At 35.2% G+C, this 144,179-nt stretch overlaps 5 protein-coding genes across 6 annotated transcripts; 3 read left to right on the forward strand and 2 right to left on the reverse strand.

The window, feature by feature from the left end:
- The first annotated feature begins 281 nt into the window (after positions 1-281).
- Positions 282-13,263, forward strand: LOC128988902 (programmed cell death protein 2-like). Its single transcript, XM_054410670.1, has 5 exons — positions 282-543; positions 2,912-3,075; positions 5,466-5,853; positions 7,071-7,342; positions 8,481-13,263. Exons 1-5 carry the CDS (start codon positions 436-438, stop codon positions 8,734-8,736), a joined length of 1,188 nt encoding a protein of 395 aa, XP_054266645.1. The 5' UTR covers positions 282-435; the 3' UTR covers positions 8,737-13,263.
- Positions 13,264-14,511: 1,248 nt separating this feature from the next.
- Positions 14,512-39,762, forward strand: LOC128988897 (calsyntenin-1). Its single transcript, XM_054410662.1, has 17 exons — positions 14,512-14,740; positions 18,771-18,928; positions 19,911-20,032; positions 22,915-23,123; positions 24,737-24,883; positions 26,812-27,003; positions 27,344-27,604; positions 28,358-28,485; positions 29,166-29,343; positions 31,479-31,652; positions 34,764-34,896; positions 35,654-35,847; positions 36,634-36,821; positions 37,315-37,431; positions 37,862-38,081; positions 38,464-38,636; positions 39,036-39,762. The coding sequence occupies exons 1-17, from the start codon at positions 14,641-14,643 to the stop codon at positions 39,228-39,230; spliced, it is 2,889 nt and encodes a 962-aa protein (XP_054266637.1). The 5' UTR covers positions 14,512-14,640; the 3' UTR covers positions 39,231-39,762.
- A 1,321-nt stretch (positions 39,763-41,083) lies between these two features.
- LOC128988900 (arylsulfatase J) lies at positions 41,084-70,937 on the reverse strand. The gene is made up of 11 exons (XM_054410666.1): positions 70,846-70,937; positions 52,330-52,432; positions 50,663-50,822; positions 49,536-49,762; positions 48,612-48,861; positions 47,370-47,527; positions 45,772-45,917; positions 44,009-44,151; positions 43,228-43,376; positions 42,635-42,762; positions 41,084-42,000 (listed from the first exon to the last, which is right to left on the reverse strand). The coding sequence occupies exons 2-11, from the start codon at positions 52,426-52,428 to the stop codon at positions 41,832-41,834; spliced, it is 1,629 nt and encodes a 542-aa protein (XP_054266641.1). The 5' UTR covers positions 52,429-52,432; positions 70,846-70,937; the 3' UTR covers positions 41,084-41,831.
- Positions 70,938-78,274: 7,337 nt separating this feature from the next.
- Positions 78,275-110,560, reverse strand: LOC128988898 (proton-coupled zinc antiporter SLC30A9, mitochondrial). The gene is made up of 15 exons (XM_054410663.1): positions 110,408-110,560; positions 106,459-106,581; positions 105,528-105,794; positions 104,732-104,863; positions 102,594-102,786; positions 100,545-100,627; positions 99,586-99,715; positions 98,163-98,301; positions 97,298-97,453; positions 96,140-96,251; positions 84,219-84,429; positions 83,472-83,664; positions 82,633-82,746; positions 81,860-81,951; positions 78,275-80,506 (listed from the first exon to the last, which is right to left on the reverse strand). Exons 2-14 carry the CDS (start codon positions 106,562-106,564, stop codon positions 81,907-81,909), a joined length of 1,881 nt encoding a protein of 626 aa, XP_054266638.1. The 5' UTR covers positions 106,565-106,581; positions 110,408-110,560; the 3' UTR covers positions 78,275-80,506; positions 81,860-81,906.
- Positions 110,561-116,888: 6,328 nt separating this feature from the next.
- On the forward strand, positions 116,889-138,932 carry LOC128990883 (probable tyrosyl-DNA phosphodiesterase). 2 transcript variants are annotated; one of them, XM_054413518.1, is made up of 12 exons: positions 116,889-117,172; positions 124,340-124,459; positions 127,437-127,620; positions 129,792-129,953; positions 131,057-131,265; positions 131,678-131,780; positions 132,361-132,471; positions 134,309-134,575; positions 135,648-135,915; positions 136,601-136,716; positions 137,279-137,486; positions 138,686-138,932. In XM_054413518.1, the coding sequence occupies exons 1-12, from the start codon at positions 117,166-117,168 to the stop codon at positions 138,812-138,814; spliced, it is 1,884 nt and encodes a 627-aa protein (XP_054269493.1). In that variant the 5' UTR covers positions 116,889-117,165; the 3' UTR covers positions 138,815-138,932. The 2 variants fall into 2 exon arrangements, with proteins under 2 accessions (XP_054269493.1, XP_054269494.1); XM_054413519.1 differs by having other exon boundaries at positions 131,060-131,265.
- Positions 138,933-144,179: the final 5,247 nt, after the last annotated feature.

A 144,179-nucleotide genomic window follows, 5' to 3' on the forward strand; every position in this document is an offset into this window, starting at 1 on the left:
TTATGGTAAGAAACATGCACAAAATTTGATTTCAAAATAAAATAAATATGATTTTCACAAAATGTCTGCAGCATGCAGTGCAGACAGCTGACAGCTAGCAGCCTTCTTAAGCACAGCTGAGCTGATATAACAGCTCCCTCCCATCCGTCGGTCGTGCTTGCGCTGCTGCGTCCTCCCTTCTCCTCCTGGTCTGGTCCTGCTCGTGCTCCTGCTGATTTACCACTGAACTGAGCTGTCTGCGCCTGGCAATTGAATTAATTGCTCTTGGCTGGCAAGTCCAATCCAACCACAACCAAGTTGTTTTGTTTTTACTGTTGTCAGTTCTTCAGTTTAGTTTTTACATTTTGATAATTTTGTTGTCCGAGCTGAGAATGCTTGAATTAAAAGAAATTGCTTTTACCCACTAGGCCTAGTTAGTTTTAATTTGTCAAGCAGATGGCGACTAATAAGTGTAAAGTATTTTTGGGATTCGAGGACGAACAAATAACTCAGAAGTTCAAGTCTGTTGTAAATTTTATGACCAATAAAGTTGGTGGAAAGCCTGTAAGTATTAGGTTAGATTATTGATTTTATTGGTGAACTTTCTACACATGCTTGAAATCACCACGCTAGTATACTAAAGTTGTTGTTAGCCTAATTAGTAAATTGATATTTGCATAAGAAACAAATTGGCCTTTGTTATTGATTTTAATACAAAGTTATCAATGCAAATAAATGAATTAATTCATTAGTTCAAAGTACTTTTTGCTGAGCCAGGTCCAGCAGGGTTGTTGGTTACACTTAAGTTTAACTTACGTCCTAAATTTACTATTTTACACTATACATTAACTACCAGCTGATAATAAAATGGAACTTTTCTAATCTAAAACGAACCTTAACCAAACTGCAGTGTGTGAGTAAATGTAGGACGTAAACTTAAGTGCAGCGAAGTTGTTAACAAATGCATTTTTGTATGTCCTCATGAAATAAAATTTTAGTAATGTTCCATAGTTTAACACCTGATTAAGTTATTAAGTTGGTCTTTGACCAAGCAGGGCCGGTAAACCATGTTACCGGTAGGCCTACTTAACTTATTTCTCAAGTTAATTGTGACAATAGGATTAGGCCTATTCGAATTTACTTTTTTATTTCTTAATCTTAGAGGCCTAAATGCATGTCTTGTTAATCTTTCATTTTTAAATCTACAAAGCAGACATCCTTCCTGTTAACAAAGTTACTGGAAAAAGTGATAACTTAATTCATAACAGTAAACATATCCTAATGTAAAAACAGACAATGTAAGATAGACTAGCAGCCTGCGTCACTTCCTGACTTCAAAACCTGTGATATATTTGATATAGTTGATAGGGTGAAAACGATTATTTCTCATCATATCCATATTTGCTTTGTGTGCCCTATTATTTTCAGGTATACTTTGGTATCATCCAGAGGCTACTTATTTTAGAGGGATTTTTTACAGGAGACCAAAAATAACTACATAGGCCTAATTTAAAAGAACATACTTTAATTGGCTTACTGTCCAAATTTGACATGATTACGATGAGCATCCTTTGAGTTCTGCCTCTTAGAAGGCAGCGATATCGGCAAGGATTGAGTTGAATGCTTCGCTGCCGCTCTGTCACATTTACTCCGCAAAGTAGGTATACAGTGCGCTGGGGTGGTTATGTTAGGTTGGATTATCATAAATGTGTTTATAAGACTTTCTTCCTCGTTTCGGTGTGAATCGAACGATACCAGATGAGTCATCACTCAGGACACCCACACAGCCCCCCCCACCCCCCCCCAGACACAGAGGGGCCCAGATACAGGCACAGTGACAGGTGATGCCCGCACTCCAGTCAACGACCTGACCTTGGCCTATTTGGAGGGGATTTGGCGGGCGAAAGTATGACTCATCTGGTACAGTTTGATTCATAATGAAACAAGGAAAATTCTACAACCATATTTATGATAACATAACCGCTGCAGCGCGCTATGAGAGTATCCTCCGGATAATACCAAAGTACCTATTTTCATTGTGAGCTCGATTTCTTCAAGGCATCTTAGTAAAGTTACAAATAATAATGGAACATACTATGAAAACACAAAATCTCTTCTTTTAATTTAAAACAAATAACATTACAATATTGTACTTAAATGACCTAAAACATCAATAAAACATAGGCCTACTATGAAAACACAAAATTCTATCACAACACCAAGTCTAAGTCATTTTGTTCTTTACATTTTATACAATTAGCATTACAATATTTTACTTGAATTCACTGAAATATCACCCACTACAGATAACTCCACTTTGTATGGATGTAAAGAAAATTGTATTAATCTGTTTTGATGTAAACAAATATAAACTTTAAACAATTCAGATGATTGACAACAGAATTCAGCACAAACTCTGAAATTTTAAAAGCCTGTAGGACGAAGGGCTTTCACAAGATATAATCCAAAACCGCAAAAGGCACATCTAGAGGATAAGAGCTTTAAATTAATACCCAATATGCCTATACAAATTTATGTTTAGGGGTCGATTTGCACACGAAAATCCAACAAATTCTTTTGGAAAAATTTTTTTTTACAAACCAACAACAGTTGAAGTCATAGGTTCGAAAAATATTTCTTAACAAACATACAAATAATATTGGAGTCATAGGCCTACCTATGTCAAATTTCTGCTGCCAAGCTGGGCAGGTTTTATTACATTTTATGTTCTGCCTTAGACGTCGCTTATTGTAGACTTGTGTGCAACAGTTGTGTTAAGTAAATAACCTACAACAGTCCAAGTCTTTGCAAAGTAATCCATAATATGAACTTTGTCGATAAATATACACCAATACTAACTTATGCTTTTAAGTTTACCTATCCTAAAACTTATGTCCTTTTATTTGTTAAATAATATATTTTTATATTGTAGGATTGGGTTGAAAACAAGCCAACAGCAAACCCACTATGTCAACTATGTGGATTGTCTTTACCACTGATTGTACAGATTTATGCGCCACTTGAAAAGTCACCATACCACCGAACCCTGTACATATTTGGATGTATCAACCCAAACTGCTGGAATCAAAAAGGAAGGTGGGTTTTGATGATTAAGAAGACGGATACACTTAAGTTTACGCCCCACATTTACTATTATACATTAACTATCAGCTGATTATAAAATTAAACTGTTCTAAACTAACCTAACCAAACCTAACTTGTTGTATGTGAGTAAATGTGGGGCGTAAACTAAAGTGCAGCCAGAACACTCCTGGTTTTAAAAGATTATTTTATTTTATTAGTAAAACTAGCTGTACCCGCGGGCTTTGCCCCGTTCAACTTCACAAGTGAGCTCGTTCGCATGGCTCAATCACGTCCTGGTTGATGTTCGTTCGCTACGCTCACTCACCTTTAGGTTGGAGCTCGTTCGCTCCGCTCACTTACCTTCAGGTTAGCTCGTTCGCTACGCTCACTCGCTTCCAGGTTGAAGTTCGTTCGCTACGCTCACTCACCTTTTGGTTGCAAATTGGCTGTAGTCATAAATTTAAAAAAATAATAGTGCTGCACCCTGTTGGTAATCCTTGTAACTAATGCTATTGAACATCATAGAACAGAACCAACTTGTTTAATTGAAACAGCTGTTAAGAAATTCCTTTTAAATACCGTATGAAAATCATAAGGTTAACATGGGAAACTCTAGAGCCACTGGGGCGGAGCCCGAAAGCCCGATCAGAATAAAAACTACTTAGTTTTCCTATTTAATGCCCAAAGAATCGGTGTACCGAATTTCAGCCTCCTAGGTAAATGGGAAGTGGGAGAATTAGTGATGAGTGAGTGAGTGAGTCAGTCAGTCAGTCAGTCAGTGAGGGCTTTGCCTTTTATATATTTAGATTAGTTTTTTCATACAAAATTGTCTACAGTCATAAATTGTGGTAAAAAGCTTTACATTATCATTCCCTTAGTACCTATGACATAAAATAGACGATGCTTACTTTCTTCCCTAGGCTAGTTGCACTCACAGAGAGATTTTGGATGGTCAGTAAGTTAAAATATCGGCAGACATTTTACAATAAATTGTGTTTTAAGTGTGAACTTATTTAGTCACGTACGCCACTGTGTTGAAACATGTTATTTTACTGGCGTAGATCAGTGTTTGTTGTGTGTGCCAGGATCTGTTCACTCCTGGACCTCACTAGCCTATAGGAATTAGGACGGTCAAAAATTGGTCTTATACCGTACTTGTTTGATAATTTAATTGTAACACACCATTATGTTTTATTTTATTCCAACGGACATTCGATTTTTATGTAGGCTAAAGTACTATTTGTTTACAAACATTATATCGATGTAGTTATGCAATGATTATGGTTAAGATGGCTAATATTAAATAACAACTTTAAAATTAGTGATACTTAGACATACGCAACAAAAACAAATAAATTTAATAATCAACAATTACTAGCAAAAATAGCAATAGATTTTTGGGTACTTTCCTGTTAAAGGGAACAAAAACATATAAATTTAATTATAACAATTACTAGCAAAAATAGCAATAGATTTTTGGGTACTTTCCTGTTAAAGGGAACATTTATTATTATCGATGATTTTTTTTCTCGATATTTCAATATTTTTGTTTTCCTTTACGATACATTACAAATTGACAGCTGATCTTTAGGCTAAAATATAGTCTATTATGGATTAAGAAATAAAACTGTTCTAAGCTAACCTAACATAACCAACCAAACTTGCTGTACCCTTTAAAAATTCCGTTTGATGACAGAAAAGGCGAGTGGAGAATATTAAACGGAGTTTTTAAATGTTACAGCAAGTTTGGTTAGTTTAGAACAGTTTTATTTCAATATACAGTATTTTTAAATTATTGTTTGATGATTCTGATCAAAATATTTATTTATCATAGTTGTCAGCTGATGTGTTTCAATTTGTAAATATCAACATATCGAGAAAAAAAATCATTGATAATAATGAATGTTCCCTTTAACAGGAAAGTACCGAATTTTGCCCTTTGTACTAACCATAAATAACAAGGAAAGCAGGCATGTTCAAAATAATAAATATATAAACAGCCTAAGTAAATAAAAATGAATTAAATAAACCACTCAGACTTGTTCAGATTAATTGGATGTTTACGGTTATTATTAAAGCTCTACTCCACAATACAAGATTCTGTACTAGATTTAACTTGTTACGATAATTATACGATTTAAAATTTGGTTCTACGGTGCCCATGTGAATGGTGAAATCCTGAGATAAAAATAGTTGCTATTCCTAGGTTATACATAGGTGGATATAACTTGGAAACCCACAGTTTCTATAGGTCAAAAAGTTTATGTATTTAGTATTTGAAAATCTGTTCTTCCTGTAGGATGGAACATATAGGATGAAATTCAATTAGCTTGAATAGCCTAACTGAAACTATGTTAAACATTGTTGAATTGCCTACCTAAGAAAACGTTCGTTTATTTCAGCTGGGTTTGTCTGAGGAGCCAGATACTCGATACCAAGTCGGTAGAAACTGAATCCGACAGACAAGAGACGACACAAAACTTTGATTGGTGTGAGGGTGCAGACAACTGGGAGGACGAGGAAAATGGCAACTTCATCCAAGGAGTTAACAACGACCCGAGCATGATCAACGGCAACCTGAGCAGCCGAATGGAGGGGTTGTGTGTGGCAGGGGGAGGAGCAGAAGGGGGAGAGGAGGTCTCTGCGGCTGGAGCGATGTGTAACCCACTGAGCTACCTGGCCACGGCCGAGATAGAGGGTGATGAGGGGGAGGTGGTCACTATTGACACTCCCACCACAGCTCAGACCGACGTCATTGCACTCTTCGACAAGGTCAAACCTGTGCCACAGGTGAGCCAGTTGAGTTTAAATATTTTTTATGACTATCCTCTAGAATACTAATATAGTTATTTTATGTATTTTCTAATTCATAAGGATAAAGCCTACACCATGGATCTTTAATTTTTTTAAAGGAGAGTGGTCTAAATCGGCTGTTGTTACTAATGTCAACCCGTTGCAAAGAATTCACTAAATAATTAATAGTCCAGTAAAATAGTATCCAGTAGTATCTATGTCCAGCTTCAATCCCTACCAAGTAGGCTACACAGTAACAAGTAGATTTGTTGTGCAGTTGAAGTCAATAAATTTGACTAGAGAAGTGTACCAAATGGCTGTTGGTTTAGTACCATCAGATAAACTTTCTACCATTAGCAGCTTGATTGTCAACTCTGTTGACCTACCAGCTCAATAAGTTAACATATAGGTATCAATAACTAACCCGCTTCTTCCAGGCCAAAAATGAAAAAGATTGGCTCTGTCCTGTTTTAACCATTCTCTAAATAATATACAATAGCATAGATAATTCCACGATAAGTCACCATGAAGCCTAAACATAAAAATATTGACCCTATAGTATTACTTAGGTTTTTGTAAATAAATCGTTTAAATCATCGAAAGTTAATATTTAAAACAATTTTCCGTCATTCATTCTAATACCTCAGGGGTCCTAAATTTGCCAATCAACTTCCCCTTGAATTCTAATTCAAGTAATTGTTTTACTGAAAGTTCATAGAACTGGTTAAGAAGGTAATTTAGATTTTGTTGTAAAATAATAATAGCTTTATATTTGGTTCCAAACAGTATGTAAGTTATTCCACCATCTTTTAGTATAAGCATTGTTTTTACGTCTTTTCAAACCAAATTCACCCCCAGGTTACATGAAGCGGATAAAATGTTGTTTAATTTAAAGCTATACTCTAAAAAAATATTAATATATATGGAACCCTATGTAGGTTTTTATCCCTTTTTTTCAAACAGAGGGCCAGGCTTACAAGTGACCATGGGATTGCATCGCAGCTGGAACAGCTTATTGTGCACTATTATCATATTGTGGTTTTTATAATGAGTATCTTTTCTCTAATTCTACTTTGTAAACCTAAGCAAAAGTAACGTGGAAGAAATATATCATGGGAATCCATCTTAAACACAGTTTAACTATTTCCAAAAACACTTGGAGGTCTATACCGTACTCTTAAACTTTGTTAGAAATTTTTCGTCTCTTGTTCAAGGTCCCCTCAGACTCGTTACAGTTTGCGAGTTTCTTCATAAGCGTGTGTGAAGAAGACGTCGCCAAAACCGTGAGTCCAGTGAACGCGGATGTCTACAAACACATGATGATGGACGAGGAGGTAAACTCTGTCATCAACAAGACGACGACAGAGGCAGAAGTGAACGCAAGTGATACAGGAGAGAAGTACGAGAAAACTCTCCCTCCCCACGGAGACAAACTGTTCCACCAGTTTATCACAAGGATACAGCGGAACCCAGGGCAAATATTGAGGTTAATAACGTTTTAAACACTTACTTTGATATTGAAAAGTGAAAGATACAATTAAAAGAATAGCGATAGCGCTGTTGTATGTTACTGTATTATTGTAATTGATGACTGTTTGTGGTAGCTGTGATTCAAATTCTTTTAGAAATTTGCCTAATTTAGGCTACCAAGCTTGGGCTTTTTTTGTGTTTTAAAAGGTTACAATATTTTTAATGACATGTTTATTTATTTTATGTTAGGCTATATTTGGAAAAAAAATCGCTATTGTAACTGTAAAATAAGATAAAGCGATACATGTCTACTAAGCCAAAGATTTCTGCAGCACTATTCACACCTTGGATAATACTTGAGAAACTTTGCTGGAAACATCAAGCTTATTATCATGCGGGTTGCATTGACTGTACTAGCGCCCCTTATGAAGTCGCTTAAGTAGGCCTATATCTGTAGCGCCTATACAATAAAGGGTTCCTCTGCAACATCCCTTTTTCAGCTGCCCTACTTAACCGATTCTTATGATTGCGGTGTAATTTTAAAGCTTATGATCCAGCACACCTGTGAACGGTAATGAATAAGGCGATTTCCTTAAGTGTTTGCCCCCTTGTGTTTAAAATATTTCTAGAGTTCACTTTCAAAGATCCAGTGTTGCTGACAAACTTTCTTTATAACGGTATAAATATGATTGTAATAATCTTACAGCTGATCCTTCAGTTGAATTTTTAAACCAGTCATATTGTAAACAAGAGACAGACGAAACAATTTATTAAAATGGATTTTAAATAGGCTACCTTTTTGATAATTGCAACCTGATTGGGGTCTAGGTAAATCTCTTTTCAGTCATTATAGTGTAGATCTAGTTCTTCGAAAGGTGAAAGGGTATTGCATTATTATTTTACCTTGGAATTAAGTTTTGAACCCCATTAAAAGCTCAATCCGCGCAAGGGTCCCCTTTTTATAATTATATCTGTATGTTTATGCGGTTTGTAGATTGGTATTTTTTACTTAAGGATGATTTTTACCTTGGTAAATAATATTATGATATTTTTGTTAAAACGTGTCAGGAATAAATAATAGGAGCGTTTATGCAATGTTAAGGTGTGTTTTATCATAAAGAGCAATATAATTAAATACAAATGTTTATTTGCAGGTACATCAGGGACGGAGGTGCTCCGCTGTTTCTGTACCCTCCAAGCGACGTGCCGCGATGTTGCCAGCACTGCCATGGAGACCTCGTCTTTGAGTTACAGCTGTTGCCAACCCTGATAACACGTCTGCAGCTCTCCGGTAGTGGCTCGGGTCACATAGAGTTCGGCACAGTCCTCGTCCTATCATGTCTGCGGAGTTGTTGGGCAGTCGAAGATGTCGCTCGTACGGAATACATTCTGGTCCAGCGAGAAATGTAGATAATGTCTGTGATTGTAAACGATACTTCCGACTACACGGCAAGTTTAATTCAGTTTGGCCTAATACTTTCAATTCCTTCATTTCATCAGTAAATGTAAAGTGTCCTCAATCATACAATCAACATTATAATATTAGGAGTTTTTCGATCGTAGAACAAGCTTATTTATGTCATTTTTATGTGATAATATTGTGTTGTAAGAGAGAGGCTACGTAAGTTAATAATACAAAAATATTATTTTGAAAACTAAGCTCAGAGGAGTAAAAAAAGTCTTAAAAAGAAAATTAGGCTAATTAATATTCTAAGTTATGTCTTTAATTAATAGGTATTCACCAAGAATCACAAACAAGATTAAAATTCGACACATTAAAAAAATTGCATTATAATGGACGTAATAGGCCCCACCAATGATTATTTATTTTTAAGTTTTAGATTAGGACCTTTTTTTTAAAACCTTTTGTTTTGATGCATATTTGTAATATTTTTTACTCTCAATGTTAAGAAAATGTTCATTGATAAATGTGGTCAATTTTAATGTATTTTAATTTGTTACACAGCTTTTGATTATATAGTTAATTATGGTTATACTTGCAATGTTATACTATTTAAACATTTATTTTATTCAAAATCTAATGTATAAGATTCAATATAAATGCATTATTTACCTTTAAAATATGTACAAGTACTGTTGAACAGTTAAGAAATATATAGAAATTGTTAGGCTCTTACGATTTCATAAAATGTTTCAATAGGTCTTTGGAATAAGTGTTATTATTCATCATGTTGTATTTAGCGAATTTCCCCTATAGGGAATAAGCTATTACCGTAGTACTCATGGTAAGACCTGGACCCGGGACCGATTTACTTTTTCGTTTTGAGGTCCCTAGAAACCAAAAACCATTTATATATAGCGCGATAACTCAAGCAAAAATCATCCGATTTTGATGAAATTTGGTACAATCGTGTAAACCTACGTTTATTCTAATGAGTTCCCGAACCAGCATGATCAGACTATGGGAACAGGGGTTTATGAGGGGTTTTAGGGGGTAAAAATTGGTTTTTCCCATTTTTGACCCTAAAAACTTAAAATTTAGCATTTTCTTTCCAAACCATTTTGTAAAGCTTAAAGAAACCAAATAATTTAGTGTATTGAAGCGTTATTATTATGCGCCTAATGGTTACGGAAAAAATTTCAAAAATCTGTAAATTTAAAATTCCCATGTTATTCTTATGGAGAATAAGTAAACTGTTGCAGTTTGCTTGTTTATGAACATATTTTGATGAAATTTGGAAAATGCATTAATTTCATACTAAATTATTATTTTACAAAAAAATACCTTTTTACCCTCCCTGTTGCTCGTTACTCGTTAAACTAATGTTATTTAAATAGGGAATAAATGTTATATTTTTAAGGAGACATTTTAGTGTAAATCCAGTCAGGCAAATGGAAATTCGCTTAGTCTGCAGGTTTGCTGCGGCGGGGGTATTTTTATCATACTTGTTTTATTCAGACAAATAATCTCTTTCTGTTATACACATCAAGTGATTTTTGCTATGATATTGGTTTTATGACCAAGATTATATTTGCTGATCTGCTTCAAAAATCCTACGTTGTAAAACAGAAGTGCGAGTGAAAATTCACCTAACACTCAACCTTAATGTTATTCTTAGGAATCCAGACCTGTCCTTGTAAAACTGACCCTTAATTTTTAAACAAGTACCGAACTTAAAATTTTTGAAAGTCATTAATTTTGAATTGCTTCCACAGTTCTTCTGGTTGCTAGAAATGCGTTGAATTTAATGTATCATTATTTGAAAAATCAATCGCCAGATGAAAATGACCTTGCTTGGTTTTTTCTAGAGAGAAATTAAACCTTAGAATTTTTAACTCATTGGAATCAAACGGAAGCTATAGTCAAATTATTTGCCATATTTTGCTAACCCCACCCTCTCCACTTGTTTTGTGATAAGTTTTTGTATAACTGATTTTATTGTTTGACATCTCTCACTTGACAACTGTCAGTCACTCATAAAGGTAAACATCTAAATTTGTCTTAGCTTAATAGACTTTTAAGTTGTAAACCATACAGATGACAATAATTTGAATACTTTAATTTGATGAAAATATGATTGTTTTGTCATATCTTGTCATAAAGACTGTGTGCGTACTCATATTTTCATGACTTCTGCTAGGTTGAATCTTCTTCCAGGACCGGGATTCTATTATTTACATGTTGTGTCTTCCTAGGGAATAGCGTGAGGATTTTAGATGGTGTGATCAAAGACTTGACGTAGAAATGGTCTTTTCTTTTTCTTGTCTAGTTCTAAGAATATGGATAAGATTAAGTTCTTTATTAGTGTATTTCAATTTTGAGGGTTAGAATGTGAAAAACAGTTACAATGATTACTGTCTTCCTTCTTGATTCCGACCCCTAATATCACAGAGAAGTAAGATACAGAGGAAACATGCATATGGGACGTGCGCTTTTAGCTCTGGGATGGTGGGGCGGAAATATACTAGTACAGAGCAAAGAAGAGCCCCAACGGTTATTGTTTACAACAGCTCAGTTGCAGTGCACAGGCTCTAGTGTGAGTGCTGTAGTACGTGATGAGGAGGGGGAGAGGAGAGCGGAAGGGGACGACCAATAGAATTTGCACTAGACACATGCGACTGGTGCTAGACTCGACTTAAGTGTACCATTGAATGTTTCCGCTGTATCTTACTTCTTCTCTGTGAACAATGTTTAACTTATTAACTGTTGGTTAAGTTCTTTGAAAAATCATATTTTCACTCATTCCAACACAGTTTGTCTGATATAAATAGCTCATTTAAAAAATATTTAACCTTTGTCTTTGGATAGGGCTAGTAGACTTCTCATCTTATTGTTAAATCTGAGCACGTTTTTATGTATGTTTGTTGGTGACAGACAAGTGTACTCATGTGGATAAAACGTTTCCTTTTGTATTCAAGAGAAGGTTGTTACATTTTTTTTTGTATTTTTTGGCTAAAATCACAGAAGAAAACCAATTGTTTTATTTAGTTGAAATAGTTTTCAAATAGGTCTAATAATAAGAATTAAATTGTAAACGGCATAACCACCTTTTCATGAATTTACCTTAAAATTGTTTTCAGTTGATCTGTATGAATGATGAATCTATGAGTTTCCATCTATATCTATATATTAATACGCAAGCATTTTTCTTTTCACAGTCATAACTCGATAACGGCTGGACGGATTTTAACGTTTGATGTGTCAAATTAAATGAATTCTTTTCTTACGTAGATGGGCAAATACGTCTCAGAATGTTAAGAAAGGGCATCACTTAAGTACAGTTAAGGGCTAAAGTTTTGGAACCGTGGCGCTATCCGTCGTCATTCTTTATCGAAAAAGATAAAGTTGTTTATCTTTTTTGATAAACAGTCAAAGTTAGTAGCCCAGCAGATTTTCAATTTTATTACACAATAAAACCACGCTGTAAACAATTATATGTATACAAATAAACACTAATTGGTTTGGTAATGTTACACAAGAAAAAGAAACACATTGATCTACCCTCAAACTAATTAATAACATAGCTCTAAGTCTTCAAGACGATTAAAATCATAAACAAATGTAGTATGATTGGTTTAGAAGTGCCAAGGAAGACCTTGATTTGCTGTTTCAAAATTTGGTCATGTTTGCCAGAAAGTTCCATGTGCTGAGTCATTGACAAACAATACAGAACAATAGACTGCTCATCAGTATGGCACAACGTACATATGTTCAGATTTTGGGTGTTGCAACACCCATGCGGATATTGACTAAATATTTATAGATGTAGTAGAACCACAAAAGTACAAAAATATATAAAACTTAATATTCCTCTGTTGCTAATTAATTAGTATTTCAACCTCTAATTCCAAATCAGGGATCGAGGTATACAGTAGGCTTAAAGTAACACACTTTAATATTTGAAATTAAACACTTGAGCACAGATGTTACCGTACCAGGGCCCTGTTTCATAATAAATAACAAACTAATATTATTTGTAAATCAGCTGATCGCCCAACGCAAATCTTATGGAAATTACAAGTTAAAGCTTGTAACTTGTAGTTTTATTATGAAACAGTGCCCAGTGTCTACAAACAAATTAAATTACCTGGTTAATGTACTGTAACCAAAATTTTAAGTTGTCTAATTTGCACTACACTAGCCCAAGAATCATAGTGCTGAGCATTGTGTAATTTAAATGTTTAATCCTTTAAGTCAAGCTCGTTTCTACTCAGAATTAGTTGGACAATTATATCAATAAACTCAACCTTAATTTACAAATAACTTAAAATCTAAACAATTATTTGATATCTTTATCTCCATACGTGTAAGTTTTAACCATTTGGAATAGTTACCTTTTAGGATAATGTAACATGTTAGATAAAGGTGTACAATTGATCTCATTAAACACATTTTTTATGTATGTCATAAATAGATAGAAATAGGTAAATAGTAAATTAAAGGTGATTCAATCCAATAAAAAATACACTTATGCATTGCAGTTTCTTATATAACCTCTGTCATATCCTAACTACTTTACAATTTTACAATTTTTAGCTAATACATTTTGATAATATTGTAACATGTCCAGTTTAGAGGCTTCTAGATGTTATCTCGTTATGCTATTTTAAATAGCAAATAATGTTAGATTTACATTTTGCTATCTTTTGCAGTTGCAGAAAAAAGTATTAAAATTTATACAAATGAAGAAATAAAAATTTAAATCTAACCACTAGCCTATAACAAGTATGGTAGTGTTTTAACCAAAAGTAATTCGTTTTCTATAATGTACTGTACGGAACCACATAAATTGAAGTATTATAAAATTAGTATTTTTCATACCAGAATGTGTTTTTGTTAGAGAGCAGTGTACTTATGTCTACCTACTGTAAAGAACAAAAAAATTCACATTTTTTGTAAAATGTTGCTTTACTTTTAAAATTGTGTTTTGCTCTTAAATAACAACCACTTAAAGATTATATAAGGAATTTATTATTTAGGCCTCCCTATTTAAATGTGGGAAAATTATCGCAAAAATAGTATCATATAAGAAATAGAAAAAAAATAGTTATTGTTTTTTAAGTTTCAAAATAGTTACAGTATTCAACAGCACTACTTACCTATTACCAAAGATTACATATTTTTAGCATATGTAATCTTTGCTATTACTATTTAATTTTCAAACGCATGACTTTAAATAAGTAAGTTATTAATTTCATAAAAATATTGAAATAATATTCTAAATATCTAAAATAACATTTTGCAGAACGAAATTCGAACCTAAACCATTATTTAAACCTTATTTCAAAGCGTGCCACCACTGCCGCCACGGAAGAAATCCAAATACTTCAGTCAATAGATTACTTGAGCCACCTGCTTTGTGCGCAGGTGCAAAGAATTAAAATCAAATAGATTTTCTCGGAAGGAAAAGAATACAAGCAGACAAACCATCGAATGTAGTTTCAGGAGAGCCGCTACAGGTTGCAGCACCATCTGAGTATCATATGGCGACATTTTACAATATAAGAAAACAATTGAGACCCATAATAGTGTGATAAGACCTTCATATATTTAGTTTTAATTATATTCAACTGTTTACCCTCAGGTTTATTCAGCGTTGTTCAATTTTAATTCGAAATTTACCAAAATGAATTGAACATCGTCAGTTCCGTGCTTCAGCGCTTTCTGTCGGCATACCACTCGAACTAGTTTTACGCAGTACAAGACTCTTTGTACGCAGGTCAGCTTCTGAGATTAGTTAGTACACCAACACCTCAGAGAAATCGGTCCGTGTTGTGCTGCCTTCCTCGGCTTATGCAGATATGTTTTAAAATTATTTTAAATCAGTGGCTTATACTTTGAATTGATGTAGAATGAGTCGAATCATGATCCAGAAGTGTTTACTACTTGCAGTTTACCTGGGATGTGCAGCATCTACAACAAATGGCACCTTAGAAACATTCGCTAATGGAGGTGGGTTTTCGTAAAGGGAGTAGGTATAGGTTTGTCGTATTAGTTTGTTTCATTAAATATACGTAGAGTTGTTACCAAGCTGATATTCTTTAAAGTTACGTTTATTTGATTATTTAAAATGTACTAAACAGTATTGCCTCCCAGTTTTCGTATAATACTTTTATTGCTCAGATTTCTCCAAACGAAGGAGGAATTAACATCGGGGGGATGGTTGAGTTCCTGACTCAGCCCCGAAATCTTAAAATCTTCGTTCTGAGTTCTGACTCATTTACATGGTTAAGAACTTTGTATGCCTTGTATTAGGTAATATACGATGGATTTAAATCCAATACTGTACTGTATAGCAGCCGATAAAAGAATTATCTTTCTGTCATTATAGGTTTATTATTGGGGGTTTGCTTTTCAGTTTCCAATACTTAGATGTACAAATTTGGGGAATTATAACAAAATGTATTTTTTGCTTTTAATGTTGAAAATTTATATTGAGAATTTTTTAAACACATAACGGTATTGGAGTTGCTCACTGATAATGGAACGTGTGCCTTTCCTTGATTCTGACAAGCTATCTTTAACTTTACTAGGCCTATCTTAATTGTCTACCTATGGTCCTTTAAAACATTTTTAAATTTAAATTATTTATTTTTAAAACTTATATAATTTATTTAGCCTATTTTTATATATTTCTTTTTGCAAGTTGCTTATTAAATTTAAGTTTGAAAATCTTCTAACTTAACTTATGTTAAAGGAATGGGCTTGATAAAATTATAAGGGGTAGGCCCTAAGTTACAGTTCTGCAGAGAACCTGTGATAAACGATGTATAGCCTACTGTAGATTTGTATTACCTTATTACCAAAGCTGCGTTGTTGACCAGCATAGCTGGATAAACTGTGTCAATTTTTTAATATAAATATTAATTATTTTCAACAAATAAAACTTGTATCTTTCAAGAAAATAAATTTTAAAGTTTCAAAAATAAAAATAAGAACTTGGCGGGTGACTACGGAGGTGATTGTGCACTCTACCATTTGTCATCAAAATACTCTCTCACGAAGTAACTTAACTTAGTATGCTCCTTGAAGAAGCCTATCTCGTACAACCCTGGCAAACTTTTTTTCTGGAAGACTGCTGGTCTCTGGGGGGAGCTTGTTGAACAACTTCCAAGAAAAAGCAGGAAAACGGCGCTGTGTTCCAGTGAGGCGGAATCTAGGGATGTCAATTTTGCTTCTACGTGTATTATAGCTGTGAACATCTCCTCTGGTCTTTAGTAGCTCAACGTTCGACCTGACGTGTACAAGGGAGGAGAATATATACTGCCCAATAACAGTATGCACCTTTAGCCTTCTAAAGATTGGCTTACAGTGTTCCAAAGGAGCGCTAGATGTTATGGCTCTCAAGGCAGATTTTTGTAGTCTGAGCACTTCATCACACCCTGAAGCATGGCCCCAGAGAAGTATGCCGTAAGTGCAGTGTTGGGAAGTAGCGCGCTACTTTTAAGATTTTGTAGCTTTAGCTGTAGCTAGCTACATTTTTAAAGTAGTTGTAGCGGAATTTTAGCTACTTTTCTCGCTACATTAACATTGTTTGAGATAGTGATTTTTATCATAACCTCAACCTTACGTGAAACAACCTCTTTCAAACTGAGATTTTCAAAAAAATAGGCCTTACTTTCTTGGCTTCATACAGCTGGTTGCAGCCGTTTCATTCCCTATAACAACGTTGTGTGGACATGGAGGCCATTAAATGAGTGTTATCCACATTTTTGGCTCTCATTTCCTTAATTTACTACTCTATGATTACTGTCAGATAAAATAAAATCGCTAGATGCAGACGACGTTTAAACGTTACCGGTGACAAGAAGAGAAGCTAAGCTATTGAATGCTTGCAAGTGATTGACAGGGAAATTAGTAATCAATTTAGTTTGTTTATTATACCGATAGTGTTCAACAATAAACCTTAAAATAATGAGAAAGCTGGTCTATCAACCTTTGCTTCAGCTGTTGATTGTGGTTCATCATCACAAGCCCTTCCTTGGTTAGATTACGAAGATTTTTCAAAGGTTTACTAAACTAACAAAGAGGAAATTACCTGATGTGATTTAAGATATGCCTAGACTGAATGATAATTGTAACGAAAAAATCTCCATATAACATGAAACTTTCATTGAAAAAATAGCATAGTTTGCTCCTGGTAACAGCTCTTGTATAGGACTATTAATTCCTAGGCTATGCTATGGTTTAAGACGAATACCAAGTTCCAAGTTCAATTATTAGGAATATATCTGTTTAGTTCTTGCAAGAACAAGCCTACTATAGCCAACTTGTTACATAGCCAAGTAGGCCTACATGTTATTTTTACTTTACAAATTTCAACATGTTTAAATTAAAAGCCGATTTCTGGATAAGTTAATGGATACTGTTTTCTGTACCAACTAGGTTGAAGCACAATTTGCCCTATGCATAATGACAATAAAGGACGATTTCTTGACATTGAAAAGTGTTATTCATAGAACAAGTAACTTATCACTTTAAAAGTTTATAGCAATGTCGTTTTTAACATTAAAAGTAAAGAAAGGCAATAAACTCCAATTTCAGTAGGCTAGGCTCTGTAACACAAAAATGTATTTTTAAATAATCGTTTTACAGTTTTATTGGTCTTAATTGTTGATATAAGACAAATGAATCTATATTAAAGAAATAAAATGAGCTTTTAAAATATAGTTTGGTTGTATGTCCTTTGAACTTAATGAAATTTACATTAAAAATTATGCAATAGGCTATTTAAAAATAAGTACTAAATATGATGGGACACCCAACTATTTGGTTCTGTTGTTGTACTTAATGTTAGGTTTATAATGCCAAAAAATTAAATACAATCTAGGAATAATTTGTTTTCCAATTAATGTTACATACAATACTTACATTTTTTTAATGTTTGTTCAGTAAAAATGTAGTTGCAATTAATTTTACATTTACCTAATGTGCATGGAATAAAAAGTAACGTCTTTGGAAAAGTAGCTAAAATTGTAGCTGTAGCTACATTTCATTGTAGCTGTAGTTGTAGCTAGCTACTTTTTCGGAACTGTAGCTGTAGCTGTAGCTAAGCTACTTTTTTGGAAATGTAGCAGTAGTTGTAGCTAGCTACATTTTAAAAGTAGCTTCCCCAACACTGCGTAAGTGATGTGACCATGGAACAGTCCGTGGTAGATGTTTATAAGAAAGGCATCACTTAAGCTACTCTTAAGCCTACGCAGCAGAAAGACAATTCTAGATAACTTGTTGGCATGTTTCGTCAATTTGAGGTTGCCAACTTAATTTCCTGTCTATAATGGTGAAGCCTAGAAGTTTAACTTGTTGGGGTTGGTGGTGTTGTGATACTGCCAAATCTTGACTTAAACTGCAGACAATCTTGTGTGCAGACAATCAATTAGGCCTAAATATTGGGTTTGATACTGGTATTAAATAAATGTTACCATATGATAACAAAAAGAAATAATATGAATAATAAGCCAATATGATAAGAATAACAAAAACTAGTGGCCTGTAGGGGCCATAGCCCCTAATTTAGACACAACTGTCCATATGAAGGCAACTCCCCATTTCGCGGTACTAAGTCAGAAATATATCTATGAATTTGTCCCTGAATTTAAAACAATAAGGCCCATTTCTCGGAATCTCTTTGTGTAGCGGAAAGCGACGCAAAAACCATTGCACTGTTGTATTGCCTTATGTTTTTTATGAAGTTAGAACCGTGTAAAAACATGACTTTTAGTTCGTAATTTAATTGTGGTTGTGGCATGTTAATGAGTCCATAGTGGCAACATGCGTCAAAATGTCCATTTGTGGCCTTTGAAATGCGCCACAACGCATGCAAGTGCTGTTAAGAGGACCTAGATTGTGAGAAACAACACTCAACTAATTTTCCAGTGTTCTTCTGAAGGCAGGTTGTAAACCAGCTTGTGAATTTTCATATTTAGACCTTACCAAACTTGGTATAGAATAGTAAGTTAATCAACCTGATTGGACGTTGCAGTTCCCCGGCTGGACCTTGACAGTCTGGAGAGTGGCTACCATGGTCTGGTTAAGGAGAATGAAACTCTTGTAGAAGTTACCCCAAGGATCAGGGGCGTCGGGGCTGACATCTGCAGTTTCCGGATTGTAAATAAACATCATGGAGAAGCCCCTTTTGAGGTGAGTAATTTATACCACTCCACCTAGCATACCAACATGGTTTTCAAAAGACAAAAAACATAATTAGACCAACTTATTACTACTCTGCTTATTTCCCTATCTTGCTTTGTTAAACAACAACCAGTGCTCGATTTGAGGAGGAACGCGGCAAAACGGAGTTCCGTTATCTCTTTTTCGGAAAGATTTGATTAAAATATTGGCATAAGTAGGTACTAATCACTTTAAATAGGTAACAGTTCCGATATCTCAATTTTTACAAATCTAGCACTGACAACAACTATCCACTGACATTTACAACACCTAATAAAATCACTGCTTGTTACGTGATGCTCCAATGAATGATGTAGCCTATTTAGTCTATCTAAACTATGGTTTATTAAACAAGAATAACACACACAAAATGGTGCAAAACTTTTTGGATTTCTCATTGAAATCCAAGCTGTTCTATGACCATCATTCACCCTCCATTGGTCTTAGCCTTTAAAGACACACCCCAACACCTCCGTGTTGTAGTTTATTAAATAGGCCTAGTAACTTTTAAGTTATATACTAAGTTAACATTGCCCTCGACTGGACTGCCTTCAGATCAAAAACAATTTTCACCAGAAAACCCCTAGGTACAGCAAAAACTTTTATCTACTTTACATCTATTGAGGGCCTATGTGAAAACCTGTTAACTACAATTTACTGTTGAATACAGTAGACTCCCTCTAATCCGGACTCCTTGGACCGAGGCCAGTCCAGATAAAGGGGTTAAACCGACGTCCCCAAAAACTCGTTAAAACGGACTGATTAAATAGATCAGTCGTTTCAGTACCGCCCACTTCCTGCCGATCTAGTCTGCTTAAATCGATGTGCTGATAAAACTTATCTGGTTAAAAGGTGCCCGGATATGAGGGAGTCTACTGTATGTTTATTTTAACTTAGGATGAAGACAAATATCTTCCTCTGGTTGTGAGGTTGTGTGTTTGGTTTTGTTCAGATCATTTTGAAGGGGGAAGGAGAGGCAGAACTGAGAGCTCGCCGGGTCCTCAATTGTGAGAAGCGGAAGAACTACAAGTTTGACATTGCAGCTGTGTCCTGCAGTGGCGAACAATCTGACAAGTAAGTCATATAATCTTTGTTGTTTAATTTAAACAGGAGAAATATAGTGATGTCATAAATAAGTCTTTTTTTCATAACAGAGATTTTTCTAGTTGAGTAATTATTTGAGGGTATAGATGTCATCTCAATTTTTGTGTTTATATCTTGAAGCCTCTTTGTTCCGTTAAAGTAGGTTGAACGCTTGCTTCTCATGTAGGCTACTTAAGTTTCTCCTATGATATGGTGGATCAGTAGTGCTAAGTTGTTAACATTTCTTTTGTTGTATGCTATACGAGTGTGTTTCTCCTATAATCCTTAAGGGCTGAGTTTTTACAAAGCTGAGATCTTCAAGTAAATTTAACACCACAGTAGTGGTCAAGCATTATTAAAATACGGTCCACGAGAGTCTGCAGTTGGGGGAGGAGCCTTTTACCACGTGACTTAGAAGGAGCCAATGAGGATTGCAAGTTGTTGCCAAATCTAATAATACCAGCTGATTTGAAAATTTTGTTTAATATATTTTAATTAGTGTTGTCAACAGGCGATATGGCAACCTCAAACTAACCCTGTCTTGTGATTGGCTGACACCAACTGCAGACTCTCGTGGACCCTAGTATATTGATTTTTGGGCATTGTGTAAGAATTAAGGATCTGATAGGCTATCAAACTTTTTTTATAATTACATGTAAGAAGTACCGTAGTTAATGCATTTCTCTAAATAACTGAAACTAATATAAAAATATGTAAATAAAATGTTTTTAAACTTATTTTTAGTTAGATTTTTTTTATCAACTTTTATTTAGGCCTACTTGTTTACTAAGAAATATAGTAGTGTCAACCTACATATCATTTTTAAAATATATTTTTAGTTGTGTGTTTATAAATTTAATCATTTCGCTCTTTACAGCGTTAATTTTCTCTATTGAAAGTATTCTTTTACTGTCCCACCTCTTAGCTGTTGAGTGCACATTCGATCAACAAATCACCCCAGAGGGCTTACATTTAAGAGCTTACATTTAAGATGTCTATCTTGGTTTTGTGCAAGCTCAAAATCCAACTCACCTATGCAAATACAACTTTCATTCAGATTTTTGACCCTTTGACCTTTCCTCAATGCATCTTATGAGTCCTGTGGCAAAACATATTGACACTAAAAGATCAATAAATAACTTGCAGACACTGTCAAAGTACTGAAGTTTGTGGCACTCATTGTACTACAAGATTTACTGACCAGGTGTAACTAGTGACGTATATTCTCCTGACCCCGGGACTGTATGATAGGCCAAGGTTTTTATTGACCAGTTTCCTCAATTTCTCCTGACATACACGTCTGACGTGTGTAGTAGTATTTACAGGTTCTGCAACTTCATAACGAGTAGGAACAAGTTTGAAACATATTAAAATTTGCAATTATTATTTTAAACAGGTTGTTTTACTACATACTTGTCTGTCCTGCTTGATGAATATTCAGTACTGTCACTTTGTAATATGCTCTGGATTACCCTCGACTTTTAGGCTATCATCCTGTAAAATAATTTATTAATGAATATTATAACTTTTTAATCGCTTTTTTTCTTTAACCTACAAGTAAGTCTACCATAATCAATTATTTGAAAGAAAACTTAAAAAAATATATGCCTAACTACCATAGCGGGGGAAAGTAGTAAGTTTATGTTTAAAAAATTATAAAAAATAATTCTGAAATAAATTTAACTTATCTCCTTGTGTCAGTAATTTTATTACTAAACAATTGTTTACTTTGTACATAAAATCAAAAGATTAACTTGAATTAATATGTTGGGTTTTATTTTTTCATTAAATTGCAGAAATATGATTTACTGTTTTACCGTATGAAACAGTTTCCATTACTCTGCCTTTGATATCAAGGCAGCTTATGATTCTGAGTTGAATACACTATTAAGAAGTTAACGACTCATTGGTGTTTGTAGATTATGATTTCTTTACAAACACCAGACTTTCCTCTAGACATGTTAGTTAAGAGGTTTAAAATATATTTGCTAAGCTAGCATACAGTTGGAAAATTGTACTCTTTTACTCCTTTTAGATTAAATATGAAACCTGTAACATAGTACAGTGAATAATAATATCAGAACAAGTTTTAAAGAGCTAGTAACAATTGTTTACCTTACTTATTTACACATCAAATATTCAAATGATCAAAATAATGTTTAAATATGTTTGGTTAGTAATTATTAAAGCAAACAAAAACATTCATAGTGAAAATGAAGATGTAGAAATCAGACAGACATTTACAAACCACTCACAGGGGTTTCTTTACTGGAATTGAAATTCAAAAATTGTTTGCCAGGCAGATCTAAAGACTAAATTGTGCCATACTTAAAACATATAGGCCTGTTTTGAAAGTTATTATATTAGTGACAAGCCTAGGATTCAATATTAGACAGTATTCTGGTCATATTGTTTGGGGGTTCAACTGGTGTTGGAACACAGGACATAAGTCCTTGAGTTCTAGGTTCAAATCCCACCAATCAGCAATGGGTTTCAGCTATGAGTTTTGACATGACTTTTAGAATGACTTGGGGTTTTGGAGTCCACTTAAAAAGATTGGTCTTTTATGTGAAAAAACTGTTTGAATATTAGAAGACTCTCTCCTCGTGATAAAAGAAATGGAAAAACCAAATGATCATGTAATTGTATGGTTATAAAATCTATTATCACAAATCAAGTGTTTAATATTTTTATCCCCACACTTTTTATATATGGCCAAAGCTAACTTTGGTAAGGTATGCCAAGGGTTAAATGATGGATATTTTAAATGTGTTTAGGTATTTTCCCATTCTAAAGTTCCACTATTTACTAGTCTCAATTCCCTATTCAGTTTCTAAACCGGATAAATGAGATGATCTTTTCAACATTTCCAGTGCAACCGTCCACATCACCGTGGTGGACATCAATGAGTACGCTCCTGCATTCCTTGAGCCGTCATACGTCAGGCAGGTGGACGAGGGGCGACTGTACCAGGAGATACTCCGAGTGGAGGCTTCTGACAGGGACTGTACTCCCAAGTTTGGTGACATCTGCAAATATGAAATCCTCACCAGTGACCAGCCATTTGTGATTGACAATGAAGGTGTGTTATTTATTTTTGGTATGCAATGCAGCTAGTTTGTGTTATCTTGGTTTTGATTAATGACTTACCATCCTATGTTCCTACAGTAAGTCAATAATTTTTGCTGACGACTCAACTTTTTTTGTAATGATGTCAACATTGAAACTATTAAGGGTCAGATGGAAAATTGCATTTCTGAATGTAATATATGGTTTAAAAGTAATGGTTTGTTGTTAAATAGTAGCAAAACCCAGTCTATTTTGTTTAGCTTAAGAAACAGGAATCTTAGCTTATCTCATGTGAATGAGAATGTAAAACTGTTAGGAATACATTTAGACTCAAAACTCAATTGGAATTTCCACATAAATAATGTTACAAGTAGACTATCAAGAGTAGTTCATCTTCTTCGAAAACTAAAAACTTGTATACCAAAATTCTACTTGAGAATGGCTTACTTTGCTTTTTTCAATAGCATTATAAGCTAAGGTATACTACTTTGGGGCTGTGGCCATGGCATGAAAAGAGTCTTGTCAAAGCAAAAGGAAGCTATTAGAATAATTACAAGTTCTAGTTACCATGCACATTGTAAACCACTTTTTGTCAGTAAAAAAATTTTAACTGTTTATAGCTTGTTTATTTTTAAGTGTTTGTTACATGTAAAAGCAAATCTAGGTTCCATAGCTTTAAGAGGTGAAACTCATGTCCATTTAACCAGGAGGAGACAGTACTTAGATTTACCTCAGGCAAGGCTTGCAAAAACACAAGAATCCTTTTCTTATCTTGGTATTAAATTGTTTAACAGGTTACCTCTTGAGTCACACCATGTTAGCATGAAGTCCTTTAAATCTAGTCTAATGGCTGCTTAACAACCCGTTTTATAGTTTGGAAGAATATTTTAAATGTTCCAGAATTAATTAAAGTTTCAGTAATTAATTATTGACATTGACTAGTCTTGCTCTGTTATGTTTACACCTTGTTACCTTGTTTATAGTTATATAGATGGCATTGTTGATCTTTAGATATATATATATATATATATATATATTCACTCTTGTTAATTTATTAGTCTTAGTATCTTGACGTCAACTGTACAAGTGTGCAATCTTGTTTCTTGTTGAAATAAATCTTTGAATCTTTGAATCTTGTTAGGTAAATCTTCAGCAATTGAAGATCAATATCACTTCACTGTAGGGATCACCTCGACAGCCGTTTTAAATTTAAAAGGGAAATGATTTTTTCCCCTTGATTTTTGGGAGGGGACGTGTAATGAGTTTATTATATGCAAAAGTTTGAATACAAAATTTACTGAATAAGTAATAGTGATTAGAACAACAAATACCTAATTATCTTTTGTTCAGGTGTAGATAAACTTAGGCTTAGTGGTAACGATAGTTTATAAAATGTCAGTTTTGAACACATCAGAAATACTTATCAAGGTCAAAATCGTGAAAATCCTCCACCATTGCTGTGAAATCCCTCCATACTGTCATTTTCCAAACTTAATCCCTGACACAACATTTGGAATGATTTTCATTCCATCCTGACCTGATTTGTTTTCTTACAAAGCTCTAATTCACGGATTAAGCTAAGTGGTATTGAAATATAAAGTTATACCATTTAATTCTGTCTTTCAGGAGCTATCCGCAACACTGAGCCGCTAGACTATGAACGCAGCCACAACCACATTCTCTCAGTGGTCGCTTACGACTGCGGCATGAAACAGTCCGTCCCTGTCATGGTTACTGTCAAAGTCAACCGGATATGCAAACTCGGCTGGAAAGGTAATGTCATTTAGTAAATTAAAATTATCCAAATAACAGATAGCCTTGTTAGAGTACTTTATCTGTTATTCCGTTCACAATCACAAGTACCGTGGTTAAACTGTTGGAGTTTGTACAGAATGTTATTGGTGTAGTTTAATTTTTTGTGACAAAATATTTCATCTTCACAAAAATGTATGAAGATTTTCATCCAGAGGTCTTAAGCTGATTGGCAATGATTGAGAGAAAATTGTATGTGATATATTGCATATTATCCAATTTTCATAATTAATTATTTTTATTTCTTAGTCAACTCTAATGATTTAGTCAATAATATGACTAACATACCTTATTTATCAGTTATATGGTTTTCTTTGCGGAACATCTTAAAACAAAGTGAGATTTAGCTTTTCTGTTATAAAAAGATATTTTATAAATAAAGATGTTTTGATTTGATTTGATTATACCCTTACGAGCTTAAATAGTAATACTGTATGTACTAATATATGTTTTTTAGGTCGGGATAGTTTAGATTATCCAATAGATCTGGTCTTGATATATTGGAGTCCAACAAAAGTGGTTTGTACCAGATTTAATTGGGATTTTTTGGGGACTGCATAGTTTGGTGTGAATTTGTCATTATTGCTGCAACATAACTTACCTAGTTTACCTACATTATTCATTTTAGAAATGCCGCTGAAATTCACTGCCTTTTGATAATATATGCTTTTTTTGTGGTTAATCATGTCATTTTTTATCAGGTCACTTAGTTTAATGGATGTAATCAAATTATTTAGGCAAAACATTAAGTGTTGCTCTCTCAGGTTGGTTCAGCAGCTGATAATCCTCGTACTTTGACAAGCTTTTTCCCCCTTAGTACATAATTTTTACTTGTAGGTTTTGAAGCCCTCATATTCTATTTTGAATACACTTGTGTAATTGTGCTGCAATGATTATGTTAATCATTCAAAAATATAACTCAAAAAGCCATTAGATCATATCTTGTATTTAAATATCCAAGTTCGTATGATTGATCATTACACCATAGCCTATTTTATAAACTGGAACATTTATTTCACAATCCAATTTGTTACAAGAAATAAGTAAATTCAGATGGTTATAATTTAACATTACCATTCTGCAATTGCCTTGGATTTGCCACATTTTCATTATGTCATTTATATCATCTGCTTTTATTTTATGCAAGTATTAAAGCTTTACTTTGGTTTTTGTGAAGGCCAACAATGCTTTTTGATTTTATGTGTTAAACGAACCACCTGATGTTTTATCTGAATCCATCATCATCACTGCTGGTTGCTATTTAAACCAATCAAACGCTTTTAATACATTGTTTGTTGGAGTACCTAGTTAAAGAGTAATAAATAGTAAACAACTTATTTACATAAAAAAAAGTCCCTTAACAACCACTGTTTTACTAGGGGTCACTGAAAAGTAACAGATTTTCATTTTAAGGACCCAAAAGTCATGGTGAAAATCAGGCCTAACTAAAATGATATTCCCAGACCTATCTTTTGTTTTGAACCTTCCTGCAAGCAATGACTAATGTATAGTTCAGAATTAGTGAGCGTGGACATATTTTGGGAGTAGGCAACCAGCTTAAATCATTACAGCTCAAAATATTGTATGCCTGATTATCTCATGTTTGTCACTGAAAATTATTGTCTCATAGGTAACAAAGGTCGTGCGTTTTTGTCACTGCCCCCCCCCCCCCCCCCCCCGCTTAAGTCACTGAAATTTAGTTTGATCAACTTGTTTTCCTGGAACAGGTATTCCTGAGAGGGGTTTCTGCTAAAAATCCTTTAACTTGGACACCTGTGTTGTTTTAAACTAAATTCCTACATTTTTCTATATCTGCAATAGTTACTCTGTCAAATAAAGGAAACGGTCTGATGCCTTGCCAAGTATGTGACCATGTGTGTTGTGAGCAGGTATCCCTGAGAGGGTAGATTACGCCCCCGGCTCTGGCAGGGAAGATCTGTTCCCCACTGCGCAGCTCAAGTTGTGTGACGTCCCTTGCAATGTTCACTCCGTCCAAACCAAACTGACACTGGCCACGTCACACATCGGCAAGGGCTGCGATCGCGACACTTACTCCGTCCAGAGCCAGCGCAAACTGTGTGGTCAGTATCCAGAGGCACGAATAAAAAAAAATATTTCTCTTTATTATACTCTTTGAAGAAGACCTAAATAAAGACAAAATATCAGGGTTATGTTTTGTAATATTTTATTTGTGTAGGGCCTATCTATTAGTCCCTTATGACTCTAGTAAGCTAGATGATCTTTGTCGCTCTTCAAAATAATTCCTAGCTAGACTCTTATTTAAAATATAATTGTATGTTGAAATAAAATATAATCCGTGTTGAAGATAAGGTCCAATTTTGTTTGTAGTTTGTGTAACCATGTCATCATTGTGAGCAAAACAAACAATAAACATTGCTTGTATTGAACTTTGTCGTACAGGAGCCAGCAGTGAGAGCGTAGACCTGCTGCCGACCCCAGGCTCCGGCCCGGAGTGGACCAAGTCTCTAGCTACAGACGAGGGACATGAGAGTGATCAGATGTTTGAGTTTGACGGCTCTACCTCCGCAGCCATCCCTACCGAGGTGCTGGACCACGGGCTGGCTCGCACATTCACACTGTCCACCTGGCTCAAGCACAAGGCACACGCTGACCAGGACAAGCACACAAAGGAGCACATCCTCTGCAGCGCTGACGATCACAGTCAGTATTTAATTTGTTTTTTTACTATTGAGAGGGTATAATTGGATTTAAAAAACATAATTTTGATAATTTCTCTGTAATTTTCAGATTAGTTTGAAATTTTCTTAAACAAGTGTGTAAAAACAGTGAAGTAGTGGCCTGGTAAAAGATGAGTAGGAGTTAAAATATATTAAGTTGCAGAGTTTCCTGACATTTCTATACTTTGGACATTTGAAGGTTTATGACACAATCATAAATAATTGTGGAGTTGGTGGTTCAGTCAGTAGCCTGGTGTACACAAAACAAAGGTAGCGATGTTGATGGTTCGGTGCTCGCTACTACATTTTTAAGTACAGTTCACTCTTTTACTGTCTCGGTTCACCACTTGTTGTTCTGGATATGTCTGAGCGTTCAAGTCCAAGGTTAAAAGAGGCCGTCAACCTCTTTAAATCAACAAAATTTTAATGAGTTCTTAGTAGTAAATCTGAACACAAATATGTCACATTGGGTATACTAGCCACTAGCCAGTTCACTGTCCTCAACATAAAAAATATAAAAAAAAACAGTACTAATCTGTTTATTGGGTTTTTTATCATTTGATAATAGATCTGAAGTGTAATGTTGCTCTGCTCCTCAGCGTTCAAAGTAGTCAATGGTAATTAATTATTCACAAAATTTATGAAATCAAGGAACAGATTATAAAGTTATACAAACACGTTTAGTATGTTGTCTCAAGACTGGTTTTGTTTGTGTTAACATTGAGATTCTTTGCAGAAATGAACCGCCACCACTATGCCTGGTTCGTCCGTAACTGCAGACTGATTCTATTGCTGAGGAGAGACTTCTCTGAAGGTGATCTGAACATCTTCCGACCGGCAGAGTGGAGGTGGAAGCTTCCTCAGGTAACTAGAATTTGACTGGTGATTGAATTTCAACTGGATTTGCTCTCATTTCCCTATATATCAACAATGTAAATTAGTACATTATTCCTATCAACTAGTCTTCTTGCCCTGCATGTACTTGACTATTGGATACTGAACTAGACATCGCATGTATATGGAGCAGTTGTCGGAAAATTTTTATTAAAAAGGACATAGTTGTGTGAGGCAGTCACAGAATCCCTAAAGTTTATTTTTTACCTTATTTTTGGTTGCTGACATAGTCGATGGGTCACAGTTGCTATAGCTCACAATAAGTCAATCCATCAGTTTGACTTGGTAAAATGTACATGTATTCGACAGAAAGCGGTAATTAACACCAATGCAATCTGTTTGTGGCTCTCATCAACTACAGTGATTTAGATAATAAAAATAAAAAATAAACTGGAGACAACTTAAACATGGTGATGGAATGTCTAGTTATGTGGATAGTCAAAGAATGTAGTCATAATGAGAAATAACAAAAATTACACATCCATCTCTCTACCGGCCAAATAATTGTATTTTATGTTAATTTCTTTTACAATTATGGTTCTTGGGTTTAAAGAAATATTGTGTGCTTAAAACTTAAATTGTTTACACTGATATGTTTAAATTTACATACCAGTTTACCAGAATTAATTTCTTTCTCTTGTCTAACTTAGGTATGTGACAATGAGTGGCATCACTACGCTGTCCTCGTCAGGTTCCCGGAGGTGCAGTTGTATGTAGACGGAACTCTGTTCAAGAATGAGAAGAAGAACCCTGAGATCATTGATGATTGGCCTCTGCACCCCACTAAGGGAATCAACACCACTCTTACTGTGGGAGCTTGCTGGCAGGGTACGTCAGTGTTAGATTGTTCTAAAAACTTGGTCAGAGCCATGGCTAACTTGGGTTGCATATTCCAGGGTGTCTAGTAGTCGGGAAAATCGGGAAAGTCGGGAATTAGTATTGAATTTCATAATGGTCTTGAAAAGTCGGGATTTAGTCTTAAATTTGATTTCAAAGTCGGGAATTTTTATGATTTTGCCGCGATCGTCGTCTTCCATTTACGTAACCGCGAAAGCCAATGATGACGATGTCCTCACGGCCTCGGGAAATGTTCACGATTTTGCCGCGATAGTGTACGACGACGATGACGTTTTCCGAAACCATGGGAGACGACGATGACCTTTCCGTGACCGCGGGAGATGACGATGACGTTTCCGTGACCGCGGGAGAAGACCATGAAGTTTCCGTGACCGCGGGAGCCGACGATGATGTCTACACGGCCGCGGGAAATGTTCATGATTTTGCCGTGATCGCGGACCTCGACAATAACGTTTCCGTGACCGCGGGAGATGACGGTGATGTCTAAACAGCCGCGGGAAATGTTCATGATTTTGCCGCGATCCCGGATGACGACGATGACGTTACCGTGACCGTGGGAGATTACGATGACGTTTCCGTGACCGCGGGAGACGACGATAACGTTTCCGTGACCGCGGGAGATGACGGTGATGTCTAAACAGCCGCGGGAAATATTCATGATATTGCCGCGATCGCGGACGACGACGATGACGTTTCTGTGACCGCGGGAGATGTCGATGACGTTTCTGTGACCGCGGGAGATGACGATGACGTTTCCGTGTTCGCGGGAGACGACGATGATGTCTACACGGCCGCGGGAAATGTTCATGATTTTGCCGCGATTGCGGACGACGACGATGACGTTTCCGTGACTGCGGGAGATGACGATGACGTTTCCGTGACCGCGGGAGACGACGATGATGTCTACACGGCCGCGGGAAATGTTAATGATTTTGCCGCGATTGCGGACGACGACGATGACGTTTCCGTGACTGCGGGAGATGACGATGACGTTTCCGTGACCGCGGGAGACGACGATGATGGTTCTGTAACCGCTGCAGTCAATGATGATTTCTAAACGTACGGTACGCGGAAGATTTCATGATAAAAAAAAAACAAATTTGCTAGTTAGAATTTTTTATTGCTGCATTATTTCTTTACTTGAAAACACCACATTATCATAATACTACTTTATGACAAAGACAGGGGTTGGTGTAGTATTATTTAGAAAATTTGGTTAAGCTATAAAAACTGGTATCGGTATCAGGAATCGAGAATCGATACATTTTGGTATCTACACCCCCTAATTGTGGAAAAAACTAGTCTTGAAAAATCTGGAATAAGTCTTAAAAAGTCTGGAATTAGTCTTGAATTTTATAATGGAAATAAACTAGACACCCTGATATTCACATTAAAGAAAGTTTCATTTTAAAATGAGATAGAGTTTAGTTAGATTACCTGAGCAAATCAATTCCCTGAAAAGCAGGAGCTGGTCTATTGCTAGAGTCTTCAGTGCCTGAGGATAAATCCTGCTAAATCACCAATGGATTTTATCTAAGAGAAAATTGCACAACCCCTAGGCCTAGCCTGAAGTAATACCTATGAAAAGCCTAGTATCCTAGGAAAAATTAAATGCTCCCGGAAGAAGTCTTGAATTGAGATGAAATATTTTGCTGAAGTTGAAAAACCTTTGGTTTTTGTTCAGTCAAGATAGCTAAACCCTATCCATTTCCAAAATAAATCCATCTAATTAGTTTTGAACTTTCTCGTTTTAATTTGATAATTCCCCCCTACAAGCGGGCTTCTGTAGGAGGAGTAGTAGAATCTACTTAGACATGCTACGTATTGTGAAGAAGCACTCCACTTAGGTTGAACTATCAAATTAACTATATGTGAACTTTTTGTGTGCCATTAGTTGTCTGGAACTTTTTTATTTGGTAAGTTGATTGTGTGTATTCCTTCTTTTGAAATAGGTCTGAATTTTCAGGGTTAAGTAGCATTGTTTCACCTCATAAATGTTACCCTAATCCAATTTTGTTGTTTCCTTATCTTCTTCCATTGCCCACTTGAACATCTTCCTCCTTTTAAACTCGATGTAGTATACAAGTTTTGTGCGTGTGTTGCAGGATCAGAGAACAAGATGAAGCACCATCTGCAGGGCTATCTGGCTGGACTGTCAGTGTTGTTGAACAAGCTAGAGAAGCCTGCAGTGCTGACCTGTCTACACAAGTGTAAGGAGAGTCTGGAGGTGCCAGCCATGGAGTTGCTGGAGCCCGGCATGGAGCTGCTTACCAACAGTGGTACGTGTACACCCTGTATAGTAGACATCAGGAGAAAGGTTTGGTAGATTGCAGACAAGGCTCGAGAGCTGCTTACCAACAGTGGTACGTGTACACCCTGTATAGTAGACATCAGGAGAAAGGTGCGTTAGATTGTAGACAAGGCTCGAGAGCTACTTACCAACAGTGGTACGTGTACACCCTGTATAGTAGACATCAGGAGAAAGGTGCGGTAGATTGTAGACAAGGCTCGAGAGCTACTTACCAACAGTGGTACGTGTACACCCTGTATAGTAGACATCAGGAGAAAGGTGCGGTAGATTGTAGACAAGGCTCGAGAGCTGCTTACCAACAGTGGTACGTGTACACCCTGTATAGTAGACATCAGGAGAAAGGTGCGGTAGATTGTAGACAAGGCTCGAGAGCTACTTACCAACAGTGGTACGTGTACACCCTGTATAGTAGACATCAGGAGAAAGGTGCGGTAGATTGTAGACAAGGCTCGAGAGCTACTTACCAACAGTGGTACGTGTACACCCTGTATAGTAGACATCAGGAGAAAGGTGCGGTAGATTGTAGACAAGGCTCGAGAGCTACTTACCAACAGTGGTACGTGTACACCCTGTATAGTAGACATCAGGAGAAAGGTTTGGTAGATTGTAGACAAGGCTCGAGAGCTACTTGGCTTGACTCACTCAGCCAATGAACCTTCTGATGTAGTTACCCAACATTTAATAATCCATGGTTGGTTTAAGAATTTTATTCATTGATTAAACCATATGTGGTGATATGGAGTAGTATGAGTATAAATAAAGATACCTGGGCCCTATATACCTCCCTCTTACCACTACAAAATCACGCACATTTCCTGTCGTTGTTCAACTCTACTGCAAAGAAGCTAACTACCTCGTCAAAATGCACAATATTACCTTAGCTGCATATCACAGCCAGCTTTTATGTTATTTAATATCTAACAAAAAACCACTAAGTGGTAACACTTCCCCCGCCAAGTCAGCAACCCAAAAAAGACAATAAATCACCACTTTTCCGCCAAGTAAAACAATGTAATGTATGTAAGTTTGGCCACTTGGCGGCAGACTTTTGCTTGTTTTTTTTCATTAAAGTTACGTTGGTGGATAATTTCACAAATCAACTTCTCTAATTAATTAGTCCAACTAAGTATAATAATTTCGAGGTAATCAGTAAATATAAAACCATCACTATTATGATAAGCTCTCATCTAGCAATGTACTATTGGGAGAGATACTTGCTCAATGAAACTAATTTTATGGTATTTTTTAAAGTGATCAAGCAAAAGTCTGCCGCCAAGTGGCCAAACTTACATACATTACATTGTTTTACTTGGCGGAAAAGTGGTGATTTATTGTCTTTTTTGGGTTGCTGACTTGGCGGGGGAAGTGTTACCACTTAGTGGTTTTTTGTTAGATTGTATTTATTTTTGTAGAAAATTAACAGTTAAAATAAAAATCCTCTTTTCTCTTATATATAGACCAGGGCACAACTACACATAAAATGCATTGGTGTTACATAAGTGTTCCGATAATTAAACCCGTATATCTGAAGACTAGTGTAAATTGAGCCCTTATTAGAGAAGTAAAAATGTAATCAAACAGATTAGGTTTGTTAGAAATAGCATAAGACAAAACAAATATTGAAAAACTCATTTTTATCCTAAATTTACATATCACTTTTTACATTCACTTTTTTGCTTGTTTAACATACGTAGAAGGATTTTCTTGATTGTTTTATTTGTTTTAGTGTATCAAAACATAAAACTAACCTTATTTAGTTAAATAAATTTTGGCAATATTATGAAAAAACAATGTTAAAACTAACCTTAGTACTAGTACTAAGTTTCAAGTTCCTAGGTTTCATATGTTTTGATAAGTAGTATTAAACTGTTAAAAATGACGAGCTGCTGTACCAGTGTACCATCGGTACACTGCATTTTTCAATGGAAAGTATCGGGGAATATCACTGCTCTAAGTAATTTAATATAGTAAGTAGCTCAAATCATTCGGTATACCTGAAATAAATACTTTATAAAAGTTTTAAAATAATTTTTCAGCTGATCCTATGAATTTCTCTAACATTTTAAATTAATTGAGATTTAATCGCAGCTGATCCTTCTTTTGTTTTGATTTTAATCCCATGTTATTTAAATGGGCCAAAATCGTACTTTGAGGGCTTGCCAAGGGTTTATGGGTCAACGCACCAACTTGTGACCCTCAAAAGGCACATCTACACGCTAAGGGCTTTCAAACAACATAAAAAACATTAAAATTGAGCCAGTGGTTTGGGCTGTAGGTCCGTCAACATTTAAGGAGAAGAAGGAGAACACGGAAAATTTGTGAATTTTCAAACTAGTTTTTCTTGGCTCAAACACAACCTTTTTTTAAATTCTTTTTTTTATTTTGCCAAGAATGATTGCCCCTATCCAGTGGATGAACAATTATTTTAATAGCTTTTGTTTCTTCAGAGCTATAGACGAGTAAAAAAGCCACTTTGTCACGTCATGTATATATACACTGCAGCAGCTGTGTACCGCTGGGGGACTTGGCGGGGCGGAACGCTGCCGCGTTCCTTAATATATCTAATTAAAATGTAGTGAACAGAGAAATTATTATATATCTGGACTTATTCTGATTCGTGAAAAGTAACTAGATGTAGCAAAAGTGAATTCTAAATTTGGAATATTGATTACCAGACCACGACCAATTGGTGAACCTAATAAATTACACAATTAATTTCAATTTACCCTAGCCTACACCCTTCGCCAACCCCTATCTAATTATCTACTCATAGTCTTAAAGCTACTACTTATCCGAATGTTGAATCTCCGCCCGACGACCACACGACACTACGACTACTCCGTCAGTTGCCGCGCTCGCTTGCTTCGGAGAGCCTGCACGTGCACCTAACTGAGTCAAGTGACTTGCGCTGTTGTCTTGTAGCGAGCCGCTACACATCCAAAGGCAACATTTTTCACTTGTCAGTGATATGATATAATTTTGTGTTGTCACAAATGCACAATAGACGTATTTTTAGAAATTCATGTCGTGAAAGAAAAAGTTAAAGTCACAGTTTTGATTTTTGAGTGTGATCTTGCAGATTTGACGGAACTGAGTATCGAGGGAGACAACAAGACCAACCTGGAGGTTCTGGTGAGGAAGATCGGTTACAGCAACTCCCGAGAGTTCCCGACACCCGGTCGCCGTAACCTACATCTCTCCACCACCGTAATGTGAGTATTTCAGCGATTATCATATGTTTTGTTTGAACAGTAGTTGGACCACTAAAACAGCCTTTTAAAACTCAAATCATCTGTCAAGACTTTTTTTAGCAATCTTGGAAAAGAGCCTATCCTCAAGAAACAAAAAAAAAGTTATCTTGTACGGTATACGATAGTTAAAATATTTAACTATCAGTGATAGCATTTTCAACAAAGGAAAAATTGAGTTGGAAACTTTCCTGGTAAGCGTGCTATCCTATCCAACATAGTTAAAATCTAAACCCTAATGCCCATGTCATATCGTTATACCTACTAAAGTAGTTACTTACACTCCAGTTTAAAGTTGGCCTCATCAACAAAGCCTCTCTAGTAGGTTCGGCCTGCAGCAGCATCCTCATCAAGACATGCTGCGTCATTACCCTAAAACAATATTTTATTTATAAAAAAAGAAAAATGACCAATTCCTCCATTACACCTAGAGTCTTTATACAAGGAAATTGTAGATAACAACACCAATATAAATTTGTTATGAAAAAATAAATGTATTTTTGAAAAATAAATGTATTTATGAAAAAATAAATGTATTTATGAAAAAATAAATGTATTTATGAAAAAATAAATGTATTTCAACAAATGCCGTAAAAATATAAAAAATATGCATTTTTTGGTAATGTTGATAAGTTTTTGTGTTAATTGTGGTTTTAAACTCTCTTGTCATCGATAAACATTCTCCTTTAGTTAAGTCAATTAAATCAATGTGATACTCCAGGTGTGACCGTGGCCGTCCCATCAAGGTTCCTCCAGTAGAAAGCTACATCATGGTCCTACAGCCACAGCAGCCCAGCATAGAGATCAACGGAACCAGCAACCTGGCCCGGGACTACCAGGACTTCCGCAACGGAGTACGAGTGTTCACTGACCTGCACATCACCGTCCAGCCTACTGGCAAGATGTGGAAACATGGTGAGTACTCACATCTCAAGTGACTCTGTCCCTTGAAACTTAGAGGTGGACAACTTTAAGGGAGAAGGAATGGATACAGAAAAGATTTCAAAGGCAGTTGAATCTGAATGTACACAAAGAGTTCACAATACAATCAGCTTGATATTTCACCCCAACTTGTGATATTTCACCCCAAGTGTTTTCCTCCAAAAACTATGGTCATGGTTAGACATTGTGAGGAATTTAAACCACTCTGAGAGAAAATGTTGTTTCGTTCACTAAACATTTATCTCGTAACTCTCACGTGAAATGCCACTGGCGTTGAAAAAAATAATAAAATTAAAAAAAAAATAAAATAAATTGTAGATTGTTAGTCAAAAGTATTATTGAATCTGTCTGAACTCTTCTTAATGAATTACTGCCATGACTAATGTGGGGTATTTATTTACCTTGTCTCAACAGTTCCAAGGGTAATTGATTGTTCAACACATTTTACTATTGCTGTAGCGTCATCAGGTGGTACGATTTTAAAAACTGATGCTTCAACTTCAACAAAACATTTGGCGAACAATCATGCAAGAAACTGTAGGGACAAAATAAGAAGCCTAAGGTAGTCATATTTGTTTCAGTTCAGGAGCTATCAACTGCAAATAACTATATCCTTATTTGAACTAATTAATCAGTTTTGGATTCGATTCTTGGTGAAATTCTTCCTGTCCTCATTTCCATCTTCATTTCCCAAAGAAAGTTTTCTGTAGGAGTAAGAAGAACTTACAATGAATCATAATATGTAACCCCTCTGTGCAGGAGAGCCAATGAGTGTGATAGAGAAGAAGCTGGACTCTTGTATTGTGTCGGTGTATCCCTCATTGAACCCTGACCATGAAACATTGACTCTGCCAGAGAACATGTTGACACAGTTCGGCATCACAGCCAAGATCAGCAAAGACGGAGCTACTGTGTCTGGCAGCGACATCATATACAACTACGAAGAGGTTAGTGTCTGCTGTCGTAGTTACCTCAATGTGTCTGGTCAGAAAGTCTCACTAAAGTCTATGATTTATTAAGTGGTTTTGAAAGTCACCAAACAGTCCCTGATTAACTTTACAGGCATTCCAAGTTGCAGATTTTTCATTGGGGTCGCTAAAATAGAATTGTTATTTACAGGAAAAAAAGTTTTCATCCTCATAAAGGTGATGGTGTATGTTTCTACTTTATTTAGTCAAATCAGAAAGAAATTCAAGAAGTTCATTTACTGAACTTGCACAATTTCATAATCTACTAAGTGACCAGCTTGCGGTATTTAAAATTCAAGGAGATATTTTTTTAAATAAAAAAAAACTGTGAACATTGAAGATAATTCTCTATGACTTAAGGGCACTAAAAGTATAATTAGTTGATTACTAAACTGTCAGTTTGAAGGGAGTTATTTCAACATTAACTAACAATTCCTACCTATACAGGGGTACAATATATTTCTCTTTTCAGGTCTTGCGTCAGATACAATACACCAATCGCAAGCCGGCTTACTACCTCAACAGGGTCTTCAAACTGATCTGTTCAGAGATGAATGGACGATTCCTCAGCAATGAGTATGTCCAGACTGTAAGTATCTTTCTCTGTAGATACTATTAACAATGTACATAGTTCATGTTCTTTTGTTTGCACTAAGATTTTTTAAATTTAAAATTGTTGAATAATCTAATTTAGAGGACAACGATAATTTATAATAATAATTATTGGTTTGGATGTAATTTGGCAGGTTTGCTCTTCATACAATGACAAAAATACAAAATCCCCTTGTTTTAAATATAGCTTATATCATATTTAGTATACCCTCACCCTCTTTCCTGATATTTAACACACAGTCTAAGAAAGTGTTCTCAGAACCTGTTTGATGAATATGGGAATCATAAGTCTCTCCATTTTTATGAAGTTTTCCAGTTTATTTTATTTTGTATTATTCATTATTTTGAACATCTTTAACTTCTCTAACTGTTGACTGACATAAAAAACCTCTCCCTGTTCTTTGCAGCTGACTGTGATCCACCCAAGAGTGCCCACACCCAAGGCTGCGTCTGTCGCCCCGTCCACTGAACCGGCTGCCCACAGTCTGGTAGTGGGAGTTGACAAGCAGGTTCCAGCTCATCTGATGTTGAGTCAGCAACACGTCAAGTCTCCTGTGCACACCATCGTCGACCACTACCTGGACGCCAAACTGGGCGACTCAGCTCAGGCTGTTGTTGCACCATCAAGTATGTTGTTCGGTTTATCCGGAAACTTAATTATTCTGATTGAGCACTAATTTTGCTTAGAATATCTTGGAACATTAAACAATATTCCTAATATTAGTAGACATCAAACTATGTAGCCAAGTTTACTTTATAAAGTAAAACCTCACTAACTCGACAATTTGTGGACCCAGAGGTTATCAAAGGAATGGTTAAATCTGTGATGGATGATCACAGATTTTAGCGATCAGAAGAGATGACAGTTTCTGTTAACATGGTTTTAAGTTGATCATAAGTTATGAATTGATCCCAAATTAAGTTAATTAATTAAGTAGGTAGTACCAAAAATGGATTTGGTTTCAAGATTCTGTACTCTTAAATTTGACAATCCCTAATGTGTTGACAGGCCACGCTGTGACCATAATTATTGTGGTATGTGTCGGGTTTCTGCTGTTCATGATTGTGCTGGGAGTTGTACGCATCAGAGCTGCTCATCACCGAGCCACGCAGGAGGAGATACAGGACACTGAGATGGCTTGGGACGACTCGGCACTTACAATCACTGTCAACCCAATGGAGGTAACTTAACTCCTTCATGTAGACTAAGTCAACGGATCAGTAGTTTTCAATCATCTCAAGTAACACACCTCCCATTGTGTAGCAAATCTAAAAGTGGAGTTAAATCAATTTATAATTTAATCCTTAGCTTCTTGATTAACTGTCATCAAGGCTGTATACAAGGATTGACCTTACAATGAAAAGGCAAAAAAAATCTGCAGCCATTGGTTTTAAATGGGTATACAATATAGTGTTTTACTTTCTTGTAAGGCTGTACCTGTGCAGCTAAAATGCACAGTCATCGTATGCAATGGAGTCAGCTAGTTTGTGCATTTGGGTCTCTTCCTAGTTTTGTTTGAAAAGTATCCCTTCAAAAACAACGTCCAACTACCACTGTTCTCATTTTTAATGTATGTGCAGCAACTAGAGAGCCCTCGTGGCGGCAAGCCTGGCTCTCATGGTCAGTCCCACATTGCACCTGACGACGATGAATCATCTGACGACAACTCGAGTTACCATGACGACGACCTTGACTCCACCGATGAAGAAGAAGAAAGTCCAGCTGTGAGCAAAGTAAAGGATCTAGAATGGGACAACTCTACCCTCGCCATCTAAACCCTTAGTTGCTACTACACCCCGTCTCGTCAGTCGTTGTACTTGGGTTTTTGTTGTTATTGGCTGGTGCTTAGACTAAAACCTGGACAGACACGATCAACAAAATTACTACTTAATCTGTACATATTATACAAATAGTAGGTATTTCCTTTTTTTCTTAATTATTGTAATACAGGGTGACGCCGGAAATTGAGAATATCGTCCTTTAAGTATATTGTGAAATATATTTAGGTCCTTTATCCTTATTTATTTGCATTTATTGTTTTTAACAAAGTATCAAACAGTATTATTTAAGGTATGAACATTACCTTATTATTGATATTATTTTATTTGTTTAACGTTACGAATTTATCTGTATGAAAATGTGTAAATTACTTATAAATTCAGAATGGTAGAACTATGGCGGAATATGATTCTATATGTACAAGCATTTACATAAAAACCTTAAGCAGCTGATTCTACGATAGTGAAATCTTTATTGTAAAGGAATTCTTGCCAGTAAGCTAATTGTAAGTCGAATAAAAATAAAATACGCTAAGGTCGTAAAGCTTTTATTTTCTCATTTTTGTAAGTGCCATTTCTTTAATCTTAGATAGGCTTACGGTTCGAGGGTAATTAATACTCGGGTTGCGATACTGAACAAAACAATAATCGTATTAATTTTAATTTAGCGTTATTTAGAAGTGTGTGGAAACACTTAACTAATAGTAGTTACACGGATTATTGCACAGAACTGCCTAGATACTGGAAATCACTCGGTTTTGCAATAAATAACAATAAATTTTTGTCGTCGGTTTTCATTTGAAATGTGTTCTCAATGTTGAAATTGCTGTAAGATATTTTTTTACTTGTACGGTTGTTGCAGGCTGGAGCTATTTTGTTTAGGTCCTAACCTATTTGTATGTAAGAGAAACATGTATTTTTATGCATATCATCACCTAGCTTGATATCTTAGACCTGTGCTATATTAGAGTAGATCGACACTGTCACTCCTCATAAATGTGTATTCTCGTTTTTATTCCGTTTCTCTCAGTATTACATTCCATTTTCAAATCGTTGAGTAATTTTGTTTACTATTTACCGATGTATAGAATAAATTATTTTGTTAACGGATGTTCGAAAATTTTTGTATAGTATAGGTACCATTTGATTATTTTGGATAGAACTATTAGATCGGCCGCATAGGGAGAGCTTTAAACCCGAATGTTTATTTTGTTGAGTTGAGCTATGCAGCTATCTGAAATGTTGTACATCCGGTTGTCCGAGTCCATTAGGAATCTTTGTACCTTATGTGTTGTTTTGTCAAAGTGTGGAATAAACAATAACGCAAGAAAGCTTTTTGGTCTAAAAAAATACTATTAACTAATAACAATATATAGGTGTAGGTCTGTACAGAGGAGCCATCTAGATTGAACATAACCGCACACTTAAAACACAATATTTGTACTTATAAATGTATCACAGTGTTGTTTAAATAAAGCCTACACCTTATATTTGGAATTTTACAAATGTTTGTTTTATTTGCCTTGTATGCCTTCTAACCTTCTTTTATTTGATTTATGTTTAATGCTGTACACTTGGAGTATTAAGCGTTGTGTCATCATCGGGCCCCGAGCTAATGAAATCCATCTTGACATGACTTAGTGCATAGCAGACAGATGTGTAAAGAGTGGACAATGTTATCACAAGCACTGCGGTCATCTTCGAGGTATTGATTGTTTTTTTTTCTGTTTCCATTTTTTTTTAGCCAAATGAACTGTGATGTCTCAAAAAAATAATGTGGGAGCCAACTTCATGTCATTATTAATATACAATGCATTTTAACACATTAGGATTAAGAAATAAATCTTGACAACTTTTATCTGTATTTAATTTTATAAAATATTTTTTTTACATTAGTTCCAATTATTTTCAAACATTTCTGAAACTTGTTTGGATTAAGCGGACGTTCAGATTACCTGTGTTCAGACTAGCGAGACTCAAGTGTAATACACAACAACACAAGCAATTTTTTTAATATAAATTTTACCTTAACAATGTTTAATCCAATCACTAGTTTAATAATCAGTTAACAGATTTTAGGAAAAATAAAGCCTCGAGTATTTTTGCATCCAGCCCAGATTGATAGTGAGGTTTTGCAGGCTCGAGTAAGTATTGCAAAAACTCCTTTAGGAAAAAACTCCTTTTTCCTTTAGGAATGCTATTTTTCACCACACGGTAAAATATATTATGAAACCAAGCAATTGCTCAATTTCATGTGTATTTTCTCACTAGGTAATACAATCTTCTGAGAATAAGATTTCCTGTTCTACTAAAAACAGTTATCCAATTATTTGGAGGTTATGCTGCTAATCAATAACAAACAATGCAGAAAAGATTTAAATCAAAATATTGTTATGTGTTATATGTACTACAATGTCCCAATGTCAATACTATGACAGACTATTTTACTATTCTGAGCTACTGTACATTTTGTACTTTTCTCAATGACATGAACATATATCATGGTTCAGTTTAACAGAACATTAAACAGGTTTTGCATATCACACTTTGACTTAAAAACTAAAACACAAAAAATAAATATGACTAGCTGTTGCGAAACTATCTGAGGATGTCGTTGGTTGTGATTGCGTAGTCGCCAAAGTTAGTCCACGTGTGGTCCCAGAGCCTAGGGTCACCTTGGTGGTCCAAGGGGAGGTTGCTGGGAGGGACGGCCGTTGCGTTGTGGACTCCCAGTAGATAATCTAGGTGACGCAGGACTTGTGGGTACCTGAAAGTATTGTAATGTTTACAAAAGAAAAAGATGGGCACGCCTTGAAAAAGACATCTTGGCTGTTATATTACATTAGTGATGTACAGTAATTTATATATGTAATTCTATGTATCTATTGAAAAATAAGAACCCCTTGATTTTACTGACAAACGCCCTTGTAAATACTGTAGATGATACCAATCATTTGTAACCTTGTGGCTTACATTGGTTTAGTTTCTTTGTTTCTACCTAACATTTAACTATGAGTAGGTAGTTACTGTAGGTTGGAATTTTTCTGAAGCACAGGCACTGCGTCTACCACCAAATCCATCTCGACAACTAACTAGCGCAAATATGCAGTTCTAGAAAACACATATGATGATAATATGACACGATACGTAACCCTGCAACAGAATTCGGCACCGTTTTTCGCCAGCTAGGATATTGAGCCTTTATAGAGTCGGTTACAGGTAGGTGGAATTTTTATTTCAGTGCCTTGTGATTTTTTACTCTTGCATACAAGGCTTACATAACTTATACAAGTTTCAGATTTGTGCCTTATATTGTTCAATTTTTGTCAATATTTTTACTATTAGAATCAAAACGTCATAATAACATTTGAAAATTGTTTTTGAAATTTACAAGTTATTACCTGGAAGCCAAGTTATTTTCTTCGCAAGGGTCAGCCTTGATGTTGAACAAACAAGGGTTTTTCAGGGGTAAACACTCGGATCTCTCTCCAGTACATTTTACTTCCATCTTCTTTCGAAGTTTCAAAGCCTAAAACAGGTGTCAAAAGAAGATAAAATGTTAATAAATAAGTACTCTTTTTTTCTCGCATGTCTCGAACCACTAGCTAACTGCCATTAAATTTGAAGGTTGTTGGTTCGATCCTGTTTGGGAGAGATTCAGGACCCATTCTCATTGAGCTATAAATTAATGATGCAATTTAACAAATAACAGTTGCGTTAGATAATAATGCAAGATTAGACCATTCCCTTGCAAGAAAGCCCATTTAAAGTGCCAATGGCGTAGAAAATTACGAATGAACAGTATAAAGTTTATAACAATACATTGTGTTGAAAATCAGTCAACAGTTTCACACAGTGACAGTCATGTTAATACTATTGTACTAAATTATTTTAACTCTTGCAAATCAAGCTACTCTAACATTTTACCAGAGAAAAACCGTTCATAAGTTTTAAGAAGACGCTGTGACAATTTAGAATCAATTGAATTCCCCACCTTATCTGGATGAATTTCTCGGCCAACGGAGGCGACTGCACGTCCAGCTAGACTGTTTACGACTGCCGTGATGTCGTAGGGTGTAGAATGGTTGTCAGGTCGACCACTCGGTCCATACCAACCATCCCACTGTCCTTGGTAGTTGGTACCTGCAACCAAGTGACATTTGAAATTTAATTTATCAATTTTCATTTGTTTATAAGACTACTCCAACTAATGGATTAAAAGTTAAAATGCTTAAGCGGTTTATTTATTAGGTAAATTTAAAATTTTTCATATGATAAATATACTCCTGTAAAGATTTTTTTATCGAGAACGCCCTGTGGGAAGTAGCTTAAAGTTAGTTCATATAGCTTAAAGTGATTGTGAGTTTAAGACAAAATAAGTAAAAAGTATAGTATTTAGTTAGTATCTAGCTCTATTTTCATGGCTGCTTTAATAAATGGTGAGCCCCCTTAAGTAAGTGGACTTGGGTTTTTTTTTTTTTTTTTTTTTTAATTGTTTTTCTAACATGGGTCTCTTATACCTTAACACATACCAAGTTTCATAAAGATCGATCGAAAAAATTCAAAAATAAAAAATTTTTTGTAAAAAATACAAAATTGCAGATACAGTATCTAGTTAACAAAGCGATTTTGGTAATAATGTTATTCTTGATTTTCTCTTTATTTTGACCCAAGAAATCACTATGTAAATTATGTCCCCACCTTTTTTGACACCCTGTATATTACGTAGTATGGGGTATAAGGATAACAAGAAACAGTAATGGTAACATATATACCTTTGACGATTTTCCAATCCCCAACTGTCAGAGAAGAACTCCCGTAAATGTCATCAATGTTGTGAAGAACCTCAGTTCTAGTGGTTGGAACTCCTCGGGACATACTCGGCCATTGATTTATACCATCAATGTTTTTAAAAACGCTGCAATGAGAAAATTAACTTTTACAGCCTGGTTAGTACAAAGATATGATCTATATTCTATATGTTATAACTTTTCATCGTCAAGAACCACCTAAAAGTTAACATTGATTTTAATATTGAACTTTGACAACAATGACATTTATTTATGAACTAGCTGTGTACCCGTTCTACGCACGGGGATCTTATAATATTCAGTTGAAACCTTCTTATATAACGAACAGCAGTTGGTTTGCATATTTTAAGATATGCTGGCCAAACTATTATACATAGCTTCATTTTATGTTGTTTTTTGTTGTTCCGGATCGGTATGACAATCAATAAAAGGTTAAATTACCTCTGTGTCTGCCGGTCGATCCTATAACGGTAGGCTTACTTTTATTTTTACTATCTGATCTCGTTTGCATGGCTCAATCACGTCCTGGTTGAAGTTCGTTCGCTACGCTCACTCACCTGTATGTTGGAGCTCGTTCGCTGCGCTCACTTTCCTTCAGGTTAGCTCGTTCGCTACGCTCACTTGCCTTCAGGTTAGCTCGTTCGCTACGCTCACTCGCCTCCAGGTTGCAAATTAGCTGTTGTCATAAATGTAAAAGAAATAATAGTGCTAGTGCTGCACCCTGTTGGTAATCCTTGTAACTTTAATGCTATTGAACATCACAGAACAGAACCAACTTGTTTAATTGAAACAGCTGTTAAGATTCAATAATTTCATTTCTCATAAGGTTAACATGGGCTTCCAGAAATTCCACGTCAAAAATCGACAAAAACTTGATTTTCAAGGGTTTACTGTTAAATATCTAACTGTCTCATATTCGATGAAATACGTCTAAAACCATCTCATATATGTATAGTATTTGGAAAATAAGTTTCAGGCGGGACAGTGCTATAGTTATTGAGGAGTAGTTGTAATAAAGTGCGTATTTTAGCGTTACCAAGAGAATGACAGATAGACAGACAGACAGACAGACAGACAGACAGACAGAAATTGAGATAAGGTTTGATTCGGTTTCTCTGACCTATGAAATGTAAAAATAACCAAAAAGTTCATTATTCTAAGCAATGTACAGACAAAACTCTAATTTTATTTATATAGATTTTAACAAACATGTTTGGTGTGCTGAGACATATTTGTTTATATTCATTTATGTCCAATTTGAGAATTTTGATTTACTGGGAAACTTTAACATGAGGTCCATTTTGGAATGGCATGGGAGAAAGAGAATATTGACTAGTGATAAATCACACTCTAAATCGACTCTGTAACCAAACTTCAAAAGTCTTTTGGGGCTCTATCCTTGGACCCATGCTATGATTTTAAATTGATCATAGCTATAAGTATAGTTTGTAAATAGCCTGATTGCTAAAATTGATATTTCACTTGTTACTGAATGCTGGAATCTAAATAAATCTATCTTATTGAAACTTAACTGAAAGTGTGGGAAATTAAAAATTGTACTAAACATAACAGTACGGTGTTTATTGACATCCATTAAATTACCATATTAGGCTATTTTTCATACCCATTTAAACATTCCTTCTTAAATTATTCAAAGGCTCCTATTCAAATTGTCTTCAAATTGCATCAAAAAAATTCCTCCAATATTAGTTGTGGACATGGTATACCTGGTGTCTCCCTCAGCAGCTGATACGAGGGTCGGTAGCCAATCAGAGATGTGTGTCAGGTCAGAAGATATCCACCCATTGGGTAGCAGAGAGCTCCACACCAGTCCGGCTCCTCGCACACCTCCCTCCCATAGAGTGTTCTTAACCTGGAGCACAGTACAAGTGTGGTAACCAAGTGGTTTCAGGGCTCGTTTTGAATGGTAGCTGGTTCAATCTTATCCTATAGTGTAAAACAACCGTGTACGGTCAAACTTTTTTTCTCGTCCAAGGATTTTTAATATTTTTGTTTAATAAGGGGTATTTGCGAGAAATCAATTGAAGTCGATCACAAGGCTGGAAAAAATCCAGTTTCCGCCTCACAGCCCTTGAAAAAGCCCATGTTATTGTCAATACCTTTTTGTAGCTGCAGTTAATGAAAACAGCTGATACAGGTAATTTTTATTGCAATCTATGAATTTATAAAGGTGTATGAAAATGTGTTATTTGTATCATCTAAAAATGTTTCACATTGATTACCGTACAAAATAAATATTCTTGATAAATATCCGTCATCTAAATAGCATATCTATTAAATTTAAAGTTTACGAGCAAAGCTCGGTCTCCTGGTACTATTGACAAAAGTTTGGAGCTATACACAGCTGTTCTCAATTACTCGGCTTTTAAAAATGACACTAGTGTTAATGTAAATTTACTATAAAGATATGTTTTGAACTGTAGCTCTGAACTAACCATAAAACCACAACGGTATCCCATTTAAAATATTTCCATGATTGTTTTATGGTTAGAAGAAAGCAGTCAGGGTAATCTGTAGGACTGAGTATTAGGCTCATTGTAAACCTTTGTTTTGTGAGTTGCAGATCATGACTGTAATCAATGTTTATATTTTTCAGTGTCTCATGGCCATTAAAGAATCAGAAAACACACTTGCTCGAAATTCAGATGTACACCAGTACAAGACCAGATTCTGTAACAATATTCACTTAAGTTATAATAGACTAAGTAAAACACAACAATGCTTCCCTGTTACAGGTATCAATCTCTTCAATTCGCTGCCAGATCAAGTGAAATCTCTTCCAAATTCCAAATTTAAAACTATTCTGAAGAAGTGGCTATTGGCAAACCCTTTATATCAAATAGAAGATTTTTATGTTGCTATGAAGCATGGCCCATTTATTGTACCTTAGAATAGGAATCTGGAAGGTATACTATTTATTTGCTTGCTTGTGCACCTGCATGGTTTTGCTGATTTATTTTTGTAGTCTTTAGTTCTTATATTTGCAGCTTTCTGTACTGTCACTTTGGCTGTATTTTTGACAATGCCTATTGTATTTATTGTACTGAATGGCTAATAAAATCATTTATCATTTATCATTTATCATTTAATTAACATCCTGGAACCAAAGACTTATTATGTATATATGATCCATGACGCAGTAGCTTTTTGATGGTTCCCAACTGGACAGATGTCCTTAATTGGCTAAAAAACTAACTTCACTGATATCAGTGTGGAACAAAACGACAGGTCATCTCAATCCAGTTTAACTTATTTGAATTCATACTCATCTAAATAAACAAACACAAATTGTGTCTTATCTTACCCCTCGCAGCGGCCAGTTGGAAGCAGCGTTCAGGTTGAAACCCGCGGCCGGACCCCCGTTGTCTGTGGTGAACACTATGATGGTATTCTCCAGCATGCCTGTGTCCTTTAGGGCAGCCACTACTTCCCCAACTGAGTCATCAAGCTTGTTCATCATGGCTGTGGGGCATAATAATTACTGATTTAACTCTGCAACAATACAATAAACTTATCTTGACATAAATATTACGGATTACACTTATTTTGGTGAGACCCGTAGACCTCGTTAGCCGAAAACTTTCGCCACTTTGAACAATCAGCGTTCACTGAGCGGCAACCTGCGCAAGGCTCGACCTTTTTGCCCGCCAAATACACTCCCTAACGGAGGCTAGCTCCGTCAGCTGAAAGCCCGAGTCAACACCGGCAATGAACATATTCCAGCTTCATAACTTTAACTATTAGAATATTATTATAATTTAAACGAGGTTGGAGATAGTTTGGAAATGCTGGGATATTCATATGGAGACTAAATTACCTTCAAATAATTACTCCAATAAATATTTCCTGAGTTTCTGACCACTGGTTTGGACGATGATCATATTGATTAATTATTGATACTACTGTATTGATAAAGGTGTGATAGTCGATGTTAACACCAAACCAGGCCATTTATGCAAATTTGGCAGTTACTCCTGCCCTGCCAATTCCTTATTTGATTATCATATCTCCTGAGCAGTCGGTCAGAATTTAATTTTTAGGAGTATGAACGGCCAGGCCGTTACAGTGGCTTTTGAACTTTATAAAAGAGGACTACATAATACTATTATAGACCTTTAATATCACAGGAAGACGTCTCATCCTATTACAATCTCATCCTGGATCATTGCGGAGTTTTAATAAATTTTGTTGGTTAAAAAAACAGCTGATCGTAATCAGTAACAAAGCTTTTTTATACAATTGATTCTACACTCACCAAGTGTATATATATATATAAATTGAAAAGATGATGAAATACTATAACAAGTAAACATCAAAACACACTCTACATATTAGGGACAGAAACATGCCTTAATATAGTTTTCAGCTGAAATGATCTATTGAGATAATAAAATAAAGCTACTGTAAATATGTGTTTAATCTTTGGTAGGCATTCTACTACTGAAGATAAATAGATACCCAAATAAAATTTACTAGCAATCTGCTTACAGTTCTTTCAACAATTTTCAAGAAATAAGGTACATCACACAAAGTTAAATATTGTTACCAGCAAACTTGCGTCGGTTGAAGTTTTCGATGTGGCTGAAAGCTGCCACATCATTGTCTGGGGCGGGTAGAGGATTATAAGGGTTGCCGGAGTGTACAGCAGTGTGCGCCAGATAAAGGAACAACGGTTTCGAAGTGTTGTGACTACGGATCAGTCTCACAGACTCCTTGGTGTAGATATCCGTGGAGTACTGCCCGTGGAGGTCCCAAGCAGCATCCATGTTGTTGCGCATGTCCAGTCCCCACATCCCCTGCATCAAGCAACATATTGTTAAATATTGACCCCGTTTACAGTTCAAAGACAATTTTTTTAACTCATTGGGATGGTGACCTCTTATACCTTGCATTTGCTCGTCCACAGAGACCTTTTGGACCTCCATAAGCAATGTAAAAAGCAAAGCAAAGGGAATGGTTTAAGTGCTTGCCTTCAAACAGTAGTAGCTGGTTCGATTCTAGATTTTGAATTCAGATGCTAATTAACGATTGATTGCGGGTTGGATCCAGAGAAAAGTCAGTAGCTTGTTGATGGTTCAAAACTAAACCCAGCTGTCCTTGATCATTGTGGATGGAAAACGAGTTGAATTAATGGTCCTGGCTAAGAAAAAGCTGATCACAGCCAGTAACAAAGCTACATAGATCAACTCACTCCATTCTACACTTACTCTTTGTACACATTCAACTTTAAAATCACACTTAAGTGTGTGTCTTAACAGGTTCAGTCCCAGCCGGCACACTCCTCTGTATGGAGAGTCTCCAGACACCCGGGATTGGGTGTGTTAAAGAATTAAATTCTGAAACTATATAGTATCTAATAAATGGTCTTCATTAAATAGTAACAAGACCAGGGCTTAGACTTTTCCCTGACAAAAACGTAAAAATGCTCATGATGTAGGATGTAGGGCACAAAACCCTCAATACAACAAACCTTTTCACAAGCAGTATGGTCGAAGTAGTCCTGATGGCCTGTCCAGTAGCCCAGGTGTGAGTCAAACCCTCGGTGGGTCGGAGTGTACTCCCGCTTGTATGAGCCGAGGTGCCACTTGCCTACAATCCTGGTGGTGTAGCCGAGGTCTCGCAGGTACTGAGGCAGCAGACGCTCACTCAGCGGCAACCCACGCGGCTCAGCACCAAACAACACTGTGTGCTGCATCCCTACAACAAAAGGTCCATACAAAAATGTGAAATTTTAAAATGGAAAGTACAATTTTTGCAATAAGTCCACGTTGTTTAGTTTTGCGCCACCATCTTGTGCAGATGAGTCCATTGTAGGTGCCTACTCTCTATTTGTACTAGTCGTTGTTTTGTTTCAGGAATTTCTGATTCTTGTTTTGATTACTAAACAATAAATGTCTTTTCTTTTGTGGTTTTTCTTTTGTATTAGCTAGGTTTGTTTGTGAACAATATGTTATGTCTTGTGTACTTTCTCACCTGGAGAACATTGTCAGATTACAGATCCCATGAGGTTATGGAAACTTGTTTTATTCACTGATTGTGGTGGAATATGTCTTCAATAATACCTAAAATAACAAGGGAGCATCCTAGCGTAAAGGCAGTGAGAGCATGCAATTAAACTCGTTCCAGGTCAAAATTGAACTGGAGGATTTTGTGAAAATTTTACTTTTCACTGATAAAAGCTTATTATTGCATAGATGAACATGGATAAAGTTTATTTGTTGTTTTGCTCATTGCTGCTGGCAAAAATCTAGGTCATGTCAATTTCAAAACAGGAGATTTGTTTATACTGTGTTATAAAAAAAATCTACGTAGAAATTTCTTGAAACACACTTTAAAATTTTGCTGTAAAAACAGTTAAAATACTAATACGTGTTCAATGTTTGGCAGCAATGGGAGATGGATCAGGAGAAAAGAATACCGAAATCCACTAAGAAAAATTAACACTTTTACGATGTTGTAAACTATGCCACAGAGAAGTGGTATAGATAAAACAAGCTTATGGGACCACGGTGCAAGTTAAGATTTCACACTACTCACAAAATATAAAACACAAGTTTATCTGCATTTAACTACAATATATTATATGAGATTCAAGACCTGTATGTATGGGGTATTTGCCAGTCATGAGAGCGCTACGGGAAGGTGTGCAGATAGGACTCACATAGTAGTTCTGCAGCGGAACCCCAGTGTAGGCTAAGGCGTCAATGTTGGGGGTGGGGATCTGGTCTGAGCCGTGGAAACCAACATCGTTCCAGCCCTGCGACAATAGGTTGTCAAGAGGAAATTAAGAGAGTCTTACCTTAACATTAAAATACTGATCTTACCTAATTGGTTTACACATTGCATGGTGTGTTTTTTTTTGAAAGTATGTAGATAAGAGTAGTTTGTGCATTATTTATTCACTATTGTAGTTGCCATTATTTAACTATTTATTTATTTATTATATTTGCCTGTTTTTGTGCATGGTGTGATTTAAGCTAAGTCAACCCAGTTTACTAACTGGGACTGTTAGCCTAACTGATTGTTGCCAGATGATTATTATATGACTTGTCTGATTGCATGTAACTGCATGTTTAAAAGACCAAATATCATTCTCATTCTCATTCAAAACTGCCTGCAAAAGAGGGATGTTGCATACTTGTGATTTAATTAACGGAATTAAAAACATACAAGTTATAGGGACTGGCCGATTATAACTGGGCAAAACCTTTGATTATGATGGTATTAAGGAATCATCATAGTCATACATACACTCTTACAAAATGTTTACATTATCCTACGTATGATTACATCATGTTCATTTCCTGTCTAATTATCAGCACCGTTGTGAATTTTCGATCCTGCAATCTTCGCAAACGTCTTCCACATCCCCTATATATAATATTGAGGGATTCCTGTCCCAAGAAATCCCAAAACTATTTAAATTATTCTGCTAGAAAATAATAATAAAGAGGTTCTGAAGATTTTGATAAGTAAACCTTTATCTATGTTCTTAAAGGGTTGTGTATATTATTTAATTAACTCTTGCTGGTTTTATTTTAAACTGTTTTGATTCATTGTATAATTTGGTCCAGTATTGGGTATTGCTCAGAATTTAGAATCAGAGTCAACATTTTATTACCGAAATCAGAATCGAAAAATGTTGAAGCACATTTTCTAGCAAATGGAAGTAATTAAAACAATTTTAAGGAATTATGTTTTAAAAATAACCCATGCAACAAAAATGGCGCTGGATTTGGTCTGGCCATAGATTACGTCAATACCGGACATATGGTAATTTTATATATTAGTTTGAAACCACTAAACCTAAAACAATAGTTGCTACTCTGCAAGATAGTAAGTAAAATAGTTGCTACAAGTAGTAAGTAAATTGCTGATACAATATAATTGTATGTTACATGTCTATAGAAACTAAAAAGTCTTTTTTAATCATAAAACATTTGGCAAGCGTTTTTAGAAATATATAATTCTCCGGCAAGATTGTGTCATTAATGATGGATGAATTGCACAAGTTAAAAATGGTTAGCAAAAAGTATAGCCTATATCGTTTTTAGCATCTTACTTTTGAATCATTAAATTGTATAGAAATCTTTTTAGTTATTTGTCAAAAGAAATCAGTTTTAAACCTCATCACACAATTCAACATTAAGCCAGATTTCTTCAAATAGTGTAACTCAGAGGAATGATTGTTAATTTTAATTTTAACAGTTTTAATCTGAAACCAAACTTTAAACTAAAGTGTGTTCATAATTGACCTCACTTACCAAATCATCAGCAATTATAAAGACTATGTTAGGTCTGGCGGCACGTGTTGTGTCAACTGTGATATATACTATAGACAGCAGAATCTGGGTTAATAACATTCCGCTGTAACCAAAAACAGTTATTATTGTTAATCAAATACAAACAATCTTGAAAACTCACAATAAACAAAAATAAAACATTAATATGCTATTCTCAACTTTAGTTTAATCTAAAACCAATTCCTACAAGTAAGATAGTTAGAGATAATTTACAATACCACAATAACAATTATCTCAAACAATTGCAGTAGATATAATACCAGAATATGACCCCACTTTCGGCGTTTTAGAGGCACTTTTAGGGCACTTTTTATAGGGGAAAAATGAGAAAAAAATGGAAGAGCTTTTTTTGGCCACTTTTTTTAAAGACCCAGCTCTCGACCTATACACCCCTATATAAATTTTCTACTTTTGTTAATACTAAAAATCACGTCTGGAAATGGTGAGCTTTTTTTGGCCACCTGGATCTCGTCCAATACAAGCCTATATAAATGTTCAAACTCCATTAAAATTTCAAATCCACATCCATTCCCATGTATATTTTCAAAATCATGTGAGGTTTGTGCGTGAACTCGGGCATGCTCCCGGCTCATGATGTGCTCCCTTGGACATCCTTAGTGGAAATCCATGAGTTCTGGCTACTTGGGAACCCAAGCCATTTGACATACAACGAATCACCCTTTCTCCTAATTACCTTCTCTACCAAATACATGTCCTTATACTTGGTCTTTAACAACTCCTCTGTATAGAAGCCTCCCCTGATTATATTGCCATTTTCATCTTTCAAGATATAAGTCACAGGCTTTGTATTCTTAACTTCTGCTATTGTAAATAGTTCCCCTGTCCAATTTGGAGTATAACCTTTACTAAAAACATGTTTATACTTGGAAATCCTTACGCTATCACCTACCTTGTATCTTGGCTTTTTAACTTGCACTACTTTAGAAGTTAACCTCTCATGCACATATTTACTGTTTTTAACATTCACTTGGTTAGGCTTCATTCCTATAGATCTATGTACTTTATTATTATATTTTCGAATTAACTTTGGAAGTAAATCCAACCATTTATAACTTCCCTGAGCACTAAATTCTCTATATAACCAATTCTTTAAAGTTCTCTGAAACCTCTCCACAATTGCAGCCTTAGTTGTAGAAAATGTGTGATAGTGATTAATATTTAATTTTTTCATTAGTTTGCTAAAATATTGATTAAAAAATTCTTTTCCATTGTCAGATTGAATGTTTTTAACCCCCTTTGGTAGAATGGTTTTAATGGCTTCTGTAACCACTAACCCTGTCTTATTCTTTAGTGGAGCAGCATAAGCTTTTTTAGAAAATGTATCTATTAAAGTTAAAATATATTTATTGCCAGAATTTTCTCTAGCATAGTTTTGCATATCAACTAAATCTATTTGTATGGTTTCGTTTATACCCAATACTTTAAAAGACCTTCTAATGAAATTCTTTCTTGCAGGCTTATGAAGCTCGTATGCTATTTCATTCATTTTTTATAACATCATCCTTTCCTGTAACTCTAAATACATCACCATTAGCCCCAATCAATAGATTATCTTCCATTCTTTTAAATACATAGTTTTCTGGTATATATGGTCTATTATCTATATACTTAAATCCACTCAAAGATGTGGGGTCAGCAACTAATAAATCAGGATTATATTCCATCAAATTAAAAATTTTTTCTCCATATACAAATTTTGATCCATCGTAATGCATAGATTGTGACATTAGACAAATATCATCCAAATGTTCCCCCTCTGGTAGATTTCTTATAAATTGTTTTTTGGCATCCCAACATTTTTCTTTTTTATCAAAAGTTATAGTCTGTTCTTTTATAACACAGTCAGTGTCATCAATGGCAGGTTTAACACGTACTAACCTTTTACTATTAAAACTCCAATAGCCTGCTTCCATTTTTGGAACTTGTGAAACATTCACAGCATCTTTACTATCTGTACCTTCCATCAAATTACTAATTTTCTGTTTCTTTGCATTCCAAACACCATTCTCTGATTCTAAAAATTCATAATTATTATCGTCTTGTACAAATTTACCATCTTCTTTTCGTATTAAAGTCTGTTGTAAAGTGGGCACATCATCTAAACTTTCACCCTTTTCTACATTAGTAATTTTCTGTTTCTTAGCATTCCAAATACCATTCTCTGATTCTAAAAATTCATAATTATTATTGTCTTGTACAAATGTACCACCATCTGTTCGTATTAAAGTCTGTTGTAAAGTGGGCACATCATCTAAACTTTCACCCTTTTCCACATTAGTAATTTTCTGTTTTTTAGCATTCCAATTTTTATTCTTAGATTCTAAAAACTCATATTTAGTTCTACCTTGTAAGAAGACATCACCTTTTCTAGTTAATGTCTGTCCCAAAGTTGATACATCATCTACAAACTCCCCATCTTTAACGTTACCAATTTTACGGTTTAAACCATTCCAACTATCGTCTTGTAAATTTAAAGTAGGTTCACTACTAGCCCTGGGTTCTGCAGGCTTATTATATGGATTATATAAACGATAAAATTTATCTATAAACATATTTTTATTTAGTAAATAATTCCACTTTCTCTCAATTCCTCAATAATGGAATCTATTTCATTATCCACTCCTGAGTTACCGGCTTGGCGACTTAGCCAAAGAAGTCTTAACCTATCTACAAGCTCATTAGGATCATCCCAATAAATATAGTCTATTTTATTACCAGTCACTTGTCTCAAACCTTCACCAACAGACTTAAATAGAGGTTTAATTATATTAAGATATTTAGTATGTCTATTACTTGAAATTGGTGCACCATCTTTGTAACTCTTTAAATGTCCATTTGTAGCTTCCAAAATTTCTTTATAATTTTGCAAATCAGCCGGAGTATAATCCTCAGGTTCTTTTAAAGTTAACAATTGCCACAAACCTTTTGTCCCCTTGTAGGTTTTATTTGCAATTGTAACATCATCATTGGCAATGTCAACTTCCTTATTTCCAATAAAAAATTTATTTGCTTCTCGTCTAATACCATATGTAGTGTCTGTCATACTACTTTTACTGAGGTAATTTCCTAAATAGTCTGATGCTAAAAGACCAAAATCTAATTTCTGTGGGGTGGATTGCTGTAATGGTTGTAATCTTGGTATTATTGGTATTCTAGATGGAGTCATTGGGAGAATCTCCATTCGAGGCCTCTCTGTTTTGGCGATTTTTTTTAATTCTTGTAATGGCTCTATTAAAGGTTGGAATGTTTGAAACCTCTCTTCAGCCTCTAGAAACTTGCCACGTTTTAAAGCTCTATATTTCTCTCGTATTTGATTTGCAGAGTCAACCAATTCTTGTTGAATGTTTTTCATCTTTTATTTACATTTTATTTATCTCATTTGACAAAGGATTGTACTCAAACACTTTATCATGTATTATTAAACAATATGCAGATGTATTTGCTGGTACATTTTCTGCAGTTTCAATCTCTAATTTAATATCAACAATTCCTTCCTTCACTGTTTCGTTCTGTCTAGAACAGTCTATTACAATTAGTGGATATTTCTTCATGAACTCAGCCCTACTAATCATAGGATCTGGGATAGTATTATAGTAAGTCTCTCTAAACCTCATAAACATCTCATAAGCTTTAGAGACATCTCCATTTTCAAAGTCGAGATTTAAATCACTATAAGGATAATATTCAGAGTTTAGAAATACTTTGAGATTTTTTAACTTACAGTGATCAAATTCATCAGTTCTTTTTCGTGCACTATTATCCCTAGCTGTTTGGAAACCAAATATAATATACCTAGGCTTCTCCAAACTTGAAGATGTCTTTACTGACCATGTATGTCTTGTAGTATTGGGATATGATGGAAGTTCATGCAACTCTAAGCTTCTAAATGCAATTTGCAAATTTTTATTTTGCAATAACATCTTTTGTAATTGTAACTTCTCCCCATCTGATGGTATTACATGTGGCATCACCCATTGAATTGAGTTAAGTATAATTTTGGGAATTGCATCAGCAGTACCACTGGCTGGAGCACTAGTGGTTGTTAATATACAATTCAAATCATTTTTGGATCTTTTCAACACCAATTCTTGTTTGACATTTACTAATACCTTATTAAAATCCTCAAATACACCCATTAACAGTTCTAATGGCAAACAAGTACTAAACTTGCCACTTTTATGGAACTCTTTTAAATTCGTGTCAGAATCAAATGCCACATTTGACAATTTAGTTGTTTTATTGTAAGAGCTCAATATTTTCATAAGACTAGAAATTCCTGGGTTTCTTACAATGTCTATTTCTTTACCTGCGACTTCATATCTAATTTCATCAAATAAGAATGCAAATGCATTATTTATAAAATGACCTTTATCATGATTTTCAATTTCTCCCTTAATATACAGATAACTCCTACATGGGAGAGTTAGCAAATCTTGATTATTAATACATATTCGAATTTCATCAGAATTATTTATTGCTAAAGTGTTATGGGGAACATAGGAGTGATTTGTAATTTTAACCACACTATCGTCGAATTGGGATTTCCCTGTAACGTCTAGAAAATCTTCCATTTTTATTAATAGAAAATTTTAACTTTAGTCCTATTGATCGTAGGAACCTAGCATTTTGTATACTTATAGATAAATTCTTATAAATTCTCATATCTTTTTTATATGGCAAGTAATTGTAGTTTCTTCTCCATTAAAGTCAATTGCCTTGTCATGCTGATCGGCAAATGTAATACTGACAACATCTAAACTTCTCTTATTTACAGGAAAATATATAATATTTCTTGGAACTTCAATAATTTTGTAGCCAGGAGGAGCTTCTGGATAAAAGCTATGTATGGTGTGTGATTTGTTTCCATTTAAATAGGACCCGTTTGCAATATTACATTTTACTCTAATCACATTTACATTATTAATGTTTATTTTATTTGTAGATTCAAACTGTACACCAGGAGTAGAAACACCTTTAAATCCCAATAAAACAGACCCTAAACATGGTTTTGTAAAATCAAACACGTGGCTAGAAAGTAATGTCGCTTTCATAGTTTTATTATTAGCTGTAAGGAAAAAGTCTGGGATTTGCTTTTGAATTTCCTTTGCAAGCTCAACCACCTCATATGTTCCTTCAGAAATTTCTATTGTAACTGGAGCTTTGTGGTCATAATAGAAAACATCATCACCTTCTCCAATGGTTAATTTGTTGCCTTTAAGTTTATTTAATTTTGGAATAAGCCCTTTGAATAAAAGTTTGACTTTAGTATTAATTAATGCTTCTCCATTTTTATGTATTATAACTTTAAGTTTACCATCTAATAACTGGTTTAAATCATCAACTAAGATCTCTCCCTTTGGTAATGTTTTTTTCTCTACTTTGTAATATGTTAAAGTATTTAGAGGTTTTTTCACATTAAATATAGAATTATAACTTTGAAAATCAACTAATCCAATTACATAATCATCATTTAATTCTATGGGAGGAAAGAACACTGACTTTAGCTCTGGCTCTGTACCCGAAAATGTTATAGTAAATGAATCCATTTTTATAAACAAAAATTTTTTATGAATGATAAACATAAAATTCCACAAATAGAACTATTTAAATCTTGTATTTGATCGGTTGTATAGAATATTTTATGTCCCTCAAAATATTTAATTACTTCTTTTGGAGGTTGGATTCCAAATGGGTCAAAATAAATTACAATATCTTTATTTTTACAATATGCTGTCCAATGTGTGCCAGATGAACTGTCTAAATTAACTATTCCGCACTCTTTTACTTTTGGTGTTAGATTTTTTAGCTCGTTTTTTAGGTACACCCCCCGGAAGTGAGGCACGTCTTTTGCGGCCTCTAACAGCTGGTAGTTGTCCATCTTTTTTATTAAATTTTAATCCCATTCCCATTTTTGCTTTTGCCTTCATCAAATTTGTCACCGCATAAGCTGCAGCTCTTTCAGCAAGATTTGCGTCATTCGCTGTTACTCTAGTCCAAGCTAAGTCTGCTAATCTCATGTCTGCTTTGTTCCGAGCAGCGGTATCGGGATTATTCATGTAGAATATGTCATGCTCTTTACAATAAGAGTCTAACTTATTTTTTGGAGGTACATTTTTGGCTAGATTTTGACGTATATTCGTTCCAGGTCCACAGTACCGATATGATGGTATGTGAAGTGGAAATGGAAGATTATTTATAAGAGTATTCAATAGCCCTCGACCCCTGTAAGGCTTTAAGAATAAACCTTTGCCTTTTTTACATGTTTTCTTATTATCATTTTTCACCATTTTTATTATATAAAAAATGTCTTTTATTCAACAAAAACATAAATTTAAAATAGTACATACTAAGGAAAATATACCAAAGAAGTTGGGTCTATTTCCTACCAATATTCGATGTGTTATTTGTGGTCCAAGTGGAAGTGGGAAGACGGTTGTAATTTACAATTTAATTGTAAGAAAGGAAGGATTAAAATTTACAAACTTATATTTAATATCTAAATCTTTAGAACAAGAAAAATATAAAAAAATAATTGAAATATTTAGTTTGTGTGACGAAGTGAAATTACACACGTGTACTGACTGTGAAATCACACCAAATGATGTAAAATCACAGTCAGTTGTTGTATTTGATGACATAAATAGTCAAAATATTACACAATTTTTTTCAATGGGTCGACATAAAAATATTAACTGTTTTTACTTGTGTCAATCTTACAGCAAAGTACACAAACATTTACGTGATAATGTAAATTTCCTAATATTATTTAAACAAGATGATTTAAATTTAAAACATGTATATAACAATCATGTTGGTAATGACTTTTCATTTAACCAATTTAGAAATCTCTGCCACCAATGCTGGGATAAAACTAAATATGGCTTTTTTGTAATAGACAAAGAAAGGTCAAAGAATAATGGCAAATATAGATTTATGTTTGATCAATTTTATAGTGACCAAGCGCAAGCGTATTGATGCCATCTTCTAGAATAAACCTCTTGTCATCGTCAAATGATAGTACTTTCTTGTTCATGGTTAAGGTTTGAAGATGATGATTTGTAGATTTAATTCTTGTCACATTCTCATAGTAATCTTGCCCAGTTGCAAGACAGTTCAAATAATGTTGATGTCTAAGGAGATGTTTAACTGTAGCACCATCAGCTCCTTTAGCTTTCTTCACCTCTAAAGCTTGCTTGTCTTCTTCATATAACCATTTTAGAGGAATATAAGAATATAACTTTGGTCTTAAACCACAATATTCATACATAATATGACCATCTAATTCGTCTTTGAACTTGCCTGTGACTTTTTTATTTTTATCAGAGTATAAGAAATGGTCTTTACTATATCCAGAGGTATCAAAATAGTGCAAGTCACTTTCTATTTCCTTGTAAAAGTCCTCTGTAACTATAGAATACATTAAAGAATCTGTATCAGTCATAAGAAATCTTTTGTTCTTAAATTTTGACATATAATTATAGTGGAAATCATACATTATTACTTTACTAATATCCAAAATGGTCATTCCCAAATATATCGGCTTATTAAACTTTACAACTAATTTATTTAAATGTATAGCATGTAAATTGTTATCGAACTTTTTGCTACAGTCAAACCTTGGATTAGTGACATATTTTGTTAATAGTGACTCATCCTTGAGATATATATCACGAAACTTGCGTTGGTTCATAATTGTTCGACCAAAGAGACTATTATTTAACAATTTGTAAAAGTCTTTTTCAAAATCATTTTTAGCACATTTGCGTTTTTCAATATTAAAATTAATATAGGGTGCAAGCCATTTTGATTGTCTAAATTTTAAAATTCTATAGTATTTTGTAGCAACCAAACCTAATTCCTCATATTTTTGTAATGCTTTATAATGTAAAATATATTTAGTTTTGTCATTTAAATTAGGTATTAATTTGCCATTCATTTTCTCAGGTGCTAATGGATAGTCATTATGTAAATCATGTAAGCTTTTATCGTATTTTAAATCAACTTCTAAGATATATCCAAACTCATCATTTTGATTGTTTTTGTAGTCTATCTCATTCGTCCAACGAAATCCATCCACGGGTAGTGTCTCACACATAGCTGTGGAGTATAGCGAGTTACAATCTAAATATATTAAATACACACTTTCTTGATTGGGATCATAATGTTTGCCCATATATCTATTATTGGCTTTAGCGTAACGTGTAGAAATCATACTGACTCCTCCTCTGATTGCACTTTCTATGAACAAATGCATGTCAATATCTTGAAATAATTGTAATTTTATACCAGTCATTCTAAGACAAGCTTCCCATGTTAGTCCTGGAAGTGAATACATATGTACGGGGTCAAGTTTGTAATCCTTTAAACACAGGTCTCTAAATGTCTCAAACACATCAGCCAGTAGCAATACATCTGTTTTAAGATATAAATCATGATATTCTTGTAAATTATGTATATTAAAATGGGTCCAGACATTTTTAGCATGTTCATATTCGATGGGAGAGATATGTTCTTTAGTTAAAGTACTGTAAAATTTTTCAATTGGAGGTAGAGACTCTGCAAACTTATCTGGTCCTGTCATATATTCATAGGGAAATACGCCTTTGCGTTGTAGTAGTGGATTGTCTATGAATCTAAATGTATTTAAATTGGAAGCTAATTTGTATAATGGAAGGGACAGAAAGTTATAGGAATCTAAAAATACTAAATCATCAACAGAGAATGAAATGTACTTTTCCATATCTTTGGCTATGCAATTTAATTTACGATTAAACTTTCCCAAGTGTTGCATAATTAAATGTCCATCGTAATTTTTTAAGTTATGAAAGAATACTGGTATTTTCTTTGTTACTTTATAGTTTAAATTACAATCATTGTGGGCAGCTCCACGGTATTGGCCATTTGAATGACAATGTTCCCGTACCCTATCAAAATATAGAGGCTTTTCACAAATATGACAATGTGTTGAGTTTTGGAAAGATGCCTCTTGCTCAGGAGTCATTACAAGGGGGATATATATTGCCATTTGATTTTTAATGAAGTCATAAGTCTCAAACAACCTTTCGAAAAACACATCCATAACATTTTTGCCACTATATAACTCTTCAGAAATAATCTTAGAATCTTTTACTACGACAAATGCAAATCCAGATGGAGTATGGTTGTTAGAGTTTATAAAGCACTCAAAATCAGCATAAATTACAAATGGGGCTTTAAGTTGATATTTATAATTTTTAAATTGTAATGTATCTTGTTTAGACATTTCCACTCGTTGGACATCAAAGTTTTTACAATATGTTATATGACACTCCAATTTATCTTTGGTGTAAAAATGTTGTAAACAAAACTTGCAAAAATGCTTTTTACTGTTATCTTTTGTTGACCGTAGCATTAACCTATTAAAATCACGAATTAAACAGTAATGTGATTTACGACCTTGTTGTAATAATAATAGATCTATATGAGTGTTACTATTCAGTTTGGTTCTTCTTAATGGATATATAAATTTTTGGTCTTCAACTCCAAATACATTAACACTTATATTATTCTTTCTTTCAAATTGATCTATGTCAGATATTTTTACGGGATATTTTATATTTGTCATGTTCAACTTACCTACGTAGGGTGCATAGTTAGAGACTCTATTAGCATGTTTAGCATTCCTTGGATGTAAAGCTGCTAAAATTGACCAAAGGAAGCATTTATTATCAACATTCTTTATATTTAAAACTGCTTTTGTCAATTTAATACTTTTTGGTGTGGGAATGTATGACTTTGGAGTTAGGGGCTTATACTTGTAAACGTGCAACTGCCAATATTTAGTATGGTCATAAATCCATCCACTGCCTTCGGCTTGATATTTGTGTATGGAAGCGTCAATCTTTAAAAGGGCATTTTCAATTTGAGGCTTTAAATCTCTCTTCTCAATGGTTAAGGTAGTAAGGCTTCTAAAATCTGCAATACATTCTTTCTCATTAACTAATTTTCCATTTTGATCTATTGTATATTTTAAAAATTTGATTCTCCTTACTAAAGTCCATTTTATTGGTAGAGGACAAGACTGAAGAGTACTTTTAAGTTCAGTTTTAATCGATTCACCAACAAATTTAATCATTGTATATGGACATTTGTTACAAGAATTTACATGTCTTTTAAAATGACCAACAACATTTCTTTTACAGAAATTACAAGTCTTATGAGTTTGTAATATATGAGATTTTAGAGCCATGTTATTATCACAGATTATATCACAAACTTTGCACAGTTTCACCTTCATTTTATGTATTACCTTGTAGTGGCGAATCAGGTTGCTTTTTTTGGAGAGCGATGCAAAACAATGTTGACATGTAGTCTTCATTTTTATATATGTAATTAAAAAATAGGTTGGAATCTTCTATATAGTAGAAATTACATTTTGACAATTTCAATTAATGAGAAATAATAATTTGAATTAGAATTTTATATTTTAATATTCAAAACAATTTTATACAATAAGATTTAGCAATTGTAATTTTCTAAATCAAAACTAAATCCAAAAACTTAAATAAAAAATACTTTTTAGCAATTCAGATTGCCGAGTCTACATATATACAGAGTGAGTGTTACCTATTTTAAAGGAGACTTGACAAAATTATATAGTGAATATAATTCGGCTAAGTTTTTAAATAATAACTTGTGCACACTTTTGACTCAAAGTCCCCCGGTGCATGAAGTTTGGCTAAGTTTTTAAATAATAACTTGTGCACACTTTTGACTCAAAGTCCCCCCCCCGTGAGTGAATTTGGCTAAGTTTTTAAATAATAACTTGTACACACTTTTAACTCAAAGTCCCCCGTTGCATGAAGTTTGGCTAAGTTTTTAAATAATAACTTGTGCACAATTTTGACTCACTTAAAAATAGTAATAACAAAATAAGTTATTTTTTTGGATAGAGAAGCAGCACACAGTTGACATGTAACTAAAAAACAAAGTTAGCATCTTCTATATGATGGAAATTACATTTTAGACAATTTCAATTAATGGGAAATAATAATTTAAATCAGAATTTTAAATTTTAATATTCAAAACAATTTCATACAATAAAATTTGGCAATTGCAATTTTTTAAATCAAAACTAAATCCAAAATCTTAAGTAAAAATACTTTTTAGCAATTCAGAATGCTGAGTCTACATATATACAGAGTGAGTGTTAGTTATAGAGAAGACTATGTTACCTATGTTAAAAGGAACTCGACAAAATTATATAGTGAGTATAATTCGGCTAAGTTTTTAAATAATAACTTGTGCAAACTTTTGACTCAAAGTCATGAGTGAATTTGGCTAAGTTTTTTAAAATAGACTTATATACATTTTAAGTTCCTTAGTGACTGTTCAAAATACTCTAAGTGTTTAAAAATAGACTTATATACATTTTTTACAAGTTCCTTAGTGACTCAATTCGGCTAAGTTTTGAAAAATGGACTCGGGAAATTAGCTACACTCCTAAGTTAAAAGAAATACAGAGTAGGCCTATGAGTACAAGCATCAATTACGTCACCAATTGATCCCATGACCCGACACGCGACAACATATTACATTAGTCTAGCTTAGATGTCAAAGACTTACCATAACAAGAAGATCCAGGTGGAAGAGTTAGTGATGATTCCGTAGAATGCCCCCCTTATATACCACAAAATTGTCTAAATTAATTTAGAACTTAACAATGGAAATTGAACAATTGAATAATTGAGGTCAATCAATCAAACATATTTGGTAATTGTCTAAACCTGCCCCAGACAGACTGGCGCCAGACAGACAGAGAATGTTGACAATTGGTTTTGATTGGGGTCATTAGGTTACACTCACAGTCATTCATTTGAGTCAGGCATAGTTTACACATAGCCATAAGCGTGCCCGAGTTCGCGCACAAACCTCACATGATTTTGAAAATATACATGGGAATGGATGTGGATTTGAAATTTTAATGGAGTTTGAACATTTATATAGGCTTGTATTGGACGAGATCCAGGTGGCCATAAAAAGCTCACCATTTCCAGACGTGATTTTTAGTATTAACAAAAGTAGAAAATTTATATAGGGGTGTATAGGTCGAGAGCTGGGTCTTTAAAAAAAGTGGCCAAAAAAAGCTCTTCCATTTTTTTCTCATTTTTCCCCTATAAAAAGTGCCCTAAAAGTGCCTCTAAAACGCCGAAAGTGGGGTCATATTCTGGTATTATATCTACTAATTGCAATTAATCGTGAATGTTTTGACTGAATAAAGACGAGTGAGTTTGTGATCTTGTTAATAGAAACAGGGTTTTTAGCTGGAAATCCCATATTCCACTTGCTCAGAAGCTAAAATTTGCAGCTAAATCTGTGGGAACTACACAAATACTATGTCAACTGAGTTTAATCTTGGTTACTGAAGTAGATTTTGCGTCACATTTCACTGGTTGTGCTTACTTCTGCCTGTAATATACAATTTACTTTGAATAGAAAATCCCAGTAAAGAAAACACTGTAAGAATGCAATTTTAAGTACGAGTCAATAAAAAACTACTAAAGAGTAAACAAACTTAAAAAAACCAACCACAGGAGCCCCTTGTAAACGAGTAACATGTGTCTTATCTTTCTAGATAGGTCTAGTATTTCAACACCGCGCCTCTCCCGGTTCTTCACCAGACAAATGTTAGCCTATAACAAAAGTACAAACAAAAAGCTGCACGGACATCCTTGGAATCTCCATAACAAACAATAAGTAACTATAGTTTCAAGTACTGTACTTGTTGAGTAACTTATTTTGTCCCGACAATAATGATTTCAACATATCTTTAGAATCTATTGCCTGCGGAATTTACATGGGTAAAGTTTCCTAGTCTAATAGCGTTAATTAGGGCCTACACGGCAATCGAAAAAGGTGATGACAAATATTTTTTTTATCATAAATCTGTGGTAATCATGTGAAACACAATGCAAAAAGTGTTATCCATAAACAAAAAACATGACACATAACTTACTAGAAAATAAAAGTAAATTTATTAAATACTATAGCAGAGTACCCGTCCTTACGGGGTTGGCTTAGTTTAAAATGCTAATTGCAGTTGTTTTGCGTTTGCAATGGGGGAGGTCAAAGTTTGATAAAATTTGCTTCTTTAAATTGACGGTATACTAATGGTATTACACATCTACCATAGCCATAATGTTCTACCACTTCACCTAAACAATAAAAAAAAAATTATTACGAATTCACAAAAAATCACAAATTATTCATGACATTAAAGACATAAACATAGCTGTAAACAATTCTTCTTTGACAGCTCTCATTGCGTATCACAGTTTTTTGTTGCTGCCTAGTTCAAATTAGCTGTTTACATAAATGAAAAAAAAAATATAGTGCTGCACTCTGTTGGTAAATCTTATAACTTTTTAATGCTTTTGTATATCAAAAAACCAACTTTTTTAGTTGAATCAGCTGATTTTAATTCAATACTCTTTGGGAACTACAGAGCCACTGGGGCGGAGCCCGAAAGGATTTTTGAGATAAGAATATGCAGCTATATGTTAATCGGGAAATGTGAGCTATCATCATGCAAAATTTCAGCCCAATCCGTCCAGTGGTTTATGCGTGATTGAACTTCAAATGAAATGAAATTAAATGAAATGATTTATTGTCGTTAAAACTATGTACAAAGTTCATGACAATCGTCAAAATAAAAACAAAACAATCAAGATGGCTCTGGCAACTAAAATATCTAAAACTCTAAACCAAAGTACTCTTCATGTTTATACAGGCAAGCCTGGGTTAGAGTAGTTTTTATAGCATGTTTGAATTTTAAAACACACAGGTTTTTGATGGATGCAGGCAAGAAATTGTACATTTTAACACCTTGGTACTCAAAACTATTTTGAGTGGCTGTATACTTATGCCTTAGTGTAGACAGATTATCTTTTGATCTAGTACAGTAGTTGTGCACATCAGATATCTTTTCAAAGTGAGAAATGTTTTCTTTTACATATAACAAACTTGCCAAAACATACAAAGATGGAAATGTGAGAATGTTAAGACCCACAAAAAGGGGCTTACAATGTGTTCTTCTATTCACACTACAAATTAACCTCACCGCCTTCTTTTGTAAAGTAAAGAGCAACCTGTTAGCATAAAAACTGTTGGCCCACAGTGAGGTACCATAGGACAAATAGCTATGAATGTGGCCATAATATATACAAATAAGGACATCAACTGAAACAGTGGATCTAATCAAACAAACAAACAAACAAACACACAAACTTTCACATTTATAATATTAGTAAGATTTTAGTACCTAATCGGTAAAACATAAAATACAACACTTGATAACCGACTCAACTCAATTGGAAGTGATTTGGCTCACATATTAATGTGACCATTAATATTGTATGTATGTATTTCTTTTTACTTCGCTAACTTTGAAACTATTTTAGCCAAATAGAATATTGACTGCCCTCTGAAATTATAAAGCGTGATCAGCCCATTCAAACATACACGAAACGTACCGTACATTCAAATTGTACAATGTACAACACATCCGATTTTACAATTTAAAAAATAGGTTAATGGCCAATGGAAACAATATTAATTTATTCGGTACGTTCGTTAAACATAGTGCATTGTTGACTAGTATTGTCCACTGTTCATCAGCTGGTTATGTTAATTAATATCTTTCTACAATTAACAACGATAAAAGTGAAAAGTAAATGCAGAAAAATGCGCATTCTTATAACGTTTTCAGAGCGTAAAATGAAATGCGGCGATTTGATTGGCTGTTATTAACATAGCGAGTTGGAGATAAATTATCAGCTGATGAGCAATAATCTACTGCGCGTGTTTACAGCATTGTTACAGCCTATTGTTTCAGTTGAGATACGCCGATATGCATACAGCCAATCAAAAGTCATAACACAACGGACACTTTTACCTTCGATTATGTTTCAAAAGTATGCGCTAGTTTTGACAATTTTCTCTTACACGGAATTTTCTTTCTTGTTTTCTTTTGACACGGACATATCATATTGAAAGATATAAAAGGACATAACCTAACTAAAACCTCACCAAAGTTTGCGGAGGTAAATTGTAACTGCGATTTTTTTAACGTTTTAGGTAATATATTAGATAGGTAGTATTAAGGGTGTTAAAACCTTTACATGTTAAAAAGACACTGTAAAACCAAGATTGGACGGTAACTAATTAATTTTTACATGGATTTAGGCATAGTTATTTGACAAAGTATAAAGTTGGTTTAACAAACTTTACAGACAAAAGAAGCATCGCATTGCCTTATATACGATTTTAGCTACTGATGAACAATAATATCACTTATCGATCTTATCGCATCCACCCGTTCTCAATTTACATGACATCTGCGACTGGTGACGAGCAATATCGCTCATATCGCTAGCTGATATCGCTTATCTCTCGTGTCGTATCCCACCCGCCCCTCCTTCAGCCACATCCTGATACCGCGGATGACTCATCATCGGTGAAGTAATGCCTATTGTAAAACTCAGATCGTGGTGGACTCGACCCTCGAACCCCCGAGCGAACTGTGAGACAGACCACACTCAAGGCCGAGGCGCCGGCACTGAATTTGGCTGGATTTTGGATAATAGAACCTTTTGGTAAAGGCAAATCCAACATTGCTATTGTCCCATGACAAATGTTTCGAAGTATGATGAAAGGTCAAAGTGAGTCACTTGATATCGATAATTTAGGTTTTCAGTAAAAAACCTACCAAACTTAAAAAAAAAACGACGTCCCTGGTAATTTAAGTTGAAAACATATGGAAAACTTCTCCGTAAATTTGTACATAGAATACAAACATTGAAATAAAATATAATTTTCGCAAAATTTCACTAACTGTATTACTCAATGAAACAAATTGACCATGTTGAATTTAACTTGCGGTTTCTGCCATAGAACATCGGTTTGGAAAATGAACGATTTTTACAGCTTGGTCACTTTGAAGGTTTATAGCTACCACTAGCAGAGGTTATTCAATTTTATTCGTATAATATGTAAGTGGTAATATTTATGACACTATTAAGAACCAAAGTATATAAGCGTCGTGTGGTTTGTCCCGTAGTTCTGCCACTTAAAATACCAGTGAATGTTTACAATAATAATAAACGTTGTACAACTGTTATTCACTGTTTTGTCACAAAAAGGGTTGTTATAAAATAGGCTATACATTTCTTAATTTTTTTTAGGAAGGCTGTGACATATTCCCACATCGATAATCAAACGTTGAGGGTTATCATGACTGACCTACAAACATAGGTAAAATATGTCGAAAAGTACCATTCTAAAGGTAGTAAAAAGTTATTAACGATATATATGTTCCCTGCTGCGAACATCAATAAAGGAATTTTCAAACCTAAACTTCTTGGATATCGTTGTTTTATTCACGTGCGGTTAAATATTAATCGCCAACTGTGATGATGCAGTTGGCAGTCAATACATTGTTAAACATCTGTCGAGCGTCGTCCCAATCTCAATTGATAATGATAGTAAAATATAGGTTACAAACATAATTGATGATGTGAAATATTTTAGAATAAAGATTCAAATATGCACCCATGTGTCGTCCCCATCTCTGATAATTATATTGTAATGATAAATACAATAATCATAATGATTGCTAACGAATGTGGACAAACATAAAATAAACTTAAGCCTTCTTGTTACAGACAAAACTGTATCTAACCATTAAATGTTAAATTTCGTGGTGTATAAAACGCACATACGTAAAACAAAACTCGCTGTTTCAGCTGTTTGTCACAAGTAAGTATCACAAATGTAAAATATTAGAACAAACTAAACTCAACCCTACCTTATAAATCCAATTCTCAAAACAACTCACTCGACGATCAATGTAAATATTGTCCCGACTATTTTGCAAATAAAGCAAAGGTACACATTACATCATAATCAGCTGTTTCATTGTTGCATTGTTATTTTGTCATCTCAGATTATTTGTCTACGATCAATGTAAATTAAGTTCCGACTATTTTGCAAATAAAGCAAAGGTACACATTACATCATAATCAGCTGTTTCATTGTTGCATTGTTATTTTATAATCTCAGATTATTTGTCTACCAAGATGCAGTTAAAGGTGAAGATAAGGGGAGTAATTGTTGGTTCAACTGAGCTGTTTGAGGTTACCACGAATTACCATCCCAATTGACAGTTATTGTAGTGTAATTTGTAGGCAGCTCGGTCTAGATGCAACCAACAGCGAGTGTGACTGGCCTTAAGATAAATGTTAAATTGAATTAGTTGGGGTCACAATGGCGGTTTTGTGATAGGTAAATTGGATTTTCCATTAATATAATACAGTTTTCTGAATTACATAGAAATTAGGTTGGTGTAAGAAAGTAGTAAAACTAGTAAAGCTTTAAGGTAAACAATGAGTACAATAAAATAACGTATAAATAATTAGGGTAGTACACGGCTTACTTAAAAGTACAGTAATCATTAATGTCTATTGATTTGAGTAGTTACGTTTTTTATTTAAAACATATCTTCGTGTAATTCTTATTTTAATAATTTTTAGCTAGCTAAATCCATACCATACCCATTATCCATAACCTGGAAAGTGAATACACACAACGGAATTCCCATTAGTATAAAACCAAAAGATAAGACTCGAAATAATTCTGTTTTTTGAAAGCATAATTTACGAAAAAATTGTATATGATGAGATTATAGGTATATAAAATACATAAACGAGGTGAAATATTATTTGTACAGTATTTACTAATTATTGAAATATAAAATTAACTACTATTTCCAGATAAATTTCAGATGACCCGTTCAAACCTCAAACTTGACATTAAAATTGATTTCTTTGAGGTATCTTAGAAAAATTACAAATACTAATGAAACATACTATGAAAACACGAAATCTAACGCAAGTAATTTTCTTCTTTACATTTAAAACAAATAACATTACAATATTTTACTATGAATTCACTGAAACATCACCGACTACCCAAAACCCCTATTTTCGTATGGATGTAAACAAAATTGTATTATGACCATCTGTTTTGATGTAAAGAAATGTAAACTTAAAACAGTACAGATTATTGACAACAGAATTCAGCACAAACTCCGAAATTGTAAAACCCTGTAGGACGACTTTCATGAGATATCATGAACCATTCAAGCCCGCAAAAGGCATATCTAGAAGATAAGAGCTTTAAATCGATACCCAATGCCTATAAGAATTAGGGGTCGATTTTCTGCACACAAAAATTCAACAAATTCTTTTAATAATATAGATTGTGTAGTTAGTTTTACACCTATAGATCTAATACAGTAACTAGTGATTATATATAATACTGATATATATATATATATTACTGATAACATGTTGTCAACAATGATATCTTCTATCGTTGTTATATTTTACAGTTAATTGGCAACACTGATGTGTGACTTACCAGCTGTTTGGATGCTGTGGTCCCACGGTACTGCCTGCTGTGAGCGACGAGCGAGACCAATGTGATAATACAGTATACAGTGCCAGTGCGCAGTGTCCAAGCCTACCAACTGCGCAAGAGTGCAGCTCCGACACTGCGCATTGATAAGGCGAGACGGTGTGACGGTGTACGGTGACATCATGAATAGGTCTACAATTGTTTTATTCCATCGGTTTCAGTAAAAAACTCCAACTAAATTCAAGTGTAGAAAGTATTTTTTTCAACTAAAAAGTATTTAATGTCGAAGTTACGCACAGATTGTCACACAGCTTTTAGTAGACCCCAGATGTGCCAGAAGAATATATCCTCTTTAAGAGAATTCATGGATAAGTATGAAGAACTACAGTTTAAGATGGGCTTGAAGGTAAAATGTCATCAGTAACTGCTAAATTTGTACAGGAAATTTTGTACTCTCCAAAATAACAAGCCGGTTCAGAAGTACCACTCAAGAAAACTCCTCCACCTATTTTATAGTGGCCACAGTCCATGCAAGTTAAAATGTCCCTCTCGTAGTGAGACGGGATAAATATAATGTACAATTACAATAGTAGGTTTACAGAAATTGGAAAAACTATGCTACGAGACGACTACAATTTTAATTTACAAATTTAGCACTTGCGCCTCTAACTGACGGCATTTCGTTTTCCGTCAACACAACAGATTCCGTTAACAAGCGAAAGTGTTGGTTCTATTCTTGAAGCTACCGTACTGAATTTCTGAGATGTACGAGCTTAAGACCGACACGTCGTTTATAAAGCTATTCACAAGAGTAGTCTATTGTGGCAAGCTTTTTTCCAACTATACTAATATGCATATTGAATTTTAGGAAAATAAATTATTTTAATCTAATAGTTAGTTTGTTATAAACTCAGGTTTTTAATCGTTAAGTCTTGTAAAGATTTTTTTGATAAAACTAGACTACTATAAATTTGCCCTTATATAGCTGGATGAATTAAACGTCATAGGAGAAGTTCTCATGGTCCTTATCAGTATCACTATTTCCCGGATACACATAGACCTATTATGATTGCCTATCATATCATTTGATTGTTGTATAATTTCAGAATTATGATTTCGGTCACTTTATAGCTCACATTAGTGCTCATATTAAACAACCAATTGAAAAGTATCAATAATACATCCTAAGAAATGAAGAAGTAACTGATTATGACACATTATTCTGCAAAAGTATATGAATGAGTTTTATTCCATAGACCAACCAAACCAACCAACCTACCAAGGGAGTATGTTTTATCTATGGTTCTTCTTTGATAGCTCACGAATGTTTAAGATTTTAGTGCCCTTGGAAAATTTAGGTTATTTTAAGTTTTCTTTGTTGACATAAATTATTATAATCTGTCACTTACTGGTTATAATCTTCCTCGTGATTGTATTTACTCATGCAACCATTGACTATTGATTTAACTATTTCGAATTCTTGTCCCCTGGTAGCCTCGCCATACATTGGTAGAACATTTTCTTAATTTGTTGCCTCCATAATTGATGCAAAAAATAGCTAGACTACGATAAAATAGGCAAGCACACATTCATCGCCAGTCCTCATTTATCACAGACAGCTAGTTTCGGAGTTCAACTGCCCTTGATTTACATTTCATCATTTCCAATATATTTCATTTATTTTATCTAGGCTATTTGAGAGGGGTTTTATCTAATGAAAGCCTTTCTTCGATTTATGTCTCAAATAATTTTTCAAAAATACGTTTAACATAATTCCCTTTGATCGATGGATTAAGAAATACGGATTATAAATTTAATCAATGTAGATCGTAAGAAAGCTTTTGGAATGTGGCAAAAATAAAATGACCTGTGGATCAGATTGCACACAACACAAAACCAGTGTGTTGCCTAACTATTTGTATTGTGTAATGTTTTGTCTCCGCGCCTATCCTAGTCAGTCCTAAATACCGACGAGACAACTTGTCTGGGAAGAAAGTAAAAGACAAACTCTATAAAGTTAGACTTCCCACAATCACATTGTCGAGATCAACAGTATGAAGAAATATATTTACTGACAGCGGGAAATTCGATATTCACCCCTCAATGTGCCCAGCCGTGTCGTAAAATCTATCTAATGACAAATTATTATTTGACTGATCCATTGTCTCACGATGAAGCGTCCAGCGTCTAATATGAAATGGACGATGAAATGGAAAGGGCAATTCTCAATGTTTTAATTTGACATTTGATTATAGATTTAGGGTCCATGATGTTTTCCGTGCTTATACGTGATCGGTCATCCGGTAGTTTAAAGTTCATCGTTCGACCTAACCACAGCCGCCCCCATTCAACTTCTACCTACATGGGAAAGAAAACTACAACTCGTAATTTTCAAACTAGGCTAAATAAATCAACACTTTCCTTCAACAGCTGTTCGAGACTTGTTCAATCGATTCCGACTCGAGTATCGATTCTCGATCGATACGTGAAAGCTGCTTCTTTACCGCCAAACCGCGAAAAACTACGTCTACAGGCGTTGTTTATCGTCGATCGGACCGGAATGGGGTTAATTAAAACATGAACCGATAGAACATGGAAGATGGCAGACCGCCAGTGTCACAAACCTAACCTAAACCTGTCCGAACAAAATCACTTTCACTTTACTTTCTCGATGCATTTAAATTTGACAATTTTAGGTTGGCCTGAAGGTAGAATCAGAAAGTGATTTATTTCCATAAAACATCTCTAAAATAAGTATTCAAATGGACGATTATAGAAAGGATGGCTTCCTACTAAGAGCTAATAGCGCAAAAAGCTAATGAAATAATTATCACATTACTTAAAAGTCAATTTGGAAACACCTATTCGCAATTATAACATTTTGCTGTAAAGTTGAAATGGCAATTAAAAAAATGAAAACTATTACACTATTTTGAATTAATACAGTAGGGTCACTGACATATAACCTGATAAATTGGATAAATACTTCTACAGCAATTTTGTCGTTTGTGTTTTGAAATTATTGTACGAGCTCGCGCCACTCCCGTGACAACTCAAATCACTCCGCCTTCACGACTCTCTAGGTTCCCTGCTCGGCGTCGGCACTGCCTGCGCTTTCATCTTTCATCACTATACTCTACTTCAGCGGTTCCCTATTGGCGGTTTCTATTGGCACTGACAATAGAGTATTGCTATTATACTGTTGATACTAACATTAATTATTACTATTTACTATAAAAATTTTATTAGTACTGTACTGTTGTTGTTATCATGTACACTGTAAGGATCCTATACAAGAAAATCAGGAATAGGAATTTCCTACAATGGTGGATTAGTATAATTTTGTTGGCGGCGGAACCGGGACGGGGGTTCTGGGGAAGGGGAAATCTGTTAAAAAAGACCTTGAAAAAATAGCAGTTTTAGACCAACAATTTGTGTTTAAAATCCAGGGTTGTTACAGACTAGTATTCTGGGAAAACCGGGAACTATACGAGAATTTTGGAGTTTCGCCGGGAAATTTCAGTGCCGTTTTCTTTTATTATAAGTACAAATGAGACCAATTTAGAAGTGTTTAACACTATATAGTTACAAACTATATTTGTTTGCGTAAATACTCATGAAATACACCGGCATTACCAATTTTTAATTGTGACACTTCTGCGGTTACGGCAAAATCTTTTGTGGTGATGGCGAAAAGGTGAACGTCTTCATGGTCCTTGTAAAATCAATAACATCTTCCGCAGTCACAGCATAATCGAGAACATCTTCCGTGGTCACAGCAAAATCAAAAATATCTTTAAAGCTTAAAGGTGTAAGGCGGTATAAACTTGAATGAGTTTGCGAACCAGCATGATCGGACCGTGGGAACGGGGTTTTATGGGGTAAAAATTGGTTTTTCTAATTTTTGACCCTTAAAACATAAAATTTCCCAATTTATTCTTTCTAAACCTTTTTAAAGAGCTCAAAAAACAAATAATTAAGTATATCAAAGTGTTTTTGTACGGCGTGGAAATACGCCGGGAACCGCGAAAAAAAAATTTAATTTAAAATTCCCATGTTATCCTTATGGAGAATATTGAAAAATGTTGTATTTTGCTTGTTTATATTTTGATCAAACTTGGCAAAATTATAGTTTCCTTGTAGGAGCTGCCATGTGGCAGGTAGACAGGCAGCCCAGTCTACCCCTGTGAGGAACTAAGCCCCAAAAGATTGTCAAGACATTTACCTTGCTTACGCTTATACAAAGGAAAATTGTGTGAATAACTCACTTCAGTTGTGGCAACAATAACAATAGTTACACAGTATCTTTTAATTGATTTTTCACCACAGTGTAGTCCATAGAATATTTCTTTGTACCTACTAACTTAATTTCCTTTAAGGAAAATTATTTTCTTTAGATGCCTGAGAGGACAGGATAGCATATAAAATATCTCCAATTTTCCAATATCAATATCAATCAAAACTTTTGTATCACATAAATCCTAATTTAATTTGAATATTGTCTTTCAGTCTTTTCTGTGAGTTTGCCTATGTTTTGTCCATGTATTCTGTCAAAAATTAGATGATCGATTATTGTACTTTAAGGAGTGCAGTATTGTATTGTGTTCAAAGCATAGACAAAAGAATTAAATATAGACAGACAGCAGTGCTGCGATTAGCATATATTCTGGCGTCCACCGCTAGGAGTGCCGTGTAGTTTCGGCGCAAACCGCTGCAGTGTCAAGCGCTAGCGAGCGTTGCCATGACAAGTTGGTAGTTTGAGCCAGGGTTGCCAACTTCTGGAGAATTCCCCGGAATCCGGGGAGTAGGACTTTGTTCCGTTATTTTTCCGTGTTTAAAAAATTTCCGGGGATTTAATAAAAAGGCTTTTTTGTTAAAATTACGGGATTTTAGAATTTTACACTTTACCCATATTGAAAAGATAGTCTGATACGTTGGTAGCGTTTGCAAGGGTGATAGTGCTGGTAGCAGACAGTGAGTCGACAACGGCATCGAATCGACCAACACTGAGGAAGCTCTAGTGGCACATCGCAGAACCTTCCTTTGACGGTCTATATTTGTCTATTTGTCTATGGTTAAAAGTGTTGTTTCTAGGCATATTTTAACGACTACTTTTGGACAAAACATCTCTAGAAAACAATTTAATTTAACTATAACTTAAAAACTATATTAGGATGATTAAAAAACAAAGGTTACAGTTGAAAAAAATTACCATTTATTTTACAAATATGTTTGGATGGATATTTTTGAAACCATTAACATTTCTAAGTTATAATTAAAACTGTCTTAGAAATAACAAATTACACCAATAACATACTAAACTTTAAATTTTATATCATACAGTCTTTTAAGTAGCACTATTGAAAATAATATTCCTAATATCTAAATACTGGGGTGGGCTGAACTGTAAAAAAGTTTTAAAAGTAAATAATCAAGTCCAAACAAAACACGTAAGATCAATATCATATCTTTTAATAACATCTGGGAAATCTTTAAATCAAAGATTGTCCCATAAACCCAAAATACAATTTCACAATTTCTAATCCCATTCACTGATTTCTATGTAGTAGCAGGTGCATACGTACACGAAAATTTTTGTATATCATCAAACAGTTTATTACGCTACACGACCTGGAGGTAGTTATAAGCACGAAGGCGAGTCCAGGATTTAATGCAAGTACCTTTAACACCTTGGCAGGCAAGTTGTGTATGATACTTTTTGCCACACTACCAGCAAAAAATAACGGGGTAAGTAAAACCAGAAACTAACCAACACCAGTATACTTCTCATCACATAGTAAATTTTGAAGCTTGCTTTTCGTGTCTAGTTTATGTCCGGTGATTTACACTGATCGCTAGTGTTGACAAAATTTTGTTTCTATAATTTTAGGGTTAATTTAATGATTTGTACTTTACCGTTTCGTTTTATCAATTATCATTTTTTTAAGATGGGGACACAACTATGTGCGTATTTTAACCCAAATATGAGTGAAGGATGAGTGTAGAATGAGTGGCGCGATCTTGTAGTCTTGTTAGTGACTAAGGCCGACATATTCCTTAGGCACAGCTGTTAATTAATAGCCCATACAGCTAATGGGCAACAAAGGGACCTTCAGTTTATAGTGGAATCCGAACCACATTTTTCCTTGTAATTAATGAATTGGTCTAATTATCAGGATAGTACTGTGGATAGTCGTAGTACTCACTAGTGCGGACGTTAATCCACACAGGGAGCATCGCATCCACAGTGCATGCCAATAAATATCCACAATTCGTGACCTCCTAGTAGCTGGATTACAGGACGATTATATGACTAGGGGACGAGTTATTGTTTATGATTAGATCATTTTATTTGGTTAAACGAGGCTGTAAATAACTTCAATAACAAGAAACAAATAGTAAACAAGACACGACCTTTACAGTGCTCCCTACAGAATTAACAATAAAATTGGCTTCAGCTGTTCCATAAGGATGAGAAATCTACTAAGGGAGTATGTCTTATCTATGGTAGTACTGACTTTTGGATACTGAAGAAGGGATCTATTCTAATATGGACCAACTGTCAACAATTATTAAAAAAGAACGTAGTTGAGTGTGCAAGTCACAGATTGCGCTAGTGTCTAAAATTCTATTTACTACCTTACGCTTTGTTACTGAGATAGTGAAATGACATGAAAGATGCTACGCTTACAATAAGTCATCCAATCAGTTTGATTTGGTTAAAAGGTCTGCATACGATAGGAATCAGTAATTTATAAGCACAATCTGTCAATGGCAGTTTACAAATAGCCCATTTTGATTATAAACTGGTGACAACTTTAACATGGGGATGAAATGTTTAATTTGATCAATAATCAAAGATAAAACACTTACATACAATCACTCACTGTTAAATAAACACAATTTTATTTTAACACACCATTTTATAATGATTTTAAACCTTTCCAATATTAATTGTGAAAGTGTCATTTGAATTATTATTATTTATGTTAAAATGGATGAGAGCTTACTGAAGAAACTCATTAATGCCTTTTTTTTAAGTACACTGTAAGAGTACTCAGTAAATTTACCTCACTCCAGCTGATTTTAACGAGCTCCAACTGAAATCCAGCTGATATTACCAGCTCCAGCTGGATTTACTAAGCTCATTCTGTAAACATTGCGTTTCTTATCTACAAAAAGACAGGAACCAGCTGCTTACTGTGAGGTGTGGCTGTGTGTGCTATGGTTATATTTTTGCTGGTGGTTTGGAAAAAAGTATCTAAGACTCAGCTGGGAAGGTATAAACAATACTCGCATGAAATGATGAAATTATACTTGAACCGTAAACACATATGGATGATTTGTTTCCATTTCCATGCACCATCATAGGATTTTTAGTCAGGACATGACATGTGCCTTGTTTTACTTCCCCCCCCCCCCCTATACAGTATAATATGGAGAAAGTATTGATTTTGTAAAATTCTTGTTTGTAAAATTGAGTTGTAGTTTTGGGTGGGAATATCTATTTTGGGCCCCTCTGAACCCAAAAAAGTGGTTTTTGAAGTGATGCCTGTGTCTGTGTGTGTGGAAGTGTACAGAGATACAGACCACACATGTGATGTTGATGAAATTTGGTATGAGGGTACCAATCCACAGTATATCCAGGTTATTTTTTAATTTTTCGGAAATTTTGATTTTAATGGTGATTTTCACTTAAAATAACAGATAAATAAAAAAAAACTTCACAACCCTCAATGCTGTAAAAATTAACGATTAAAAAATTATTCCTACTTTGGCGATTTTACCCATAAAATACCATTGTTTCTCCAACCGCTTGCTCCATGATTAGAGTTGATGACAAGCTAATAGGAGAAAGTATGTGTCAGTTTTGGTTATACTGTTCATTTAAAAATGGAAACAGTCTGACACTGGTCTGCTCATATGGACCCTCATCTGAACCGGGCTATAAAATTATTCTCTTGTTTGGGATTGTGAATTTGTTTGTAAATATAATATAGGGATTAATTGGCTGCTAACATACAAAATAATGAAGTTAATTTCTTTGATTGGAGGGGAAAATTGTCTTAACAAGTTTATCAATAAATACATAGGTAACGTTAACAGTGGGTAAACCCTATTTACGATTAACTTACAGTAGCAAGCTCGATTATCAATCAAATAAATGTAATAGTTTAAAAATCTAGTATTTCTTATTTATTTTAGATCAAGTCAAAGTACCAACTGAACTTGATGTAAATACACCAAGTACAAAACTGTAAAGGGCATGTGCTTTATTATAAAGTCCACTCATTTCATTCATACTATTTATTAATCACACCATTAAGTTACAGTTGAATTAATTGTGTTTCTTTTATTTCCAAAACAGTGACGCATCAGGTACCAAAACATAAGTTTAGGTTTAAAGGCAACACTAGGATGCAATACTTCATGATTGTTTCCATAGTTCTTAGTCCATTATACTTTTTTTGGGGGGTAGCGAGTTGGTCTAGTGGTTAGAGCGCGGGACTTTAGTCCCTGAGGTCCCGGGTTTAAATCCCGCCAAATCACCAATGGATTTTTCCTAAGTGATATTACCGCAACCCCTAGGTCTAGCCTGAAGTAATGTGAAAAACAATCCCAAACTTGTGCCTAGCGTCCTAGGACAAAAAGTCCATTATGCTTTTAAACAAAGCATTTAAAAAAGTTGAAATTCAAGAAAAAATATGACATTTCTTTCAAAATCACTTTATATATATTATTAGTTGTAAACTATTGGACTTATTTGAAATTTGTTATAGCATGATTACTCTAGACAAATATTCTTAACTGGAATGATTTTGTCTTAAAATATCAACCATTTAAGCAGCATTTACACTAAGATCTATTTTAAGGCAAAACATTATAACTAAAACACTCCACAAAGAAAAACACATTTGATAATATTTTTAACACTTTACAAGAAAGAAAGAAAAATGTTTCGCTTACATTTTGGATGATATTAAAATAGTAGGATTATGCTACCTACTATTAGATTTAATGTAGTAGTGAAATTACAAAAAAACTAGTGCAGTAGTATTATCTCTATTTACTTTTGCTTTAGTGCACGTTTGACTAACAAAACCGTGGCAAGTAGGGTAACCAATTATATCAGATTTCTATTTTAAGCCTCTTCAATCTCGGCAACGGTTTGCATGTACTTACCACAGAACTATTTTAGGCACTGTAAGTATGATTAATTATAAGACTAACCCTTAAAAATCCAAAATGTTAGTGCTACAAAAAAAAATTAATAACTATACCTTTCAAGCTGATATTCACATTGATTAACAATAGCTTAGCTATAAACACATTATATAGTTAGATGGTTATAAAAATGTCTATAATTAATACTGAATAAAGCTCTCATGACAAAATAAATACGTAAATAAAACCAGTCTACTGATAAATTAAATAAAACACCCACTCGATATATTGCCACTATGTACAAAAATAATAAAGCTGTACAGTTAATATTACAAAATAAGTTAGTACTATATCTATAATCATTTCACTTTCACACAACTTGTGGCTCTAGAGGTAACTTATAAAAAATGGCTGGACAAGTCGCAGCTCGGATTTACAAGATGAGTTTCACTTCATCTGGAGTCAACTTTGGCCGTTCCAACGGCATCTTTGTTGCAGCCTAAACAACACCAATTATTTAATATACCTCCGTGATACAATTTTCCTGAATTTGACTCCTAGATAAAGTCAACCTATTTACACATATTTACACTACAATTATCTTCTGTAGTTCTTTTCCCTGTTTGTTCATTTTTATGGTATATTTTAGTGACAAATTTTATTTTAAATTTAATATGAACATTGATCAAAATCACTACTTTTCCTGTATTCAAACAAAACTCTTGGCGACTGTCAAAATTATAAAAATAACACTTTACAGACCATTTGATGTTTTTGTAAAATACATTTCATTATATCAATGCAACAACATTAAAGTTGTATATTTGTAAACAAGATTTCTCAGATCTCATGTTTTATGGATCCCTGAACAATATTCGTACGTATTTTATGATTGTCTGACTTAATCCCAAAAGGCATTTTTGTATTGAGCTTGATTTGGATTCATGGGATACTGAGATAAGTTGCCGTTATTTGGACAACAAGGATAACACGGGAACTTTAAAGGCAACTGGGGCAAACCTTATCAGACCTTAATGACATCTACTCAAATAAGTTCTTTCAAACGAGCAATGAGCCATAAACTAACAAAATCGCTTGAGAATCCATAATCGAGTACTAACTTAGACCTTATAATAGGACTGATGATGGCAACTTAATTTTGCCGAAATGCATCTCCTGTAAAGATACAGCACATTAGGATTAACCAGCGGACACAGGTAATTTAACCTTTTATTAAATGTCATACCGATCCGGAACAACAACAAACAACATGAAATGAAGGAGTACTAGCACTAAAATGTGTGTTCGCCTATTCTATATTCAGATCTTTAGGAATAATCTATCTGTGGGGTACAAAGTATGTACAATGTATTCACATCTTTTCCTCGAGTGCTACAGCGCTGAAACAAATTTTCATGACACTCTCAACACAGAAAATGTACATCATGGTTAAAGCAACAACTTTCTAGTGCAAAAAACTCTTGTTTACAGCAATATCAGCTTCTGCACTCAGTCATATCATGATCATCTGCCAGAATTCCAATGACACTGCAACCTTTTACCCCAATTTTGATGTTATGATGATCTCTGGTAATTTTTACAAGATTCTAAAAATTTCCTTGGACCACAGTACCGAGAACAAAATAACCTTGTCCAACAATGACTGTGATATGATCGTATATTGTGATTGCGGCAACATCATAAAACATAGTAGCCTAACTGTCTCTTCAATTGTTACAATATCTTAATCTATCACATTCCAGGCAATAATCGAAAACCTTGAAATACAACTGTGAATTCAGAAAACAGTACGAGGAATATTTTTAAGTAGTAAATTAATAAGACTACTCACATATTCATTTTTCTATCACAGCATTCGCTTCACCAGGTTTTTAGGCCTTACAAGATCTCTAAATCACAATGCCTCACATCGGGGAACTTTTTCTGTAAGAAACATAACATTTTTATTTTTATAAATAGGTGGAAGTGAAAAAACTAAATATGAAATTCAGAATACAGCCTAAAAGACTTTTATGTGAAAAAATACTAAAAGTCTACTCTGCCAGTTGCTTCAAAATGCCAGCTTCATAAGATATTTTTTTACTAGTCTTTTTTCAAAGGAAGTCAGGGAGAGTCTAGCAGCTGTGCAAAAATTATATCGGTAAGTTTCACCATTGACTGCTGAATACTGAAGTATACATTCCATCTATATGGACCAGCTGTTGTCAATAAAAAAGAACATTTTTGAGTGAGCCAGACACAGAACGTGCTAGTGTCCAAAATTATATTCTCCACCTTATTATTTGTAGCTGACATAGTTGATAGGCCAACAGTTGCTATAGCTCACAATACGTTGTTCCATCAGTTTGACTTGGTAAAAAGTTTGTGTATTCAACAGAAATCAGTAATTTACACCAGCACAATCTGTTGTTGGCTCACATCAACCACGACGATTTTGATTTTTAAAAAACTGGCGATAACTTTAACGTGGGGATGGAATGTCTAGTTGTATCAATAGTTAAAGGTTTCATGTTTATCCCTAATTTCCATGTATTTCTGTTCTGTTCTTCCTGTTGCCAACACAATACAACAATAAAATTGTTACTACAAAAATTCAATACTTACCCTGAGTTTCATTTCGATCCTGTCGATTTCACCTCCCATCATGTCCACTATGTTTTCACTGTGTTTCAGCATAAATCCTTCAAATTCATCGATGTTTTTGAAGTTTTTCACTTCCTGATTAAAAAAAAAAACACTCAATAAATTACACGCATTTTGGTTATTTTTTAAATTGGCATATTTTTTGTTGAGAGAAAGGAAAATTGGAGTACAGTAGACTTCCTCTTATCCAGAAACCTTTTAACCGGACATCGGTTTAACCGGACTACACTCGGCAGAAATGACATCTCTTTAACTGGACAATTTTTATCAGCACATCGGTTTAACCGGGCTAGATCGGCAGGTAGTGGGCGGTACTGAAATGACTGTTCTCGTGGGAAAGATTTCAGACCAGTGATCACGTGTCTAAATACAATCCTCTCCTAAAAATACTGTATACCGTACGTATGCATTTAAACGGTCCGTTTTAACGAGTTTTTGAGGACGTCGGTTTAACCGGAAAAGCCGTTATCCGGCCTGGCCTCGGTCCCGAAGAGTCCGGATAAGAGGGAGTCTACTGTAGGGCAAAGATTTAATGTCCTTAGAGGCAATCTAGTGGGATTATTCCTAATTTACAAAAACTTGTATACAGTAATTTGTGGTTAGAATTATATTGTACAATTTGACATAATCACTAAGCGGAAATCCACCTCACAGTGTCAACATTTTCAGGAAGTTTCTTAAATTACCGGGTTCTATTTTAATTACAACGTTTACAACTTATGTTGATGACCGAACCGCAACCAGGTTTGTCACGAGAATGCACCAGGGGCTTAGCAATGGTTAACTACTTGTCACCTCACCTCCAGTAGGGTGTTTAGGTCCTGCTTGTCCAGGTAGGACCTCGTCAGCTCCCGTCCGTCAAAGTCCACCTCAGCCTTGTATCTGATGAGTGAGTTGCCCATGTCTATACCCTTCACATCGTGGATCGCTCGTATCATTACGTCAGACTCCAGCTCCATGTTGATCTTCTCCAGATACTCGTGAGGGATTGACCTGAAAATTGTTACTTTTATATAGTCAAATGAGAAATTTATTGTAGTTTGAAAATGGAATCAAACATAATGGTGTGAAGGATGTGGACTTTAACCAGTCCATTAGAAAGCATGAAGTATATTTTATTTGCTTTCTTCATCATAGTCTCAACGAGTCCCAACAACCTCTGGTCGCAACCAATCAACTTGCGCCGGTTTTAGATTCAAACTAGCTCGCTTGGCTGCAAACAGAGCTTATTGGAGGTCTTTATTTACAGACAACCCTCATAAAAATTGCCTGCAAGTAGTAGTTAAGGGTTAAATAACACTTTTGAAAATTCATCTTAACATAAAAAATATTTTTGAAAGTTAATAATGTTGAATCATAAGTAGAAGAATAGTTTTATTTCACTATGAACAATTGTTATATTCCTATATGCCGGATGTGAAATAAGCATGCGTGCTTGTGAATGATGGTGTGTTTATTCCACTCAAGTTTGAATCTTAAAACTTAAAATGCAAAATATTCTATACTAAATTTAACAAGCAGAATATCTGAGAGAATTCAATCTGTACCTGCCAACTAAAGCAGCGATATTGGTGTAGATGATGAAAGACGCCACACATCCCAGGATCCCTCCGACGATGAGAGAGCCAATAGCGTCAGGTATATGAGAGTTGAAGTAGGAGGACAACATCAGACACACGCCAGCAGTAGCTACACCTACTACGGCAGCACAGTCCTCTAGTAGCACTACGTTGACACTGGGATCAGTGCCTCTCAGAACTGTCAACAAAGAAAATATTTTTTTCCTACAGTTACCTAACAATGTACATGTTCTCTCACTGATTTGAGAAAGCAAAGTGGCCAATTCGCTCATCAGTGAGACAATGTTAACATTGTCTCACTCTAATTACTTTGTCTCACTCCAGATTTGCAACGTGAAGGCATGAAATAGTGAGCGCGTAACATGCAGGCAACGTCGTATGCGCGCGAAATATGTTGGCAGCACTGGCTGTAAATCAGCTTGTCAGCTGTTGTACTGTTGTATTTGTCACTTCACATTAAATGTTATATTAAAAGTTCACTTCTGTGTAAAAATAGGTTATATTTCTTCACCAATTTATTTGGTTTATGGTAACTGTAGGAAAAATATAATGTGCAACTCGAGTGCAAAGTGCAATTGCCTCACTCGAGAAACCATTCCTCACGGCTCGTGAGTAAGGATTTCTCTTGAGTGAGTCAATTGCTCACTTTTCTCTAGGGGTCTGCGGGTCAGACTTTTTTGGTTCGGGTCGGGTCGGGTCGGGCCAATAATTTTGGTCCTCGGGTTTCGGGCCAAAATCGGGTCGGGCCAAAAATTATTAATTACCGGATTTTTTTTCTTTTTTTAACTCCTATCTGTGTTTATAATATTACTTGAAAATAACATATGGAAAAAGATTGTATTTATGTATATTATTTCATGTTCATAACTTATTTACAGCTTAGGAGTTGCCTCAACTGCAAGAAAGAAGAAAATAATTTTTTTTATCAAGCCATTCTTTCCCATTTTCATAACTGTTGAAATATCTAAACAGCTATATTACAACAAGTTTGTAATGGAACTTAATATAAATGGATCATAAACAAATCAATTAACCTTATCACAAGTTTAGGGCCTGTGGACTGGCTTCAAGACTGCAAACAAGAAGAAAATAAAAATTCTATGTTTCCACCATGCAATATGAATCATTCATTCCCTGCCTCCTAACCTCCTAAGTACAAAAACCTCACACTTACAATAGCATTATTAGTTACATCATCATAAATAAAGAATTATCTATTATTGGCATTAGTAGGCCTACAGCTTTACATAGGAATTATTTTGTATAGGGCCTACTAAGCAACATAACAAGTGGAGAACTCATTGAAGAAAAGATATTGTGTAAACTAATTTACTATAAAACTCTAAAACAATAAATAACACACATACATTGTTTATGGTATAGTTATAGTAAAGACTGTAAAAATTGCATATCATGTCATACACAGTTATAGATACACAGTTATAGGCACAGTTATAGGTATTGCAAGAGATTAAAATCCTAAAACAACTGATTTTAGCTAATAAATTAAAAGAATTAAAAATCCATAAACTCAAGTCAAACAATATCACAATTATTAGGTACCCGAAAAGGAACTCTTAATATATAGAAAATTATATTAAATCAAGAGAAAAGAAAGTTAAATGCTAATTTGGCAACATAAGCAGACAGCAGAGACATTATAGTGCCCTAATTAGCAACACAACTCAATGTTTTTATACTGTAAGTCAATGTTTTTGAAACTGTAGGGTCTTTTTCTCGGAAGGAAGGGTAGTAGAATGTAAACAAAAAACCATGAATCACTCTCACAGCCGGGCCCGGGGACACTCAAGGGGGTACGCGTCTAATTGGCACCGCGTCAGATTGGCACCGCGACAGATTGGCACCGCTCCTAGAGGTGCCAATCAGTCGTAACAGTACACGACAGATTGGAACCTGGAGAAAGGGGTGGTGCCAATCTGTCGCGGTGCCAAGCTGACGGCTGCCGCAGAGGTGCCAATCAGTCGTAACAGTACACGACAGATTGGAACCTCTAGAAAAGGCAGGTGCCAATCTGTCGTGGTGCCAAGCTGACGGCGGCCGCAGAGGTGCCAATCAGTCGTAACAGTATACGACAGATTGGCACCGCTGCCCTCAATAGGCCCACCTTTTCGTTTTACTTACTAGTCTGATGTTTGAAAACAGAGACGTGTCAATACTTGATGCATGTCAATTAATGCATACACATTGATAATAACATAAACTTTAACAGCACAAACCGCTTCGTAAATGGTCCATCTAATCAAAGTTACAGTTCATCAAGGCTTTTAATATTATGCCATTAAACTCAAGTTTATAATTTGGAAAACGTCTGATACCTACTAAAGTATTTGGCACAATTGAATGAAACCTTGCAGTCATTTTTCGTAAGGGGGTGTGCGTTAACCTGGTTAAAAAAGGTTTTTTCATTCAGAAGTTACAGCTTATCAAAGAAATTACAATTTATCATTCAGTTAACTAATATTATTTCAATGAAATGATATTTTTATGCATTATAGAGTGATAAATTATGATATATTTGAGATGCTGTAATTTATTACTTAATTTACCTTTTTGTAAACAAGATGCGGTTGAACGCAAGTAGGCTTGACCTATAAAATAATTACCGGTACTTCCTTCTTTGACCAAAACTCTAAAATCAAGTAATGTATAACTCGAGCTATGGTTACACTGAATATGCAAATCTTCTGAAATGGGGTTATTTAGGCGTGAAATTTACGTGAATTAAAATATATAAAGCTATGGAAATTGAAAGTGGTCGCTATGATGGATTTTCTACATCATATCAGGACTTTGAGAAAAAATACTTTTAAACACTTTCTTAGTATGCATCTAGATATACGCTACATGCCATGATGTCGTGTTAGTTAAGCAGTTTGTAACTCGAGACCGGCTGGATCTTTTTAATGATTTATGATTTGTTGGATTCGTCTTTAACCCGATTAACACATGTATCTTCAGTTCAGTATTTAAATTTAGGGCTAAGCCGCACATATGTATGTTATGCGTATGAAGAAAAATATGATGGATTTTGACCATATGCATACATTAATTTAAATATTTTCGAAACAGCTGATTAAACATTTGACAGGTAATGTAATTGAAAGTCATTTTCAGCTGTTTTATGTTGTCTGTGATTGTTTTTTAAAAGGCTTATAAAGGTGGCCGGTTGATTTGGTTTTTTTTACTTTTATGGGGTACAAAGTTCGCCGGGTCATCTATTTTGTAATGTACAGTTCGCTCAATGTTTCTGTAAACATAACAATAAAATACGTTTTATAATAATCGTTTTTCGTGTTAACATTAACAATTCGCATGTGTTTTCTTAGTAGGCCTACGCTTTATTTAAGGAATCTTGATCAACAGTAATAACAAAAACTAGTCGAAATCAAAATACTACTGAGCAAGGCTTGGTCCTAACAGTAGGCCTACTTTACAAATATTAGGATTGAGAAACAGGTGGTGTGGTGTAGTTAACTGAACTGTCATTAATAAAAAAACGACCCCTAAATGCCTCAAGGGTCACAGCACTGACGCTAGTTTTATTTATGGCCTTGTCCTATTTCAAAAAAGGATCATCTTATTAAAGGTGCTTGAAAAAATATTCGAAACCCTCCCAGCGTGGAGTTTTCCGTCTTCCTCAAATTCTCTGTACGTCCACTCGTTTGTCAATGTCAACGTTGATGTTGAAGACCAAATTGACAATTGGAAATGCCACATAACTTGCAGACTCAAATATAGAAATCTCCGTAATTTGAATAGCGTGAGGATGCCAGCAGTCCCTCGTGGTCGCCCGTAACAAAGACACTGTTGTTTGTCAACAAGGGATTAGGATTGCCCTTCTACCCGTTATGGGGGGAGGACGCCCCCCAGGTTATTGAACCTCGAGGGAAATAATAGCTAAGGTAAACCAGGCCAGATTTAGATTAAATGTGCCGCACACATTATGTCAATAGTGAATTGATATACGGGACTCGTATTAAGTGTACTGTACTGTCAATAAAGGTGTTTCAATGATTTTAAGTAACTTTAATATTGAAATCATTTTTTTTTTAAGTAACACACTGAGTTAATATGAGTAAATATGGTATGGTACATGTTATAATGACTTTTCTAACATTAAATTTGAACATGAGGTTAGGTTTCCCCAATACAGCATATTATGCAGACTCACGATAATCTGAGCCCCAATTGATCAGCCTCCGTAGATAACCGAGCTCATCGGAAAAGTATAATACCAATTAAGCCATTAAAACCGCGAAAATTAACGTGAAAAGTGAAGTTTCTTTCTTTTAGTGCAATAACTAGCTGTGTGCCCGTTCTACGCACGGGGATCTTATCATAGTCAGTTAAAACCTTCTTATATAAAGCACAGCAGTTGGTTTGCATACTTTCAGATATGCTGACAAAACTATTCCTTCGCAAATACAGTATCTGACAGTATCAAGCCAAAACTAATGCTTCGCAATTAAATGTCACCCGGATCTTGTTGGTCCATATGTTATATCCAATGACTAAATAAACGGTATCAGCATTCTGACACATACTTTCTCCCATAAGTTTGTCAACAACCTTTATCATGTGTAAGCGGTGAGAGCAAATATACGGAAATGGGATTTGTACAATTTTGTTCAGAATTTAAAGGACTATAACATAATGGTTAAAAGTATTTAAGGTACTACCTCAACCTCTTAATTTAACACTTTCAACCTCTTAATTTAACACTTTATTCGGGTTGACATTTTCATTATCAAGGCGCTCTTGTCCTTTCCGTGAAACATTGAGAAACAAGGACATTAATGCGTTACCATCATACATACAGACAAAAATACCGAACTTAATTAGGGAATCTGCTACGCTTTAAGCATAAAAAGGTACATATAAAATTAGTACTTGAAATCTTTTTTGTTAATGCCATAAAATTTGATCATAACAATTTATATTTGCTTGGACCGGAGATGACTCGAAATTCTGTCGAAATGCTATCTGAATCGGTTTGCTATATGAAATGAAGTACAGTAGGCCTACTATAGACGATTTAGATTGGTAATTTGTAATAAAAATTACCAAAATAGGCCACGAACTATTGATACATAAACAACGTTCAAAGTGTTTGAACAATTCATGATGGTTTGCTGAATAAATGTTTTACTAAAATGCGTTATAGTTTTCTTAGCATAACATTTTGGAATCCAGACAGAAAAAGCAAAAATTATACAGTTAAGACATCAATTAAATTGAATAGGCCTACGCCTGTAATAAATAAGGTGCAACACCAACGATAACTAATTTGTAAATTACTGTGATGTGTTGGTACGTAAAAATGATTCTTGCTGCTACTAAAGGTTAAAAGGAAAAGAACCAGTACCGTACCAAAAACCAACGTTTACAGTTAAGAACTGTAGTACATCCGACCAATTATATGCGTTAATCAAGGTTATTGATCTCTTGGTTTTGGATTTTCTCGTAAAAAGTTATCGGCAATCAAAGTTATTTCCCATTAATTGCTTTATTTGTACACAACTCTTAATGTAAACTTATCGGTGTCAGTTTGAAAAAAAACCTCATACAACATAACTTTCTGTTATTTAATAGATTACGTATTCTCTAAACAATGGTTGCTGGTATATATATTAACATTATAAGGAAATGTGACAAAAATCACACAACGTTCGGTTTTTGGACGTTTATAATTTTATTTCTTAAGTACCTAGGTAGGCCGTGTATTCTATGGAAAAGTACCGGTATCAAGTATCGTTGTCGAAAGGGTTGTTATAAATAATTGGGTAAGCATACGAACCACACGTACCCAAGAGAAGGCTATGGGCCTATTGGCTGTATGGTCCAGCGATTGCATCACACGGTGAGTAGGAACTATTGACTTTATATACTCAATGGTAGGAACAGAAAGTGACACATTGGAAAATCGAGTTCAGCATCATCCGTAAACCTCTGTTACAATCACCCACTGCAGTTGTAATTTTTTGCTTTACACTTTACACAACCGCCATTGAAGAGCCGTCAATGAGTGGAACATTGTTTCTAATCTATTGGCGACGGTTATTAGTAAATTTAAGTTTCCCAGCCGTATACAACACTGATTCAATCTTGATTCAATGTCTTCTTTCTGGTTATCAAAACTCCAAAACAATTTTATACACATATTTCTGGTTCCTGACCTGGATGATGCCTAGTTATTTAATTTACGGTTACACTATATTATTCCACTTGCGATTAATTGAATCCTTTATCTAATAAAAACGTTTTTAATCTCACTTGGATGGGATTTGCCTTCAAAACGTGATCGGAAATGGTTGTGGTGTTTGTAAACAACATTTGTAAACATTTCAGTGACAGCTAGAAAAAATAATCTTGATCCGAACAGCTGTTCGTTGTTTCATAGATGATTATGTGATACAAATTGGAAGAAAACTTGACAAAAATCGCACAAAACTGCATTTTTGAACGGCCGTAATTTTAATTACAAAGTAGTGAGACCATATTTTAATGGCTAAAGACACTCTCGCCAATCAAGTGAATACATTAAAATGACTTGGGTCTTGATAGGTACTCTCGTTTTCCTGGAGAAGATTGCGTAAAATGCCATCTTGAGTGTGTCAGACAGACAGACAGACAGACAGACAGACAGACAGAAATTTAGATGAGACTTGTTTCGGCTTCTTTAATGTATAAAACGTAAAAATAACCTAATAATGTATGATTCTGAGCAATGTACAGACAAAACTCTAATTTTATTTATATAGATAAGTAGCAACCAGGTAGCAGCATTATTCTTACTAACAGTTGTTCACTCAAGCTGTTGATTACCACAAATACACGCGTTAGTACGTTCGTCTTACGCGAAAATCTTTAGTAGCAATTGTTACATATTTCACTGTGGGCCCTGACTGTGATATTTTGTTTAATTCCACGAAGCACGAAATGAAAGAATCCTTATTCACTAATGCCACATCTGATTCAAAGTACAATGCTTAATCAGTTAAAAAAGTCATTCTATAAACATGCTATCTGGTAGCAAAAGCGTAATGAAAAAATCACTATAAAAGGGCCATTACACATTCGGCGAGTTTCTTAAAGATGTTTGGCGGTTTTTGCACTCAAGAAGTAGTTGTGATTTCTTCCATACGAAAAGGGATTTGTTTGAATTTTTACGAGCAGGAATAAAATAGTTTTGCCACCTGTTTCAACTACACAAGTTGGTTCTATGATATTAAATAACATTAAAAAGATATAAGGTTTACCAACAGGTAACTAATGTGTTTGTATGGTTTGTTTCCCCAAAAATAATGTTTGGGAAACGGAGTATCCAGTTAATACTTTTCGGACCTCTAAAAGTTTATCTACATACGACAAATCTATGGAACATAATTATTCTCTTTAGCGTTCTCTTCCCGTTGCGATGAACGGGTATGACTGCTAGTTAACCATAAAAGAATGTTAAATACGTTTTTTTAATCGGGATTAGTTAAATAAAATCAGCACAATTGTTTGTATAAATATGATTATAGTACTGACAGTTGCTAATTGCTGCATTTACTACCTTTTGCCGCACTCCAGTATTCTAGTATTCCAACCAAACAACCGGACGAGTGTGGTCGTTCTCGACCTCGTCTCGCACGGGATTACCATACGAGTCCGGTACACACATTTTGGACGAGTTACGTGCGATAGTTTACGCCATACTAATAAATCTGTACAAATCCTTATATATTACCACCAACTAAAGGACTAAAAATCACTAGTCATAACCTCTCCAGAGGTTATGATTTTGTTTATAACCAATCTCATTGTAGAAAATGTAATAACATGTATGTTTGTTAGTTATTAAAATATGTTTAATTTACACATTACCTGTAGTATTTACTTGTCAAGGCAGACGTAAACCGATTTGCTAGAAATTTAATGTAAAATGTAAACAAATCATGACTTAGAACGTAATGATATTTGCTTTTGTAGATCATGAAAAGTTGCACAAGCTACATATTTATACTGAACATATTAATTATGAGTCAGTATCTCTTGTTTCCGTGGATGTACTTACGCCCCAACAATAGGAGTCGGACCCGGAAAACAAGACGATTAGTGATAGTTGACAGACTCTCTGCCTCACTCTGACCGTTCCAAAACTTAAAATACTTTTAGAATCAACTTAAAATTTCATTAATCTTTCGGGAAGTCGTAACAGTTTGATACGTTTGCCCTTTGCAGTATTATTAATATGGTTTACACAAGAATCTATAGAATAACTGTTGAAGTGATTGACTTTAAATTAAAGAACTACATTTGAACGTTTTATTTTATTTTTGTATATTATGATTTAGTTAAAATTAAAATAAAACGTTTAATTTATAATGTACGTTAATTAGATGGAAAGTAAATAAAAGAAACGTCTTATAACATTAAAAACATATATTTACGCTTATACTGTTACAAGACGGTAAATACACAAAAAACATATTTTTTGTACATTTACCGTCTCTGCTTGAATACTGCAAGTAGTTAAATCTCATTCACGAGGAACAGGTGTAGTATTGATTGACTTTAGAGAAGGATTGGATTAATATTCCAGCTCCACTCAATATTGCACGCAGAAAACTGCGTTGTTGTACTTTTAAACCTCATTCAAGAAAGGGGTGGTGCCAATCTGTCGCGGTGCCAAGCTGACGGCGGCCGCAGAGGTGCCAATCAGTCGTAACAGTACACGACAGATTGGAACCTCTAGAAAAGGCAGGTGCCAATCTGTCGCGGTGCCAAGCTGACGGCGGCCGCAGAGGTGCCAATCAGTCGTAACAGTACACGACACATTGGAACCTCTAGAAAAGGCAGGTGCCAATCTGTCGTGGTGCCATGCTGTCGTGGGGTGATATTTCATGGCCTCATGTCAACGAGGTTCTAATGTGACGCCGGGTGCTAAAACACCATGGTGCCAATCTGTCGTGGTGCCAATCTGACTGCGACTCCTCAAGGTTACAGACCCTCCCCCTCCCCTCCCCTCCCATCTTACACAACCCGAGCCAGGCCCGGGGACACTCAAGGTCATAGACCCTCCCCCTCCCCCGCCCGTATTACACCACCCGGTTGTTCCAATTGCTGACAAAATACAAGTAACAAAACAAGTAAGTAGAGACAAAAAGATATATTTTCTTTATTCAAAAATATAAAACTGTTACAGATAATTTCCAAAGAAATTAATTCATGGTAGTTTGTGTCTTGTAAATATTGTATTGGATCTTAGAAATATATTTTTTGAAACTCAATCTAACTTATGAAAAAAATAATTTTACTGATGAAAACTTTCATAAAATTATAAAATATTTAGGCCTAACCTCTTTGTAGACTTGTTGATACTTGATACTTAAAAAAAAAAATTAAATGGTGACCAAACAATGCCGAACCAGCGACGATCAGAAGTGTTGTTTTGTTTTGTTACTGAATGACAAAAAGGACAATAGGAAAATAAAAGAACAAGATACAGATCTGTACACTATATCAGATATTTCTTTTGTTTATAATTTATTATGTAAATAAAATACTAAAATATAATTTAAACTAGGTATGGAATAAACAATAAATAATTAAACTGGTACCTCTGGATAAATAGTCTTTCTTTTGACTTTGTTTTCTTTGCACTGTTGCGTCACGGCTTTTGTTTTGTCAGTAGACGACTGGCTCTGGCTAGTGACAGTAAGGCAATAATTTCTCTGTTGTCTTTGTTCTTAAACGTGAGCAAACTTAATATTTAATTCTAATTTTAACATTTTAATTCCTCTGTAATAATGTATATAAGAGTGTTTCTTTGAAAATTACTTATTATAACTTTAAAAATGGCCTAATAATTATTTTTTTTGGCCCGACCCGATCTTGGCCCGAACAAATCTCCGACCCGACCCGGTCTCTCGGGCCTTCCGCTGGCCCGACCCGACCCGAAAAAATCGGGGACCCGCAGACCCCTACTTTTCTCACTAGTTGCACAAATAACTATTGTTTAGCTGAAAATATTGTTATTGTTGGTAAAAATATTTTAAGGACAAGCTATGTGGCTTGTAAAGTTTTTATGGAAGTCAACCAGCCAACTAAAGAAATGATAGCTGGTGGCTTATGGATACGTCCAAAAATAATAATAGAAATAAAAACCTTTAACAGTTTTCCAAAAGTAAAATGAAATTTGAGAAAAAATGTTTATTAACTCACCTTAAGCCATTTAACTATTTGCTAATTGTGTGAGTGGCTTGATTTTTTAGGGGAGTTGAGCCTACAGTAGACTCCCTCTAATCCGGACCCTTTGGGACCGAAGCCAGTCCGGATAACGGGTTTTCCGGTTAAACCGACGTCCTCAAAAACCCATTAAAACAGACCGTTTAGATGCTTACTGTATACAGAATTTGACTTAAATTTGGGAGAGCATTGTATTTAGACACGTGATTAATGGTCTCAAATCTTTCCCACGAGAACAGTCGTTTCAATTACATCATTTTTGGATTATACATAAATGAAATTCTAAATTGGATACATAACACTAAGGAAAATTTGTCAGATGTAGTCAAATTTACACATAATTATAATACAAGGAATAAATATAATTTCAGATTACCACATCACAAGTTGACGATTTTTAGGAACAGCCCTCAATATATGGGACTTGGATTGTACAATGAATTACCCCTGTATCTTAAAAATTTAAATGCTACTCAATTCAAAGATAAAATAAAAGATAAAATAATTGATAAAGCCTACTATTCACTTGACGAATTTTTGGAGAACCCTATAGTGTAGATAAAAATTCTCTGATATCCTACATGAGTTTAGTTTAATTATTTTAACTATTAAGTTTACTATAAAATACATCACTATGACGAAATACCTGTTCTTATGTATGAAATGTAATTTATAAAGAACGTTTTGTGTCAATAAAATATGTCTATGTCTATGTTCAATACCGCCCGCTTCCTGCCAATCTAGTTCGGTTAAACTAATGTCCGGTTAAAAGGTGTCCGGATAAGAGGGAGTCTACTGTAGTTTACAAAATTGAGAGATCAAGTACCAAATCAGAAAATCGAGCTCGAGAAAACAGTCTGCGAACATGTCTGCGAAGATCGCGCTTGAAAAATCTTGCTTTGCCACGATGCAGATAATGTTTCCACTTCCATGATCGCAAAAATGATGATCATGACTTCACAGCCATGGCACATGTCCAGGATTTTGCAGTGATTTTTGGAATGTAAATATCCGAGGCCAGGCAGAAGACGATGATGATGTTTCTGAACTTCAAGAGATGTTCCAGGTTTTGCCGTGGTCATGGGAGACAATGATAAAGTCTACAAGACCGTTGGAGATGCCCAGAGTTTTGGTATGGTCGTAGAAATGACCGAGGGAGGTGTTTAATGTTTCGTTGCAACTTAAACGATGAGGATGTTTCCGCAACTGCGGGGGAGGTTTAAGGTTTTGCCACAACTTGCAAGAGAGAATTATCATTTTCACACAACCGTGGAAGATATACAGGTGTTCCGCAATCGCAGGAGACAATGATTTCTACACCACTGAGAAAGGGTTTTTGCTACAATTGCAGAAGACGGTAACGATGTCTACACTACTATGGGAGGTATTTAATATTTTGCCGCCATCACGGGAGATGATACTGAGAAATATCTGAGGTCCAAACTCCAAATACCAGCACTGTGTAAAAAGCAAAAACAAGTTACCACAACACATATATCCTTAAACAAGGACAACATTCTAAATACTTTTTTGCTTGTGTGACTGATACAGTTATTCAGTGTATTTTATAATGGTTTCTGATTCAGGGAGTATTTATTAGAATGATGTAGCTGTTATTCCAAAACATTACTTACCATATTCGGAGAAGGTCATGTTGCATTTCTCAGCTCCTTTCTTAATGTTGTTGTAAGCGACCAGCAGAGTGGCTCCTTCCGAGGCCAGGGAACCTCCGAGAATCAGTAAAGCCTGGATGGAACCATTTTTTTAGTTAGTGAAATTTTTATTTTTTAGTTAGTGAAAATCGTTTTCAATGTTTAAACCTCAAACAACTATTGTGCATATTTATTCTTATTAAAATATTTAGGTAAGAAAACTAAAAGAGGAAAAAGATTACTGTATTTTTTATTTCCAGTGTTATTTTAGACTGCAGTTAAAAAAATGTTGATTTGAATTAATGTAGCATATTGGGGTTTGTCAAGATTAGTTTGATAAATGTAAAATCAAATAACACATAAAGCAACAGTGTCTTCCAGTAAGACATGAAATTGTATAAGTGAATTTTGTCAGAACTAGTGTTATGTTTATATTACTTAAACAAGTGATGTGACGATAATAGGTCACAACTAGACTGGGGAAAGAACTTACTTTGGGTTGGAAAGGTACCAATGAAGGTGTACCTTAAGAAAAGGTGTGATAGAGTTAACAATGAAGAGATCAAAAGAGAGAATGCAGCTTGGAGATTCGGAAAAGCAATAATATGATGGTTTGGAAAAATGTGAGAAGATAATTTCTTGCGTAATGGAGATAATGGTGGTAAAAGGGAGGATACCCAGAAGAAGATCAAGGATAATTTTATTTTTTTGTAGTCTCGAATCACTTAACATATAAATAAGAGGTTAATTTACCTTGATTTCGTCTTGTGATTCTCTATGGGTGGATGATGATCATTTCGGCTACAGTAGAAGTGTAATATTCATTTTTCATGTTTAGTCTAACTGTTTATGTGTGACCTCAATATGAGCGAAAATTGATATTCTTGACAAGGATCTAAAGAAGACTACATAGTCGCTGAAACGATCTTCATCCACCCTTAGAAGAGGTATAAAAATCACAAGTCAAAATCAAGGTAATATCACAGGTATACTAAAATCACAGGTATACTTGTGAAGGATAAGTTGGATGAATTAGGTGAAAAGGGGTGTCAAGGAGCTGGAAGTGAAACTGTAGATGACGGTGGAAGAGGAACAAGAGAAGATGGAAAGGCCATGTTTCTGTTGTATAAAGCTAGTTACCCAGTAGTAGTTGACCAAGTCAGAGGGCTCCACCAGCCCCATGACTCCATGATACAGAGACAGTCCTGTGCCTATACAAAAGATGCCCACGCCAGAGATGAGGGAGGAGACATACTTCATGTTGGTGTAGCCGTACGGGTGATCAGAGTCTGCCCTCTGTAACACACCATCAGCTGATAAAAACTCATCACTAAACCATGGCACAAAATAACGTTATCTTAAATTGTTTTTATAATGAGCTTTGACTATAACTGTAAGGTAAATGTAATAACTGAACATATTTTAATACAGTAAAACTTCTATTAAACATACCCCGTTAAACCAAAATCATAATTTAAAAAATTATAATCAATTGGTGAAGTAGCTACAAGCCAGGCAACACAAACTATCTACAATGGCCTAATTTAGCTAACAGAAAGTAATGGAGCAGACGATGCAAAACTCATATCACAATACAGATAGCATTAAGAAAACTATTGATAATTATTTTCAGACATATATTTTGGGTATATGGTAGTGGATTTTAGTGTGACAGTAAAAAATATAGCTTTAAAAACTACTGTTGACTACAGTATCTCCTAGAATTAAATCAGTTTTAAAATTCCAACCATTGATTAACTGCAAAACATAAGTTTATCCTATCTGAAAAAAAACTACTTAATTTCAGTCGATGAGGCTTTACTGTATTTAAATTCCATTGAGGGGAAATCGTATTACTGGACCCTACTTTAAAATTCTAGTATAAAAAAAAACAAAATCAAAATTATTTAGCAAACTAAATTTTTAGCTCTACAGTTTTGTGTTTCTGATTCCCAAAAAACTAGCTGCCTGATGCACAATGATGATAAGGTAGACCTAAACCTGCCTGTACAGATTTGTGTATCCCGTAGGCTAGGATGAGTTGGTTGATGGTGTCAGCCAGAGAATGTACAGCCTCGGAGAACATGACGTGTGACCCAGTGAATGCACAAGCTAACGTCTTGAAAAGAAAGTTACTGCCATTGCTGAAACACATGCAATGTTTTATGCGGGAGAAGATTAATCGAAACAAACCTAAAATAACACAAATAAAGGATGTATTGGGAATATATAACACTGATTCACTCTGTTTTACTCATTAAAAGAAAAAAAAAATGTAGACACTCGTTCATTTCTCAACTGTTATAGCAACCACGAAGCTTTTAATAAAAAATTACCTAACTAAAGCCAGTTGGCAGGCAGGTTACCTGCCTCAGGTAACTTGAAATAAACTAGAGCCTACCTGCCTACTGGCCTTGTGTAAATGCGACATTAGTTATAATAACTCATTCTGATGACAAAAACCTATGATGAAATTTGAAATTGGTTCACTTATTGTGAATGAGGATTACATTTCATGAAAATTATGTTCTATCAGAGGGAAAACCTCCATTATTGATTCATAGTCAAAATAAAACTGTCGATTTATTGAAATACAATCGTGCTTTCATATACTACAACCCTTATACACTGTTAATTACAAGAAACCAGATGCAGTAAGATGTTGCACACAACTCCACAACTGTAATACATTTAATCTGTACTATACTGACAGTCACCCAAGATTTATGGAGTATAGGAGGTGGGATAGACTGTAATGATGTCACTGTATATCCGGCGCCGGCGGCCAGTCCAACGTGTCACACAACTGCAGAGTTTATACAAGAAACAAATGACAACATACCACGTGCCAGTACTTTACACCTTCTATATATTATACCTCTTCGCACCCACCAACTCCACATTACCATCCCTGAAGATGAAGTTGTTAAAAGTAGTTGAAAAGAAAATGAGCAATGGTTACAGATTTTAAAATATATATTCTTACAAAAAAGTTAAATTGATAACATTTTGGATACAGTTTGATGATCTGGCTTAAAGATCATTGTGTTCCCCTGCATCAATTATACAGAACTGGAAATGTTCACCACAACCATGACAACTGTAACTAAATAACTGTCTATGTTTGTTACTGAAAATTAGTTGTCTTTGATCTGTCTTTACTTTACTATCTATTCAGAACATATTTTGTTTTGTATAACAGATACTGTAGTTTAATTGATTGTTATTTGGAATGTTTTTATTCATAATTTATCTTTGCGTAAATAAAACAGTGAAGTCAAGTCTAATTGGATTTATTAATCTGTCATGTTAATAATTTTCTTCAACAACCATCAGGATGAAGGCCTACCAAATTGTGTAAAGCATTTGATAGAATGAAACCCTCGGATGTCGTTACACACCCAGCAAACGTGTACCTTGTCGCTTACATTGCAATGGCAGTAAGTACGACCCGACCCGACGGACCAAATAGTCCTGCCTCCTGCGCCATCTCCAGCTCTCGCTGGTGGTCTCTCTCTCTGCGGAAATCTCTCAGTCTCCGCTTGGCAGTGAATGTGCCTGTAACAGCACCAAAACATTCATACAGAAGTAATATAAACCCTGTCAAAGAAGATACATATCAACTTCTTCCAACACTACCTGATGTTATTACGTACAGACACTAGCTTTAATTCTTTGTCAACTACACATTTACAGTTGATAAACCAACAAAATATGTCTTCTGTTTTTCCACTCAGAGAATTAGGTACTTACAAAACATTAAATTAATTGATTTTTTGAAAAGGAATAGATTTCACTAGTTCGGCTAGCTTACCGAAGAAAATTATAATCAAGGGAAAATTATAGCTACTATATTAATTTAAAGACAAATTTAAAACTAATCTAACAAAAAAAGAATTATTGTTCTTTGCCTAAAACAAGAGATAGAGATTGTTAATCAAAACATTGCGCTTGACCAAAAAATAGCCTTGGCGGTTTTGACATGCAACCACTTAAAAATTGTGGCGGAGAAAGGGTTAAGTGTACCATTGAATCTCTGTATCTTACTTCTCTGTGTTACTTTTCTCTGTGTTTTCTCTGTGTCCAGCAAAAAGTACCTTTTCAATCTAAATCTCGTGAAGCAAAAACCATAACAGCTGCTGGTAAAAAATTAATTGGGCAGCCACTTTAACTGAAACAAGGCTTCTCACTAACATTTTAAACAGAAAATTCCAAGCAAAAATGTTTTATAAATTTTATATATTTAAAACAAATCAGCTTGTGCTTAAAATTTAATTCATAAGAAATTCCATAAACTGGTCCTGTGTATAGCAAGAACCTGAAAGATGCAGGTGAAACTAGGTAGTGAAAATATATGAGCCTAAATTATTTAGTGCAATATACTTACTTTGTTGGTAAAACCGCCTTTCTAAATCCCTCTTAAGTAACTCTTTCTCTAAAATCTCCTTCGAGCCCCAAACTTCAAAGGCCCTGAAAACCCATTGTTATTTTACTTGTGCAATAAAGCCTGTGCAAAGTAGCCTATAACATTTAGGAAACATCAATGGTCCTATGTAAACAAAACCTTTGTTACGTTGGTGATTACATTCTAATATTGAACAGAATGATAAGAGGGCTGGAACCATGGTTATTATACCGTGAAAAGGAGGTTCCGATCGCGTAATAATGTTATAACCAGGATAAGAATAAGAAGCCACTATGAAATACAACTTTCTTACACACCAACTTATGTAAGGGCCACCATTATTTCATTACCACATCAACTACCATAGCATGAAAAACTAACAGAGACAATATGGTTTTGGTAGTGGCACACTCTTTGAGAAGTTTGTTTGACTATTCTTGGAGTATACAGTAGAAAATCGATTATCTGATGCCCGGTCACCCGAAATGTTGGTTAACCGAGAGGTTGATCACTGGTGTGTCCTGATCGCGGGAGATGTTCAGCGGTAACTAGACCGCAATACATGCTCATGGGTGTTGCCATAATCACAGTAGATGTTTACTGTTGTCGCTGAGACCACAAGATTTAAAAAATCTGCTATCCAAGCTATTTATTCCTTTAACAACTCATGCACATTTTGCAATAGACATAATGTGAAACTTGAGTAGCAAAATAAGGCAAAACCCAATTGTTTAGGGTAGGTTTAGGGTAGGTTTAGGGTAGGACTCTCTACTGTATTCTACTTCAGTGCCATGGTCAAAAATAGAGCTGAAGAAATTGCAGCCTCCACATTCTGTTGCCATACGACCAATAAAAATGTTCTCTTTAAACGAGAGGCCTCTTTGGCAACATTACAAATTCAACATTGGTACAGTAGGCTAAATTACAAGGCCTTAATATTATTCTGCTAGTGTAGTTGGTACAGTTACTTGTTACTAGCATCATTCAAAAATCCTCCAAAATGAAATATTAAATTTACGTGTGTTACTTTTGTTTGTGTATCAAGTGGCACTCATTTCAATGTTTATAAAGGAGATTAAAATGTCTTGTGATCTATAAGTATAAAAGAGGATGTTTGTATATATATATATATATATTTGTTTGGCAGTGATAAACTCAGACACCGCTGAACCGATTGCCACGAAACTTGGTACATACGTGTAGAATTTCATGGAATAGGTTTATACACCATCAATTCGTGATCCGTCCAATCGGCTCCGCCCCAGTGGCTCTGGAGTTTCCCATGTTAACCTTATGAGAAATGGAATTAATGAATCTTAACAGCTGTTTCAATTAAACAAGTTGGTTCTGTTCTATGATGTTCAATAGCATTAAAGTTACAAGGATTACCAACAGGGTGCAGCACTATTATTTCTTTTACATTTATGACAACAGCTAATTTGCAACTAAAAGGTGAGTGAGCGTAGCGAACGAACTTCAACCTGGAGGCGAGTTAGTGTAGCAAACGAGCTAACCTGAAGGCAAGTGAGCGTAGCGAACGAGCTAACCTGAAGGCAAGTGAGCGCAGCGAACGAGCTCCAACCTAAAGGTGAGTGAGCGTAGCGAACGAACTTCAACCAGGACGTGATTGAGCCATGCGAACGAGATCATCTTGAAAATTAAGAACTTAAACGGGGCAAAGCCCGCGGGTTACAGCTAGTCATTAATAAATTATTATCAATTATCAATCAATTATTTAAGATGGGGACACCACTATGTGCGTATTTTAACCCAAATATGAGTGAAGGATGAGTGTAGGATGAGTGGCGCGATCTTGTAGTCTTGTTAGTGACTAAGGCCGACATATTCCTTAGACACAGCTGTTAATTAATAGCCCATACAGCTAATGAAAAAAATAACATTTTCTAACTACATGATAAAAATTGAATACCATTATAATCTATCCTCCTTCAAGTGATAATGCTAAACTTAAACTAATCTTAAACAATTCACCACTGAACTCCAACGTCCGAATGTTATAGGCCTACTCACTTTTCCTCGACGTCCTTCCTCCAATACACGGTTATGGGTGGTTCATTCTCATAGGGTGATCTGCGTTTAGTGGCCCTCAAGTTCTCAAGGTCTGAAGGTTTAAGAAGGAAGTCAGACATTGCTCTGACTGGAGTGATGAAGTTCCTCGCCACAGATGTTGCGGTTAAATCTACCCTCATTCTCTTCTTAGTCACTGAAATGAACCAACTTAAATGCACAGCTAGGTCCTAGTACGAGGCATGTTTTTTAAGTAAGTACCGTTTTTAAATTTCTCCGTTCCTACACTGCGATTGACATTTTCGACATTTGCGCTGTGTTTGGGCATCTATTGGTAAGACCTAGCTGGAAATTTGAGAATAATCGGCCGTGTTTACATCCGGTTTCAAGCATTCAAAATGGTGCCACCAATTGAGACTGCCGCCGACTGTGAAGTGCGTGCTGTAATTAGATTTTTAAGTTTTTAAGGTGTGAAAGCTATTGAATATCATCGACAGATTAGTGAAATGTATGGCGAGAACATTATGAGTGCCATGATGGTACGCAAGTAGGTAACAGCATTTTAAGAAGGTCCCACCAACGTTCATGATGAGCAAGGCACAGGGTACGGGAACAGTAATGACACTGCCCAGTGCGTTACGCATCATGAACGTTGGTGGGGCCTTCTTAAAATTCCCTTATCCACTTCCGCACCATCATGGCACTCATAATGTTCTCGCCATACATTTCACTAATCTGTCGATGATATTCAATAGCTTTCACACCTTAAGCACTTAAAAATCTAATTACAGCTTGTACTTCACAGTCGGCGGCAGTCTCAATTGGCGGCACCATTTTGAATGCTTGAAACCGGATGTAAACACAGCCGATTTTTCTCGAATTTCCGGCTAGGTCTTACCAATAGATGCCCACACACAGCGCAAATGTTGAAATTGCCAATCGCAGTGTTGGAACGGAGAAATTTAAAAACGGTACTTACTTAAAAAACATGCCTCGTAATAAAAGCAGTTTAGTAATGGTTAAAAATGATAAATGCCAGCTTTACAAGATGTCCCCAAGACAAGAATCCATTTGCTACTTTAGTTTTGGTTTTAATGTAATAAAATAAAGAAATATCTAGATCAATTTGGTCCATAATAGTTGTTCAAGCTAAGTGTCAATATTAATTCAAGTATTATATTATGTTTTTTTAGTTTCACAGACTTAGATTTCAGTTTACTTGTATAAAATGTATTTAATTTTTGTAAGAGAGTGAATTATATAGGGGAAAAAACAATTCTCAATCCAAAATCAGGTTCCTGAGAGGAAACTAGTTGGACTTAGACCCCCTTCACACTGGGCCACCATGGTGGTGACACCGGTGGCGACACCATGGTGGCTACGTTACATTAGCATTGATTTAAATGGGACATCTTCACACTGAGCTTTGGCCGCGCGACCAGAAATGCGGTGGCTCGGGGTTGCGATTTTCAGAGACACCAGTCTGGTGGCGCCACCACGTCGTACCATGGTTTCTTATCGGACTGTTCACATTGGAGCGACTGGCAGCGCCACCAGTCACTACCAGCGGGCATTACTCAGTATACTAGTTTACTAATCTTTTGAAGTTGTTAAGGTAATAAATATGGGGAAACGATTTTATTGATATAACAAAATGTATAGGTATTTCATTTACATCTTTTCGTCATTGCAATGTATACATTGAGTCAAGGTATTACAGTGTTACAGTATTAATAAATGGTATATTAACTATGTTTTTTATTTAAATTTCCACAACGTTAGTAGCAGTTTCTCTTCTGGAGATATTTTATCTTTCAGACGTCCCAGAAGCTCATCAAAACTTAAAACACTCATTCTTGAGTAGTAATTGTGAAACGTGTCAGGGTTATTTCTAAGGTCTTGGTAGTGAATGAAAAAAGTCTCTCTAGTACTTATATCTCATAAAACCGGATGAACAAAAAAATACGTTTTTTTCTTATGTTTTCACAATTTCAAAAAAATATATACGCTAAGCACCTGCCTCTTCGACGTCCAACTGTGAGTTTTGTGGCTGCAGCTGCACTGGTGGTCCATGCACATTTTGACCGGCCACCAGTGTCGCCACCATGGTGGCCCAGTGTGAAGAGGCCCTTAGGACATACCTTTTTCCACTGCTTCCTGGATTATTGACTTTTTCTTCTCCTTTTCTGAAAAGGGATCTGGTTTTCCATCAGGCTTCTTGGTTTTGGTGGCTAAAACTGTTTCTTTCTCCATGGTGGTAATCTTTTTGACATCTACACAGTTAAAACATATTATCAATTAGGATAAAAACATACTTATTCAATTAGCCTATCAACAACTTTGAAATCAAAACCAACATCAGGCTTACATATTATAAGCTAAGTCATGAATAAGAAGTAATTCAGTGGAGTGTTAAGTTAGAACACCAGTCTACAAATGAGACAAAACATTTTGGGCAACGACTTGGATATTTAACTGCTGTCTCAATAGTTTTAATGTGGTTTTAATGTGTATTTAATGTACTATAATGTATAATGTGTGTAGAATTTTAAAATGTATGTAAATAGAATTTTGTGCTCGTATATATACTTTCTGATTAGATTATACTTTCTGTTATTAGTTTTATTTAGTATTAGTAAATTAACAAGAGTTATCCTGTAAAGCAGTATGTAGGCCTACTGAGGAACGCTTGCTAAATAAAGGCATTATCATTTATTTATTTATTTTAATGTCTATTATAACCTTTTCATAAAAAAGGAAACATTGTTATCTGAATAAAAAACAACGACTTGTATGGTAAAGGGAAATATCAAATTAATTGAGTTCTGTTCATCAAAGTTTATTACCACCTTTACACCTATCACAGAAATGTAATGATGCATTTCTTACAAGGAGTAATTTTTCTTAGCCTATTTTTTAGAAAGTTATAACAAATACCTTCTTGAAATTCCTGCAACACTGCTTTGGCAGTTGGTTTTTCACCAGGAACATCACCTTTTGGCGGTTTTTGTTGTTTATCTTCAGCCGATTTGGTCGGCTCAATGACTTTTACATCTGGGTTCAGGGGATCAGGTTGCGATTGCGATGAAGATTTGACTTTTTGGTCATTTGAAACTTTGTCTGAGCTTAGAGATCTCACAGAGTACAAAAGTGTACGATAATGCACAACAACACTTTTCGTACAGCCATTATGAAATGGTTTACCTGCAAAAAATACACCTCATTTACAAGATGGCATAGTTTACTCATTGAGCAATAAAGATCACAATAGATTGTCAAGAAGTTAGAATGTATTTTCTTTAAAACTACTAAGTGATTTTTTAAATAGGCTACTAAAAGAAGATTGACTGCTAAATTCATCAAATATGTAGCCTAGGTCCGGTAAACATAATTCAGTGATTTTATCATCCTTGTAAAAGCTTTTCCAACACCACAGTTAATTCCTTATAGCATGTTTTTGTATTGGCCTAACATGTCATGTGTATATGTCTAAAATTAAACAATTTGAGACAACTTTTAGAGACATGTAGTGCCCTCAAATTGTTTAATTCACTTTGTGTAATTAATCCAAAACATACCAGTGGAAATTTCCATCACAAATTGTAAAAAACAAGAAGGCGAACTCAGTGTCAAACGACAAACTTCATAATAATGGAGTGCTAGCTTAAGTTATAGAGTTATTAGAGTTAACGATGTACCAATTTAGTATAACAGTAGTTCTCGATAAATATGTATGAACAAGCATCAGCAGTCACAACAATTCAAACAAAAATTGTTCCTCAAATACCTATCTTGGAGAGTAAAATTTTATTTAATATACACGTTTTTTTATGGCTAAAGAGAAATTGTAAACAATTTCATAACTTACTTTTAGAAACCTTTGGTTGAACTGGTTCCAAAAATATTTTGGATGTGTACTGGTAAAGGATTTTCCTTGCAATATCAGGCCTTTTCATCATCTTTCCTGAGAACATGAAGACTGTCTATCTGGCTAAAAAGTACAAAAGCAAAATGGTTAATACACACTACACTATGGGATACAGATAACTTACAAATGTTCCATTTTCAATGTGATTCAGGCCTTCATTTAATTTGTGAGCTTAGTTGATCATTGAATATAGAAGTATGTTTGCCTTGAATAAACTATTATCATCAAAGCTGTTTTCTGTCCAAAACACAAAACTAAAAATTTACAAAACTGTGATTCGTCCAATTCTGCTTTATGGTTCTGAAACATGGACTCTGGACAAAAGTACTGAAAAAAAAACTTGTCACCTTTGAAAATAAAGTACTAAGAAAGGTTTTTGGACCAACAAGAGAAAATGGTGAATGGAGGATCAAACATAACAGAGAAATTAGAGACCTGTATAAAGCACCAGATGCTGTGGCGGAAGCAAAAGTCGACGAATAAGATGGCTCGGACATGTGTTAAGGAGAGAAGATGATGCATTGATAAAGAAAGTTTGGAAAGAGAACCCTGTTGGAAGAAGACCTGCTGGGTGTCCCAAAATGAGGTGGAAAGATGAAGTGACCAAAGATATGAGGAAGATAAGAATCATGGAGGAAGATGCTGAAGATCGGAAGAAATGGAGGCATTCAGTTGGCGAGGCCAAATACCACCTTGGGTATCGATGGCCATGGGAGTAAGAGTAAGTAAGTAAGTTGATCATTGAAGGCTATACATAAATTGCATTTAGTATTGGCTGTGTCATGACATACAATTGTCAGAATATAGCTAAGTATAACAAAACCTAACAACAGAAATAATACAACAGAACAAAAACTCCACTATTCCAGTTTAAAACTTTTCCAGGCACTGCCAAAACAACTCAAAAGTATCAAAAAAATCTTAAAAATTTAAAACAGAAATCAAATTTTTTCTGACAAAGAATTGTTTTTATGATTTGGAAGATTTTCTAAATTTCACAAAACAGAGTCCTTTGGCCTAGAATGTTATTTTCATATGAGTTATTTTTTATTATTATTGTTAGGCTATCCCTATTGACCTGTCCAATTCCTGCCTCTGGACTAGGCACGAAAACTACAAGTTGGACCAAAGAATAAGGCTATATTTTGACAAGTTTGATAAGTTTTGATTATATTGTTGTTATTTTTCTGATGGATCAATGTTATCTTATAATAAATAAAATTTTGGCCACGGATGATGGACTGGTTTTTTATTTAGTCAATATTAACATATAACTTATCATAAAATATGATAAATATTTTCTTGGCTTTGTTATCTATGTCCAACTTTTATCGAAGCAGATTTATAAGGCATTTATTATTCAGTGTGAAAATACTGAGGAGTACTTGGTACTGGAGGACCAAGATTTACTCAACTGACCTACACCTTTTAGCGAATTTCCCTATAGGGAAAAGGCTATTACCGAAGGTGGCACTATTTAATCGTCGGTCTGGTTCCGTTGCACAGCTTGGGTGGATTTAAGTCTCACATTAGTATTATTGGAGTTCCTTCTTTTAATGACAGTAATGAGGTGGGTTAATGACAAATTGGGAGGTATTTGAATACCTGAGATAGCATGCACGATTATTATTCACTGAATAATTTATGTTAGATTGTGTGGGTATAGGCCTAGAAGGAAAGATAAAAATATTGAGGCATTGCCATCCCTTTTATTGTTTATAATACCCTTTGATAAAGGTTTTTACTTTTCATGTTTACATATTTAATAGTGGAGAATTTAAACAATGTTGAGTGCACAGGTGTGCTGCGATTGGGGTTAAATATACTCGGACTTATCCAAAAGTAAAATAGTTTTCTGTGTTGCATTCTGTGGAAACAGTGTGGCACTATTTCAAATCACGACTAGTAGAGAATGTTGTGATTATTCAAACCTACAAAACAGTTGGGGAAAGTAAACATCTGCTTTTAAATTATATTTATTTGTGAACATTGTAGTTCGGTCACGTTAATCGCAAATTCCAAAAATATTATTTGCCCTGCACCTGGTTTTTGTACCTTCACAGAACTCGCCAGTTGGTAAAACCATGGTAGGCTTATGGTTTTTTCACCATCAACTGTTTTAAGATTTTAAGATCTCTTACAGCAATTTTGAATTTCTGTTCTCCACACAATGTTGGAAGTTTGGATGGACTAACTTGTTTTAAGTAGACTTATTTTAAGTACCGGTAGCCTAACTTTAGATTTATCAAATTGATATTTCCAGATCCTGTGTTTATAAGAAGGCTTAACTTAGTTAGATAGAATGTTCCTTGGCTATTTGCTATAAAATGCACTTTGGTGTTCATATGATCTATGTTTGGTTTAAGACTTGCTGGTTTCATAGAACAGGGCCTAAAAGAGCTGTTTTTAATAAAATTAAGGTACACCTTCTTTGGTATTGGGGTACAGTTTCTTAGCTGGGCTACGCTAATATCAAAACTAATATTTGCCGTAAACAAATAAATAAATTAATATCGATTGAAAATATCGATACAATTAGTAAAGCTTCATTCGATTTTTTTCATTATCAGCAAGTTTGGTTGGTTAGGTTACTTGTAATAGTTTCGTTTCATAATTGATATAATAGCCTAGCCTAGGTTAATAAGAAAATTAAATGAGAGACTGTACCCTTGGTAGGCCTAATGTGCATAAATATAGGCTACAAATTAGGCCTAGCTTAATTGGCAAAAATAATATGATCACATAACTTACAACCAAATGACAATATACCTAACTCTAAAATTTGTAAAGGTAAAACTGAACTTATACTACTTATGATATATTGAACTTTTTTTGCCTTATCTACCTGAATTAGACCATTTTAAGCACTTTTTACCATTGGCACTTTTGGGGGAAACCCCTATTTCACCCTGAAAATCGTGTTTGAAAATCAATAAAAATGCTAGAAATCTATGATTTTATACGCATGTAAAACTTTTTGGGTACAATTTCTTAACTGGACTAACTTATGCTAATATCTATTGAAACTATCAAATTTAAATATTGTTTAATAATCAATATATTTACCAGCTATATCAGTTATGAAATTAAACTATCATAACCTAACCTAACCAACCAAACTTGCTGATAGTGAAAACATCGAATGAAGGCTTAGGCCTACTAATAATCGGTATTAGGCCTATCATAGCTAAGTTAAGAAACTGTAGGTAGGCCTAGGTACCCCAACTTCTTTTTACTAAGTACGTGTCAATAACTTAATACTAACCTAACCTAGCATAACCAGGGTTTTTACTCAAAATTGGTCATTTTGGCACATTGTAAACCTAAGCATGGGTTAGGTTGGGTTAGGTTAGGTTAGGTTAGGTTAGGTTAGGTTAGGTTAGGTTAGGTTAGTTTAGTTTATTATAGGCCTATATTTAATTTGGTTTACCCAAAAATGGGGTAATTTTTGGTACTTTACTATTTTTTACGATTTTCAAACCTGGTTTCCTGGGTAAAAACGGCAATTGCCAAAAAAGAAAATGGACTAATAATTAAAAAAAACCCCACCCTAAGTTAAAAAGAAAATTGTCAAGCCCCAAAAATCATTGATTTCTAGCATTTTTATTGATTTTCAAACGTGATTTTCAGGGTGAAATAGGCGTTTCCCCCAAAAGTGCCAATGGTAAAAAGTGCTTAAAATGGTCTAATTTAGGTAGATAAGGCAAAAAAAGTTCAATATATCATAAGTAGTATAAGTTCAGTTTTACCTTTGTAAATTACAATTTGTAATCATGGATATAAATAATTTTGGGATATAGGCCTATTTTGATTTTATTAAACATAGGCCTATGTATTGGTAAAATTACCAGGCCTGGGACCATGACGAAATTACATTTAGGTAACATACCTATAGGCCTACCAACTATCGAGCTTGAAGTCTTGGAAGGTTCTGTCAATATCCTGTACAGTTAAAAAATAAACAGATTAAAAATCTATAATTTTTTAGAAAAACTTATCATGAAGAGAAAATTAAGATAGCAGAAAAACAATAACACCTATAACACACACAGAACCGACAACAGACAAGTCGGCAGAACAGAACAACACAGAATTTCTTTTCCGTCGTCTCTAAGCCATCATAAACAGGCTAGCATTAACACTTTAGCATGAAGCTGCAATTTACATGATTATAAAATATTCTTATTTTTTCAATCAATTATCTTAATGTGTTTTAATAACCGTTGATTTAGTTATTGGCTATTGTTTGCAGTTGGATTTTTTGAATTATGTTGGACAAATCTTAGGATCTTACTTGTCTGGATACGTTACTTTCCTGTAGATTGCCTTATTTATTAAAAGATTGCCTTTGCTTGAAATGTCTCTAGGCTTTTGACGGCCTGTAACTCAACCCAGCTGTTCTTGATCATAGGGCTAGTAATAAAATCAAAATTTCATTGTGGTGTGAGTAGCCTCCGGATTGCGAATGATGACTAGTAGTCCAGGCAAACTAAACAAACTTACATAGGGACCGTTAAAAAAATTGCAAGAAAACGTTTTATGGTTTTATTTTGTAGAGTTGGGTTTGCAGAATGACATACTAAAAGTTGCCAAAAATCGGTGCACGAGAAAACCACTAAAATCACAATTTAAAATGGCGGCTTTTTTCAACATTGGACAAATTTAAAAAAAACATATTTCACATGCATTTGCTATGCACATTTTTCGAGATATTGACTTGGGACCACCGCCTGTATTTATTGAGTGGTTAGTACTTCATTTTGATAGGGAATATGTTTTTGGCCGCCATCTTGGATCCGCCATATTGGACATAGATAATTTTTTTTCAATGTAATGATAGTGTTGTGACACATCATTACCAACTACATTTTTACACTGATTTCAATGCCGAAATCCGTTTTTAAATATCTTTATTCATTTAGAAGATATATACAAAAGAAAACTCTGCACCATACATTTCTTATGGACGTTTCGTAGTTTGATATTTTTTTTAAAACTATTTTTCTTCTATCTCCAGTTCTTATTAACGCTTGTAGTTCGTTCTAGGCTTAAAATATTCAGTAATGTAAGGGCTTTCATTTGAGCTCTTGATCATTAAAATCAGACGAGTTAAAGACCTGCTACGAACCTCAGAACAATATTAAATTTAACTTTTTAGAAATATATTTTTATTAAAATATTTATAACTCGGGTTGTTAATACGTCACCAAGTTCTTTCTTGTCTCAAATTACTCAGTGAATGTTTAGCTTTGATTTTATTAATCACTAAACAAAATCTGACAAATTTAAAAATGAGCCATGGACCATAATTTAACATTAAAATGTATTTATTTTGAAATTTGTCTTTATTTAAGGACATATATCCCAAACCCTTATAACTCCTGGAAAGTAATCCATAGCTAAAATAAAAGTCAATATTTTGGCGAATTATTTAAGACTATAAAGAGTTTTGGGAGTTATTTAGAATTAGGAATATACGTCTTTAACTAAAGACAAATTTCAATATAAATACATTCTAATGTTAAATTATGGTCCATGGCTCATTTTAAAATTGTCAGATTTTGTTTAATGATCAATAAAATTAAAGCCAAACATTTACTGAGTAATTTGAGACCAGAAAGAACTCGGTGACGTATTAACAACCCGAGTTATAAATCTTTTAATAAAAATATATTTCTAAAAAGTTAAATTTAATATTGTTCTGAGGTTCGTAGCAGGTCTTTAACTCGTCTGATTTTAATAATCAAGAGCTCAAATGAAAGCCCTTACATTACTGAATATTTTAAGCCTAGAACGAACTACAAGCGTTAATAAGAACTGGAGATATAAGAAAAATAGTTTTAAAAAAAATATCAAACTACGAAACGTCCATAAGAAATGTATGGTGCAGAGTTTTCTTTTGTATATATCTTCTAAATGAATAAAGATATTTAAAAACGGATTTCGGCATTGAAATCAGTGTAAAAATGTAGTTGGTAATGATGTGTCACAACACTATCATTACATTGAAAAAAAATTATCTATGTCCAATATGGCGGATCCAAGATGGCGGCCAAAAACATGTTCCCTATCAAAATGAAGTACTAACCACTCAATAAATACAGGCGGTGGTCCCAAGTCAATATCTTGAAAAATGTGCATAACAAATACATGTGAAATATGTTTTTTTAATTTGTCCAATGTTGAAAAAAGCCGCCATTTTAAATTGTGATTTTAGTGGTTTTCTCGTGCACCGATTTTTGGCAACTTTTAGTATGTCATTCTGCAAACCCAACTCTACAAAATAAAACCATAAAACGTTTTCTTGCAATTTTTTTAAGGTCATATCCTATATTTACCCGACTATAGTGATAGTGGTTTAAATACCTTATTCTTGCAATCCGATTGTTGTCTTCACAACTAGTTTCAATCTGCTAGGAGGTCATCATCAGGTGTCTACAAGGATGATATTACTTCATATGAAGGTCGTCAGTAACAGTTTTTTTACATTTACACAAACACACGACGAATAAACACATAGTGCGCACACATATACGGCCGATAAAATATGACATCGAACTCGACAAGCGGACCCGTGTTGAGAATGCGGAAGTTGCGCGTGTTTGTGTAAATATAAAAAAAAACTGTTACTGACGATCTTAACATGAAGTAATATCATCCTTGTTCACACCTGGGGCCCATTTCATAATTAAGTACAAACTAATATTATTAGTAAATCAGCTGATCGCCCAATGCAAATCTAATGGAAATTACAAGTTACAAGTTGTGACTTGTATCTTGTAGTTTATTATGAAATGGGCCCCTGATGATGACCTCCTAGCAGGTTAGTTGTGAAGACAACAATCGGATTGCAAGAATAAGATATTTAAACCACTATCACAAAATCAAAATGAGCGCGTTCTGGGAACATGCACCGGTGCACCGGTGTTGCCCCGGTGCAAAAAATGTGTCGTTCTGGGAGACCGGTGAGTTAACCTAGCAGACAGTTATTTCCTCTTTTTCCTCAACCGGTGCAAGATTTATGCACCGGAGAAATTGTACGGTGCATAATACACCGGCGGCCTCTGATTGGTCTGTTTCTTGGACAACAGCATGCAGCTACGGGTCCATCGAATAATGTTCATCAGTTTTATAGGTTATGCTGCGTAATGAGTGAATAATTTATTCTATGAGGGGGTTAATTACGTATTAAGTGAATAATTTTTCAAATAATTTATTCTGTGAGGACAAGTTTGTTTGGTTTAAATATTATAAAGTAAATAATAGGTGAATATGTAAATTATAATCCGATGTGTACCGTAAACCGGTGAATAACCGTTCTGGGATACCAAGACTCTTGCCCCGGGGCGGTACCGGTGAGTAAGTCACCGGTTAATCTACACCGGTGCACCGGTACATGTTCCCAGAACGCGCCCATTGATGTAACGATGTAACTGAAACAACAGATCAGTTTTTGACTACAAAACTGTCATCGTTGTGGGATATGGATGGGATATGCCAGACAATTCTAAGAAAACTCAACCTTTGATGTGTCGATTGGATTGATAATATTGGTTTTTTTATAACACCAATATAAAAAATAACACATTTTCCTTTAAAAAAAGCAAAAAATCTTGGCTATGTCGACAAATAAAAAATAATCAGTGACAAAGCTGAGATTGTTAAAAGCTGCGTTCAAGATATTCCGCACACTGTTTATTTCCTATTCGATCTCGGTATTTACTCAGGGGAGGTATAGAAGAGGCTACGATGACAGCTGAGGGCTTCTTATTAGCTGAGGGAACGCCATTACCGTAACAAAACGGTAAACAGCCATCGGCCTCGGTGGTCTATTGGTTAGCGTGCCGGGCTGATTACCATATTACCATATTACCAAAGCTGCGTTGTTGACCAGCATAGCTGGATAAACTGCGTCAATTTTTTTTTTAAATATAAATATTAATTATTTACAACAAAATAAAACTTGTATCTTTCAAGAAAATAAATTTGAAAGTTTCAAAAATAAAAATAAAAACTTGGCGGGTGACTACGGAAGTGATTGTGCACTCTACCATTTGTCCTCAAAATACTCTCTCACGGAGTAGTATGCTCCTTGAAGAAGCCTATCTCGCACAACCCTGGCAAACTTTTTTTCTGGAAGACTGCTGATCTCTGGGGGGAGCTTGTTGAATAACTTCCAAGAAAAGGCAGGAAAACGGCGCTGTGTTCCCGTGAGGCGGAATCTAGGGATGTCAATTTTGCATCTGCTACGTGTATTATAGCTGTGAACATCTCCTCTGGTCTTTAGTAGCTCAACATTCGACCTGACGTGTACAAGGGAGGAGAATATATACTGACCAATAACAGTATGCACCTTTAGCCTTCTAAAGATTGGCTTACAGTGTTCCAAAGGAGCGCTAGATGTTATGGTTCTCAAGGCAGATTTTTGTAGTCTGAGCACTTCATCACACCCTGAAGCATGGCCCCAGAGAAGTATGCCGTAAGTGATGTGACTATGAAACAGTCCGTGGTAGATGTTTATAAGAAAGGCATCACTTAAGTTACTCTTTAGCCTACGCAGCAGAAAGACAACTCTAGATAACTTTTTGCATGTTTCGTCAATTTGAGGTTGCCAACTCAATTTCCTGTCTATGGTGAAGCCTAGAAGTTTAACTTGTTGGGGTTGGTGGTGTTGTGATACGGCCAAATCTTGACTTAAACTGCAGACAATCTGTTGTGTTTTGTCGGCATTAACTTGAAATTTGTTATTTCTAAACCATATCTCCGCCAAAGCGAGGTCAGTAGCTGCCGCATCTCTGATTCCGTCCAAGCTCGCTCCTCCCCTAATCAGTGTGGTGTCGTCTGCATAAAGGAGAGCTTCCTCCCCACCACTGAAGTCGTTTATCATTAGGAGAAAGAGCAGAGGACCCAGAATTGATCCTTGGGGGACTCCATGTTCAACCAAAAGTTCACCAGAGGAAGCACCCCTAATCACAACAACCTGCTTCCTACCTCTCAAGTACGACTTGAAGGTTTCCAGTACGACACCAGTCGCTCCATAACATTCAAGCTTTCCTAAAAGGATGTCATGTGAGACAATGTCGAAAGCCTTACTCAGATCTAGGAGTGTCAGACTAATTGACTCTTGATTCTCAAACGCCTCAGATATCCTTTCAGCAACTCGAAGCAAGGCAGTTGAAGTCGAGCGGCCCCTCCTAAAACCGTGCTGAGAATCCGAGAAGAGTTCATTCTGGTCCAGATGTTCAACCAGTTGATCGTACATGACCCTCTCAAAAACCTTAGATATCACAGGAAGAATAGCGATTGGACGATAGCTGGCGATAGAGGCCCTGTCACCTTTCTTATAGACTGGCACGACTCTTGCGGTCTTCAATTCTTCAGGGAAAATCCCATGAGCCAGACAGGTGTTAATAACCAGGGTTAAGGGGTCAGCAATATCATCAATCACACCCTTCAAGACTTGAGAGCTCATTCCATAGATGTCCACACTGGTGGAAGAACGAAGACTGGAAACAATGTGCCTCACCTTTTCTGCCGTCACTGGCCTCCATAAGTTGAGTGGTAGTCCGACAGTTAGACCAGCTATGTTAGTGATTGCGGCTTCCGTTTGTGGCATACTTCTTACTACCTGTGATACAACATCGATGAAATAGTTGTTTATTTCATCAGGACTGTCCTCGCAACAAAAATCAACTGTCTTTTTACGCAGGCCATTTGCAATACTCCATGCGGCTTTGCAGGGGTTGTGAGCTTCAGAGATAAATTTTTCATTTGCAGCCTTCTTGGCATTACCGACCATGTTGATGACCATGATGTTCTATAGGTCCCGGGTTCGAATCCTGCTGACAGCATTAACTTTTTGTCCAAGATTTTTTTATTATCAGCAAGTTTGGTTGGTTTGGTTTGGTTATTAAAGTTTAATTTTATTATTAAGTCATTATAAAATTTTAACAATTAAACAATTTCTAGTTTTATTTAATAAAAAGAATTATTTTTCCGATTACTAAACTTTTGTTATATTATTTCTTTATCAGCAAGTTTGGTTAGTTCGGTTAGGTTATGATAGTTTAATTTTATAATTAAAAAATAGTAAAATTGAATTTGAGGCATTTATAATTTTATTTTATGAACAGAACTATTTTTGCGACTAGTAAACCTTCATTGCCAAAGTGCTCTCTACTACAACGCTGTTCACGGATGAATTTTGAACTAAATGCCTCATTTGTACCTCCCCTAAGGCAGACCCTTCGATCTCTTTTATTTCGACCGGTTTCCTTCTTCTTTTCTCTTTGTTTTAGACTGGACTAGTGGACTGTCGTGTCGTCATCATTCTGTTCTTCTCTTCTGTAGATTTAAGACCTATCACCTATAGACTACTTGCTTCTTCGTTATTCTTGTTCGTTCTTCTTGTTATGTTCATTAAGTTGTATATACCTATGATTAATAAATCCAATAATATTTCGGAACCAACACAACTAAGATAGAAATTCACGATGTATTGTTTAAAGATTATGGTTAGCCCTAACTGAGGAATAAAGTAACATAACATCATCTAATAAAATGAGGGACGTGTATGATCTTGCAATAAGAAACTTGAACTTGATAAAACTTTAGTTGGCCACTTCTGATCTTACAAATTGTCATAAAATGAAAGGTAGGCAGTAGCAGAGTCCTTTTTTGCATAGTTAGGCCTAAGCTGCAGCTAATAGCCCTAAACTTTTACCTTTTACCTAGGTAAAACCTATATTAAACATTTATGTAGTAATATAGGCTATCTTTTAGAAAGCCTAATGTTACCATTTCAATAAGTTTGTTGTTTGTTGTAAGTTTATTGTTGTTGTAAGTTTATTGTTGTTGTTTTTGTAGGCTGCACTTTACTTGACGTCCTACACTCATTCGAATGAAAATATCGATCGATATATCGATTAATCGATTGCTTCATTCGATATATCGTTTGGTTAGTTAGGTAAGGTTAACCTAACCTAACTAACCAAACGATATATCGAATGAAACAATCAAATGAAAATATTGAATCGAAAAAACAATCGAATGAGTGTAGGACGTCAAGTAAAGTCAAGTAAAGTGCAGCCTTTTTGTATAGTTTTTTAATTATATCCTTCTTTCAATTAATTGTGTTCTTTGCTAACTTCTAATTTCATATTAATTATCTTGTTGAAACCCAATTGTAAAATGGTGTTTGCCGTTTATGTGGGGTAGCGGATTTCTCCCCCCAGATATTTACCCCCATGAAAAAACGCCTACGTAATTTTGACGTCACGAGGGGCGGGGCTTATACACGTTCGAGAAACAGCCCGCGACTGGAAATCTACCCCCGGACATCTACCCCCAGACATCTACCCCCGGACATCTACCCCCGGAAATCTACCCACCGTGGTCAGCTCTGCCACGTATCGGCCAATTCATTGTTGTAATTGATTTTATTAATTGCTTTATGTAAATCAACGGCTCTTCGGTTAATCATTACCCACTAATATCTAGTATTAAGCATGTGATATGTCATTGCCTTGTTTAACATTATCTATCTTCCTAATAAAATAAGCTGTAACAGCCCTTTTTCACCCGAACTACTTCACTGATATTTATGATTGAGGTGTAATTTTAAATCTTAAGATCCAGCGCAACGCAAAATGGTATTTATAACTATATATTGATAAATGGCTTCAAAAGTGTGACCCTTGAGCATTTGATTTATTTTCAGACAGTGATTTAAATGGTTGACCAACTTTCACATACAATAACAGCTAACGGCGCATGCACGAGCGCAGATCGGAAGTGTTTATCACAAAAGATTGACCAATACGATTTTAATATTATTTAAAGGTTCTTCCAAAAGAAGAGAAACCAGTTAACATTGTAATAATAACTCTTATGACGTACGGTATGGGAAATATTTTATTCATTGAATGATCAACCATATTTTGTAACTAACACAATAGTCATTATTGCAATTACACGTATTACTCATCATAAAAGCTAAAGAGCTAAATGCTCAAAATTTTTATTACTTTAATCTATTTATCGCAGTTATATGAATTAGCATAAGCCTTGAAATTAACCGTCAATGTCGACGGGTTTCACCTAATTCTGTTCTGTATACTACTTTAAAATGGCTCATTTTACAGGCAGGAAACCTGCTTATTCACTTCCTATATGGTATTCTTATGAATGAATCTTTTGAACACTTGTTTATAGACATAACTTGACAAGTTTTGTTTTAAGGCAGGATTTTCCAATAAGACTTTACATTCTCTGAATATGCGAATTGGGTATATAGGCGTATCGTTGATATATATTAAAAGATATTAGGCTATGCTTAAAAAATTGAATGTGGCCATTATTTTGAATTTTAAAAATTGTCTTATTTGAGGTCTTTAAGAGAAAATTCTTTAAAATCCTTTCTTAGTACGCATTTAAAATCTTAGAAACTAAATTTTTTTACTAAGTTTACTAGGTGATATGAAAAATTTACCTTTATACACCAGACTTTTATTGATCCTCTTTCTCAATTTAACAGTTTAACTGAGTTTTGGTTTACTAAACAATTAACAACTTATTATTACTACTAGGCCTACATTGAATAAACCGGAAGTTCACTACAGTTTATTCACTTTACCCTTTAAGAAATGTGTGTGAAAACAATGGTTCAGTACGATGTAACACTTGACCATGTGAAAAGTGCGCAATATTATATTATTTTCATAACTTTTTCATCTCCTTTTTACAGTTGCAGACGATCTATTCATGTTTTCACAACCTGACTTAAAAATTGATCTGATGAGTACTACTCACATTTCACTTTTAAACTGTTACTGTATAGTGCAAAAGTTGGTCAACCATTGGAATAAATCAAAGGTCAACCTTTTGAAGCCCAAGCCCTAATCGAAATATCCTTTTTAATTACCGTACCATTTTGTGCTGCGCTAGATCTTAAGCTTTTAAATGACACCTCAATCGTAAAAATCAGTGAAGTAGGTTGGGTTGAAAAGGACTGTTACAACTTATTGAATTATAAATATAGATAATTTTAAAACAGACATCGACATATCTCATGTTTACTAGCCTACTGGATATAAGAAGGTAAAGCAATTTATAAAATCAATTACAACAATGAATATTGGCCGATACGCGGCAGAGCTGACCACGGTGGGTAGATTTCCGGGGGTAGATGTCCGGGGGTAGATGTCTGGGGGTAGATGTCCGGGGGTAGATTTCCAGTCGCGGGCTGTTTCTCGAACGTGTATAAGCCCCGCCCCTCGTGACGTCAAAATGACGTAAGCGTTTTTTCATGGGGGTAAATATCCGGGGGTAGAATTCCGGCGACCCGTTTATGTTCAAAAATAAAATAAAATAAAGTGATTTGTGACACTCTAATAGAGAGAGAGTGGGATCGAGCAATTGATAATTTTCTTTTTAACTTAGGGTGGGTTTTATTTTATTATTGTTCCATTTTAAACACTTTATTGGCAAATGCCGTTTTTACCCAGGAAACCAGGTTTGAAAAATCGTAAAAAGTAGTAGGCCTAAAGTACCAAAAATTACCCCATTTTTGGGTAAACCAAATTAAATATATAATAAACTAACTTAACCTAACCTAACCTAACCCAACCCAACCTAACCCATGCTTAGGTTAACAATGTGCCAAAATGACCGATTTTTGGTAAACCCTGGTTATGCTAGGTTAGGTTAGTATTAAGTTATTGACAAGTAGCAATAAGAAGTTGGGTACCTACCTACAGTTTATTAACTTAGCTATGATAATACCGATTATTAGTAAACCTTCTTTTGATGTTTTCACTATCAGCAAGTTTGGTTGGTTAGGTTAGGTTATGATAGTTTAGTTTTATGACTGATATGGGAAATATATCGAATGAAACAATATTTTAAATTTGATAGTTTCAATAGATATTAGCATAAGTTAGTCTAGTTAAGAAATTGTACCCAAAAAGTTTTACATGCGTGTAAAATCATTGATTTCTAGCATTTTTCTTGATTTCCAAACACGATTTTCAGGGTGAAATAGGCGTTTCCCCCAAAAGGGCTGCACTTTACTTTAGGTCCTAGACTCATTCGAATGAAAATATTGATTGTTCGATTGTTTCATTCGATATATCGTTTGGTTAGTTAGGTTAGGTTAACCTTACCTAACTAACCAAACGATATATCGAATGAAACAATCGATTAATCGATATATCGATCGATATTTTCATTCGAATGAGTGTAGGACCTAAAGTAAAGTGCAGCCCCCAAAAGTTCCAATGGTAAAAAGTGCTTTTAAAATAGTCTAATTTAGGTAGATAACCTCTTCACTTCCATTGGTAGGACATAGTATAACTTGGCTCTGACGTAAGTGGGCTTTTGCTGAAACCTCGTTGTGCGGTGCACTGTCAGGTTGGAGTCCTGGGCGTTTCTCCTGTAGGCGTGAAGGCTTTGGTTTCTCTTCAAATTTGCCGAGTTTGCAAGGTTGATAACTTCCAGGAGATATGTTGACAGTTAAGAGGTTAAGGTCTATAAAAGCTCTTCTATAGTTACAGCTACCTCTTGCATCAAGTCCCACCAGAGTAGGCCTACAAATTGCTTTCTTCTGAATTAGGGCCTTTGAGCACACGGTTCTAATTCACTTGACTTGCAGCGCACCATAGAACAATGCCATAGCGTAAATGGCTCTCATTAAGAGAGCTGCATGTAGTCCTGATGTTAACACTCTTCACTCTTCTGAGGGCGAAGATGGCAGTGTTGAGTCTGCTGCAGAGTTCGTCAAGATGGTATGACCATGACAGTGAGCTGTTGAGTACCACACCTAAATACTTCGTATCCTCAATACTTTCAATGTCAGGGAACGGACACCTCCTCCTTCTTAGGACCAAAGCTGAGCTGATTTGTCTTCTTTACATTGAATACGAGATTGTTCATATTATAGTAGCTTACTCTACTGCCATAATAGCAACGTAAGATTGGACTTCCAGGTCTTCTCTGTTTTTGTATGACATAAGTAGAACTGTATCATCGGCATACATTATAGTCTTGCAAAAAGGCTTTGTGTGTGCGGAAAAGTCTGCTGTGAAGAGGATAAAAAGCAGAGGGCCCAGGACTGACCCCTGAGGGACCCTCGACTTATTGGCAGTCTGTCAGAGTGTCAGATCTGATGGGGTTGTGGGTTCCATTGACACTTTGTTTGATCTCAACCACTTGCTCCCTCCCGACTAAGTAAGTTAGCTCTGAAGCCACCTCAACGCAGCATCCCTGAAACCTAGAACATTGAGTTTCTGAGATCACTCATTAAGCTTGACTGAGTTTGGGGGCTCTTTCTTCTGTTTTCTCTCGCTGTTGATGACTCTGTGCACAACTCTATTTTTGTTGCTTGATTCTACTATGTAGGTGGCATTTGCTTCCTTTCTCAGCAACCTAAATTTCATATCATATGATCTATTCAGATCTGTATCCCTGTCTTCACTTATTCCAGTCAGAATAAAAGTGTTAAGAGCATCTAGAAACTGTGCCTTGATCTGGCCAGCTTCCACATAAAAAACTTGCTTGATGGGTTTACAGGGCCCCAAACTTGTTATATGCCCAAGCTTTCAGGAGAGGACAGGATGAATTCAGATAAAGGGTCAAAGTCGTAATGAAACTGTTGTAGACCATCAGAGCTATCACACTCACTCATACACCATCTCCCAACCTTGCGCTGAAAGTTGGCCCTTCAGATCCCTAAGGCTATCGTTGTTTATCCGTCTGCAGGTTGTTGTGATGGTAGCGTTTATCCTTTGCTCCATATCCTAAACAATTGTACAGTGTGATCTGAAATACTAGTGGAAGCAACCTGGAAATCCACTTCATTTAAAATCTTTGAACAAATACAAAACATGTCGATTGATAAGGAGGTCTCTTTGGTGACACAGGTGCGTGGAAGATTTAACCTTGAAATGCTGCAAGACAAAAGACATTAACATTTCTTCAGTTGAAGTTGAGTTCTTTCAGTTGACAGTTCAAGGGAATCAACATTGAAATCTCCTACTGTCACAATAGTATTTTTTGATGAAACCCAACCGTCCAACACTGCTGTTACCGTCTTCAGAGCTGCGGGGTAGGAGTCTTTGTCTTTTCTTGGAGGTCCATAGATTCCTAAAATTTAGTGATTTGATCTCTTGTCGATAACATCAGAGAGGGCCACTATTTCACACACCAAAGGGGTACTCAAGTGTTTAATATCTATTGAAGCTATTTCTGTGGTTAAAACCTTCTTGTATGTAGATAGCGAATCTTCCCTTAAGGGCAAATGATTCATTCTCTAAATTTGATTACTTATATCAACATTTTGATGGAATATTGTTAAAACTATTTTCTGTACTCTGACATTCTGTTTGAATTTATGAAAACTATAGTAACTAACTATACTAGAGTGCTCGATTAGTAATGACAAGTTTACTGGTTCCATTGCTTTTTCACGGTTTGAAACCACACCCTGCAGCCCCTGATCATTGGGCTTTCAACAAATGGTCCTGGCTTAGAAACAGGTGCCAGTCTTAAGTTTAGTCAGTTTCAAAGATCCACCGATCATCTAACTCCATTCTACGCTCACCCTTCTTTCATATTCAGCTAAAAATAAGGTTTGTGTAAGTTAATGTAATGTTTGTGGATATTCCTAGCCTTAAATAGAACCCTCGCACCAAATCCTGAGACTGCTAACCACTGTGCTGGCAACACACACACACCATTCATGGTTCTAGGCACACATACACTATTCTAGGCTATATTCAGTTACAATGTTAAAGTTATGGAATTCCAGATTCATTTACATCTTTTTTATCCAATTCTTGTTAAGTTTGTTAACCCTTTGGGTGCCAGAAATTGTTTTTGGTACTTTCCGAAAAGTGCCAGAGTTTTTTACTAGGTATGTCCTAAAAGTGCCAGGCTTTCCATAGGGACGAAGCTTAGTGCGCAAGAATACAAATCAGTGAAAGTATAAATTTTCATCCCAAAAGTGCCAAGAAACCATTTATCGTGCCTCTATCGTATGAGAAATCGATTGAAATCATCGTTGTTTTAAAATAACAACCGAGTCAACCGGTATGCCCATTAAAACTCACATGATCAAAAGTAGCGCCAGCCCTATATATCGTTGCAATTTATTTTTGGTAAGACTACTGACGGCGATATATCGTTGTGAAGTATTTTTCAGATGTGTTGTGCAAAATGATATATCTTTGCATGGTACTCAAAGGGTTAAACATTTATTCTTGTTGATCATTGTTTTGCTTGTTAATATTATTGTTGGTCATGTATGATCCTAGTTATTAAGCTCCGCTATGTTTGTTATATGTTATGCAATCAGATGAAATGGTGTTGACCGTTGATAAATAAATAAATAAATAAGTAAATGTTACACACAAACTTAAATACCCCTGTCGCAGTAAACCTGCAGACTGAGCAAACTCCCATTTAACTTTCCTGGCTGGAATCATGGTGTAAGGAAAATACATAGCCTAGGTGTGCTATTCCCGTCATTTGCTGACGTCACCCAGATTGCAAACAAAAAATCAGCTGATGTATTAACATAAGTACCTATATATTTGTTTTTATTTGATCGTTATTGTTTTTATAATTTTTCTAATTGGTAAAATGCTGTTTGCAACCGAGTGACGTCAGCATATGATGGGAATAGCGCACACATGTATTTTCCTTCAACCATGGGCTAGAATCTACTAAAATTGGCTGTTCCCTTAAGATTGTCACATTTGTTTATATAAAAAAAACATGACTTTTAATGAGGTAACCGCTGTAATTGGGTTTTAATCTTTTTCAGATAGTGAAGATCAAGAAAGCTCTACAGTAGGTGATGGAAATAGGAAAACACAATGTAGCTATGGTGAAGGATGTTACCGGAAAAACCCATCACATTTTGAAGAGTTTGAGCACAGGCATTGTAATTTAATTATTTGATAGCTTTAAGATATGTGATAGTTCTGTCTAATGCTTTAAGTCTACTAAGACTATTTGTTGTAGGCAATAAATAATAAACTAGTGTACCTGTTGCTTGAATTCGAGCAATTGCTAAGTATTACAGGCGTTATTTTAAAACAAATATAACAGTCATAATTTCTGATGATTTTTAAATATTCGACTCAAAGATTATGGAAATACTCAAGATATACACAACAGATCGATATAATCAACATTTATTATGTATAGTGTTTTCTACAAATAGCCTTACTCATAGCTGCATTAGGTTTCTAGACAGATTATGTGTCCAAAAGCCTAACAGCACGACTCCCTTCCCCATACCACCCTGAGCGATAGGGATCCTTGAGATTCGCTCTAACCTTTCCTCTCCCCTTCATGGGCAAGTTTTCATTACTTTTGTTTCTTAGTTTTGTTTGTTTCTTTTTTTAAATTTTAACGCCTGTATGTATTCCTGGTTTTTCCTATATCCCTAGCTACTTTTATAAACTTCTCAATTGTTTCTTTGTCACTCATCATGTTTTATTTTCTAATCTCTAGACCTATCTTAACCAAGACTTATTCCTGTTCTCTCCTATTTGTCTCCTGAAGTGGACAATTTATAAACGTGACTCGTGGTTTTTATTTCTCCACATCTACATACTTCCTCTTCCACCATGTGAAATCTTCACAAATTCGCCTTGAGATTTTCCACGTCCTGTTACAAACTGCGTTTCATAATGGCCCATCTCCCTATCTTGTTCCGGTCTCTTTCTGATGTTAGGTATATAGCCGAACGTTTACCTTTAAAACGTTAACATAAAACACTATGCTCCCAACGTATTTGCCACTCATCTAATAATATCTCATCTCTTCTGTTTCCGATGTAGTCCTACCCGCCTCCTTGTCTTCCAAAATCAACAGCTTATGCAGCGATTATCCAACAGTCCTAAATTGAATATGAAATCTTCAGGCGGCTGTTGTGAGCACACTTAAACCCAACATGGAAGGGTGCTTGCTGTATTCGTCTATCTATCAACGACAATAGTATTACGTATTTGTATTTCGTTCACGTCTACCAGTTAAAGTTCGTCGGCCTCCTCCTATTGGCCGTCCTGGTCAATGTCTTATTATTATTACAGTCTCCAATCTCCATAATGTCGAACGTTTTTTTTGGTTATGTTTTGATTTTGTACAAAATTTTAGTATAACCAGCTGTTTCAAATTAAATTTCAAAGTATTCATCTGTTCCAATGTAAACAAACATTTTCTCCCTAAGAATAACATGAGAACTTTAAAGGCCACTGGGGCTGAGCCCTGATAGAATTCCAACGTTATTTTGTTTGATGGCAAAACTACATGCTAAGACCTTTCTAACGACACCTTGGACATGGTGATCGGTAGCACCACTACTCCAAAACAATTATGACAAAAATATGCGTAGCGTATTAAATATATAGATTTCCAGTGGAAATTATATATTTGTCCTTGAATTTTTATATATTATGAATTTTTATGTATATAATGGGTTTGACAAGTTTAAAACTTTCATACAAAGTAATAAGGATGTTCATGACCTGGTGTTAAGGTCTTTGGTTACTTTTACTCTGATATTTTTATACTCAATGAAGGTTTACTATTCACATAATTTACATCTTGTTCCATATATAAGATGTGTAAGATAAAATAGGTGTATTCTGAAATGCATCTTAAATTACAATGAATGTAAACAAATGCAAAGTGAACTTATAAAACATGACAACTATATATTTAACCAGCTGGCCCGACAGACGTCGTCCTGTCCTAATGTGGTCCTATGTCAAATGCTTGTTCATTTTTAAGATGAGCTCGTTCGCATCACTCAATCACGTCCTAATTGAATTGGTTGAATTGGTTAATTGGTTGAAGTTTGTTCGCTATGCTCACTCACCTATTGGCTTACTGCTACAGTGGTATAGCAGTTTTAAATGTACCAGCTGATGTAAGCATTGCATATTTGTTTGTTAATCTAAATGTTCTGTTTTTAGGTTAAGTTAGAATAGTAATGCAGTGTTGAAATGTATCGTGTTAGGGGAAACCGTGACTACGAAGGAGATTATTTAGGAATGGTGCACAGCATAAGGACAAATTAGGATAGCATAAGGACAAGGGGTTAAGGACAAATTACAACGGAGGTGAAGGGCAGCAATTGCTGGGATGGGCCCCTAGTATGGTATTTAATTATTTATCAGAATTTTACAGTAGGACTCGAAATATCCAAACTCCAACTAACTGAATCGCCAACCATTCAAGTTGCTTAAAGAAAAAAAGAAAAAAAAACTTGAACCAACAATTAATTAATGAGAATCATTATTAAAGAAGCCAGGATCCATGACACGACAAAATCCAAAAATCCTCCTGTGGTCGTGTAGACATTATCATTGTCTTTCCCATTCACAGAAACATGATCGTTTTCCTCGATTTAAAATCTTAAACATCTACCGTGATCATGGAAAATCACATTCGAATCCGCCGCAGTGGCGTCAAAAGCGTGAATTTTTTCCCGATTACAAAAATATTTGCAGACGCGTTCTGCGATCTCAATGGTAAAAGCTATGTTCAAGTAGTCTCATTTTCTCTAAAACAACCAGAATTGTTGTACAAATCCAACTTTCTGAATTTTTGATTATCAAATGCAATATAGTCCCAATTGATTTGGATTATTATAGTTCTACTGCAATAAATTTCAAAATATAATATTCAGACATACCTTTACTTGTATGTCAAACTTTACTTGTATGTTCAAGTATCAATAGTCTACTGTCATTAACTTGAATTATATTGAAAAATAAATAAATGTTCTCATACCACCCAAATACAGAGTAATACTCATGCAAATTAATAAACTTAAGACTAAACACAGTTTTCCTAAAAAAAACTCTTATTAATTTTTTTCAGCTAAAGTTCAATATGTTATGTTTCAGTGGATTTGATTTTGGAATCATTTAAAAGAACAGGATCAGACAAGTTACCTGACAATGTAAAACCAAGGATCAGTCCAAAGACTCTCCAAGAGCAGTTGGAAATTCTGAAGAAACTTTCGACCAACAAAGAATCTCCCTCTGTCAGACCAAACAATGCCGAAACAGGATCATCAAACAACACGAGGTAACTGTCAATCAATTGGTTGGTAAAGCAAATATGAAATAATTCAATAATTTATTAGTTTTGATAACAACCACTAAGTGTTATTTGGGGTTAAGTGTTCCCTTGGGCTTGTTATTTATCAATCTTCAAAATTTTCCATTCCCTAACATCTTATGGACTTCCAAAAAGCTTATGACAGCATTGATAGAGAAAGATTATGGTTACAGTTAAAAAAATTCGGGATCCCGAAAAAACTGATCAACCAGTCTAAAACTAGTGTAACTGGGTCTTGTTGCTCTGTGAGAATAAATGGACAAAACAGTGAAACCTTCAAAGTAAACTCAGGAGTCAGACAGAGATGGTGTTTCCCCGATTTTATTCCATATGGCCATGGAGGATACACTAAAGAAGAAAGCAGAAACGAACCTGGGTGTCAAAGTTGGAGACAAACTGAATGTGCTAGCATTTGCAGACGACGTAGCTATAATGGCAGAAAAGCTAGAGGACCTAACTACGCTGACCGATGTCTTCATAAGAGAAGCAGAAAAGATAGGGCTGAAGACAAATGATTCAAAAACCAAATTTATACACTTCACAAGAGACCAGAACTACACACCTCTCCTAGTCAATGGTCATGAATTTGAACAAGTTCAAGAATTCAAATATCTCGAAGTCACAATATCCAATAAAAATTCAGAAGAAATTGAGATTCAACACAGAATAAATTCAGTATGTTCATACGCATGCAATAGATTATTCCCATCCAAATCACTGTCACACAAAACAATAATTAGGTTGTATAAATCAATAGTTATTCCAGTTTTACTTTATGGATCGGAAACATGAATATAAAATAAGAAAGAAGCTAATTGTCTTTGAAAACAAAGTCTTGAAGAAGATACATGACCAAGGAGAGTGGAGGAAGAAACACAATAGGGAAATTAGAGACCTGTATAACAGTGCAGCAATTGTGAGTGAGATAAAGTGTAGAAGATAAGATGGGCTGGACACAAGATGAGAAGGGAAGAAACGTCTCAACTTGAGATTATCAGTAGAAATAACCCTGAAGGAAGGCTACCTCATTGGAGACCGAAACGGAGATGGTGGGACTTGGTCAAGTCAGATATGCATAGTTTTGGAGCCTCAGGACAGGTGGAATCGGAGAGGATTTGTTGGTGCGGCTAAATATCACCTGCGATATAGATGGCCCTGGGAGTAAGAGTAACATATTATGGTTTTTTAAGAACAACAAACACAAATGACTCCCAGTTATCAGATCTCTAACTACAGCGTTGATTTACTGATAACCCTCCAACGATGACCCATGTGTTCAGCCTGTCTCCACATTTCTCGGCGAGGTAGCCATACTGCTAACCCACTGGCGTTCAAGTAGTTTGTGGAATCTAACCTGCGAGCGCTAATCTCGTAATTTGCTTATAGGGCAATCAACCCATTCGGCCGACGGTGGCATGGTAGCTCAGTTGGCTAAGGTGTTGCACTGACGAGAGTAGCTTTGAAGTCTTTCTATATGTGCAGGTCCAAATCCCATAAATGTGCAATCAATATTGAGCTTATACTGTGTGGCTTAGCTGGTGTGGAGGTCCCACCTTAATTAAACGGTATCCAGCTTGGGTGGAAGTAGAAGGTATAAGGATTGCACACAACACTTGTTTTGCTTCTTTTTACATTTAAAGAGGAGAAGGACATGGAGTTTTATTTTTTTGGGTTTCAACGGTAAAAAATGGACATATCATCTTAGAATACATAAATTATTAAAGACAAAAGGATAAAATCTTAAATAATTAATTACTAAAGAAATTTTAAACAATTCTGACATCAATAAGTTAACTACTTATAGCAATCCATCCATTTACTTTATGAATAAACTTCATTGTTGAATATATTCAAGATTGTAGTTTTGATTCAGTCCTATTTTCAACAGGGATACAAGTATTTCTGATATCTGATGATCGTAGAGATAGCTTACTAAGTATATTATAGCAGAATAATATAAACTTCAATTCATTAATGAATAATGTTGACATTTTTGTATTCTGACTTAATCAGCTTTTGTCTTTGTCTGTGTAATTTATCAACATGTTTGGTTCTGATTTTATAACCCAATTAAATTGATTTAATATTAAGTTTTAATTCTTGTGGTTGATTAAGATTTATTTTTGTATGACCAACAGTTTTGGCCGGAAAAGATTAATCACGGCTGAAGGTATCCGAGACAGTCTCGACAACAGTCCTTTGGCAAAGAGAGAAAAAAGTTCCTCAGGGTCAAGAAATGATTCTGGAAACAACAGTTCTAACAACAACGATATAAAGAAAACTATGGCCACCCAATCAAGGTAAACTATATATTTTGTTCAAAATTTATCATTTTTTAATTCTTCTTTTACTACCTTATTAAAAAACATAATGGTAAACGACTTGTATTTGCTATTATAGACGAGTAGCTATTTCCAACGTCTTAATGGTACTTGGAACTGTTGTATGTTCTTTAGTCAAAAAACACTTTTGGTACACATTTTTTGTGGTGGGGCTTTTTGGTGGTTAAAAAGCAGGACTCCTGACCTGGAATTCTGCGTCCGATTCTGGCCAACCGCTAACGGCTCTGGGATTTTCCAGTGACCAGTTTGGAGCCCAACTCAAGTTGTAGATTCACATCTAGAAAAGAAATATTTTCTCTCAGATGGGAAAAACTGTCCCTTTATTGGAAAACTTTCCACTAAATGCCATTAGAGGTTAGCTATTGTTACACCAAAATATTTAATAATGACTGTCTTCATGGATCTAAAATTAACAGTTTCCAAGTCTGGGTCTTTTATCAGAGGCCTTTGCTGCTCTTCACCTGAGTTTTCTCCAGTTATATGTAGTCCAATTTCCCTTAGTTTACGTAATACATGAAATGGGGAAAATTCAACTTTTGAGTATTTTGACCAGGACAGATTTTTGGAGGAGGCCATTGCCTAGAATTTTGAGTTGTACCTACCCCCCCCCCATCGATTCATAGTTCAGTATCTAACATTTATTGAATGAAGGTGTACACATTGCAAGATAATTAATTGTATTTAATTGTAATGTAACCTTAATAAAAAGTAATAATTACCAATGTGCCATCACATTTTTAGGTCAGTATCAGTAACTAATTCTAATAAAAATCAGTTCTCGATACTGGTAACCTTACTACCTACAGTCGAGATTACATTTGTGAGTTGACAGGATTGTCAGAGAAAATCAGTGATGAAGATGAGATCCCAAAATATGCTCAAGAGTGTTTTGTGATTGCGAGAGACGATCAGCGGTGTCCCCGAGATCGCAAGATATGGCCACATTGAACCTTACTTAGTTTCTTGTCCTTGATTTAACTAGCCTAGCTTAATCAATAAGTAGATTTAGTTATAATTTAATTTACAAAACATTTCTCCGTAGCATTGAGTTTTTTCTGCAGCATCCCAGTCAGTAGTGAGGAGCACCGTAGACGCATGCAAGAATCCCGCAACATAGGAGAGGCCATGAAGTACATCCATGAGGCCAAGAAACGCAGCCAAGGAAAGATCTGTGAGAAGCTCAAGGCTGCTAGTCCATACAACTTCTTTCTTACATCCATCACGGATTCAAAGAAAACACATACGGAGCCCCTGTCACTGTTGATGCACGGTAGAGGAAACATGTGTACCATGTAGTTAAGGTTGTAAATTAGAGATAAGGATGTAAAATAGAGCCTAAATGTCTAGGTATTTAGGATTTCTATCAGGATAGCAAGCTGAATGGGAAAGAGTAGGCTACAATCTGGCTCAAGAAATGCAAAACTTGACATTATACACAAAAAATTAGAACATTTCACTGTCACTGACAGCATTCTCAACTACAAAAAGTGTGAGTTAAAAAGAGACATGTGTTCAGGCATAATTATCAGCTTATGATTAGCTTGTGATGTTTTGATGAATTTCTTCCAACAGTTACTGTCGTTACTGAAGTTGAAAACCACGTAATTCTAGATGTTAATGTTTTATCGTAGATTAATCTTGTTGCGTAATCAGACTGATTTCTGACTGTATTTTGTTTGCAGACATTTTAGACCCATCTCTGGGAGACTTGGAGTCCTCACTCCAAATCAACTTCATGGTAGAGTTTGGATGGCTAGTGGCCCAATATCATATTGCAGGGCAGAGGTCAGTAATGTTTAGAATGTTCAGGGTAACTTTTAAAAAGAAAATATATCAAATTAGTTTCATTTTTGGCTTATTGTATTGGTTCATTCATTACTAACCATAAACAATTCAGATGTGTTGTTCATAGTTATTAAACTGAAGCAGGACCCCAGTAAAGATATTAGGGCCCCACCTCCCCTTAAAGTATATGTTTAGCGGGGCCCCGGTAAAATAGCCTGGAAAATCTGGTCTGAGTACGGCCCTAAACTGAAATTGTAAGTAAAAGTTCAAAAGATTTGTTTACCTGATTTTATTGTTACCTGAAATTGAAATGCTCACAGAGTGTATGGGTACTGTCATGGGGTTATTGAAGTCCAGGTCGGTGAAACTCTTATCTGATCTAGTAGGTACTGAAGACAGAATTTTTGTATACAATTGCTGCTTAATTGATCCAGTTGTTTGTATGGTCTCACTTTATTATACACAAACACCAAAAGGTTGGTTTAAAACCTGCTACTATTAGTAGCGTGATGAAAACAATAATGTACTACTGACTACTATATATAAAAATAATGTTGAAATAATATATCATTGTTTTCAGGGGGAAACCAATAACATTGTTGTATGGTCAAATGGATGTTGCAAACCTGAGTTTTCCCAATGTTACCGCAGTTGAAATTAAATGTCCATCACCATTTGGTAGTCACCATACGTAAGTATTTTTTGCTATTGCTAATATCCTATATATAATTTAATATTACAACTGGACCTAGCTGTTCTTTATTATTGTGTTTTTAACAAATGGTAATGGCTATTACAACTGCTGTAGACACAATCATCTTCTTCAGCGATCGCTGCAAAATCCTGAATATTTCCTGCAGTAAAAGAAACATCTTGTAATCAAAATCTGAACATCTCTCACAATCCTGTTAACATCATCATTGTCTTTGACCACCACTGCAATATATTGAATGCTCCCATGGTCATGAAGACATCATCATCTCCTTCGATCACACAAACTTTGTTGTCATTGGCGATCATGACAAAAGTCTGATTTTTTTAAATCGTTGCAAACACGTTGGGCTCAAGCTCGATTTTTGGACTTGGTGTTCAAGTGCTCGAGCTTGTAGGCTAGACTTGCCCTTGCAAACCTCTAGTCCCTATCTTAGTTTATAATAACAATATGTCAAATACACTGTGTATGTACAGGGTGTTTACAAAAGAATGCTGGGATTTTAAATGGCAAATGCTTGGGTACTATTCAAGGTAACTAAACATTTATACGTCAAATTGAAGCTAAAACAATTAAGTTTGGTTTCCCATGTAGCAAGGGAGGGAAGATTTTGACCTTGGCATGCATAAAACTGGTCCGTGGTTGTAGGCTGCCACTGCAACTCACACGCCTGACGCCAGTCGCCAGGTAGCGCAACAGAAGGCACAGAGTTTAAATTGGTTGCTAAATTAAACTAAATTTAAATCTACTTGATGATGAAGAAATTTGACGCTGGTTTACTGAGTTTCCAAGCACTGCAGTGTTTTGAAAGGACATTCACCTGGCCGGCTAAAAACAAGTGATGACAAAGTTGAAGTAATACAACAATTTAGCATCAGAAGCCAGAAAAATAAATTGCCCGACACATTCTTCGTTTAAACATAACTAAATCGACACTTCATGATGTAATTTGTAAAGATTGAGTCTTTGTGCCTTCAAGATTCAGTTAAGACATCAGATAAACCCGCCAATCGCCCTAAGTGTTGAGACGTGCCAGTTTTACGCTTTAATACAAGATAGATAAAAATCACAATTTTATTAAATTGTTCTAAATTTTATCAAAGTAAGAGGAAAAACATTCTCTATATTTTGATGTCTAAATCGTTAAATTATCTTTAATAGTCCCCGAGCAACAGACGTTTCAAATACCGTAATTCTTTTATTAACATCCTGTATAATACCTTCTTAACACACTCACTCCCGTGTGGAGAGAAGCCTTACATACAGGGGAGTGTACTGGCTGGGACTGAGCCTGCTACAGTGACGGATCTAGAACAGCCACAAGGGGGGGGGCGAACCAGGGGGTCTGGGGGGTTCGGGGTAAACTAAAATTAAGTGTAAACTAAGTCTCCAAAATGTTAGTTTTATACCTTTTCTTTGTCTAAAGTTAGTGTGACAAATTATTTACGCAATTTCTATGCACTACTGTATTACATATAAATATAAATATATGCAGTAAAAAATATATGTATGTGTATGCATGAGGGGGGCCGGTCGTCCCCTTCGCCTCCCCTCTGGATCTGCCACTGGCTTGTTAACTCACTCACTCCCGCGTGGAGAGAGACCTTACATACAGAGGAGTGTGACGGCTGGGACTTAACCTGTTAATTGTAGTTCCATAACATACTCAAATAGTTAACTAACATCTTACACTCTTCCATGTCCAATGTTAACTCCCCGCATTTTCCTTCCTCTCCCTAAAAAAAAAAATCCAGTGTTACCGGTACCAATAATGACTAGGGTATGTAAATTAACGATTCAACTTGTTGCTTTACAGTAAGATGTGTGTGCTGGCGTATCGGGACGGCAGTGTGAGAGTCTGCGTACACACAGCCAACCTCGTAGAGTCAGACTGGGACAACAGAGCACAAGGAGTGTGGTTGTCTCCTCTGTGTCCTGCGTTGTCTCTAGACGCAGACTCTGCGGCAGGGGAGTCTCCCACAAACTTCAAGCAGGACTTGATGCAGTACCTGTCTGCGTACCGCCGCCCGGAACTGCAACCCTGGCTCGGGAAATTGCGTCGGGCCGACTTTTCAAACGTAAAGTGAGTTGCATCGATTAAATTAATAATGTGTATTTAACTGGTTAGCTAAGAGGGTATAGTTCTCGGCTACTAATTAGAATATTGCCTGTTTGATTCTAAAAAAAATTGAAAGATTTTTAATGGTATAAAACTTGACCCAGCTGTCATTGACAATTGGGTGCTCCTGTCTAAATAACCAGCTGAATTTAGTCAGTAGATCTGTGATCTCTGATCTCATTCATTTGAGTACCTATATTCATGAATATTTGTTATTCACTCATATTCTCCTTAAGTACACACCTTTGTGGATCCGCTACATATATATCTCAAATAATTTTGTCAAATGGTGAGTGGAATTGAAAATAAGTACAGTACATTTATGGTTGTATACTCATTTTTATGGTTAACTTTCAGTTACTGGTGAACATATTGTAAGAACCAAGGAACCAAAAAATTACCTTGGATATTGAACAACTAATGAATCAAAATAAGACAATACTGGCATTTCTGTGCTCTGTACAGATTTTACAATTATTTGCTAAATATATTTTTATGGACTGAAACATTGTTGACCATGAAAGTGACACAAATGGCATACTTACGAAAATCCAGTATAGTCTCATTTCAACCTCCTTTGTAAGCCTTGACCAATTGTGCATTGGCTGACATATTCTTATTCAAATGACAGTTTAGAAACTGTTTACTGTATCAACATAAAGACTATGCAAATGATTTTGCCTTTTTGGTCATTTCCTACTTAGTCATCGAGTAAAAAACTCTTAAAATAACAATCAATTTACTCTCACTGATAAATCAACTTTACTTCTATTTCAATAAAAGTAAAGATAACAGAAGTGTTACAGTCAAATAAATACATAGGGGATTTTCTTAATAAATTTGAACTAATTTAAGCCAAACAAAAGTGAGTACAATATTTTGAATATTGATTCAATTTAGTGGTAGCATTTGGGTGCGAGCCTTGACGTCACTGTCATTTTTTTTACTTTACATCTACCAAATCAAGGTTCCACCTCCTAAGTTGGGAATTACTTAGCTATTCACATTTCATAACAACTTTAATTTCCTATTTCAGTGTGTTCTTTGTGGCGTCAACCCCCGGCTCACACAAGGGCGTGGACAGAGACAAGTGGGGATTGCCCAAGTTAGCAGGGCTGCTTCGCACACACGCACGTATCAAGCCTCGTAGTGACGCCCCGCCACGCACCTGGCAGATCATTGTGCAATGCTCCTCCATCGGCAGTCTCGGACCGCAGCCCACGTCTTGGTTCTGTGGTGAAGTAAAATCAGCGATGAGCAACGGGGTGGGGATGGGAGTACAGTCGCCACCTCCCATCAGACTGGTTAGCAAGTTGAAATTTGTATTTTGCCACACTATTCCTGTTTTCATTAACTTTCCTCACATTCAGTTCAGAAAATCAAAACAAATGGAAGAAATTCCAATCACATGTTTTATTTACAGTGTGTAGTGGAAATAGATAATTCTGTACATTCCATTTTTTTGGTCTATTAACAATTAGACGACCTCTATTAACAATTAAAATTAAAAAGTAGATAGCAAATCACATCCGCGGTTTCAATAGCTTTAAACTGAGATATTTTGCAATAACGCTTCAACCATTAACATTGCCGTTATGGGCAGAAAATCCAAGATGGACCGCGGTCCTGCCGACATAAGTTGGTGTGTGATTTTTACATATTAAAAATATTGCACGCAACCTGTCCATAATGTCTATTTTACTCTTATGGTAATACCGCACAGGACTTTGTCTCATGCCAGAACAACCTTACTTGTCCAGTAAACATCTATTTTCTGGACAAGTAACATAATGTATTTTCCTTTTCCAAAATTATGTTACCTCTGATTTTCTTTGTAGCCTTTGTATGGATTGAATGTGAGGAGTTTAGTTTGTCTAGTTATGTCTAGTTATGTCATTATGTCTACTTTGTTCACTGGACTGGAATATTATGGAAAAATGTACAGTATGTATTATGGATGTGTAAAGAGCTATAGATTGCTATTTACAGGTTTATCCCAGTTTCGACAACGTAGCTGCTAGTCACGATGGACTGTTGGGAGGAGGAGGTCTACCGTACTCTCGGAGAACTCACGAGAAACAAGAGTGGCTCAAGCAATACCTTTTGTAAGAAGCGCTTTATTACAATTACATAACTTACTTTCATGAAAAAAATAGTTTGTCAATGATTAAAGTTAACTTATGTTTTTGGATCTTCATTATTTTAGGATTTAATTTGAGATCATGTGTTTTAATGAAGGTGGCTAAAATCATTTAAAAAGAGTTCTTAAACAATTAAATAAGATCAGTTCTGTAGCAATAAAATTAGAGAAAAAAAACAGTACTTTAATATCTGGGTGTCTGCAGCTGTCAAATATTCCTAATCTCCCTGAAAAGTTGTTGTCATCACAAACCCATAGTATCCCCAATTTATCTAAATTATCATTACATTTTGATACTTGTTGTAATAAAATATTTCATTTGTACTGTACCACCATTAATAAATATCATCAAATATGTAACATAAAATAATTAATGCATACACTTGAAGTATTCCTGCTGCAACTTTTGTGATTTTTCTCATTAAATATGATGGCTACCCCAACCACTTACTCATGATAAGGGGTAAGGACAAGCTAATGGGAGAAAGTATGTGTCTGATTGCTGATACCGTTTATTTCTTCTGTAGCCAATGGAAGTGTGACAGCAGACATCGTACGAAGGCAATGCCCCACATCAAGACCTACACTCGTATATCCCCAGACTTGTCAGAACTCGCCTGGTTTCACCTGACATCTGCCAATCTGTCCAAGGCTGCGTGGGGCTCCACCACTAAGGCGGGCGCTACCACCATTCTGTCCTACGAGGCGGGAGTACTATTTATTCCAAAGTTTGTGGTGAGTTGCCTCAGTATCATCTTGCAAGTCCAAGTATACCAGATGTCTCTCACTTTACAACAATATTACTTATTGTAAAAATATTTGGGAGCGGGCTGGTGTTGTGGTTAGAGAGCGGGACTTTAGTCCCTGAGGTCCTGGGTTCAATTCCCGCGTAATCAACAATGGATTTTATCTAAGTGATAATGCCGCAACCCCTAGGTCTAGCCTGCAGTAATGTGAAAAACAGTCCCAGGCTCGTGCCTAGCGCCTAGGAAAAAAAAATTGTAAAAGTATCTAGTATTTAATAGAATCTAGTTATAGCTCTACTACGTTTTTTCGTCAAATCGATTCTAGCTCTTACCGTTTTCGAGTTATAGACGTTTTAAAAAACCCCTTTTTCGGGATTTTCAAAAATCCGCCTAGTTCACCAATATTATTAGTCAATTATAATGGTAAACAAAATCAAGAAAGTTGCCAAATAACTCAGTAAATAGATGGTAATCCTTCTTTATATGTATTAAAGTGTTAAGTTATAAAGGAATTAAATGCATCTTCCTACACTTCTGATACCAGGGGCGGCTCCAGAACGGATTCTTGGAGCATACCAACCAAATACCAACCATTGCTTGGTAGTTTGATTTTTAGGCTATTTTCACTCCTCCTTTCCTACAAGTGCCGGAATTAGGGTACTCATGGCTATAGGACAAATTAACCCTAGTGGCCCCCACCCTTCAAGGTACAACTTCCGCGATCGCGCCAAAATTATGAACATCTATCCATTGAAAATCTTGTCCATTTCAGATCACGATGGACAAATCTTAGAAATAAATATTTCAAATAAATGTATAAAAAATAATTACATTATTAAAAAATCCCTATAATTCTCAGAAGAAAATAAGCTCCAATTTTTATAAAATGCTGGAAAAGGAAAGCTGGAATCATGTTTATTTAGCACTGGTAACAGAAAAGTACAATATTTTTCACAAAAGGTTAATTTACTACTATTGTACATGTTGCTTGAAATCAAGAAATTGCAAAGAAGTACAGGAGTTATAAAAACATAACAGTTCATATAGGCCTAATCAACATTTCTTGTAAATTATAAAAAATGGTAGGTGGTGATCAATTTCGACTGGACTCTCCAATTATCATCAGACACAATAGTGATGATTGTTTATCTATCTTTGCTGAATGTAATTTATTTTTGTTTGTTACAGACAGGAACACTCAGTTTTCCAGTCAGCCAGGTAACCGGTGGCGCTCAGGAATTTCCGATGCCTTACGATGTTCCACTGACTCCTTACACTTCAAGTGACGTGCCTTGGTTCATGGACAACCTGACATAGTGCACTAACATCTACATTGCATTAATTTGTTATGAGGATTACGCATGTCTCATTGTTTTATTGTATTTACTATTTTTTATATCAATGCATTTATTAAATAAATAATTTATTTTTGTCATACATTATTTATTACTAAAAACTTTTAACCCTCCGAGTGTCCCTTGTTTTGGCCTTAATGTCTGCCTAATATCTGCCTTTTTGCTCATTTGCAAGGTTTTATTAAAACGGATCTGAGAAGCTTGAAAACAATGTTAATTATATACCATTTTGTTTGGAAAATCATGGGCTTCAATATTATACATAAAACATAAGGAACATTTGTTTCAAAAAATTTTTGTTTGGTAAAAAAAAAATATTTTGAAAAATTAAAAAAAAAAAGTTTGCGCTCAATGAAATTGTATAAATTATAGGCCTATAAATATTTGAAAATAGCCACTTTGTTCTAAATTTTATGAGGATTACAAATATATAATAATATAAGGAAGTAGATTTGCAAATAAATAAGTTATGGGCAAAAAACAGATTTCAGTACATAGCGTCATAGACTAACCAACACAAGTAGACTTCTAATCTCATTGTAAATTTTGAAGCTAGTTTTTCATGTCTAGTTCATGTACGCCACGCTGGGCGCTAGTGTTGACGAAATTTTGTTTCTATTATTTTAGGGTTAATTTCTTGATTTGTGCTTTACAGTTGGTTAAATAACTAGGGGACAATTTATTGTTTATGATTAGATCGTATTATTTTGCTAAACGAGGTTTTAAATGACTGTATTAAAGGGAAACAAATTGTAAACAAAACACGACCTCTACATAAACCGTACAGAACTAACAATAAAATTGTCTTCAGCTGCTCCATTAGGATGAGAAATCTACTAAGGGAGTATGTTTTATCTATGATAGCGTTTAGCTAAGAATGCATAGCCTAACCATAGCTAGGAATCTGGCTGATAATTTACATCAATATGACTACCTACTTCTTCAGGATCATCAACCAGCCCTTCAAAATCACTTAAATCTTCTTATAATGCACCACGTATATCACTACTTTTGATTTTTAACACTAAAACAATGATAAACGTAATAAAACACATCAGTCATCGGTCCGAGGTTAACCAAGCTGTTTACAAATACGCACGTCAGCTGTCTGCTACAATATTTTCGGAACTAAAATGAAAAGCGCTTAGAGACAGACCTCCGGAGAAAGCTCTGAATCTGTCAAATAAAACGATACCTAACTTGATCCAGTTCAATCCGATTTTGTCAGTCATAGAGCCTTCGCCGTAAACAGTGTTTGTGAGTCGCTGCAGCGACAAATAACACTCGGAGGGTTAATTCTTTAATTTGCCTAGTTTTTAAAAATACGCCTGCTGCAACAAACGTGCAGACAAATTTTTGACCAAATATTTCCATGAAAGAAGTCATATGAATATATGGACATTGGGTGTGTTCCTAACCTAGTGGTTAGCGTCTCAGAATTTGGTATGGGAGGGACGGGGTCTATTCCTGGCACATGCACAACACATGGGTTTGGATCACATTCCATTGAAGTGTTTAAGTACTTCCTTCTGTGATTCCCCCTCCTGTATGAATTCCAACTGCATGGACAGCAAAAAAAAGAGTAAATTATAATAATGGCAGAAAAACTGAAGAAAGTTTGGAGGATTTCCTCTGCAATGAATATAATAGTGCTCTGTGTCAACATTGTTGGCTGTATCATCCTTCCAAGTGTTAAATGTCCCAAGAAATAGATTAGTGAAGATGGCTGCAAGACATTGTCGAGGTCTAAACAAGGCTCCAGTTCCTTGCTTCTCCCAGATTGAAGAGTAGCTCAGAAGGTTGTTTTCTTGTCCATCCCACCCTATCGAGGTGCTGCCAAATGGAGAGAAAAGTAAGAGCAAGTCCAGGCGTTAGTCGCAGTGGTCAGCAAGCCAGTTCCTCCCATGAGAGGGTTGCTATCTAGTCTGCGGAGACAGAAGCGCAATCTACTCTTAAGCGATGATAGAAGCGCAATGTGGAATGAACCTGTGTGTTACACCAACATGGGATGGGGAGGTCATAATGTTTTTTTTTGTAACTTAGGCCCAATTCTCACAGAACAGACGTGGGGCAAGGACGTGGCTCGGACGAGGCAAGGACGTATGTCCCTTCCTCGCCTCTCCATGTAAAAAAACTGGTCAATTACGACACAAGTGACGTGGCGCGGGCGGCCGCCCTCTCTTTGCCGTCCCTCGTGGGGTATCGGAAATGGCATGTCTGTAGGTAGTGTGACCGTTGTTCGGACTGCAAATATGGTTTGCTTACCAACCATGTTTGTTGTTTTCTAGAGTAATTGTGTGTTTTTTCTTGTTCTTTTCATGCGAGTAGCTCTCTTCTGGACAAATTGATTCTCTCCAATCGCCAATTGGTAGTTTTCTTTGTAATGTTGTCCTTAATACCAATACTTTAAAGAAACACTCACGGGACATCCTATAGAAATTTTGGAAACGTTCAGGATACAAATTTAGCTCACACATGACCTCAAATGTTCCCGTTTTTCCCTTCTTCAACCACAATGGATAAACCCAAAATCTTCTTATTTGCAAATTGACCAAGAGCACTAAATCAACATGTCTTCGTCATATCCTTCACTGCTATCCTCCATATTGTGATGTAGTTAGTACTAAACCTTAGTTGACAGAAATGACTAATTGAAATAACCAAGCCAAACCAAAGCGTCTAGTCTACATAAAAGTTTTTTTCGCCACTGTACCGTCCCTTCTGTGTGCATTGTGCTTGCCACGTCTCTGCCACATCTGTGACTCGTCCGTGACAAGTCTCTGGCTGACGTCCGTTCCATGTGAATTGGGCCTTAGGATCTTGTAACAAATAAACCACGAGGAAAAGATTGTGTGTGCCTTTCATTTGAAAAATCAGGAATGTTTCTTCATATTAGATAACTGTATGGGGAAGAATTGTTCTGAATAGTGATGATAGTAATATTGTTGCATATTCCTAAGAAGGCTTTTTCAATAAAGTGGACTGTATATGAAGGGATAATGAATTTGATTTTGTTTACAAACAAATATCATGGACTTTTGGTTTTAATTTAGATACAATTAAGTTACTGTTACCACACATGAAGTTCTGGTTCAAAGGTCTGGTAGAGTATGTATGAGTATAGCAATACGCTTCTTCTGATGAAAGATAGCTTATTTAAAATAACAGTTTTCAGAGCTCAAAGTTTCACACATACACAATTTATATTCAAATTAAAGGGGTTAATTGGTTAGACATACACAAAATAAAGAGTTAATTGAATAAAACAAAATAATTGAAGAAAATAATGAAATTGCTAGGGTAGACTTCCGTATCCGTTGGCACAAACAACCGAATGAAAATATTGATTATTCGACTGTTTCATTTAATATACCGTTTGTTTAGTTAGTTTAGGTTAACCTTACCTAACTATATATCGAATAATCGGTATTTTCACTTAGTTGTTTGTGCCAACAGATACGGAAGTCTCCTGAAGTCTACCCAATTGCTACACAAAACGATAAATATGAGGAAGGTAAAAGCACTGTTTAACAAAAATGAATGTTTACATTTATTTAATTTGTATTGTAGTCCAGGCAACGAAAGGATGTAGAGGGAAATTTTTGGAACACAATTTTTGACTTCGTAACTTTGTTTACTATAGTTAGGAGGTTAACATACCAAAAGTCCCCGCCTCTAGCCCTTGTGCTGTGGGGGAGGGGGGGGCTTGAATGTACCATTTTTCGGTTTTTTGCTAATATCTCGGAAACCATGCGTCCAAGCAAAATTATGCTAATATACAAAATGAAAGCTTATTAAATTTCCAGCAAGTTTGTAATTTACTATTTTTTGATATCTTGTATAGTTTTCGTGTTATTTGCCATCCAAAGTTTGTAAATTTGGAAAAATACATTTTTTCCTCATGTTTTTTGTCTTTTTTGACAAGTTGCCTCTCAAACTATGCACCAAAAAATAAATGCTGGTCATAGGGTTGTAGAGAATTAAATTCCCTTCAATAATATATATGACTTTACTAGTTTACCTCCTTCCGTTCAGATTTGAAAGCAAATTAACTGTCAGTATAAAAAAAAATAAATTTAATTAAAATTTAAGAAAATTGAAATCTAGTGTTGAGCAAGGAATTTGAAGTCTTGCAACAGCTGTTGACTACTTAATATATTTTAATTTATCACCTTACATTACTAATTGGTTGGAACATTCACTATCAAGTAGCTAAGGTGAGTGATGGGCGTCTAAAAATGGCACAGATACCCTATAGAAAATATATACTTGTGGGCTGCCCAACCAGCTTCCTCACACTTGATGATCTAGCTAGTCTATTGTAATGGGAAAATATGGTGTTATAACCATGTTAATGCATATAAAAGTGTCTATATGACACTGGAAACCAATCACAACCATTAAATTTAAACAAAGATAAATTACATATTTGAATGAATTAATATAAAAAATTACATCAGTAAGTAGCCTACTATTCTATCCCTTGCTATCTTAGTTTAATAAGGACTACCATCCTCATCATTTTTATCCTTTTTTTCATAGGTATACTGTTTTTCTTCATATTCTTAGTCATCTTTCCCAGGGACAACATTTTGACATTTTTGGCATACTTATTTTAGGCTTGCTTTTTTGCTACCTGATTTTGCTCGAGTACAGTTTTATGTGCATAGGCAGAAAACTGTTTTGAGGATATCCTTCAGTGTAGTTTCATGCTGAGTGTACTCTGTTACTACAGAGTTTTTATTATTTTTTTCCACTCTTACATAAGAGAAGGCAGGTTATTTCCCAGCCACAGCTGAACCTTTTGGAATGTACATGATAGGAAACGATGTTTGAAAGCACCATCAGTCGGAGGAAGACAAGAGATCAAGAGAGGCTTGATGGAGACCATCGATTTAAAAATTGACTTTTACCTGTATAGATTGAAGTTGAAGTGCACGATACCTCTCTCGCTGAAGCCCATATCAAATCAAGATGTACATTTTCCCTACCTTTTGTATTTGGGTGGTGTTGTAGAGGGGGCGTGAAAGACAGATGATGCATTTTGGGCCACTGGGGAATTCAGATACAACTTCGCATAAGCAACCTTGCTTTTCTCAAATGCTGAAGATTGTTGGTCACATCCAGTAGAATCGCGTTCAAAATATCATCTAATCCTTGTTTAGATAGTTTATGGTGCCAGAAAAAGATGTCTCTTACCTTCTTTCCTAGAGAATAAGAGGGTAAAAACGATTATGAGGATGGTAGTCCTTTCCAAACTAAGATAGCAAGGCTGAATTGATTCAATAGTAGGCTAAGGCTACTCAATAATGTAATGTTTTATGTTA

The sequence above is a fragment of the Macrosteles quadrilineatus genome, unplaced genomic scaffold (genome assembly GCF_028750875.1).
Source record: "Macrosteles quadrilineatus isolate MER2022 unplaced genomic scaffold, UCM_ALF_1.0 Scaffold_3__2_contigs__length_128488019, whole genome shotgun sequence".
NCBI lineage: Eukaryota > Metazoa > Arthropoda > Insecta > Hemiptera > Cicadellidae > Macrosteles > Macrosteles quadrilineatus.

Bases quoted from the DNA above. Each gene is read 5' to 3' on its own strand.
- LOC128988902 (XM_054410670.1), top strand. From the start codon at position 436: ATGGCGACTAATAAGTGTAAAGTATTTTTGGGATTCGAGGACGAACAA. The intron at 544-2,911 runs GTAAGTATTAGG...TTTATATTGTAG, and splicing joins ATAAAGTTGGTGGAAAGCCT to GATTGGGTTGAAAACAAGCC. The intron at 7,343-8,480 runs GTTAATAACGTT...GTTTATTTGCAG, and splicing joins AACCCAGGGCAAATATTGAG to GTACATCAGGGACGGAGGTG.
- LOC128988897 (XM_054410662.1), top strand. From the start codon at position 14,641: ATGAGTCGAATCATGATCCAGAAGTGTTTACTACTTGCAGTTTACCTG. The intron at 20,033-22,914 runs GTAAGTCATATA...CAACATTTCCAG, and splicing joins AGTGGCGAACAATCTGACAA to TGCAACCGTCCACATCACCG. The intron at 28,486-29,165 runs GTAACTAGAATT...TGTCTAACTTAG, and splicing joins GGAGGTGGAAGCTTCCTCAG to GTATGTGACAATGAGTGGCA.
- LOC128988900 (XM_054410666.1), bottom strand. From the start codon at position 52,428: ATGTTATTAACCCAGATTCTGCTGTCTATAGTATATATCACAGTTGAC. The intron at 42,763-43,227 runs GTGGGGAATTCA...CACCTGTTTTAG, and splicing joins GAGAAATTCATCCAGATAAG to GCTTTGAAACTTCGAAAGAA. The intron at 42,001-42,634 runs GTAATAACTTGT...CAATACTTTCAG, and splicing joins GAAAATAACTTGGCTTCCAG to GTACCCACAAGTCCTGCGTC.
- LOC128988898 (XM_054410663.1), bottom strand. From the start codon at position 106,564: ATGTTCTCAGGAAAGATGATGAAAAGGCCTGATATTGCAAGGAAAATC. The intron at 97,454-98,162 runs GCAGGTTTAGGT...GGTGTGTTACAG, and splicing joins GGATACACAAATCTGTACAG to AGGGCAGACTCTGATCACCC. The intron at 84,430-96,139 runs GTAAGTAATGTT...CTTTGTTGACAG, and splicing joins CATGACCTTCTCCGAATATG to TTCTGAGAGGCACTGATCCC.
- LOC128990883 (XM_054413518.1), top strand. The intron at 131,266-131,677 runs GTAGAGGAAACA...TTTTGTTTGCAG, and splicing joins CCTGTCACTGTTGATGCACG to ACATTTTAGACCCATCTCTG. The intron at 135,916-136,600 runs GTTAGCAAGTTG...TGCTATTTACAG, and splicing joins CGCCACCTCCCATCAGACTG to GTTTATCCCAGTTTCGACAA.